The following is a 118008-nucleotide window of genomic DNA, read 5'->3' as shown; positions in this document are numbered from 1 at the left end:
TTGATCTTTGCGTCGCTTTTTTGAGGACTCTACTATTATTATTTCTTACCCGTGATGAGAAGCTGAGGGAGGCTTACATTTAACTTGGTAGCATATGCTTTTATGTCACCCTTGTTATAGGATTTCAAGTGTAAATTTGAGTCTCACATTGACTTAGAATAATAAAGTTGAGCAACATATAAGGTAGAGGATTAAAAAATTATCTTAGGGTGTTAGAAATGAAGTGGTATCGTATTTTTTATATGGGTTAGCTCATGACTCATCGAATCTCCCTAGTGTATCTCTCCTTAGATCACATAACAATAATAGTTTCAAATCTGATTATTTATCTTAAATATTAATTTATCTATATTTTCATTGTTATGATAAGACACTTATGTTTTTACATTTAGAAGAAGAAGCGGACATACTTCTAAATAATGTGTTAATTTTCTTTTGATGTATTTTCATTTATAGGAAATCCCAATAATATATTAATATATAGATAGTATTTAATTATCATGATATTCTTTTAAAAAAAAATAGATTTCAACCACAATTTCATTACTAACTCTATTTTCCATAATAACAGAATGAAAAAAATGGAAAAAAATATATTTTAATATTATATGAGAGGCCTCATATTTGATTACACTATTAATTGCAGCAAGAATTGAAGAAATACATATTACACAATTTTGCACCAAATTACTTTTAAAATATTACAATTTTTATTTTAAAGGAAATATTTTATAAGACTTCCCTTTAATAATTGTTTTCTATAAATTTATTGGTGAAAAGTTACCTTTAAAACAATAAATTTTATTTTTTTATATTTTAGATGTAGTTTTAACTTTTATACCATCTCATATCAACACGAATATGAATTTTTTTTCTAAAATCTATACCGTGAATTTATAATTTTAGATATATGAGCATAAAATTAAGATGTAGTTGATTAAAGTTTTAAATAGCCTAATTTTCTTGGATAGTAAAACTTTAATATCTCAATAAATAAACAATATAAAATTAATTGATTGATAATAAATAGCTCTTAATTAGTTTATATTGATACTTTTAATATTGAATAAAAGTGGCATTACTGTTAAAACATTGTTAAGATTACACATACTAATAAAACTAATTAACTTATCAGATTTTTTTATAATTAATTGTAACACACCATATGATTCTTAAATATGACAATTAAAAAGAAACAAGATATAAATTCGAACCAATATAATGAAAAGATGAAGATTCATATCACTATAATATTTCATTAATTATAAATTCTCAATTTCTTTTTCTATTATTTATGTCTATTATTTAATAACAACATAAATAATTATATAATAGAGACATGAAAGGAAAGATAAATAATTATATTTATTGGAATTTTAAAATACTTTGACCAAGTTTACTCAAAATGCATGTCTGATACTATTTACTAAAAAATATCTAAATTTATTTGATTGTATTTTTGTTCTATAAATTGATTTTTGTTGTTGTCTTGAAATGCATAACTAAAATTCTAAGACAGGTTTTGAGAGATAGAAGAGAGAAAAATGATGAGAAAAAAAAAGATGAAAAGTATTAGAATTGTGATTATGATGATGATGATTATGTTAAGTTGCACAGAAGGCAATGACATTATGCCTGAGAAATCATGTTCTGCAAAATGTGCTCCTGGTTGTATCTTTGCTAATCTTGCTTATCCAATATGTTATGCTATTTGTATCGATAAATGTAGACATCCTTATCCTCCCAGTGTCTCCCCTGATTGCATTACTAGCTGCACCACCACCATCACCAAATCTACCTCCAACAATATTGGTATTCCATTTCTTACAATATTAATATCTTTTCTAATTTCTTTTGCCTTATTTACGATTCAATTATGTTTTTACATATTTTTAATAATTAATTATCTTTTTTGTATCAGAAGATCGCGCTGCTATGAAGGATGCCCTGAAGTCTTGCTTACGAAAATGTCATTTTAAATTGTGATTTTTTTTTTTTAAATATGTAAAAAATAAGATTCTTAGAAATAACATTACATGATTGTAATGTAATACACAAATGAGTAATATTTCCTCTTTATTTTTCTAAAAGTCTTTGTCGTATTATACTTTTGCTCTGAACTAATATTGAGTTGATAGAATTTGACTCATTTCATTTAATTTTGTATACAACATGTGTGATAATTTGCAATGGGAACTAAGTGAGATTTAAAATATAGGTGTATTTGAAGCACCATACCCTCCATTAACATCTGAGACAAACACTTGCTAAAACTTATTTTTTATATAAAATTATTAAAAGTAATTCCTAGAAGAAACACATCTGTTCGGTTGTAATTTCGCAGGGTCTTATTCAATACCACAATACTAATTAAAAAATTAAGGTGGTTTCTTTCTGCACCCCTATATTTTTTAAAATATCGAAAATATCATTTCACAGTTTTAGGTGTTTCTAGGAATTCCGTAAGAAAAAATGTTTCTGAAATAGAGGTTTTGTGAGTAAAGAGTGTTTTTGGAATAGGAAATCTGGAAGAATTTTTTTTTTTTTTCTAGAATATCATTTTCGGAACATATTCTTTTTATTTTCAGATTGATAAATTCGGAATTAATAAAATATATTCCAAAAATATTTTGGAAAGTCATTTTTAAAAAGGTAGAATAGTTTTCTTAAAAAATGATGGGTGCAGGAAGAAATTTGTTAGGTGCAGAAAAAAAAGGCCAAAAATAAAGGGCAAGTTCTTTCTCCACATATCAATTTCATCATCCACCCTATCATCTTTTAAAATTTTCAAAATTACCATCTATTTCATATTTAAAAATCTGAAATTCAAAAAATATAATTCAAAAGCCAAAATTTTGTTTTAGAAAAGAAAATTCAAAATGCAAAAAATACATTTCAAAAAAGAAAATCCATAACACAAAAATATGAAAATATATTTTATAAAAAAAATTCTGAAATTTAAAAATGTGTTTCAGAAATAAAAATCAAGAAATGTATTCTGGAAAAGAAAATTCAAAACACAAAATCAGAACTGAAAATCCATTATGAAAAAAGAATCCAAAATTCAAAAATATGTTGTAAAATCTAAATCTATACATTTATTTTGGAAAAAGAATTCTGAAAATAACTTTTTTATCCACATCCTATATTTTTCAATTTTTTTTTTATTTTAATATCAGATTGGTGCAGGTTGAAATTAATATGGTGCATTAAGAATTTACCAAAATAAAGTTTCACTAATGGGTTATTCAGAGTATGGGCTTTAAACTTTATATAAGTGCGTAATCTGGAAGGAATTTTTTACCAAAATAAATCATGGAAAAAAATTCTGACATGTTACAGTGTAATAATCAATATCATTGTTAAGGCGGATAATCATTTTGCTAACTTCTTTTGATGTCATCTTTTAAGTAAATAATTTTATTTTTTATTTATTTTAAATACTTTACATTTTAATAAATAAATAAAATAATTTAAATAAATTCTCTTGATTTTAAAATAATTAAATAATTTTTCTTTATTTTAAAATAGCTAAACAAAAAATAATAATGGTTATATAATTTTTAAATATAATTTTTTAAAAATTGTATATATTCTTTATATCATATTTTTATTTAATTATTATAAAAATAATAAAATTATACATATTTTAACCTAGTAAAAATGTTAATACAGACAGTACATTTGTTTTTGCTAGTAATAGATCCATGTTCAAACAGCATAGGATAAAATATTAGCACATAAACTAAAAGAAAATATGAATAACTTGCTAAAATAATTCACGCCATTAGTTCTAAAGCTATTAAATTTTTCCCCACTTTAACTTCATTAAAGGTTTTTCATTGACACTAATTAGAGTTTTGTTTCAAGCTTTGAATATGTAAACATTTCATCTCTTTCACTTGAATAATCTAATAGGTCATGATGATACATTTTATTATTGTAGTTAGCTTCTTCTTTTCTTGTGTTTAGGTGATCCATCGTTCTTAGTCTTTTCTGAATGTCCAACAAATTAAGGTACAACTTCATAATACATACCTGCAACTTCAGAAATTTGGTTGTTTTGGTGAGAAAGTGACGACGCAAGTAAGTTCCAAATGATAGCAAAATGTGACCTAATATATATACCTAATCAACACACTCCACCCATAATGTCCAAAACCAAATTCCTATAGAAAAAGGAAAAGCATAGTTGTACGTTTTGTGTGATTTTGGGTACAATTATTTTATGTAAAAAAAATGGGAAGGGAAGTGAGTATCATTAGCTATCTTCCATGCGCCCTTAGCTTTGAAGGCAAGCAATGTTTTTAATCTTCAAACTTAGTCTTCCTTTCTCACTATTGCACCATATGGATCCCACACAAACCACCATATCTTTTTCTCATGGAAAATATTAAATATATACTCAACTTTTCTTACAATATTTTTAAATTTATATTATCTATTTTTGTTTATTGTTACACCATTTCTCACATCTATAAATTTTTTTTTTTATCACTTAGACCTTCAAACTTGTTATCTATACTTATATTTTAAGAGGATTTCTTCTCATAATTATTTTTTATTAGGTCATCAAAAGGATCTCAAAGACCCACCAATGCACAAAAGTTGGGATCTTTCAGAAAATATATTCTTATTCGAATGGTGCATAATCGTATGGATAAACTCACACTAACTCGTCAATTTGAGATTTAATTCGGTTCTGAGGTATGGATAAACTCGCACTAACTCGTCAATTTGAGATTTAATTCGGTTATGAGGTATCGAAAAGGAATTAGAATGTAATTATATCGATTCATCCAGATAAATAAAGAGTTATTTTTTATGTATACAAATTATTTCTAATTTTACTCTTATTAATATCTCATTTTATTATTTTATTTTTAAAATTATAAAAATGACTATTTTGTTATTTTATATGAATCAATTAAAATTAAATTATTTTTTTAACTTTTTTAATTAGTGTGACAAAATAATTTTTATATGCAAACTGTCAACATTGATTATTTCATTAACCATCAAGTCTTCTTTTAACTCTTTATGCCTAAGGCACAAAAACGCAAGAAAATAAGAGATAGCATAATTTCTCATTCATTAATCTTATAAAGTTTAGTGTCGTGATTTATAAACAAAATTAGCGTCAAAATATAGCAATCAGCTCTGATCAATAAATAGTTCTTAACCACCTTCAAAGCGAAGAAAAAACAGATAAAGCAAAATAATTGTCAAGGATTTATTTAATTTTAATGGATAAGAATCTTAATGATGTTTCTAATTAAAGAAGTAAAATAATAATCGTGATGTTAATATTAACAAAGTCTTTACTTACTTATTTTAAAAAAGTAACTTTAATTGTCCCATTTAATATTCACAAAACATTTTGACACTATCGGCTGCAAAGAAAATGAACAAGTTGTCGCACTCACACTATTATAGTATTGCCATGTGGTGTGGTATGCCTTCACCAACTACAGGGACACTATTAAAATATATTTTATCATCTTATAATTATTCATGTATTTTAAGAAAAAATAAGAAAAACAAAAATATATAACCTTTGATGACGTTTCTCATCAAAATTGTTACTCTAAAATGTAGTATATTTTCTCTGGACAATTTTATTGTATTTTAGTTTTCGGTTCATAGGAACATTGTGCACAGAAATAAGGGTTTAATTTTCACATATACATTTCAATTTAAAATTTTAACTTTTTTTTAGATAATTTAAAAATTGGTTAAATATGTTTTTTTTTTATTTTCACGTAAAATTGATTTTTGTCATTCATTCAAACTTTATACTTCCTAGCTATTTGTAGGAAGAAAATTATTAGAATGAGTCCTGTCAATTTTTTTTACATGACAAACAAGTTTTCAATATTTCTAGTATAGAATAGGATGTTAAAATATTTCATATTGATTTATTGACGTAGATATTATAATATAGTCTAAGTTGAAAATTTATTTTCTTATAACAATACCAATTTCACCTTGTAATACTGAAACGAAAAATATATTTAACCCTTTAAATATTTGGTAACCAATTTGAAATTATACATTAACTTTTAAAATAATTAAAGAAATTCAACAATTTTATCACATATTATATCTAATTAAATGTCATTGTAATAAATATTTATATTGTATTGCTGTTGGTTGATTATATTTCATAAATAAGAGACACTATCTTATATTAGGTGTTTAGTTTATTTTTTGGTTTCTTCTCTTTCAATTTGTATACTGATATGATAGTCTTCTCGATCAACTTTATATAAGTATCCTTATAATTTTGAGCATTTGATAAAAGTACAAAGTTCATGATTGCTTTAATAAAATTGAGTTTTATGCTGAGATGTTTAGAAATAAAAAACCATAATTAGTTGTCAAAACAATCAAGTATTAGGTATAACAATAAACCCTAGCTAGTATTAATATAATATAAGTAGTCTTTTATTTGACAAAACTTCATATCAGTCCATTTTTAGATATATATTTAATAACTAACCACTTCCTTCTATTTGCATTTTATTATGTTGACATAATATTGAAAGAATCTAATTAGTTAGATGATTTAAGTTTAGGATTACTTTCTAATTATAATATTTGATTTTAATTTCTCTGTCATAAGTAAAAACTTTGTACAAATAACTTTATTTGTTCTGCACGATACTGACACTAATCATTAACAACAAACATATACAACCTTTGTAGTAATCTATATTAAGACACATATTCACCTTTCTTAGTTCACACATTTCCCCTTTCAATGTTTTCTTAATTTTTGTGTTGTGCTGTTATTTCATTGGAAGCAAAACGGTTGGCTATATTAACGTAAAATAATCGAAGGAAAGAGATTTAGGTTGAGTTTGGTGAAGGTGTTGATGCAGATGAAGGCACCATTCTCAGCCTCTTCTTCTCTTCTCAGAGGCAAGGGGCGTCTCTCTCCTTACCTCTTCACTCTCATAGCTTTCATCCTCTTCGTTGCCATTCTCTATGGCCAAGACTTCATGTGCATCTTCGATGAACAGCTCCAAAACTACTCTTATTCTGACAAACTCTCCTCCACAACTCGTGAGTTCTTCTCAATTTTTTTCCACTTTCTTTCAAGCTTTTACAAATTTATAGTTCATAGAATATTGGACAGATTTTTTCTTTTTTTTGGTGTTTGTTTAATGTTTAAATCCCTGGGAATGTTTAGTGAAAAAGTAAGAATGGAATTGTTTTCTTGAACATACCTCCAACAATGTTCCAACCAAACATAGAGTTATTTGTTGGATTAATGATATTTATAAATACATTATTTTCTAACAACAATATATTTTGTTTTAAACAAGCTTAACAATATTTTATACAACCAATATATAGAAATTTGAACATAAATAAACTCAATTAGCTTTATAAAAATAAAACTTAATAATAATGATTTTTTTCTTTTCAAAATGTATTCCTTTTAGTCTCTATTTTCTTTTGATATTTTGCTTTTTGTAATAGAAGATTTTATTAACATGTGTGTGATGTCACCATCAATTAAAAATAAGACTACATATAGAAGACTAAAATAGTAAATTTTATATTTATAGAAATGATTTTTTTTTTAAATATTAAAATAAAAAATGGGATATATATTAGAAAAATAATTGAAATATTTATTATAAAAATATTTTTAAAAATTAAAAATTATTATTTTTATGATACTTTTGAAATATTATGTCATTTAACTTAATTTTTAAAAATTATATTTTTTTAAATGTATACCTAATTTCACATTCATTAAGAATGCTGGTATGAGTTTTCTATTTGACGAAATAAATAATTGTAATTTTTAAATTGCATCATAATCCTTGTAACATTCTAAGCATAAGGATGTCATTTAAATATTAATATTAAATAAGATAGTTATGTAGAAAGAAACATTTTTTCTTTTCAATTTATATATATTAAAAGTATAATGTTGTATTGAAATTTATAAAAATATTTATCTATCTTTAAACTAGTATAAGTTTTTTTTTTCTTTTATTTGGATCAACTTACAATGTAAAGTGTTCTGGTTATTTTATTTAATTATGAAAAAAAGAGAAGGTGAAACAACAAAAGGTACCATTTGCTGTGGGAAAAGTAGAAGAAGGATGTGATGTGTTTAGTGGAAGTTGGGTTCGAGATGAGTTGACTCGGCCATTGTATGAAGAATCAGAATGTCCATATATTCAACCACAATTGACTTGTCAAGAACATGGACGACCTGATAAAGATTATCAACATTGGAGATGGCAACCACATCGTTGTGATATTCCCAAGTAAGCTCATTTTTCCTTTTGTTACAAGTCACATTTAAACTAAAATTTGGTAAAATTATTCTTTAATAATCACATTTTAAATGTGTGTTTGTATGTATATTGTGTTTTTAAGTAATGAATAAACAAACCAATCAATGGATTATATGTTTTATTTAACTTATTATTAAACTTGACTTATTTAAATAAATGATTCAATGTTAATCAACAATTTAACCGTTTAATCCAATTTATTGTAGATTCAATGCTAGTTTGGTACTTGAAACACTTCGGGGGAAAAGGATGATGTTTGTTGGTGATTCTCTTAATCGCGGTCAATATGTTTCTTTTGTATGTCTTCTTCATAAACTCATTCCTGAAGATGAAAAATCAATGGAAACCTTTGATTCACTCACAATATTTACTGCAAAGGTAAATGACACTAGACTCAAACACTTTGAGATATTTCTAGTTTTACCTTTATAATTATGCTTTCTTTTTCTTCTTATTGATTTTATGTATTCAATTAGGAATATAATGCCACAATTGAGTTCTATTGGGCACCTTTTCTTCTTGAATCAAACTCGGACAATGCTGTCATTCATAGGATATCTGATAGGATTGTCAGAAAAGGTTCAATCAATAAGCATGGTAGGAATTGGAAAGGTGTTGACATTTTAGTATTCAACACCTATCTTTGGTGGATGACTGGCTTGAAGATGAAAGTATTGTAAGTTTTTCTATTCTATTAAAACAATATCTAGTTGTTTATTTTTCCTTTGCTCTTTTATGAAGTTTGAGAATAATATTTGATTTGTTCTTAAAATCTTTAGACTTGGATCATTCGATGATGAAGTAAAAGAGATTGTTGAGCTTTCAACAGAGGATGCGTACCGCATGGCTATGAAAAGTATGCTTAGATGGGTTAGGTTGAACATGGATCCAAAGAAAACTAGAGTGTTTTTCACAAGCATGTCACCTTCCCATGGAAAGTGAGTATTATTTTCACTATTACTATTACTTGCATATGACATTCGAATAACCTAATATTTGTAAATATATGACAGGAGCATAGATTGGGGAGATGAAGAAGGGGGAAATTGTTACAACCAAACCACTTTAATTGATGATCCAACCTATTGGGGCTCAGATTGTAGGAGGAGTATAATGGAAGTAATTGGAGAAGTTTTTAGCAAATCTAAAGTTCCCATTACATTTTTGAACATTACACAATTGTCCAATTATCGTAGAGATGCGCACACTTCAATCTATAAGAAACAATGGAGTCCATTGACTGCAGAGCAATTAGCTAACCCAATTAGTTATGCTGATTGTGTGCATTGGTGTTTACCTGGCCTTCAAGACACTTGGAATGAGCTTTTGTTTGCCAAGTTATTTTATACTTAACAATATTTCAAATATAAGAAATATTTTTTCACTCTCTTAAATTCTTCTCTTTGACACTTCAAGTGAAACTAAAAAAACATAACTTTATTTGTGATAATTATTCTTTATTTATTTCAAAATGATATTAAAATATCATAAGCAATATTATAAGAAAAAAAATAGATTTATGTACAATAATAGACATTGAGAGAAATTGAATTGATTTCCCATCCTAAAGATGTTATGCATACAAGTTTTGCAATAATATATTAATTCTACACCCAGATGGAAAAAACTTTCTAAAACTACCTGTGTTTATTGAGTTTTAAATTTTGGAGGCATGTGTATATTTTAGTCACTTAGAGGAAACATATATAACTTTGTTAATTAACATTTTTTTTACTATAACTTTTATCATCGTTCACAATGATAACTTCTATGAAATCATTAAATAAAAATTAATTTTAAATATTAATATAATTATCATTAAATACAAAATTATTAAATAAAAATTAATTTTAAAGATAAATATAATTATCATTAAATAGAAACTAATTTTAGAAATAAAAATATAGTTAATTATTATATTGACTAAATTAAATAATAATTTATACACTAAAAAATTTATTGATATCTAAAATAGTTTGGAAATTTATAAACTAATTTCTAAATTTGTATCTAATTAGTTAAATAATATTTAATTAGCTATCAATTTTACAATATAAATTAATTGATAGTTAAAACATTGGTAGCTAATTAGATACCAATTTATTTTAACTAATTTATAAATTATATTAATAATAGAAACTACTTTAGATACCAATAATTTGTAGTCTTTAAAATAATATCCAATTTAGTTAATATAGTGACTAATTATTTTTTGTCTCAAAAATTATATATATATATATATATAATATTAGTGTTTTTTTTATTTTATGCACTTTTTTATTCTCTTGGAAAAAAATCTAAAAGAAGAAAAATCAGTTCCAGAAGAACAATATTGTTTGAAATTATGGTAAGATAACTAGTTAAAAAAGGATAAAAATAAAAGTATTATAGTTATCTTTTCTTAAGAAATATTATTAAAATACTTTTTTTTTACAAAAATATTTTAATATATGTGGGTCGGTATGTAAAATTCCATTTCATAAAAGACAATTGCTTCCTGTACCATATTACCATATTACTGCACCCAATTCTAGGGGAAAAGATCAAAATGCGCTTAAAAAAATGGGCATATACAGAATATATTATTTTCAATTTCATATTTTCTTATCCATAATGGAATTTTAATTTTTGTTTCTAGATTTTTATTTATGAAATACAATAATCTCTTCGGTATTTACCTTTCTGAAATGTATTATTTTCAATTCCAGATTTTCATTTTCAGAATAAAAAACATTTTCAGAATTTGAAGATTTTGTTGAGTGCAGGTTAAAAAATGTTGGCTGTAGGAAGTTTTTGCCTTCATAAAATTGTTAACTTGTGCCAAATTGGGCCTTATGTTCGCTTTCAAAAGATTCACTTTTGAGTGGGCCATTCTATTATATGTACTTGTAGATTTCTTTTCACACTCCTTTTTTTCTTATAAGACATGTCCCTGTGTAATTTAGTGGACTGTTTCTTCCTACACCTCCATATGTTCTTCTGTCACCTCCATAAATTTTTGTATTTCCAAAAAATTCCTCAGTAATATTCCAAATTACGTAATTTAGAAGTATTTTTTTAAATTCCTAATTAGCTTCCGGATTACATAATCCATAAGCCTTTTTTCAGATACATAATTAGTTTATGGATTACATAATCCGAAAGTCTTTTTTAACTTCTGGATTATATAATCTGGAAGTCTTTTATAAATAGGTGTTCGGATTACATAATACCAAAGCTACTCTATGAGATGGCACAAGAAGCATAAAAAAGTATTTTTCACATTTTGTATGGGGTGGCAGAAGAACATATAGAGGTGCAGGAAGAAACAGTCAATTTAGTGTCAACAAGATATTAAACCCAATAATTTTGGCCTTTTCATGTTAATGGGTTTGTTTACTGTTATTCCCTTAAGTAAAAAAAATATCTTAGGTGTATGTTATTAATTTTTAGGCCCAAGATGATATTCACAGTCTTCCCCTCTTATCTTCTTACTTCTTTTTTTTTTCTTTTTGAAATTTCTTACCAAGATATATTTTAGACTATGATATGATTTCAATTTTAATTTTAAAAATACGTAATTTTAACTTAATTTTCAATTTTATATTTGTTCTGTTTTTTAGTCTAATTGAGTTCTTGACTAACATTTATTTTAAGACACCATAAAATTAATTAAATTAATTAAAATATGAAAAAAAATTATTAAAATTTGAGAATAATTAACTTTGACGGACCAACCCGGCTCATCCGACTTTTAACACGTTAATGGTGGGTCGAGTCAAAACGCTTGTGTTTGTCACACCTATGTTGGGATATAAAATGAATTTCTTAATTTTAAGTTTGAACAAAAAATTCTAAAAGAAAATTAATTATTCTCAAAAAACTGTATATTTAGCCACATATTAACATTTTTTTTTTATAGCAAATACAAAGTTATAAATTATTTGATAAATAGTCTACATGAAATTGTTAACCTTTTTCATTCCAACATGTCCATGTAAACAAATTTCTCTTACTGTTTGGCTAAATTGATGAAAGTGGAAATTGAAGTGAAGGTAGTGTTTAGTGGGAAACAGTGAGAAACAAATACCCGAAAAAGGGGACAAGGATGGGCCTCTTCACTCTTTTTGTCACATTAGTGTTTAGGGGAACAAACAAACACATACTAACACAAAGGGTGCAAGGATGGGTCTTTTTTTCTTATGATTCATTAATTGATTTAATCATATAAATATATACATATATATTTATGTTAAATTTAGGTTTTTATTCTTAAAATTAAATATTTCATTCCTCAGGTGTTGTACTGGTAGGCTAAAACCGAGAGGTTCAAGCCGAGAACTACATAGTAAACAACTAAGAGATGATAGGTTAAAGCCGAGAGGTTTAGACCGAAAGCGAAAAAGACACATAAAAGAACAAAGCAAAATATAAATATTATATAAAAATAAGAGCCCAATTAGATAAAAACTTACAAGAGGGGTGCACAAATAATAAAAAAGGTGTAGAAAGAAAGCCCAAAAGTAAAGGGGAAAGCCCATTAAAGAAACCTTATAAATAGGAGTTCAGAGTAAGAAAAAGGTAAGAGTGATTTTATCTGATGAACATAAAACTACTTCTGACTTTGGCATCGGAGCGACTTGCAGGTACCCCCACCTGTCGTGAGGAGAAGCCGAGAGCACCTGCCGTGAGAAGAAGCCGAGAGCACCTGCCGTGAGGAGAAGCCGAGAGCACCTGCCGTGAGGAGAAGCCGAGAGCACCTGCCGTGAGGAGAAGCCGAGAGCACCTGTCGTGAGGAGAAGCCGAGAGCACCTGCCGTGAGGAGAAGCCGAGAGCACCTGCCGTGAGGAGAAGCCGAGAACACCTATCGTGAAGAGAAACCGAGTGTCCAGCCCAAGATTGAAGGATTTGCATAAATAACTAATCTTGTTAACCTATTTCGAGTGTTCTTGGTCCCTGTTGTAAGAACAGGTGTCACATGAGTTATTTTATATTCTTAAATACTATCTAGTTGTTACTATAAACAAAGTTTTTCTTATAGATTGAGATTCATAAATTTGAATTTTGACATACCTTTTTTAAGTTAGAGAATGAGAGTGTATACGTATACTTATATAAAAAAATGAATTTCATATAGTAAGTGATGTATTTTTTTTATATGACATCAAAGTATAATAGTAACTTTGTTCAGAAATAAAACAATATATTGTTATCTTTATTATATTTTATTTTTCATTAACTATTTGAAAATATTCATTTTTTAATAAATTAATTTTAATTTTATTTGAAATGTTATCTACATTTGAAAATACATACACAACAAACTTATTTGTATACTACAAGACACTTATACTCAAGAAAATAATATATTACCCATGAATTAAAGAGAGGATCTTTCCTTTGCTAATTCCTCTTTGGTTTACAAATTATTTAAATTGATCAATTATTTGGCAAGAATACACATCCCTAGTGAAAGGATTCTTGAAATCTAAAAGGAATAAAGTTTTAGTCTCTCTAAAATGGAAACTATTTGGGTCCGGTAATTTATTTATTTTCTCTAAAATTTAAAATCCATTTTTTATCCATGTGAAAATAATAAAACTTAGTTTTGGTTATTGTAATTTTTTATTCTCATTTGTCCAAATTTAATATCGTTAATTTGGTTTTGGATGTTATTTTAAAATTAAAAAATAACATTTAATTTAAGAATAAATTTTCTTCTTATAAATGTCAAATGTTGCAATGGTGCTATATATAGATTAGTAATAAAGATCTTGATAAAATAGATGTTGAATTATTTTAATGTGACTTATTATTTGTTTTATTTTATTGAGATTTGATTTTGTGGTCTATAAAGTCAGATATCTTAAGATTAGAGGTTGAGTAGGTTGATTTTGACCACTTTTTTAGAAGGATCGGAGCACGTCTAAAGTGTTTGTATAAAGATTAGAACATCTTTAAAGTTTCTTATTTTTATTTTATTTATTTATTATGAATAAAAAATTATTAACAATTTCTTTATTTATTTATGGAAATAAGATTTTAGATTGAAGAATATATTTTTATTTTCATATAAAATGTTCATAATAACTTGTTGGTCCGACATTGATTAATGCAATGAATGTAAATGAGGCTCTTATATCAAAAGTTTTTCTTGATTAATGCAATGAATATAAAAGGAGGGTCTTATATCAAAAGTTTTTCTCACAATAGATAAGGACGATCACCACTCTTATGAACCTTGATTTTGTAATTGCCAGGTGATTTAAATGTTTTTTTTTTATGTTAATCATTGTAACCATGCCCTGCAAGTATAATAACTATTGGTGTTTAATAATCTTATTTAAATATTTTTTCACTTTAAAATTTATATTATAAGAAAATGTTTAAGAAATAGTTTCTAATTTCTAATGATTTTGCTGCTGTTTTTTATTTTTAAGAAAAAAAATATAATCAACATGAATGTAGGTAATTTTGAAAGTATATAATAATTGTCTTAAAAAAATATTACAATTGTTGGAGATTCCACATCGACTAGAGATTAGAGTCTTTCATTATATATAAGTGGGTGCAAACCTCAACCCTATGAGCCGGTTTTATGGGGTTGAGTTAGACTTAAAGTTCACCTCGTAACAACAATAAAATATAATATATTTTGATGTGAACAAAATTTCATAAAAAAACTCTGGGTATTTCATGTAGAAAATATTTGACATAAAAAAGCGTAAATATTCTCTGCAGAAAAAAATGTGACAAAAAAATATGCGGCTCTTTTTAGTTTACAATGATATCATGTAGCTTTAAGTGACATAAGCCACATGCCAGAAAATCGAAAAGCTATTTAGAAAAAAAACATCATGCGTAATTTATACATAAAAGTTTAAATGAAAAATTATAAACTTTTAAAAGTTGAATTTTTTCTTTAAGCTTTGTTCATAGCACCAACTTATGTGGAATTTACTTAGAAAAATGGACGCAGAGTAAAATGAAATAAATGCTGATATGTATAGCATGTGGTTGTTAATGAACACAGCAATAGCAAATAGGTTCATGGCACTCCATCACACACGACAATTCTTGTCACGCATTCTTTTTATTGTGGTGCAAAACAAAGTCCAAAGATATACAGGAAATCTTGGAAGAAATTATTAGTCATATGTTCATGATCATGATGTAATATCCAACTTCTTTCTTTGAAATATAATCCTTTTTATTCGTGAAATTTTCATGACAGAGAACAAGAAGACAAAAAATACGAGAGAGAAAAAAAATCAAAAGTGAAACCAGTGAAATACGAAAATAAAATATCGAAAAAGTTTTATTTTTTCTCAAACCTGAAATAGGCAAGGGATATATATATATATATATATATATATATATATATATATATGGAAATCATCTATACACATTAACATACTAAACAATCTAATAATAAATTATTTAATCATTGTCTTCATACTAGACAGTTTGAAGAAGAACCGTTTACACCAAAACATTATACAAAATAAAGGTTTATCATGATCTCACACTCTCTCAATGCAATATATTTAAAATATTTTTTAATTTATAAAAAAATTGATCAAAATACTTGTGACACATTCTAACTCCAAGAGTGATGAATATTAGAAGCTATTTTATTTTCATAAAAATGAAAGAAATTAAAATGTGTAGTAAAGACTTGAAATCTAACTTATATATAATAATGTTGGGTGAATTACATATTTGTTTGTTTACATCAAGCAAAAGGTAAATTTCTAATTAGATAGATATGTCTTCAGTTACTTCTTCAATATTTGTTGATACTTTAAAAGGTTAACATTTTATTTAATTAAATTTAGAAATTTATTTTTTAATGGTTATAATAGAAAATTTAATTGTATATTTTATCTTTTGTTCTTATTGAAAATATAATTTCTTTAATTGAGTTGTTAATAGGGAAAATATATATATATATATATTAATTATAAATAAGAGAATTGTCTTTTTTTTATGATTGTAAAAAATATCATAAAAATCTAAAATCTTCTTATTTACTTTATAAAAATTTATGAAACTTACTTTCTCTATAGATTTCACCAATGAACTGATATCGATAATACATACTTAGTAGATCCATAATTACAATATGTAGGTTCTACAAGTTACTTCTTCCTTCAATGATATATGATAAATAACGTCATAAGAATTTCGTACCTTCATTGATAGACATCATAATTTTTATAAGTGTTACTACTTTTCATAAGAAATATTTGTTCCATATAAGGATGTCACCCTCTACATCTAACCCATATAAACTTATTTTCTCATATTTCTCTATTAGACCAAAAAAACAATTAATTCAACACACTCTTTCAAATCAAACCAATCTCTATTGTCTCTATCATAAATAACAAGTTACCGTATTCTTAGAGAGCTCATCCTCCCTTTAATGAATCCTCACAATTAACCAATTCATTTTTAGTGTCATTGCCTTTTAGCTCAATTCCACTCCATCCCCCCTTGAAATTATTTCTAGTAGTTGTACCTTTTATTACATGGGCATATGTTTGTTGTTAGGTTTTCCTTTTCCAAATCAATTGATTTCTTAATGTCTTTGAAGGCTCTACTTTTGTCCTCCCTTGTCCATTCTCTTTGTTCTTGTTCCTTTTATATAGTGAACTATTGATGTGCAACATGGTATTTTCAATCCTGATGGTGTTTAGTTCTTTTTTGTCCTACATTCATGACATAAAAAAAACTTACGAATCAAAATATGTATCCCCACCTATTTAACTTCCTTAAGATAAACATCTCTTTTGTTTAGACAAGGTGTTGTTGAGCTGGGTTTGGAGTTTTTTTGAGACAATTAGATTGATCTATGCTTGGGAGGAAGGTTTAGGTCTTCATATACAATATTGTTATGTTACTACAAGAAAATCTTAAAATAAAAACCAGTTTTAAAAATAAAAAATAATTAGTTGTTATAGTGATTAAATTAGAGATCATTTTAAAAATTATTTCTTTTTGTTTCTAAATTAGTTTCTATTATTGTTAAATGATTTCTAAATTGATATCTAATTAGCTACCAAGGTTTTTGCTACCAAATTTAGAATCTAAATAATTGATAGTTAAAACATTGGTAGCAATTAGATACAAATTTAGAAACTATTTAACAATAATATAAACTAATTTAGAAACCAAAAATATTTTTAGTCTCTAAAATGATGTATAATTTAGTCACTATAGCAACTAATTATTTTAGTTTCTAAAATTGATTTCTATTTCATGATTTTCTAGTAGTGTGTGTTTTTAGTGTTTTTCGTCTCTTGGTACGTTGAGAGATTTTGATATTTATATATATCAGGATTGTGACACTTCTAAGAATCTTTTTTTAATTCATTAATCATTTGTTGATAAAAAAAAATATTTTTTATTTTTATTTTTATCTTTGAAAAATATTTCACATATCATATCCTCCTATTAGTAAACTAGAGGTAAGAGTAATTTTTGTTGTAGCTGGTTGTTGCCATTTGTTGTTACATTGTCTTGGTTGAGAGAGTGATCTAATGGATTGGAATTATAATTAAACTGAGGTTGATAAACACTTTGTGTAGTTTGGTAATTGATGAAGTTAAGTTTAGTCTTATTTTTTATTATTATCTGTGCGTTGGTGATCACTCTAGAGTTTGTATTTGATAAATAACTGTGATATTGGACAGCAAGAACAATAACCCTTTACCCTCAAAAAGTGACTCTCCAACCACACACAGAGATAGGAATATTTCATCGGGATTAACGAGGGTTATGGAAGAAAAATCTTGGTTGATTTTGGAAAATCTTGTGCTGTAAAACGACCCCATGGGACAGTTCTCTTATAATTGTGAAGTACAGACAAACTAAAGTTATGAATAAACAAATTATGAAACCCCTTCTGCCCCACTTGCAATCCAACTTGCCATTGGAAACAGCTCACGTTTCTATAATGATATATAATAATAACAGTAACAATAAACACAAAAAAAGAGAGAATATTACGAAGGAGGCAAAGATTGGCAACTTGACGTTTTTTACGCACCAAGTTGAGTTCAACCAAGCCAACTTGCTCTATAGAGGTTGGTTCATATCCACCATACAAAATTAATACTAATATCACGTCCTAATCTAAACACATAGTACACAACAATCCTTATTATACACAAAAACAACAACTCACGTTCCCTTATTTCGATTTTATTAATGTAGCATTCTGATGTTCTTTCTTCACTGATACGGAGTTCTGTACTATATACATATACATATATAGCTTTTATTTAGGGATACGGGAAAATAATTAAGAGAAGCTTCAACGAAACTTGTAATCAACAGTGCTCACCGTCACACACCGACTCAGAATGGATAAACTCAAAAGAATTCTTTTATAATTCGAGATTTTTTTAGGCTTAATTAAGAGGAATATAATGCTGAAATTTACTCCTGGGAGTTACACTGTGTTTAACTACAGGCACATAAATATAAACCATCTTCACTGTGGTGTCTTTGGATTAAGAAGTATGTTGGATTTTGAGATTTGTGTTTATTTATTATGAAATGTTTTTAAATTTAGTTAATTAAAAATCTTTAATATTAAGTACAAATTTTATTTTATGTTCGAATTTTGTAAAATTAAGTTATAATTAAAATTTGCTCATTAAGATATATGAAATGAGTTTATCCTACTAAGAGTTTTGTAGAGGAGTATCATTTTTAACGTAAAATATTTATCAGATGAGTTCTAAGCAATCTAAAAGTGTTTTCTTTCCTCTTTAATCTTTAAACATTTTTTGTGGCGGTTTTACTTACCACTGTTAACTCCACAACCCTTATTTTGGCTGGAATAGATATATGAATGAAAAATAATGATATGGTCAAAGACAATTAGTCTATTTATTTCTTCAATTTCTTAATCTCCAGTGGCAGTGGGCACGTCCCATCTCCCTCTAGGAAAAAGAAATTTCTTTATTCAGAGGGAGACTAAACTTCTTCTTTTTTTTTAACAGAAAATGTTATTTAATACTTTCTTCATTTCAAAACAACTACGTTTTAAAATTATGACACATTGATTAAGAAATAATTAATTGATATAATTTTAGCTTTTAATTTTTTTAATCATTCTTGTTTCTTTCTCTTCAATGTATGTGGTATAATATTAGTTATTCTTAATTATATGTAGGACATTGTTGAAAAATAACTTACAAATTGAAATAAAATAAATAAACTAAAAGATGATTATTTTTTATTATTTTTGTATGGTCAAAACATTGACTACAAATATAATTAATATATGAAATTTAATTTCATTGAGCTTAGTCTATGAAATTATAAAATATCTTAAAATTAAGGAGTTCGTATAATATAAAAAGAGAGAAAACATATAAGTCTAATTCAACCTAAACTAAAGGAGTGACAAAATATTTAGTTTAGCTCTAGCACAAAAGAGTTGGTAATATTTGACAAAGTGGTGAATAAGATTTGAATCTTTATTGAAGAAAATGTCAATATTTGGTATTTAATTATATTTTAAGAATGATTATTTTTCAAGAAATATAATAATGGAAAATTAAATTGTTCTTTTATACACTCGAATAATCTCTTCCACCCTTAGGTCTTCTTTTTTATTGAATGTGTATTCACATTAGATTTTTTTAGAGTGATGGTAAGTAGTGTTGGATAAAACATATGTTCAAAGAGTAACTCTTACAAGCGCATTCTAAAAGTATTGATTCAGATAAGAAATCATAACTATCCAATTTCGGAACACTAAAAAAGTATCAAATATCAACATTTCAAATGTAAAGGAGAAATAGTAGAACAAGTTTCAATACTCAAAATATTTGACATAGACTATTTTTTTTTTTTGGGTTAAGACTACTTTCTCTTATCCATAAATATGTTGTTGTTTAACAATTCACAATTTTGTATCAATTTTGTATAATGGAATGTCTTATCTATACAATTTTTTTATATGAATTAAAATACCTCGTATACTCTATCATTTAATAATATTTTTTTTGCCAATTAAAAGAATGGTTAGGTCTCGAGTTCTTTGTTACAAGGAGGTTTCGGTTCTCAAATTTCATATCTCGACTAAAACTTATAAAAAAAATACCTGCAAAAAGTCATCTGGTGTTCAGAAGTCACTATCTGATATTTAGTGGTTAGAATGATAAATATTATTAAATACGTATATTCATCTTACCTCGATGCATATTTTATATAATAAATATATTTTTATGTTGGTAGATTCATATTAGCACGGATATTAAACTGGATTACCAATTATAAAATTGTGAATGTGTATAATACATAAATAATTTCTTTTAACAAAAATAATTATTTTATTAAAAAATTGGATACATGTAATAAAATATATTAAATATTCTTCAACGATCAATTTGTTTTATTTAATAGCCAATCAATTTTTCGGAATTAAAAAATATTACCTCTTAGAAGTAATAATTTATCAAATATATCTCGAAATTATGTCTGTGAGCGTGGATGTTACTCTAAATTTCAATTCAGAGACCATAATATAAAATATATAATAAGAAAAAACAAAATTAGTAATATTAAACTTTAATTTTTGCAAAAAAATTGAATAAGTTAGATCTTAAATTAGAGATTTGATTTTTGTTTGGTAAATATTTAGAGATTTAATTTGTGTTTAGTGAATCTTCATAAATTTGGTCGTGCACGCAGATTTTAGTAAGTATTTTAAACTAAACAGTGTGTTTTAATCGAGTAATAGTTATTGAATATTTCTGAAGTTCCTCACACTTGGGTCAAATCTTTGCAGGTTTGTAATAATCAAATTTCAATAATGGATGGAGAAAATAAGTTATACATCAACATGTTAAACAGTTTTATATATACTTATTTTCAATCACAAATTACTATACATTAAATTTATTCTATAGTAAATTGTATTTTACAACATGTAATCAACACACTCATTATAATATTTAAATGAAGATTTCATACCATATATATTCTGCAGTGCATAAACTCAAATAGAATGGTTTTCTTCCAGTAGATGAAAAAAGGGATTTACATTACAGAAAGAAGATGAAAATTGAAAAGAAATTGAGCACAGATTGTGTGCAAAAGAAGCAGTGGCAGTGGTGGATCAGACAGAAGAGGTAGTAGAATGAAGAAAAAAATAAAAGAAGAGATGAATAGAAGGAAGGAAGCACATATATTATATGTATATATACATGAATCATATATATCATATATTATATGTCACATTCATTTCAACCATCGCAGTCTGATCTTAAATTCTCCAAAAACAAATCTTAACGGTGTGGGTTTCCACCAATTTCAAACACGGAACGGAAACTCGTTCCAACCCGTATTCGAAACAAAAATAAACGCTGAAGGAAAAAAGAAAAAAGAAAGAAAGTGTTTGTTTGTTCAGTGTTGTTGATTTGCCATGGCGATCTGAGCGAGGGACTGCAAATTGCACCGTACGATTGTGTCCACGAACACGCAAGTCTCCTCCTTAGTGTTACCGGCCGGTACGTCCACCACGTAGGACTCGATCACCACTGTCCCTCCGTTACCGTCCCCGTGGAGCGTCGTCACCGACCGGTAGTTCCTCAGGCGGTGGTCGCCGCCGATCACGCTGAAGCTCATCACGTGCCGCTCGTCGTCAAGGATCTCGAGGCGCTCGGTGCTCGAAACGGCGGGGAGGCCGGAGACCACGAGCACCTCGCGGAGCGCGCCGACGCGAATGCCTTCGCCGGCGACCACGTGGCAGCTCTTCACGAAGTGCTTGTAACCCTGCGGTTTGTCGAAGCGCCGCACCACGGGCCACACGGCGGAGACCGGCGCCTCGATAGCCTGAATCACGACGGAGCAGCACTGGCCGGGCCCCACCGCTTGCGTGTGGTGCCGCGCCGCCGCCTCCGGCACGCTTCCTTTGGGCAAGAGACGTCGCGTTGACGGCGCCGTGTGCGGCGGCTTGGTACAGTTAACGCCGTTTGCGATGGCGGTGGATGCGTCGGTTGCAGGGTTGAATCGTTGGAGTTGAATAGGGCAAGTCATCTGTAGTTCATGTAATGATAATAGCAAACAATAAGATTTGTTGCTGTGATGTTATGTTGAAAGGGTTTGTGCATAAATGGTTGTTGTTGTATGAGCAATCATATATATATTTAGAGGATGTAGGGAGATGAGAGACTAGTCTTGCTTTGTGAGATTTTTATTTAATTATTATTTTTTTAGTTCAACTTGGAGTATCTTTTCTTTAATTTTTTAAATATTTAAAATATTTTTTTTTATGTTTTCGAACAGTATTGAAGTCTAGAACGATACTTTAAGCCTCATGTTTTTCCTTTTTACTCTCTATCGTTTGGTTTTATAGGCTGAGATGTGTAGAAGGTAATCCAAAAAGTACAATAACAAAAAGAAAAGAAAATATTATTCGAGATTGCTCATAAAATCCATATTTAAATAAAAAAATTATTTAATTGTAATTTAGAATAGGATTATCAAAATATGATTAATAAAAAATGGTGTTTTGATGTATAGAAATGGATGAGAAAAGATTATGTTGTTAACAATAATGAGCCCATATTAATTGAAGTTGGAGTGGTTTGAGAAAGAGAAAGAGGGCTACCTTTCTCTTTATTTTGTTGTTGGTGTTGGTGAGAGAATAGATAGATAGATAAATGGTAGTATTGAATTGAATTGTAGGAGGCAAGGGGAGTGCAAGTGGATCCTCAACTTGCAACTGTCCTTTAGACTAGGTTTCGTCAATGATCTTATTTCTTTATCCCAAACTCCAACTTTCCCACTTCATCTATTATTATTTTTTCTTAACTTGCTAAAAAATATTCTTTCTTAAACCACCAAACTTGCTTTGCCCTCATCGTCTTCTTAAAAGTTAAAACATTTCTCATTTTCAAATACCAATTGGTGTGTCTGCATTTTTATCGCCATTTTCATTCTCCTTCTTCAATTTCTATTCAAACTGTGTCCTTTTTCTTGTTTCTCTTTTTTCCCCTTTGTTTAAAAATCAAAAGCCGTGCAGGAATTGTTAGGGCATGTTTGGAAATAGACCATGTTTGAAAGAAGAGTCTAGAAGGTCCGGCGTATGAACAAGTTGATAGCGATGTTGTTCAAGTGGTGTGTTTTTTTTTTGGTGGCCAAAATTTTAAAATCAGATGATATTTTTCTCGTGTTTACTTTTGACGTAAAGAAGCTAGTTGGCGTGATCGGAAAATACATAAAATATTTCATGTTGTAAATGTGTTTATATATTTTTCATAATTGCCCTTTAAAATATTTAAACCCAGATTTCATTATTTTCAGAATTCAAAATCTCAATAACAGTAAAACTGTCTAAGGAACTGACAGGATTTGGATTCTAAAAGTTAAATTTGATATTTATTAAAGTGAATTTTCGGGTCATATTTTGCCTTATTCTAATTTAATTAATTAAATTAAATATCATATAATAGTTTCGAAACATTTTAAAAGTTGTTTTACGTGATGAATTTAATTAGAATTTTCGTTTCTTTAACTAAATATAATGCTAAGTATAGTCCTATAATTATACTTCTGGTTTAATATATACTTCTAATTAGGCCATTTTTTTTAACCTTTTCTCAACCAATTATTTTTCTAGTTTTGAAATTAAGTAATTGATTTTATTGTGAATTTTTTTCTATGGAAAACCCTTAACTTTTTTAATCCAAATATTTAAGGATATGTGTAGTGTATTATGAAATGATTTTGAAAATTTTAGACATAAATCTAGTAAAAAATTGATAGAAGATTTAATGTGAAATTAAGAAATCGAAATGATCTCTTTTGGGCGAATTTTGTTATTTCAACGGATGAGCGTAGGAGAAAAATAATTTAAATAGCTTTCTCCTTTAACGTTCTCGGTTCTAAAATAAAGATATTTAGTTAATTAAAAATATATTTTTTATTAGGAAAAAGAGTATATGAAATTATAGGAATCCTTTTAAAAAAATAAAAAAATAAATTAAAGTCCCTATTTTTATGTTCTGCCACTATTATTTTATGTGATTTAGCTAAAATAATAATAATATGGAAAAAATAATTATTAAGATATTTATAATAAACACCACTAAATATTTAATTTGTCTCAACATTATTATTGGATGGTTTAACACTACTAGATAGTATCTAGTAAATGGTTTTCTCATCCTTCACATTAAACTATCTTTTTATCCTTTACGATCTAACCTTTTGACTAAATTCTTCTACATGATTTAGAATTAATTATCACAATTTTTCTCATTGACTCCAAATGATGGAAAAGCTTCCATCTTCAACTTCCATTTTTCTCAAATGAAAAATTAACCAACTCCAGACGTCTAAACCTCGATTTTGGCAAAGATTTCATAAACACATCTATTGGATTTTCTTGAGACTATCTTTTCGATTCTAACCTCTCCAAACTCAATAATGTCTCTTACGAAATACAGTCTGATGTCTATATGTTTCGTCCTCTCATGGTAAATCTAATGATCAAATTAGACAATTCCTAGCTCTCCAATCATTTCCTTCAACCACAATGTCTCATTTACCCCTTATGTGAGTGTGATATACTCTACTTGAGTAGTGGATAAAACCACACTTGATTGAAGATTAAATTTCCAACAAATTACAATATCAAACAAGGTAAAAGACATACCACATAAAGTGACTTTCTGATATCAACATTCCCTACCTAAATAGCATCCACATACCTTTCTGTAATAGCTTTGTCAAGGATAAGTCGTTTATAGACAAGACCATATAATATTGTTCCTCTTAAATATCTCAACACCCATTTCAAAAAATTTCATAAAGCTTGTCCAACATCTATCATGTATCTGCTAACAACACTAATTGCATGAACCAAATTCGGTCGACTACAGACCATCCAACTCCATTAGCATACGAAGTAGTTTTCATCTTCCTCCTTTAATCTGAATACTTGGAGCTTAAACAACTGATAACTTCGTATAATGTCAAAAGGTGTCCCATAATTTTTAGATCAATGCATAATAAACCTATCATAGTTTTCTTTGTCCATGTTTACAATGGTTATTATTTATATCATCACACAAATTTTATTCTCTACCAATAGTTTGTTATATTTTGCTAATATGTGTACCTAAATAAGTGTGTTCAATATCAATCGAAAACAATTTCAACCAACCTCAATTAAAAAAAATGTTAATATCAATAATTATTTTTTTACAAATTTTGACGAAAAAATAATATCAACTAAGATTAATCAAAAAAGTTATTAATACTAATATCGAGAATTGTTTGATATTTAAGTATTTTTATATTGGGTGGTAAGTAAAATACTTTATCCAATCAATTTAGTAAATTTGAATTATCTTATTTAAACAAAATATTTAAAAAATAAAATTAATTCAAATTCATATAAATGTTTTAGAAATGGTCAAAGTTCCCATCCAAACTCGTGAAGGTTCCCTCTTTCAATTTCTCCCGAACAAAACAACTGGTTTAAGCAAAGTCTTTTACCTATGTATTTATCTTAGATGTATAATTAAACTACTTTGACAATGAACAAGGAATGAACAACTTTCAGCTATGCTTGTTAAATTAAGCAAGGATGGATATAAATCTCACCTTCACTAAAGAGGGAAGAGATTAAATTTTAAAATTTTACCAACACCTATGTATTGATCTTCCACCACACTACCTATCCCTTAGTCGAATCAAACTTTCAATTTATCAAATTAAATAAAAAAAAAAAAACTAAAGTCTGCCCAAATGAAGAAAAATTTTAAAAATAATTATTGGGCTTCCCAGAAAGAAGGTTGTTGAGATGTGGGCCTGGGCTCTTATTCTTGAGGCTTCCAATTGTCCTGTGTAGGTCAAGGAAAGTGTGAACCCATAAGCATAATAATTAGAATTTGTTGTTTCTATTCTCTTGAGAGAAAATATACATGAAAATGAGAAAATTAAGGCACATTCACTAGCTATTTGAATTAAAACACTTCTTTAACTGATTTCCAATTATAGATTTTTTTACTTTCTCACTTTATGCACTTTCTCATTTAAAAACATGTTGGCAATAATATTACTTGGCAAAAGGGTTCTAAAGATGAGGAAGTATAAAGAGAATTTAACCTTTTATTTGTTGGTAGAAGAAGCTTTTTCATTCTTCATGATCATGTGGAATGATTTAGACCTGTCTTCAGCAACCATTTCTCTGAGTATATCATCTTCAATCTTCTCAGCTTGCCACTGAGAAGGGTCCTCCACAAAGGCTTCACTGAAGATCATGCTTGACACCCACTCTTTCCAAGTGGTTCTTCTGTACTTGTCTTCCTCCAATGAACCTGTCACCAAGAGCTGATACACATAAACAACTTTCTGCTGACCAGGCCGAAAAGCCCGAGCAATGGCCTGCTTTGTTTTTGAAGGGTTCCACTCTGAGTCCAACATGATAACTCGAGAAGCTGCTGTCAAACTAATGCCTTCAGCACAAGCTGTAATGGAAGCAAGGAGTATCTTTGCTACTCCACCAGGTTCCTCAAACTTATCCATTACTCTACCCCTTTCAAAGAGCTCTAATTCCCCAGTTAGAACCAAAACTTCCTTACCTCTTAGCCATCCAAAGTACTTCTCAAAATACTCCACAAATAGCTTCACAGGTGCAATGTTGTGGCAAAATATAAGAACCTTCTCCTTTCTCACAACACGGTAGATAAGGCTCAAAACAAATCTTACTTTGGACCCTATTTTTAGATCAAATTTGCATTTTTCTAGCTCCATCAGTTGCTCAGAAGAGAAAAACTTCTGAGCACATACTGCCGTTTTGACCAGCCAGGGATGTATTGAACCAAGAGTTATCAAAAGCTCTAATTCCAGAGGGTAACCATTGCACTGGGACATTTTCTTGTGCAGTTTATGCAAAATCTCATGTTGTGTATCGGTTGAATTCATTAACAATGTATAAATTTGTAAACCAGGTAGACCATCAGCACTCCCACCTTCATAAACATCTATGAAACCATTTGTCACATTTCTCAACATCTTTAGACCCTGCTGCCTCTCCCTACCTTTACCAGAGTCGATCTTCTTAGCAATTTTGTCTAAGAAGAATTTTCTAGCCCGTGACTCTAGTAAATGACTTGCCTTTTTTGCCACTTTCCCTTTTCTCCTGTATTTGGGGTCTAATGCTTTCAGTACTTCATGAATAAACTTTGGTCTTGCCAAGCACAGAGTATTAAAGTATTCACAGAAATTATTCTGAAACAATGTACCAGAAAGCAGTATTCTCAATTTTGTTTGTACTTTCATCAAAACCTTTCTCAACCTTGATTTAGTGCTTCTGGGATTGTGCCCTTCATCCAGTACCATGATCCCAGGGCTTTCCCTCAGTACTTTAGCCATGTATTTTCTGTGTGCAAACTTTGAATCCTCACGCATCAATGTTAAAAATGAAGTGTAACCCATTATTAGAACACTCGGTTGTGAATGCCATTTTTGTATCTTCTCAAGACAATCCAAAACATGCTTGACATCATCAGTGGGCTTGGGAACTCCAGGAAGAACAACCGGTGATTTCTGCTTGAATACACGGTATGTCCTACGACCATGAATCAGATACACTGGTATAGGAATATCCCACTTAATAAATTCTTTGTACCAAGTATAGAGGGTTGTTTTTGGAGCAAGGACAAGAGGTCTCTTCCCTGGGAATAACTTCAAGTAGCTCACAAGAAAAGCAATGATGAGAAAAGTTTTTCCAGCACCAGGAGTATGAGATACCACACAGCCACCCATTCTTTTGGATTTTGCTTCCATAAGTCTGGGCTCCATGGACCCTGCAATGTTTTGCCAGAGAAACTCAAAGGCTTTCTTCTGATGAGCATGCAACTTTATTCTAAGTTCGGGAATCAATGCCCAAACGTTATCATTTTCTTGAGACACAGGTCCCTCAGGAGAATCTAGGGCGGGGAAAAGATTCAAATCATCATCCTCATCAACTCTGATTCGTGAATCTTCTTCAGCACTGTGCTTCTCCTCTTGGTGCCAGGCCGAATGTTGAATCTACCAATAACAAAAAGGTTATCAGCAACAGAATGGGGAAATACACAAATCATCCAACCAAAATAAGTGAATGAGGTTAACATCAGGAACTAATTTATAGCCGGATAAGTTTTGGAATATTATGCATACTCTTTCCAAAATCACACATCTTTGTACAAATTCCACGAATGCAAACATAAAAAAATATCTTCCCAATATAAAAATGCTGAGGTAGTAGCCTCGTAACAGCTTCAACCCTTTTGGGACTAAGGCTGCGCTGCCCCCATATTGATAGGAGCCTAATGCAATAGACATATTAATGGATACTGAATCCATCCAGATGCTTGGTAAAGAAAGCAGATTACTGCAATAGAAGAAAATTGCATACAAATTCACATCTAATTTAAACTTTACTTACAAAGGGTGGCGTAATATATTTGATCTCAGTGCTCACTAAGCCACATCTATAGCAGTAAATTCCAATTTCTTCATTCATTCTGAAATCATGTGGACAGCCTTCATTCGGCTTTTCCACAGTGTCAGTGATAAACGCAGCATTTGAATCCTGATTAAATAGTTGAAGTGTATTAGTCTCAAGAAAAATAAAACAAATAGGGGAAAGAAAAGGTCAAATGGTCACACACCTCTTCCAGATAGCATGACGCCAATGAAACTTCCAGTTCTCTCCACAACATATCCATTTCAGATACTTCTTCTGCATCCTCTTCATCAAGAGTTCCTGTTCCCGTCTTTTGCCCAATGGTACTAGTTGTGTTGTTTTCCTTCCACTGGTCAGTGATAGATGGTTCTTCTTGAGTAGGTTTTGTATTAATATTCTTTAAGTATGAATTTATCAAATCCTTGTAGGCAGCTGCATTTAAGGTTCTGTCTTTATAGTTGTATCTTTTCCCTTCTCCATGATCTCTACTTCTTGAATATGCTCCATGAGATTTTTTCCTTCGAACTCCTTTATTGGGTCTCATCCCTTCCCATTTATTTCCAAGATCCACTATATCATCCAAACCACATAAACTCTTCCTCTGTGACTTAGGGACACCATAACTATAATGATATCTCAATGACAAATCATCATTCTTTTCTACATCATCTGACGTTGAAGGATGGTTATTTGGCTCAAAAGGTAAAAATTTATCATCTTTCCTTGTTGATTTATTGGGGGTACTAGTTAGATGATAATATTTGGAATAATGTTTAGGGGATTCATGACCATAACTTCTAGTAACCTTGTCATCTAAATCATCACAATGCTCAACATCACAATGCTCAACAAGTAGCGGATCATCTTGATCAGGAATAGGAATAATAGCAAGTCGATTTTGATCTTCATTATCATAATTTTCTCCTGACTTTACCTCCTGATTCTTGGCCATTCTCCTCTTATACATCACAAGCTCCCGGCAGGTACTTGCCTTCTTTTGATGATTATCAGTAACTTCTTCTAGAAAGTTCTTCTGCAAACCAAACAGGTATGCTAATGGTATATGTAGTTCTTGGTCATCCTCATCTTTCCATGTGTCTATCTTCACCGGTGGTCTGTTTCTGAAAGAACCAACATCAATCTCAGAAGCATCATTATCACAACCAAGGTAACGCTCTGGTTGAACATTCCGACGCTTAGAACGCCGCAAGCCCTCAACACTATAAGATAGTGATACTTTATCTTCATGGGATTCCTGTACATGACCAATCTTCTTAGTTACAGGTGTAGCTACTTGAGAAACAAAGGGTACTAACATGCCACTTTCTGTTCTGAAATTCACAACATCAATGTGAAAATCTTTATTCAATGAAGTGCTAACAGTATCTCTTCCCAAAATTTGATACACTAGCTTTTCTTCTAGACATCTAAAGCAAAATGAAATCTTCTTTAAAGCTGAGGCAACAACTAACCATGAAAGATCACATAACACTTTTCCCAAAAGCAATTTAGTGTGTGATATAATGGAACAGTCCTCGGATGATGCCCACCGGTAGTGCTGATCTTCACAAGGAGTATTTTCAAGTTTCTGGAGGATGGATATTTGTTTGATTCCAACTACTTTAATCTCCTTGCTAAGAGTTCTTAGCTCTGCACCAAGCGAACCTTGATGAACATAGAAGTTGACATAAAACTGACACGAGCACTCAGAGTCATGAGGTTTTCTTTGTATAGAGCTTATTTTAGCATCAGTCCAGACCTATAGTTCAAAAAAGAAAGAAACTGTAACTCATACTTGCCATTTTGGAAGCTAAAATTCTCAAATTAAACACATGTAATAATAACAGTAATAACAAAAATAATAAACACATGCAAGGTAAGAAAATTATCAAGAAAGGGATAAATCATAGTCTGTTTAGCAAAGTGATCTAGCTGTTGCTTCTGTGAAACCATGGAATTTAATCAATTCCCCTTTATCCACAACTGCCCCCAAACACACACAGAAAAACAGTTATATTGCATTGGCCATGTTAACAAAAAAAGATGTCTAGAGGATTCTGTCAAAACTTTCATGATTTATGGAATTCTACTACCTCCAATTAAAGAGGTAAAATGTTTAAAATTCAGAGGGAAGGAATGCTTACAGGGTCAATAACAATTGCATCTGAATCAGTAGATTGTTGAGGGGCAGATAGTACACATATGTCAATTCCAGGACGCAGAAAACGGGAGCAATCAGATAAAGTAGCTTTCCTTGAACTTATCCTAATGTCTGACAAGGGTCCTTTCTCCATAGTCATATAATGATTATCTACAAAATGCATAGACAGGATTCCTGCCTCAATCTTTATGAACTCCACAGCTTGCCATTTGCCATAGGCAACTGCTTCAAAGGCTGCTTACAAAAACATATTGATAATTGGTTTTAAGTTTCTGTTAAGTAATTTAAAACTGAGAATATATGGTTGTGGAAAATAGTAGACAATACCCAGGTCACACAAAACTTGGTCAATCAAGTTTAAGTTTGGTATTCATTATGTTCACTATATTTTCTTTTGTTGTCCTGCATCCAGATAAAAAGAAAAAGAAGAAGAAAAGCTTACGGTGAGAATTGAATGGATGCTTGGTTTGATCTAATCGTCTTTTTCTTTGCACCATGATTGTGACAGCCAACAACAGTCAACAAGCTAATGTTGTTAGCTTCTGCAACAGTATTAGGAACACCAACTTTCACTTATAAATCTTCATTTCTATCTGTTTACATAATAAACAAGTTAATCATTGACAAACAAATAAAAAGGATCCTTATGCATTATGCCATTGTACATATATTTGGTTAGTATAACAAAAAAGGTTCATTTATCCCAATGATATATTCGACCTCCAATAAATAAGAGAAAAATTGAAGAAGGAGAAGATGAAGCAGTGTCTATAAATATGTTCAAACATGGTCACACAAAAAAAAGCAAGAAGATAAACTAAAACTCTGTTAAATCGTGTCGTGTTTTTTCTCTCCCGAAAACCAACTCCCCAACAAAGAAAAACACTTATGTGTCAAAATGATGCTGTGCTGGTTAGAAGAAGTAGAGACATTTACACATGTGAAGAGTTCTTAGCTTCAGGGGAGAATTATGTACTGAAATGACAAATAAAAACATCATTATCTGTGATACCCACTTCTGCATACACAGAAATGGCAAAGGTGTTCTGTTCCCCAAAGGCCAAAAATAAAGTAAAAGATGTTATCTTGTTTTACAAAAATATGATTGTTTTTGATCAGCAAGTCCCAAATATTCAGCAGATTAAGATCGTGATCAACATAACATAGACTTCAAATTGACTTGAGAAAACAAATGTAACCATGCCATCACGGGCATTTAGATTTTCTGCGAAAGCCAGAGAAAGCACAGTGGAAAAAATCTATCCTTACCAAAGGAGAAAAGCTGGTTCTGAGAGAATCTATACACAGTTTCAAGCATAACTGAGGAGAGAGAGAAACACAGAAAGAAAAAAAAAACAGAGAAGAGAGAGAAAAGACTGAAGTGAAGTTGAGGCCGGCAATATCTAGGTATAAAACAACAAATTCTGATGTGAAATACTTCTAAGTTAACAAATGTCTTTTTAAAATTTTTAAGATATTTTAATTTTAATAATTCAACTTATCTATGACAAGATTTTTATAATAAAAATAGTTAATAAATTTATTATACATAATAAATAGTAATTAAATAATGTAAAAATAATAAATACCCATTAAATATATTTTTATTTATTACTTATAAATAATTATTTTTAATTGATAGTAAGAGCAGTTTGCTTAATACTTTGAACATTATTACTATATTTTCTTGTTTTAATTTTTACGTTATGTAAGTTATGTAAGCTAATATATTTGTCTACAAGTATGAATTAAAAGAGTAAATTGCAATTATGAATTAAGTATTTATATATTAAATACATTGAATGAAATTCATGATTATAACACACAAAATTATTAATTGTAATTAATAATTTCATGTTGCATTAAAATATTCAATTATAAGAGTGGGATATTTTTAATTAAATGAATCATTTAAATTTTTTATTTAATTATTTGAATAATTATTTTATTTATATAAAGTATAATTTTTTGGATTTTGGCTAATATTTTTTAGTGTATCTTCCGATTCAATTAATATCTTTATTATTTTAAATATATTTAAATGGTATATGATTAATAACATTATGCATAATTTTATTTGCACACTCAGAATGCTGATTATTTTTAATTTAATAATTTTTATTAAATAATGAGAAAATTATTTTAAAAAGATCACAGCTTTTAATTGGTGGGTATTTTAAAAGTGGAGAAGTAAAAAGGTATTAATTTTATTGAAAAACTAAAATGTTTGTTAGTATCATTTTATAAGTATAAAAGATATATATGTGTGCAGGATAATGTAAAAAATATAAAAAATAAGAAAAAAAATGATAGATATAAAAAAAATTACAAGAAATAAAATTAATATTTTATGAAATACATCTATTTGGAATGAAAATATAAAAATATTTTTAATGAATTAATTTATATAATTGAATAATGAAGAGATTGATAAAACAGGACGAACTCTTTTTACAAGAAACAAAACAAAAAATAGCAGTTAGTTTGACAAATAAATTATTATTTAACAGTAAATGAACATTCTTTATTAAATATATATAAACTCTTTAATTTTCTAACATCCATTACTCTTTAAATATATAAAAAAAAACATTTTGAAACTAACATTTTTTTATAAATAAAATGGATATTTTTATGAAAAAAAATAAGAGAAATTTTAAAATTATTTTTATTAAATAAATAATATTTAAGTAAATATTAACTTTTAGAATCTTTCTTAAAGAACCTAAAATAAACATCCGTTCACACTATGTTACCCCTCATGTTATATAAAGTGTGAAATTTGTAGCAATGACCTGTCTACCACTATAGAGAAAAATAAACATTAAATTAATTTTATTTATTTATTTTTAAATGGTAAAAAGTTATTAATGACATACTATAAAATACAGTTTCTTTGGATAACAAAAAAACAAGGGCAGACACTAATAATAAATGAATCTTATTTAATAAGGAAATAGCACATGTATATTTAATTTTGGTAGAAAATGAATAGAATTAAGATATGTAATAGTGAAAAAAACATTTGAGGAAGTGAAATAAAGAGTGTAGATGGGTCTCTGAATGGAAGGTAATAATGGTGGTTTAACAGAGGAGAGTAAAGTAAGGCGTGAAAAGGTGTGAGGCATGAAGTTAAAAAAGAGCACAGCAGCGGAGAAATCTATGAAAAGAAGAACACAAAAGCCTTGAATTTCGCAGACTGCATGAGAGAGAACGCTGGTTATTCGCGGTTAAAGACGGGGCAGAAAAGGTATCTAGTTTTCAGAAAGGACACAAAATTAACATTTGTTAGTCTTCAGAACCAAACAAATTACACTCAAACAACCTGACATCGTAAGAAAATATTTTCATACACTCAATGCACCACACACATGTCGATGCTTCCGGATTATTTTTTATCATAATTTAAAAGGTGAAAAACTTTTTTAATTAAGTTGGAAATATGAAAAAATAAATTCATGTACACTTACCAAAATAGAGATTGTAACTCTTTGTGGCAAGAATTGGATTAGAGGATATCCAAATAAATCAACATAACAAATTTATTTTTTTAATTTATATTATAATTATTAATATAGAATAATATTAATGGATTTGATGTAACATCCTTAATTTTTTACCCAAAAATAACAAAATAAAAATAAAACAAGCATTATCTACTTAACATATGAATATATACAATTATCTCATAATTATATCTCAAAAAGAAATATCTCTCTTCAGAGGGATTTTAATATATACATCAAAAGTTTTAAAAAGATACCGAGCATTCAAAATTAAAACTATCATATCCTCCAGCTATTTACTCAGGAACTCTCTTACCTGCAATTTCATCTGCTCTCGTGTACAACACGATCATCACAGGTAAATAAACAAACACAAACAAATAACAGGGTAAGCTAACTATTTTTTTTATATAATTTCAATTTCAAATTAATACACAATATTCATCAAGTCTCATGAAATTTCTTAAACATTTCACATAATCATCAAGTGTCTATCCAAGAAATTCACAACTCATTTTTCTCATGTCAGACTTCAACTGACTCATAACATATAGACACTTGACTCTACTTCTGGAAGACTCGTGTATTGAACTTAGAATCCTGAGACATGCACCTGTCATACTACTCATTGTGAATCCACACTGCCATGTGCATAACATCTTAATATCTCATCATTCCATCATCTAGTATTGTTGGGTCTATTAGTGTCTAAGTTCAAGAGGGGGAGGGGGTGAATTGAGCTTTTAAAAAATTTTCACAAACAAAAAGTGTAATCCTGAGAAAAAGAACAGATTGATTTAAAAAAAAAATATTTATTTTCTGATTACTTTTTCAAATTCAGAACCTTAATCTGATTAGCTTGAGATTAAAAGATAGTTTTTCCATAACAGTGTAGACTCTTTTATTGCAACAAGATTTACACTGAGAAATTAAACTTTGAATCTTTAACAAGTGATCTTGAAAAGAATATGAATCTTGAAAAGAGTTAGTTTGAAGATTTATTACTCTCTTTAAACAGTCAACACACAGATTCAGATATTTGCAAACAACCAAGAATTTATTCAGGATCTTTGAAGAACAGTATGAACAAACCCAGAAAGAACATATTTATTTTTTATTCAACAGATTTATTTTTAGGCAGATTATCAAATTATGCAGAAAACGAGTGCAGGGATTGAGAAGAAAGATGGACACACAGTTTATACTGTTTTACTCATCAAGAGTTACATCCAGTCTCACCTCATACCAAGGTGAAATCCACTAATCAATACAAAACCAATTACAAGACCTTGTGGTTCTTGAACCCTTCAAGAACAAGTCATACACAATGCTGAAAAACTCTATTTCAGCAGCAAGAACACTTCGAGAAACCCTATCAAGAAGTGTTTATACAACCACCTTTACACAAGAATGAATAAGGAAAGAAAGCACCTAAAAAGAAGATGCAAGAAACCTAAAACAGCAACACTTTTCTGCAGTTCAACAATGACAAAACCTTAACCCTTGACCAAGACACACAATGAATAAGTACACTTGAATTTCTTTAAGAGAACCTTTCAAGAAAACATTCAAAGTTTTTGTCTCTCAATGAAAACTCTTTTATTTGTGTTCAAAAACATGATCACTCAGTTATTTTTCATGTGAGATGTGTCTCTCTTTATACAAAAAAAAGTTTATAACAATTTTTCAAGAAACAGTTGAAAGTTGTTATAAAAATAACAGGTTGAAGTTAAAATAAACAGATTGTTTTTCTGAAAAACAAAGGATGACTTTAAAACCATTTCCAGCTCATCTTAACTGTAATAACGGGCTGCAACAAACTGTTTGGTGCCCTAACATAATTTTGAAAAACATTAACCAGTTTAGAAATAAATCTATTGTTTTACAACTCAATAGATTTATATTTTTGTGCAGTAATCTGATTTTTGAGAAAACTTAAGGTAGATGATAAAAGAGTTTTGAAAAAAAAATTGTGTTTTATCTTACCACCTTGGTTAAGGATATGAAGTAGGTCACGAACCAAAGAACACCTTAAACTCACTCTAACCTACTATGACCACTAATAACATCACCACTAACTTTAAAGCAAAAAATACAATTTTCTACATCAAACACACACACTAAGACTTGCTAAGAAGAAACTTCATCCATATTCAACAAGTATGACAGGGTAAATTCATATGACTTGAAAGACCAAATTATATTTCAAACCGCAGACAAAGTCACATGAATCTCCATTGACTCTCACCAACTGAATAACTTATCTATGTGATTCCATTATATCAGTAGAGTCAGGATCGTCTCATTGGTTCGGGACCTGACAGATCAATACACCCTAAAACAATCTTAACACGATATTCTTTTCTGAAAATACTATGTTTTGATCACACTTTCACATCATTCCATATCTCATGTAATACATCTCAATGCACCATTCAATCACATCATATTTTAGACTTTTCAAAACAATCTAAACATATCTCAAAATTCACTAAAACAAAAAACTAAGTTTCTTTAATTATATTTTTAAATAAGATTTAGAATTTTCACTTTAAAACAATAAACAATAATACATCAGGCTTTCAAAATATTTTTTTTTATCCAGAGATTCTAGCTTGAGCGAGAATGGGTATTGTTCAAGCGAAAATTCTCTCGCTAGAACGAGAATCAAGCCGAGAGCACCTCCTTTTTCCATTCTATTCTCGCTTAGCGAGAATTATCTCGCCTAAGCGAGACATGCAAAAAAACTTCATAATTTTTCTTAATTTCACCATTTAGAGTCAAACAAAACAATTTCAACAATTCATTCATATTAAAAGTAAATAACATTGATCAACTATACCAATCAACCAAAATTTCATATTCAAAACAAATCCTCTACCATAAATCAACCATGTCAAAATCAATATTTTTCACATTTTATTTCAAATAATAACACATTACTCATAAACAATAAATCATGCAAACCAAATTTGGAATTGGTGACCATTTCACCCCCACATTCAGATCTTCTAGCCTAGGGTTCTATTGAAAATTTAAACTAGCTTCCCTTACCTTTACTTGAGCAGATGCTCACTAAAAGCCCCAAGTCTACCAAAAACTTCAAGAGTAGCTTAACCTGCACCACAGAGTCCTAATAAAAAATCTAACTATATCACTAGGACTCTGAGCTAACAAAGACTAATCCTAAAACAAAAAGGGTGACATGCGTAAACTTAGATCGAGATAGATCTACAAGTTCAGAATTTAACTCAAAGAGAAAAGTAAAAATTGAATTTTCTCTATCAGAGATTCTAATTGGTAATCTTGTAGATCTCGCTGCCAGGAGTTTAATGCTGATTCTGATTGTCAAACTGATGAGTGAGGAAGTTAGAAACTTAGAGAAAAAAGAGAGGAAAGGAAAAATAATTTTCTAGAGATATAATGGTTCTTTTGAAATGAAACCTGAATAATTGAATTTTCTATTTATATGTTCTTTTCATTTTAATAATAAAATATTCATGTGTCATTTAAAATATACCACTTATACTTTAGAAATTTTTTTAGATCCTTACATTTTACATTAATATTTATTTTATTAACATATTTTTTACATCGTATGAAATTATTTAAATTACTTTTATTTCTTTAATTAATAATATTTTTATTAATATCTGGTTCAAATGTGTTTCTGGTACTCGTATTGGGTATTATCAACTTTCTGTAAACCAGTCACAAATGAGAGTATTTTTTTTTTTTACTTTTAATCATCTTTCTTTTATAGATTTTTATAGATGGTTCAGGTCTTAAATAAAAATTGGAGTCACTTTCAAATTTTGCGTAGCAATTATATTTTATTTTAAGGTTATTTGTGAATTTTTGATAGTCTCGATATTAAACAATTGTTATTTTGTGAATATAGTCGATATTGAATAAGGTTAGGTTTTTTAGAAGTTGAATTCTTAGGGACCGAATTACTAGGTCTCTCATGAGTTTTCAGGTCTATCAAAGACTGATTTTCTAATCTTTTAAGGGTTGATTTTTCAGATATCGAACTATTGGGTCTTTCAAGGCCAAACTATCAGGTCTCTTAGGACCAAACTACTGGATTGATACTAAACTACCGGATATTTCAAGTACTGATTTAATTAATTCACCAATCCTCCATCTAAAAGGAGGCATAATGTTTGTGATTTACTTAATTCACCAATTCTCCATCTAAAAGGAGGCATAACCCATCTAAAAGGAGGTATAATGTTTGTGATTTACTTAATTCACCAATCCTCCATCTAAAAGGAGGCATAATGTTTGTGGAATGACAATCATAATTTTACATGTAAATCGTCTAAAAGACGGTTCAAACATATCACCATTCGACCCAGTCACTCAAGATTTAAAACAGTACACAATTCCCAATCTCAAACCGAATAGGCGAGACAAAAATGTTTATCCAAAAAATATCAAAAATAAATTAAGTGCTTAATCGATTTATAATAATAATAAAAATATTAAATAATTATTTTCATAAGTTACTTATTTACAACTAATAAAATAAATAAATACTACACTAAATCCTTGTATATTCAATATAATATATACATTTTATACCAATTATAAAAATATGCATGGTTCAAATATATTAAAGTGATTATTTGGTACCTGCAATTTTTCCAAGACTACATGAATTCAATACTTGTTATTAATAACATAATTGATTTGACTGGATTTAAAAAATTATTACTATTAATATTATTATAATTAATTAAAATAATTGATAATATTATTAAAAAATATTTTGAGAATACTAGTTACTATCCCTAAATTCATGTCAAAGGCAGTTGTTCATACTATTTTCGATTACATTAATTAATTATAAAATTTTATTAAAAATAAAACAATTAATTTGATAATGTATATTTAATATAATAGTTATTGATTTTATTAATTGTTAAAACTTCTAACATTTTAAAATTGTAGTATTTTATCTAATTTTGTTAATATAATTTTATTTTTAAAAATCATAATTAAGAGGAGTATTAAATTTATAATTTAAAAAATGTTATAATAAAAGATAAATCATATTTGCTTTCATTCAATTACAAATGATTGTATATTTATTAACTTTTAAAAGGTTTCCAAACTATACATTCTGTTTGATGGTAATTTAATTTAAAATTATTTTACAAATACTTATATTTTTATTAAATTAATTTTAGAAGTAATATATTAACATTAAGTAAGTAAATTATGAAGTGTAAAAACACTAAAATAAAAAAATAATTACATTAAATTGAGGCAAATGTTTGTTGAAGGTGAATATAGTAGATGGTGGGTTATGATGACAACAACCTATCATCTTTATTTAAACCAAAGATTGTGATGGCTAAGTGGTGGGGTCCACTAGTCATGACTCATGATTTTATTGGTGTTGTACAGAGGGGACATAAAATATAAGGATTTTACGTTGTTAAAAACAAAAAATACGAGGATTTTAAATATGAGTTGAATTTGTACGAATTAAATATGTTGCTTTAATAATTTAATGTAAAAAAAACAAGAATGATTATGCTTAAATGTAAAGAAAATTAAGGTGAATTACAAGGATTTCTTTCTATATAGCTGGCTTACTTTTTTTTTTTTGAGTTACATATTGTTAGATTGAATAAATATAATCGATTTTATTTTTCTTATATTTAATTATACAAAAAATTGTATCAAATATATTTAATAGGGTTCAATAATATATATTTTTTCAAATCAATCATATATATTTATAAATTTGTCACTTGTATGTTTCTTCTTTTTCCTAGTCTTTTTCTCGTAATATAAATAGTTTGATCTCTTACTATATTTATTTATTTTTCATTTTTTACTCACTCATTTCTATCACTTCATCAAAGCAAAGTGTTAAAAAATATTAATTAATATTTATTAAAGTTCACAGTGAAAATAGGATTAAGAATTTTACATAGATTTATAGGGGTATAAATTTTTTAATGAGTGGAGTAATTTACTCTCTCTTTCTCAGTATTTCTATAAATGTACTTTTTTCTATACATATATCAATGCACTATTTAGTACTCTGAAGACAAAATTGTGGAGAAAAAACTGAAATAAAAGCATTGCATCGAAAATTAAAGACTCAATCAATATGAATTTTTTTTTGAATTTTTTGGTTACATAATTTATCTAGGAATGCTAATTAATCAATTGAAATGAATGCACACATATTTCAGTTCATTTTTTTTTTACTTTGAGATAATTATTAAGAGGATTTATTTTTAAAAATATATTTAAGTTATGTTTATAAAAGTTATTGGCATTTAGCACTGAAAAAGAAATTCAGTAACCAAAAAATTCAAAAGGAATTTCACAAGACAATATATTTCCTTGTATTTTTTAATAAGTGTAAAATAAAAATATAAACAAAGTAAAATAAAACAGAACACCTTTTAAAAATTGGAAATTAATAGAAATAAGTAAATTTATAAGTAAAATTAGTAAAGTTGTATATTTATGACAAGTATACGTAATAAAATATGATTAATGAGAAAATGATTGAATTAAAGAATGTAAAATAGGAAACAGATCTTCTTGGTATTTTTTTTCATTTACTATATATTTACATTTTAGAAGTTGTGCAAAACAAATATAAATATGGACCAAAATTGAAGATAAATGTTCACAGCACTCATTTACTGTATATTTATTTCTCAGGTTTGAATAACACATTTTTAAATTCATTATTTTCTACAAAATTTTAGAAAATTCGTTCATATAACGTAATAGCGTATTCATGCGCATTTTTTTAAGAGAAACAAGACAAAAGAAATTAAATGAAGAGAAAATAAAAGGAATATTTATTTTTCTAATTTAATTATGGATAAAAAGGAGGAGAAATAGATGTAATTAAATTAGTTTTCTTTTACTCTTCTCAATTTTATGTAAAATGTGCATATATGAATATATATCTGGTTTAAAAATAAATTATAAAATAAAAAATAATATTAGTTCATTATGAAATTTGAAAAAGGTAATTTTAGTGTTTTATGATAATAATTTGTTATTACTTCTTGAGGAGCTTCAATATCATTCTTTGTCATAAATGACCAAACGATCTAAGGAGGATCAGAGCTTATTCAATTTACACTCAATGAGATTTTTTGATTATGTGCGTAGAGAAAGAAAATTGGTCCTCCTTCAACTCATGATATACTTTCTTCTCCATTAGAAAGTCTTGTAAAAGTTAGAAAAGGATGAAGGAGGAGAAAATTAATTTTGTGATATCTATTATCAACTTATTGAAGAACCAATCTCCATAAATTAAGGTATGCATATTCCAACTTAAGAGATTGTGAAAATCATATAGTTCTAAGATCAAATAGATTAAAGAAAAAAAATAAAAAAATATGCATATATGGTCTAGGTGACATATATGTAAAATCATAAAAGTCTTGTAAAAGTGAGAAAAATGGTCCAAAAGGGTCTATTATCAACCTATTGAATAACAAAAAAAAAAATTACCATGTAAGTTTTTCTTTAATCTATTTGATCTTACAACTATATGATTTTTATAATCTCAAGTTGAAATATGCGTACCTTGATCCATAGAGATTTGTTCTTTAATAAGTTGATAATAGATAATTACAAAATTAGCTTTTTCTACCCTTTACTCACTTTTACAAAACTTTCTGATGAAGAAGAAAATATATCATAAGTTGAAAGATGACCAATTTTCTCTCTCTATACACATAATGAACACATCCTACAAGTTGAATAAGCTATGATCCTCTTTATGATACTCTTTAGATCGCTGTGTAATATTCCAGTAATTACCGCAAAGACGTCATAACTCCTTCAAAACAATTAAAGTTGTAAATGAGTATTCAAATAAACAGAACAACTTGCTATTATAAAAATACCAACAACTTTGACCATAGTAACAACATGAATTAAGTAGCAACATAAATTAAAGTGGTGCCTAAAATATAGAACTACCTTCCTAAAATATAGAACTACCTTTTCCAAATTTCATAACCAACTAATATTTTATATATATATATATATATCATGTAAGCCATATTTTACATTTTATTATTTATTTATTTCATTATGTATGAGTCTTTTGATCAATCAAATATTATACCAAATATTGTTTTATCTTTTATATATTAATCTTACAACTATATGTAAATGGTTATATATATATATATATTATCTTTTATATATTAATCTTACAACTTATTTATAAAAAAAACTTATCTATTATAAAATATTTTTATATATAGCTAATATAAATTTTCAACATATTCTTTCCGTATTGATATAAATTCAATAACAAGACTTTATATAATTATATACCTAAGGTAAACTTTAAACTAACTAAACTTTATAAAATTAAATTAACTAAACTTTATAAAATTAACTTAACTAAACTTTTTAACTAAATTTTATAAAATTAACTTAACTAAACTTTATAAAATTAAAGTAGCAGTAAAATGTATACATATTTATATACTATAAATTATTCTTATTTTTAAATTTTCAACAATATAATATTAAAAGAAACCTAAAAATAATTTAGATATGAATGGCATTGTTTTTAGATATAAATGGCATTCCATTTTTCTAAACTATAGTAGAAGCAAAAAAATAGACTAAAATAGAGAATAATAAAATATATAATTAATTATCTTCCTATTATTTCTTCTTATTGTAAAAATAAAAATAGACTAGAGTAGATAATAATAAAATATATAATTGATTATCTTCCTATTGTTTCTTCTTATTGTAAAAATGTTTGAGATAAAAAAAAAGAGTATATTAAGAAGATCTTTATTAATATACTATGAATCAATTACAGAGTGAACTTCTAATTATTTAATTGAAAATAAACTATTGGATTAATAGATCATACCTCTTATATATTACTCCATTTTTATGAAACTTCACATTCACAATTGTATTCTAACATCTTCTTCTCAACTAGTAATAATGAACTTAGTCAAGACCAGTTATATATCCTCTACAACTTGGGCCTTTATTAGCCCATATCAACTACAATTATCTCATAACTTCCATGTGGTAAGTGCATAAATTTGATACGAAGATACAAAGTGCATAAATTATATAACCTTGAAAACAGTTTACTTTAGTACAAATTCACTGTAATCTTTCCTCAAACATGCCGAATTTTTATTTAAGTGATAGAATTATACACCAATCTCTCTTCAACCATGTCAATTTACCCCTCTTAAGGATAGAAATATTTATAAGTAAGCTCTTCAGACACTTCTAAATTTCTTTTTTTCATATTTTATCTGAAATTTTCTTAAACTACAATTACATTTTTCTTATCAAGAAATATAAGCGTAGTGTTTAAAGAACACAGTGAAGACAGCAACAAAATTCAGAATAATTTTCAATATATACATTGAGCTACTTGTTCAGTTTTTATACACAAAAGTAAGCAATATAATCGACATATACTAGTTCTCCCTCGTACAAGACAAGAAATCTTCTGTCATGTCAGTGATCAAGTTGACGACAAACGACTTTAAACAGCCTACTCCTCAGCTCCACCTATGAAGTTAAAGGCAGTCCAATGTGAATCCAAAAAAACATGTAAATGGAAAGAATTAACAAATGTTGTCAGCTAAATTCTCCATTTTAAAAAATCCTACAGAGAATCAGCATATTTAAAAGAACATAAAGAGATCAAATTTCTTGTATATTAGTTGTATAATTGTATGCGTCTAATGCACCTAGATATTGCTAAAAGGGGACAACAACCCAGGAGACAGATTACTTGAGATGCTTGAACCAGTTGAAAATGAGGTGGACTCAGACAAAAACAACATCCTCATTATAGACTTCTGCACACAGCTTTCTCTTGTCATATCATTCCTTGCTTGCTTCCATTCCCTTTGAATCATGGTTCAGGACATCGTCCAAATTAAGAAACTGCGGTTCTTCCCCTCCATTATACTCATCTGGCACAACTGTTTTCATGAAATCTAATCCATAATCAAAACCAGATGGTGTCTGTTCCATATGGGGCAAACTTCCCAACAACTTGGCATCTGGATTTTGCAACTGATAAAAAAAGCTTGATGACGTATCACCAACCTGAGGATTATTATCTCCAGGAAATCCTATTTGTCCAAAATCCAAACCTTGCATCAACCCAGAGTCATCAACTGGGTTATTATCTATAAGCCCCAAAAGTTCATCCACTTGAAATAACTCATCATTGGAAAAGCTCTTCGAGTAATCATCATTAAAATCGAAAGCATCAATCCATGAAAAGTCCATCTGATCTTTATTTACATCCTCTGCCTGCTCAGTATGATGTATTCCTTGTCCAGCCCCTGGCTCTGGGCGATCCACAGCCTCATCCTTCGGCTCTAGCTTCATTCTGCTAGTTGGTGAGGCATAGTCATAAGCCCTGTGACAATCATTATGGTTGACCTTATCAAGCACATGTAGAGTATTCTCCTTAGCATCCTCAGCTGCACAAACCTCTGATCGATTGGATGTAGTACTAGTGTCCGATGCTGCCGAAGAACATGAAGATGAAGCAGCCATGAAAGAGTCCTTAAACGATTCCTTGACAGAAGCATAATCTGAGATGTCGGGAAAGTTGAGGCGTGCAGATGGACCATACATGGCTCTAGCAGCTTCATCATAGGCAAGAGCAGCTTCTTGGGCAGTAGAAAAGGTTCCTAACCAAAGCCTACTCCCTCTATTTGGCTCCCTAATCTCACCCACCCATTTCCCCCAAGTTCTCTGCCTAACTCCTCTGTAGTTACACTGATAGTTCTGGGGTCCTCCTTTCCCTTTCATGCATCCTTTCTTTGAACCTTTAGCTGGTGCCTTACGAGTTGATCTTCCATCATCTTTGCCAGAATAAAGATGCTCATTGTATTCCTTCCACTTTGCAATAGTCTCAGCAACAGATCTAGAACCATCCCCTCTGCTCCTACTTTTCCTCTTTCTAGAAGAATCCAAAGGCCGCAGAGAAACTTGATCATAAGCACCCATGTCCACAGTCCAAAACTTCACTACTAAGACCTCAGCAAAACTCTAACTGGATTCACAATCTGTAGTTTAAATAAAAATCAGTAACCAGCAATTCCAAAGAACAAAACAAAACACAAAGGTGGAAAATCACAAACAGGATTTCGCAACACGCTCTTATTAACTACAATAACTATAATAAATTCAACCAAGAAACGAATTTTCGTAACCCCCAAGTAATAGATAAAGCTAAACCCAAAATATAAATATATAAAAAAACTTGCCCAGAAAGTTTTTTCCTTTTAAAAAAGAAACCCACGAAATTATGACACAGACAGATAAATAACCAAAAAGGAAACCTAAAAACAATAATGAAAAAACAAAATCGCCCACGAGAATTTGCAGTGAAGAAATTAGACATGAGAAAGAATCCAATGCTACTAACCTAGTTGAGACAACGCAGGAATTTAATTTTAGGCTTAGCCCTTTTTTTCTGGGCAGTGTGTTTGAGTTTGATTTGGAGTGAAGAGAGGTTTTTTTTTTGTGTAATAAGGTTTGTGTTTGTTTGATATGGTTAAAGCGGATTCAGAAAATCTCTGGGCTGCACCCTGTAATCTTTATTTATAGCCTTCTCTAGATTTTTCTGATATTTTTAAATTGCATCCCCAAAGTGGTGACGTGGCGCTTTCTTAGTCGCGTTATCATGCTTCGGACTCCCGAACCAGCTGGCACGTGGCGCTCGAACCTTCCCGAGCCACCAAAACGCGCGCTCGCTTTCTTTCTTCCCAAGTACCTGCTCCTTTAAATCTCCTTCGTCTTTTCCATTATGTCCCTATACTTTGGGTATATTCTCCTTTATGCCATTGTTATAGTATATCTCACTTAAATATCTTCTGTTCTTTTACTGAATAAAATATCTAGTCATGTTAATCTTTATTGTCACTATTATATTCTTAAATTGCTGTTTCATCCCTGCTGCTGACGCCTGGAAAGCGGGCCTTATTGTAACGAAACTGGGCCCACGGCCCGATTGTACGAGATCTGCTTGTTTACACTAGTAGCTTTCTAGCTCCTACGTACATGAATCTTATTCTTATTTCTTGTACAATTTTCATACATTAAAATAAAACAAATAAACGAAAAAAAAAGTCAATTTTTGAAGAAGTGGGATAAATAACTTCTGTAACAGAGTTTTTTAAAGTGCTGAAACACCGTTTCATTGATCATAGAAAGAATAATAAAACAGAAAGGAATCTGTAGAATGGTCCAAAGCGGTAGATACCGAATCAGAATTTTTTGAATTTTGAAGCGATATATATTAAGCTTAACCGTTGATTAAAAACCCCAAAAAACATTTTTATCTATTAAATTTTTTAAAAAAATCCTGAAAATAATATTATAATTTTCCTTTAAAAAGTTATGATTGAGAAATGAATATGTGACATGCAAGTAAAGTGGTCACATGGATCTGGAGAATCGATTTTCAGAAAATGTTTATTAATTAAGAAATTAGCATAAATAGATAATAATATTAAATTATGGAAATAGAACATTAATTTGAGAGTTATAGTCCCAATGTCCAATCGAAGTAATGAGGATGAGCAACATGGTGGTGTTTAGAGAAGTGAGACATGCACGTGGGACACGTGCCCAGTTTTGTATATACCACTTGTAAGCGAGGGAATGGTACACGTCGTTGAAGACCTGTGATTCGATGATATCCTCCACTATCAAACGGCCAAACCAAACTTAACCCTTTGATTCATGAATGGTGGTTCTAAGTTGTGCAAGAGTGAAATAGAAACTTCCTTTTCACTTTCCTCATTATAAAATTCAACAAATACTCTTAGAAATAGGTTTAAAATATTTTTATATCATATTACAAAATAAACTTTAAATCTAACTCAATTTTATAAAACTGATTTATAAAATTAAAATTTATATTTATTTAAAAATAATCGATGTATAATTTACAATATATATTAAAAATAAATTATTTTATAAAGATTGTGAATATATCAAATTAAAACTTTATCATAATCATATCGGATAAATCCTACTTTTCCTTGTTGATAACAATCTATTCTTACAATAATATTTAATCTCATTTTAAGAAAAAAATTAAAAGTACAATCAAATTGTTATATACAAAGGATTAAAATGCATGTTTTTTATTTTTATGTAAAATTAATTTTTGTTACTAAGACATTCTAAATGCTCGTAACAAAAAGATATTAAAATTTATATTTTTTTTTATGATAAACAATTTTTCAATAAAAGAAATGTGAATTATTGAGGTGAGAAATGAAGATGTATTTAGTAAGACAGAGTGAGAGTGGTGTTTGATACGTGGTGTGAGGAAGGTTTGACAAGTTGCATATATTAAATGATGAATTTGCCCAAATTGGCATGTTCGAATCTTTAACCTTTTTCTTCTTATGCTGAAACAATATCACGCACTACGTACTCTAGACCATTTTCATCACTTAGTCGTTATCCAAAACATGATTATAACGTACTTTTCCAAAACAAAAATTAAATAAATATACTGTCTTTCTCAATACTCTATACTTAATTAACAATATTCAATATTTCTTTTTACGTTTTCCTGTCTCTTATGCTTTCTAATATACATTCCAAAGAAAAGGATATTCCTCTTAAATTTTAAACAGAAACTAGGACTACTATTATCTTTAAGTTCAATAAGACATGTAATAATTAATCTATTTAGATATGACTTTAGTTCTTATAAATTAATATATTTTTGTTTCTGTGTTTATAATTTTTTTACTGTTCTAAATTTAGAATATGTAAGTACGTTACTAGTACCTAACATCTCTGATAATTTTGATTTTGATATTCCCATTTGAAAAAATACTCTTTTTTTTGTTTTTTAAATTGAATTAAAGTGACTTTTTAAAAATTTGTTTTTAGTTCTTGAATGCATGTTCAGAGACGAAGATCATGTTTTACTAAAAGCATAATTATACCAGTTTATAATTATTATTTTTAGTTCTTATAAAATCACCAAAAGTTTTTTTTTTATCTTTTAAAATTCAAAATTACTCTATTTGATTTTAAAATTCATTTGAGGTAAATAAAATTATTTTATTTTAACCTATTAAGATAAAATTTTACTCGACTAAAAAGTTGCGGACCTCATTTTAACTAGTTTAGCTAACTAAAATATTTTTTTTTATATTATAATTTTTTTCGAACGGTGTTGTAACCAAGAGAATTATTAAAACTCTTCTTGAATTAGTCGGTCAACTTTTTCTCCCTTCCTCGGTTTTTTAACTATGATGGAGTTATTTTTTTTTATTATTAAAATGGGGCCGTTTAAAAAAATTACAAATTTAGGTAAGTTGTGCCAATAAGGCACAACTTCATATGCAGAAATCATTCCAATTAGGCACGACTTTTGCCATGTCATACTGAAGTCGTGTCAACTTGGCACGACTTCTACCCCGTCATATTGAAGTCGTGCCAAGTTGGCACGACTTCTGCCTTGTCATACAGAAGTCGTGTCAAGTTGGCACGACTTCTGTCATGTCATATATATATATATATATATATATATTTTTAAATTTTATTGTTTATATATTGGATAGTAAGTTATGTAATGTTAAAAATTAATTTGATACATAATTTTCTAAGAGTGTTAGTTTTAAGGAACAAAAAATTGGATAATCGTGTATGGATCATGTTTGGCGGTAATGTAATACAATAACTTGATTATTTGATTAATTAAAAAATGAAGAAAATTGTTATTGAATTTGGAAATAAATAGATAAATGAAAAATTATTATATTTGGAAAATAAATAGAGAATTATTGTTGTGAATTTGCAAAATAAATAGCTTGAGAAGTAATGATTTTACAGAACACGTAATGATGAGAAAAAAATTAATTTTTAACATTACATAACTTACTACCCAATATATAAACAATAAAATTAAAATAAAATAAAAAATTATGACGTGGCAGAAGTCGTGCCAAGTTGGCACGACTTCAGTATGACAGGGCAGAAGTCGTACCAAGTTGGCACGACTTTAGTATGACATGACAGAAGTCGTGCCTAATTGGGACGACTTTTGCATATGAAGTCGTCCCAATTAGGCATAACTTGCCTAAATTTGTAATTTTTTTTAAACGGACCCCATTTTGGTAAAAAAAAAAAAAAAAAACCCCATCATGGTAAAAAAACTCCTTCCTCTTGAAACAGAAACCTTCCTGTCCTTTCACTGTTGTATCTCTCGGTCTTCACAAAGTCCAGGTTCGAATGGTACCTACAAGACACTCCAACACTTAAGTCAGAATTTAATATTTGGCACTTGGTATCCTGAGCACGGTATATGACATAACTGGTTTTGGATTTTGTGCCTATTTATATGATTGTCATAGACCATTTCTTATTGGGCCAGATTAGGGAGTTGAGTCATGTTTAGAAATGCATTACTTAGTTCTTGAATGTTGATTAGTCCCACTAATTCTGCTTGAGCGTAATGGTCTTTGTAGTGTCGGTCGACATAATGACCGGGTGCCAAGTAATAATAACGGTCATTACAATAACGCAAAATTTATTTTATATAAATATAATTTGAAAATGTGTTAAAAATATTCATGAATTTTGGAAAAAATAATTTATAAGAGCTTAGTTTACTATGAAATGTTGAGACACTTAATGATCTGGTGGAAGATCTACCTAAATGGTTTGTTTAAGTTCTTAAGGGGTTTGTTGAGACATAGATGGTTTATAACCTACTAGACAATTTGATGACCAGAAAATCATATGTGGAGTTAAAAATTTTATGTTTGATGAATACGAGACATAAATGGTCTATAACCTACTAGACAGAGTGATGACCAAAAAATCATATGTGGAGTTAAAGTTTTTATGTTTGATGAATACAAAAATTGACCGAATGTTTTACTTGTATCTTGATAACTCTAATAATATTTTGAACAATTGTAACTTTTAGTAGACCTTCTAGGCATCTGCAACATGTGTTCACAATAAACAATCTGATAAGATTGGTTGATTGCATAACAAAATTCAGATTGAATATCTTATTTGTAAATTCAATGATATGTTTTTATCTATAATTTAAATGATCTAACAATGATTAGTGAAAGATGCAGTATACAGTAAACCTTTTGAGGATCTACAATTTTGTTCATACACTTTAATGAACATGTAACAAGTTTGTTTAAAACAATTAATTGTGAAAAAAATATCTTTTAAATACATATATTAAAAAATCTTCTAAAGAACATATTAATTTTTTTAATAAAATCAATATAAAAGGTTTTTTTTTCTAAACAAATTATGAAAGTCTAAATTTTGGCATGCAAAACTCTCGATTAAATTTTCTTACTACTTTTAACAATTTTTTGCATTCTCTGATATAAATATGAATACAATGAGATTACACTTTAGAGCATGAAAAAAATATTAAATACTTACTATTTGATAATATGAATTGAAACGATAAATATAATCAGTGACCAATTTTTTTAGAAATAATAAGGAATTATTTTCTCTTTCTTTTTAAGGTCTGCTCTGCGCATGAGCCTTTACAAGAATTATGACGAAAATTGTAAGGCACGTGGAACAATTTTTTTAAATATTATTGTTTTAAAATAACAATAATACGTTCCAAATCATGGCGCTTTAGAATATTATTAGAGAATAAAATAAGAATGGAGAGTAGCATCTATTTCAATTTATGCAGAAACTTACAAAGATTTATATAAATAATTGTAATGTTAGATGAGAATTGAGTTTTAAAACATTCATAAGGAAAACATCCATTTTTTAATATTTCAGATTTAAGAGATCAATGAAAAAGTGAAAGAAGATATTTTTAAAATCTAATTCAACTTTTAAAAAATGTTTATAAGGAGAGATTTAGATCTACTTAGATATTATAAATTAATCTGATCATATCTTTTGTTAATATGGAAATTTACAATGAGAGGTTAATTGAGTATAAAAGAGATATAGTAAGAAGTAAATTTGGTAATGTGTTTTAGTGCTTTTCCAATTCCTGACTTTGTTGGCAAAAGTAAAGAGTTGGGGACCAGAATGTTTTGGTCTTAATCGTTACATTACTTGTGCAAAATGAACTCTTGTGTTACTTTTAAATCCTCCACTGCTGTTGCACCCACATTGACCTTTCCCACAATGTAACACATGAGAACACTTGGCACTATATTTGGTCATCTACCATAAACCACAATGGTCCACTTCATCCATTGTAATTATTCTATGCACTGTTCTTATTTCATTAAATTATGTCGTGTTTTAATTTGCCAAAACCATTAAATTCTGCTATGGAACACACACGTACAAAGAAACACACTAATCTATTGAATAAGAAAAGTGAGGGATCAAAACAAGTAATATCAGTTTAATGAATCGGGCCTGTGAGCGTATAAGACGGCAAGTTGTGTTGAAATCACATCACCATCTCTTTTAATCCCGGGTTATCTCTATATGAGAAGAACAACAAAACATTGCAAAAGAAGAAATACCCTCAATACAGGGAAACAACAATGAACTAGGAAAAATTACGAACTACAGATACAAATTCAATAATTCAATATAATTCTGCTTTTGATTATTCTAACACAGAGGTAGGTCCTCTGGAGGGGCCTCTATGGACTGCAACAGCCCTACTCCATTATCCACCAAGAGCACAGTAGCCAAACCCCACCCTATGTGAACATCCAAGTGACAATGCATAATCCAAGCTCCTGCAAATATCACATCACCCAATTCAATTTCATTTAAGCTCAAATCTTCGATAAGTTTTAGACATTGCAAAATGGGATTTATCTTGCATATCATGATAACTGATGGTATGAAAAAAATTTATACTTTCAGTATATGCAAAGGTATATTAAATAATCTCAGATCATGGAGTGTTCATTAAGTAATATCTATAGACATGATTACATGTCATGTGAATATTGTCATCGTGTAATAATTTGTCCTTAGTGCATAATACTATTTTGATTTGGACTAGTTAATTTTACCTGGGTTGTCTGCAACAAATCGGATAACTGCCCATCCATTCACAGGTACTGCAACGGTGTTCCTCATAGGTGGATCAACAAGGTTGAACTTAGAAGTGTCTTTCTTGGGGTCAAAATTTCCAAACCCTTCTGCGACTATGTAGAAATCATAGCCATGAAGGTGAATCGGGTGGTTCTCAGGGGTCACAATGCTAGTGTCCTGCAACACAATCTGCACCCTCGATCCAAACTTCAACTTGGTCACCTTAGTCCCGGGAACGGGTTGCCACAGTGAACGACTCACATTACCAGTGTAATCAAATTTCAAAGGAGGCTGTGTAGGAAAGTCAGTGGTGAACACTCCTTGCACTCCAAGGTGATGAGCCTGCAAGATGGAGACGTTGTTGGGGAGGACAAAAGAGACGTTGTTCATGCTGGCAGTGAAACGCGTGCCATTTGGACCTTGGCATTGGTTTGGGCTGAAATTTGGAGGGCAGTTGTTGAGTCCAAGGCCAATGGTGAAGAAAAGGTCGTCATCGATTTCTGCAGGGACTTCAACTTTTCTGGGGCTTCTGAAGCTATTACTGAAGGTAGTGACTGTGTTGGTGTCGTTGTAAGCTGGGAGAGAGGGCATAAGGGGTTTGATGGAGACACCCTTTGCAGGACATGGTGCAGATTTGTAGTTGAGAATGGCTGTGGTTGTGGTGTTGTCAAAAGGGGCGTTTTGTGCGGATTGGTAGGCACGTGCAGCCATGTAGTAGCGTGAGGGTGGTTGGTCACCTTGGATGAGAACATCGGTGGTTTGGCCTGGACCCAGCATGATGACTGAGGTGGTGAAGGGTTTAAGGTAGGAAGCATCGGCTCCAACCACTTTGAGTTTGTGGTTGGCCACAGTGAAGAAAAGGGGTTGGTTGAGTGCAGCATTGATGACTCGAAGGAGGTTGGTCTCGCCAGAATCTATTGGAACAATGGTGGTACCTACATTGCCAATCATCAACAAAATATACGTCAGATTTATAAAATCATTGGACAATGTTTTTTTATTCTTAGTTTCCTGGGACCAGAATGCAGGGGCAGGCATATAATAACATGTTTGGTTGTTCAAAAGCTGTAAATACCGTGTCATTTTTAATGATTTTATCATTGAGATATTGATTTTGTTTGTATATTAGAGAGATATGATATGTTTATCAGACCTTGGGTAGAACACTTGTAAAGATCGCCAGGTTGGCCATTGATGGTGTATGCATCAGAAATATTCGGAGCCGCTCCTGTTCGTGTGGCTTGTCTCAGAACATCGATCGGATTTGCGTCCCACCATTCCCCTAATAAATGATCATCATTGTTTTTCACCGTTAAACCATCTCCATCAAGTGCATAACATTTGTCAAAAGCAAAAGAAACACTACAAATCCGCAATAATCATTTTCTTAATAGTCCCTCCACGTTTTCATTAGTGCCATGATTAGCAATAATTATTATATTCATATATGTGAATTAGTATAACCATAATTATAATTATAATTATAATGATTACCTAGAAGAATTGGTGTCTGGCGCTTTGGCTTAGGGAAAGGATACGCCTCTCCCTCTCTGGGGTAAATGATTAAAGCACCATAAACAGTGGCTCTTAGCCATGAGCTATGAGCATGCCACCAAAGTGTTCCTTCTTGTCCTTCAATGGTGAAACGATAGGTGTAACTCTCTCCAGGACGAATGGGACACTGAGTCACAAATTCTGGTCCATCAGCCCATCCTGTTCTCATCTGCCGAATACCATGCCTAAACAAATACAACAAATCAATTAACTAGAAGAGCTACAAAAACTAATAAGCCACTCAAATATTTTCTTCTACAAGTTCCATGCATGAACTGATGAACGTAGCATGCAATATAAATACTGCTATAACTGCCTTCTAGAACTAGTCAATAGGAGACACGATTTATTAAGGCAGATACTCTTGCATTCAATTCTCACAAGTGAAAAAAGAGAGCTTTTAATGTATTTCCATGGACCACGAGCACATGTTAAGAATACAAAGATAAAGAAGTTTTCTGTTAAAAATTTATTGTGCAAAGTTATTTAATGCTCATTTTTTATAGAAAATTTCTATTGGTACAAAAAGTTCTTGCCAAGTGTCATATGTGTAGAATAAGATGGTTAATCTAACAGGAAAAGAATAAAAAAAACTGTTGAATGAATATGTGATTTTTTAAAGTAAACAATGAAGCCTGTTTAATGGTGAGAGTGAAGCCAAAATGTTGGACTGGTTTGATATGATACCAGTGAATGGTGACATTGTAACGAGCTTTGTTAGTGACTTTGACGACTAAAGTGTCTCCATTGTTGACTTCCAATGTTGGGCCAGGGAATTGTCCATTCACAGTGATGGTGTTGTGAGTGCTGCACAGCCTCTTCACTGGTGTTGCTTGAATCTGTCTCGTCACAAATGGCAACAGGTTAATAATTATCTCAGCAAGAAAGGGACACAGGAAAAAGAGAGAGAGAGAGAGAGAGAGAGAAAAAATGTGAGGTAAAGAGAACGTACAACAAACTGATGCTCCTGGATTTTGGCATTGGCTGAATACAATGCTGAAGCCAAGACAAGAAAAAGAGGCAAGAAAATGGTCTTGAGAGCTTCCATGGTTGCAGTGTAGCAAGAAACAGGTATGTGGCAATGATGGTTAAGGTTGCAAGGTGCAATGGAAGAGATAGTGGGAGAGGGTGGTTTTATATAGGGGAGATGGAAGGAGAGAGATAGGGTCATTGAGGTTGGCAGATTAGGTAATTTTGTTACGGCAAATTGGTCAGAGGCACTTAAGAAACTTAGTTCAACCCTATAAAAGTTGTTGCACCCACTAGTTAATTACGTTCCTGAATGCTTGCTTCTCAAGTCTTCATTAGGAGGTTGAATTTTCTCCAAGCATAATTACTCCCAGACAGTTCAGGAATCATTTATACTTAAGATGGGTTTACAATAATTTACTGCTTTTCCTTTTAATTAGCATTTAACGCGGTGCAATTGCAATCACTCCTTTTATTATTGTAAAACTATGCCACATTTCAAAGGGACCACAACTAAAAAGCACAGCAAAAAGGTTTTTACTCTTTTTATCTTTGCTGTCCAAGTCAAGCTTGTCCTATGCATCTTTTTTGCCAAGCAGTTACCATATGTTCTGAAATGGTTTGCCAGTAGCAAACTACCGAGTAATTCAGTGCAAGTAACCTTGCCCCGTCAAACTGTTGCACTTTGTTTCCATTCTTGTTGTTTGGGATTGATTCAGTATTATTAATAATTGTAAGCCAAGTTTGGAAAGTGAAGAAAAGTGCAAATTAATTTTGCGTTAGTCCAATTTGACTTTTTTTCTTGTTTCGGTTGTTGGAGAAAATAAATCACTTGTTAAAAGGATTGGTAATCCTTTTGATGAAAAAGTAATGCACATTAAAAACAACTATGACTTTTGAAAACATAGTTGGCCCTTTGTTTAGACTAAACACTCTGTTTTAGAACGTAATTGCCACTTGAATATTGCCTTGATCTAAATTGTAAGCCTGGGATCTCATGTTAGGTTAATTAATTTTCTTTTAGATTATATTCTGCCGTCCTTTTCTTCCATAACATGTAAAGTGGCCACTTGTTCAAGAAACGATTGTGTTCATCTATGGGTCGGGAATGTCTCACTAGAGGAGTCTTGTGCGCCTACAACTTCTTCATCTCGATGGTCGACACGAGTGGGAATATTACAAAAAGATTTTTTGACGACATTTAAGTCAGTGTTCGGTATTCAGTAGTTATAAGTAATAAATGTTATTAAATGCATACCTAAGCATGAATATGATTCTTATTTATAGAGACGAGTTCAACATATGAAGTGTTGGACACAGTTAACAAATACACTACTAAGTCTCTTATTAGTCTGAAATATGATCTTTAACCAAGTGTGTTAATCTTTTGGTTAGGTGAAAGGTAATTTTAGGAAATGTGGTGAAGACGTCTTCTATTTTGATGTAGCTTGGCATATCTCGGCCATATATTACAGCTTGTGTTGGTATATTTAGGCCAATAGTTTTGTTTGATTCAAGTGGCTATTGATAGGAAAGAAACTAGCATTATTTAAAATTAGAGAATGGTATGCCATTAGGTACCAAATAAAATATAGGGTGGATTATTAACACGATTTGATTGAGTCCAACTAGAATTTAGTTAGTTAGATACTCATGAAAAATGCAACTTGAGATCGAGTATTAAATTAGGTGGCCTATCTCACGATATTTCAAACGTGGATGGATGATCAACGACAGTTATAACACAGCACAAACCTGTCATACTCAAGCATACGTACTTCAATTGAATGTACAATTATCAATAAGAATAATCACTGTGACGAACATTTTCATGGCTCGATCACCATAGTGCCACATGTGAAACAAACTAGTAGACACTTTCTCAGATGTTTGACCATATGATGGAGGATTTGGTTTCCCTAATGATCTGTTTGTTATATAACGTATTATGATAATTAGTAACCAATTCAAAAAAAAGAAAACTAGTTTCTTCTACATAATGGTGAAAAAATGCATTAGAACGTGGCAAAGTGCATGTATATAGAAACATATGCATATTACTGGTTCTCCTGCATAAGTTATATACACAAGATACAGTAATTATACGATCCCATTGATGATATCTTATAGTTGCATCCATGAGTTAGCTGCTGTGGACCCCCTCTTAAGGATGAAAACCTTCTATACATAAATGACATCTCAAACAACATGTTAAAGGTTGGACAAGTCTATTTTAGAATCCAATGAGATGCAAATTATATAAAATCTTAGATCTGAAGGAAGATAGATTTTTCCTCTATTGACTTAGTATTGTACAGTAATTGAGTTGATATGATGGCTACATTTGAGTGGATGATAAAAACATGCATCTAGCCAAGGAGATCCTAAACATTGTTTTGGTCTGTCACAACACAAAACAAAACCGTTAGATGCTGAGAATGAAAGCATGTCAACATGTGACAAAGCTTAACACGATCGAGATGGGAAAGCAATGACCAATCGGATAGGTGAACAAGAAATAAAGAAAGAACATCATATATGAAGGTTGGTAGAGTTTGTTGCTGACTTTTCTCATATTCTTGTGTTGGAAAAAAAAAGGAAGTACTTGACAAGTTGTTACACAGACCGTGAAAGAAAGCTGAGAATTGACACGAGAGCAGAAACCAATTCCTTGTCAAAGTTTTCTGGTGCTTGGTCTCTCTCGCAAGACCTTTTTATTTGTCTGGTAAAATAACTATTTCCTAGCTAGCCACTTTACATCAATTCTTGTTTGGGTTTTGATTTCTTGGGTTTTCGTTTTCATGGTTAGTTATAAGTGGGTACGAACTTTAGCAAATTTCCAGAATAATTAGAGAGAACAAGGAAATTAAACTAAACAGCAAATTAATCCATCAATTCTGAGAAACGTGTCTTTACCAGAAGTGGGGCATTCTTAAAAACCACGCTGAAAATGACATGTTTCCTTTGTTGTAAAATGCACATGTTACTGTAGTCCTTGCAAGTTCATCCAACTCACTAATGCTGTATGAACTTTTATGTGCATGTTCCATGTGTGACGCATCCATTTTATGTGCATGAACTAATGGGGAAAATTTGCATAGATTGTATCATACCTGAAGGAGTTAAAGTAAATTGTTGAAATTGAAATACTTTATTCATGAATATTATGAATGAAAGAGTAAAAGCAGAAAAGTGAAGTCCTTATGAACACTGGTTTACATGAAAAACAGAAGGGGTGAAACATGACTGAGGGATATTTGCACACATATCTCATAAGAGGAAGATTTGGCCTTGTTAACCATAACCACTAGTCCACACCAATGACTTGTTTTTCTCACAAAATTGACATGCAGAAACAGAATCACTTACCAAAGAGGAAACTTATTACAGTGGTAACAAGAAGACAAGTGTTTCATTTCAAATCGGCATTAATTAAAGCAAAAACATCTTCACATGTTAATTGTCCATGATAAATGTAGTACCAATTTTCTTTCTAAGATTCTCTAATGAAAATGCCACCCTAATTATTACAATCATTAAGAGGAACACACAGCACAATGATAATGCTATATTTAGTCCTATCAATAATGACACCCCCAATAAATATAGCAGAATTAATAGTAAAAAAATTTATACAAGAAGACCAGATTAGAATGCATTATGCGTATAATTTAATTAGCTAAGCTGATTCAATCGCTAACCATATATGATTCATTAGCATGTTTGCCTTCACACAAAATTAACAGTATTATTAATTTTTTTTATTAAAACTATAAATTCTTTTTTATACTAAAAGGTAAAATATGTAAATTATCCTTAACTATCTATTTACTCATTCTGTTCTATAAAATGTACATTCTACAGTGCTAATTGATGCGAGAAACTTTATTACATATAACATGCAGGATTGGAAATATTCTCGTCAAATTTTATGTAAAAGAAGAGAAAATTAAAAGAACACTGGAGTGAGTTTTAAATATTTTTCACAAAACATTTAATTGAACACTTTTACATTTATTACATGTGACATTTATGAATGGATGAAAATGTAAAAAGAATAAATTAAAGTTTAAAATAATGACACTCTAAAGAGAAAGTTTAAACTAACTATATATTATATAGTCTGTTAACAAGATGATATGAGTAAGATTTACATAAAAGGTTGGTTATATGAAAAACGGAATGTGCAGAGAACTCTTCCATCGATCTTCGAATCTAATCTCTGAAGAACTTTGTGATGTTTAGTGAAGAATGGAAGTAATTTAAAACAGAAAAGTGAAAACAAAAATTGAGCAGAGGAGAAAACAAAAATTGAGCAGAGAAGAAGACAAAAGGAAATAGAACAATTGTGATTTACATGAATAAGATTCTGTGAGGGTGGAAAGAAACACTGCAGCAAGTTTTGGGTTTTGAAGAAAGCACTTATTTCTAAGGGGTTCGTTTGGCTTCTTCTGCATCAAACCAGGACATGCGTCACAAACAAGATAAACGCGTTTCGCATGCTTGTTAGGTTTGGTGGCACTGGAACCCATTTCTTGGCCCCATCCCTATCCTATTTTTCTTACGCGAGTTGACTCACCTACAACCCCGAGTCATAACTCGTTCACTCCTCCATCACACTCTCACTCTCCTTCTTCTTCACCCTTCCCTCGCTATGATTTCGAATCGCTACGAAACCTCATAACCGGATCCTCGAAAATGATGAGTCACGATTCCAACGACGAACAGCATCAGATTATGCACGCCTCGCAAGACGACGAAGTAATGGAGTCGCTGATCCTCGACGACGACGGCGACGACTACGTCCACCGCCAGAGCCACCGCCCTACGCCTCCGCAAAGCCCTAATTCCCCTTTCAACTCGTTCCTCGACCCTCCCTCCTACGCCGACGCGATCTTCACCTCCTTCGATTCCAACGGCCACGACCAAGCCATTGACAGAACCCCCGCCCGATCTGGCTGCGATGACTACCTCCACATCGCCGTCACCGATCCTCAGAAGGAGCAGGACCTCGCGACCTCCCTCGTCCCCGGCTCTGCCACCTTCTACACCTACCTCATCACCACACGCTCCAATTTTCCCGAGTTCGGCGGCGAAGGCACCGAATTCTCCGTCCGACGGAGGTTCCGCGACGTTGTGACGCTCGCCGACCGGCTGTCGGAGACCTACCGTGGGCTCTTCATCCCCGTGAGGCCGGACAAGAGCTCTGTGGAGAGCCAGGTGATGCAGAAGCAGGAGTTCGTGGAGCAGCGGCGTGTGGCGCTGGAGAAGTACCTCAGGAAGCTGGCGGCGCACCCAGTGATCGGGCGAAGCGAGGAGCTGAGGGTGTTTCTCGAGGCAAAGGGGCGGCTTCCGCTGGCGAGGACCACCGATGTCGCATCGCGGATGCTTGACGGCGCAGTGAGGCTACCGAGGCAGCTGTTTGGGGGAGAGGCGGAGGTGGGTGAGGTGACGCAGCCGGCCAAGGGCGGGAGGGACTTGCTCAGGATTTTCAAGGAGTTGAAGCAGTCTGTTACCAATGATTGGGGTGGGAGCAAGCCCTTGGTTGTGGAGGAGGATAAGGAGTTTATGGAGAGGAAGGATAAGTTGGTGGACTTTGAGCACCATCTTAGCAATGTCTCTCAGCAGGTTTTGTGTTTCTCTGGTTTTTGGCTTTAATGGTTGTTAGTTCACATTATGGTGCATTTGGATAGTGAGCTTAACCGAGTGCTTACTTAGTAGGTATTGGTTCATTATAACCTTCCTTGTTTGTTGGTATGGAGTATCTAGGCAATCAACATAACTAAGTTCTTATTCGATAAGTTCATTATACATAGGATTAACTGCGTGCATTTGGGTAATGAGCTTAACTATGTGCTTATTAAGTAAGTTCATTATAAGCTTTTGGCTTTCGTGTTCATTAGTTGACTGTGGTGCATTTTGGGTAATCAGCTTAACTAATTGCTTCTTCAATAAGTTCATTATATATAATATCAGCCAACTGCATTTGGGTAATAAGCTTAACTAAGTACTTCTTAAGTTCTTTATAAGCTTTTGGCTACCATGTTTGTTAGTAGTTGACTATGTTGTATCTGGGCATTGAGCTTGAGTAAGTGGTTGTTCAATAAGTTCATTCAATAAGTTTACAAAGATAAGCTTTTGTGAGTAGTCAAATTATTGAAGGAAGTTAAAGAGTTTGTAAGAAGGTTTAAGTTGCTTTTGAGGTTATCAGCGTGGCCAAATGGGCAAATACCTTCTTAGGCACTTAACTATAAGATATGTTTAATCATGTTCCATAAAAGCACTTCCAAATACACTTGCAATGCATGTTTTGGATTAGCTTACTCTGGGGGAAATAATAGCTCTCTTAGTTACTTCTTGAAATAGCTTTAAAATATTTATCGTCAGTTGGTCGAATAGAAAACATTCCTCTTAAAGTGTCTGTGATTATTGGATTTGGATGTTGTTTAAAATATGCTCCTTTATCAAATTGACTTACCAGGTGCATTTTTGTTTATGGAACTGAATAAAAAGTGTTGTTTTTTCTTCTTTGATCTCTGAGCTTGATTTTGTTTATCTGCATTGACACCTACAGGCTGAATCCCTTGTCAAGTTTCAGCAAGACATGGGTGAAACAGTGGGTGAACTAGGACTGGCTTTTGTAAAGCTAACTAAATTTGAGACAGAAGAAGCCATATTTGAGTCTCAAAGGGTACGAGCCGCTGACATGAAAAATGTGGCAACTGCGGCTGTTAAAGCTAGCAGGTTATATAGAGAGCTGAATACACAGACAATCAAACATTTGGCAAGTACAAATATTCTTGCGACTCATGATAGAACCTTTTAGCTTATTAAAAATCTATGGTGGTAAACTGGCAAATATCTTGATGATAGATGCTTTAACCTCCTGATATAATAATCCCTAACTCATTTCTGTTGTTGTGAGTAATATCTTCTTTATGTTGCAGGATAAACTACATGAATACCTTGGGACAATGCTAGCTGTCAACAATGCATTTTCTGACAGATCAAGTGCATTGTTGACTGTTCAAACACTCTCATCAGAACTAGCTTCTTTACAATCGCGGGTGGAAAAGCTTGAGGTTGCTTCATCCAAAATATTTGGTGGAGACAAGTCTAGGTTGCGGAAAATTGAAGAGTTAAACGAAGCCATTAGAGTTACTGAGAATGCTAAAATTTGTGCAGACAGAGAGTATGAACGAATCAAGGTAACATTTTACAACCTTTTGTTGGGTTGTCCTCTCCCTTGTTTAGCATGTATAACTCTGAATTAGCCGTACTCTTGAAACTATGAGCTATTATCTCCCTGCATATTAACTCATTTTCACTTTCAGAATTGACTTTTTCATATTTTCTTTGGCATACTATTACATTGTATGCCTCCTCCATATTTGTCATGTATTAAAGAATATTATCTTTATTTGCTTTCATCTCATGTGTGCAGTTATATAAACGGGTAATACATTGTGGGAAAATTTACGTGATACAATTAAATTATCATAAATGATCTTAATATCACTCACTTTGCTTTGATGATAATTTTGGCCTGCTACAAATATATTTTCACTTGATTTTCTTGATACTTCAAATGCAAGTAAGTTTGTAACCATATTTTGATGCACTTATAATTGTTTTGTTGAGGTCTGCTTCAATTAAAAATTTCAATCAATTCAATAGCAAATTTGGTTACGGTTTCAAATTTGATTTCTAGATCTATTGCCATTTTAGTATGGTAATCTAAAGGTTTATTTCTAGATCAGACTTTTATCATTGAAGTAGTGAAGCAAAGAAAGGAAAGCCAATGTTATGTTGTTTAGTGCATCGAAATCTGACATTGGACACAAAGTAGACCATTCAATTCAAACATATATTCTATGCTATAGCTTCAAAGTTAATCAATAAGTTCCCTAGTGAGATGAATACAAAATTATAGAAAATGAATTAGAGAGCTTGATTCCCCTCTCTTGGGTTCTCTTGTTTATAATGATATTGGATGTTCAAATACAATGAATGAGAGAAAAGAGAAAAGAATAAGAAAGGTCTCACCTAGAAACTAGATACAACACAAAGCACATAGCAACTTTTCAATAAAGTCAAGATTACCTATTCTAACACTCCCCCCTCAAGCTGAAGGATACAACTTGGAATACAGAAATTCAATTCAACGTCCTCTTAAGGATTTTGTTAGCATATTTGCAAGTTGATCATTGAATCCGACAAACTCAATACATATTTCTTTGGACAACAACTTTTCCTGAACAAAATGACAATTTATTTCTATGTGTTTAGTCCTCTTGTGGAATACTGGACTGGAAGCAATGTGGAGAGCAGCTTGGTTATCACAATACATCTTCATTTGTTAGACTTCACAAAAATCTAATTATTGAAGGACCTGTTTTACCTATACAAGCTCACAAGTGAGAGATGTCATTGCCTTATACTAGGCTTCACGAGTTGATCGGGCAACTACATTTTGTTTCTTGCTTTTCCAAGAGATAATTTTTCTTTGGTGAAAACACAATATCCTGTTGTAGAGCGTCTATATATTGGAGAACCTGCCCAATCAACATCACAATATCCTGAGGTATTCCCTTTGTCTTCATAAAATAGATCTTGTCCTGAAGCCTTTTTGAGGTATCTTAGAATACGGATGACAACATTCCAATGATCAATACAAGGATTTTGCATGAACTGACTTACAACACCAACCACAATAGACAAATTTGGTCTAGTAATTGTAAGATAGATAATTTTTCCAACCAGTCTTCTATATCTTTCAGGATCAGAGAAAACTTCTACCTGTTCTACCATTAATTTCTGATATGGGTTCATAGGACAATCCACTGGTTTACCATCAATCATACTTGTTTCTTTTAGGATGTTTAAATAATATTTCCTTTGAGAAATTAGAACACCTTCTTTTGATCGGGTTACTTCAATGCCCAAAAAATAGATATCATTTATATGTAGTTATATACTATTAGGGAAATGCAATAACCATACATGTCATTCTTGCACTAAATCAGCACAATTAGAAGTAGTACATGATTGTAGAGGCCAAAAATCACAGGGCTTAAATTGTGGTATCATAGGTGAGACTTCCAAGATATTTGGTCTGAAAATGATTGGACAAGTGTTCTGTTAATTTAGATATTCTAGCAACGTCATTCTTTGCAAATGACTATATCATCAACATACACTATTAAGTACACACATTTTCCAAGGTAGGTATGATGATAAAAAGCAGAATAATGTCTCATTGCGTTTCAGCGCAAAGGTTTGAATATGTGGCTGAATTTTCCAAACCAAGTACATGGAGATTGCTTGAGACCACATAGAGAAAGAGACGCAGTTTACAAACCAGACTAGACTCTCCCTGGGCAAAAAAACCCAGGAGTTTGCTCCATGTAGAGCTCTTCCTCAAGATCGCCATGCAAAAACACATTTTTAATATCTAATTGATGAAGAGGCCAATGATGAATGGTTGTCAGGGCAAGAAAAATTCTAACAATAGTCATTTTGGCTATCAGATAGAAAGTTTCATTGTTTTGAGCGCATATATTTGAGTATATCCTTTTGCCACAAATCGAGCTTTGAGGCGGTCAACTTCACCATTATGTCTGACTCTAATGGCATACACCAACGATAGCCAACTGTATTCTTTCCAGATGAACAGGAACTAACTCCTATGTACCATTATGTTCAAGGATTTGCATTTCAATAATTATGGCTTGTCATCCAACATGATTAGATAAGCTTGTCTTGTGATAAAAATGGCGCTACAAAAAGGTAACCACGACTGCTTGAGGGGAAGTACCTTGGAAAAACCTTGCACTTGAATGGTAGATTGTTAAGAGTCCAAGTATGAATTTGGTCTTACATTGAGTAGGAATGAACTACATGAGCAATATATTAGAAAGAAGACCCACAAACCCATTACCTTAAGGTTTTGGGTTGGAGGTAGTGTCTTGGTCTCTAATATGTAATGCTTGTAACTCATCAGTGTCAAATTTCCCCGAAATTTCCCCTTGCAAGAACCCAACATCTAAAAATAAAAACCAGTTCAAACTAATATCATATGATTTGCTAGTTTGACCTGTTCATCTGTTTTTTCTCTCTAGTTCACTTTTCCTTACCTCTGGCTTTTGCTTTATTGGTTAAACAAACTGAAAACTTGATAAATAATTCACCGGGTTTTCAGATTGAAAGTAAATCTATAAACTTGGTTTCATTGGGAATAAAATTGTATTGATTTATGAGTAAAGTTTGTATATATCAAAATTTGCTTTAATAGTATAATTTGTTATAATGTTACCTTCATCTGATATTTTGTTTTGGAGAAACTATTAGCATAAGCATCCTCTGAAAATTGAAGATTCAGCTCTTCAATTTTGCTAATTTTGGCTCTACAGAACAGTAGATTCCGAATCACATGATTCACTTGACCCGAAACACTAGTTCATCTGTTGTTATTCTCTCTTATGGTAGTTATTGTATTCTGCTTCTTTGTTTTCTGCAATCACCAAAAAAATCTGGGTTGTTTCAATGGAATTGTACCGTTGGTCTTGGGTGACTAGGTTGAGTGATGTAACATGATTGGATCGTCCTTTAGACGATTTACATGTAAAGCTATGATCGTTGTTCCCCGGGCGTCATCCCTCCATTTTACATGGACAATTAAGTAAATCAGCCCGTGGGAGACCGGATGATTGGTATGGATCGTCTCTCGGGAGATCGGTCCTTGGGAGATCCGGTATTGTGGATTGGCCCGTGGGAGATCAACCCTTGGGAGACTTGGTAATGTGGATCAGTTTCTGGGAGACCTCACTCAATCTCAACTATATTCGTGAAATAACAACCCACTAGTACACCGAGATTCTAGCAAAGACTCGCAACTGATCTCTAGAATATAGCCATCCATTTTCACTATTAAGTAGAATTTGGTGGTGATTCCAAATTTTATTCAAGGCTTGAATTGTCTATAAAAGGAACAACATTAAAAGTAAAAGGGAAACTCATTTATGCCTCGTTCACGTATACGTACAAAAAAGTCATTGTACTTAATACAAGTACCCAAAAACACCTTTGAACCAGAACAGGAACAAAGGGAAAATTTGAGTCACATCAAATGAGAGAGGACTATTGAATCCACGTGGAGTAAAATTTTCACCGTCTAGTTTTCATTTTTGTTGAGTTCCATATATCAGGGATGGTCTTCTCATCTTTTGTCAAAATAGGTTATAGTTTTTCAGCTTTTTGCAACTTGTTCCATTATATGTGTTTTTCTGTTATCCATATAGATTAAGATGTGATTTCCTTACGTGTTCTTCATATTTAGTTTAAAATTGTATTTCTATTAAGAAAAACAAAACAAAACATCCATTAAAATGTTCATGAAATATCGTTGGGAAGTCTTTATCTATCATGGAATATTGTGTCTAGATTTCACTTATGACTGTTGAATGTTTGCAGGAGAATAATAGGAGCGAGCTTGAAAGAATTGACCAAGAGAGGAACAGCGACTTCCTAAGCATGCTTCGAGGGTTTGTTGTCAATCAAGTAAAGTTCATTTATCTTATAGGTTCTGTTAGCTGTGAACGTTTGGATGCCGTTTATCTTGTGGTTCAGAAAAGTAGCTAATTCACTTCATCCATTTTACAGTCAGGCTATGCGGAGAAGATGGCAGCTGTGTGGGAGAAGCTTGCGGAAGAAACAGCTGCTAACTCAAGAGACATCAGCTAATATGCGCTTGGCTGTAAATTCTGTTTTCGCCTTTTTTATGCAGTGCTTATAGATTTTGGTTTCATTAATTTAATCTTATGTAGTTACATTACTTTAGTTTTAACCCTAGAGTTGTTGTATATGCATATATCCCTTTTTTTTTACCGACGACATTCAAGATATGAATGTGCTTTAACTACTCAGAGTTGTACATTTCTTGTTATTAATTTTTTTGTGAACGCAGTTGAGTATCTAACCCCTAATTGGTTTCCTTTTTTATGTGGTAATTATATATATTTTTGTTTCATTAATTTCCTATATTCGTTGGTAGTTTCATATTACGAACTTGGTTCATTTGGTGGAAAGGAATGGAAATAGAGATGGCGATGGTTTTTTTTTTATTTGAGAGAAAGTGGAAGAAAAGTTGACTTCTTCCAAATTTACTTCCCCTTCAATTTTAATTCTAGTTTTTTTTTTCTCTTCTCTTGCTTTCACTGGGCATTAGTTTTCTTAGAATTATAAAAGCTTATATTATTTTATTTTCATGTTATAAATATTTTTGTTGTGAATGTATTATTAACTTACTATCTAACTTAAAAGGCGTTGTGTTCTTAAAATCCATTTAGGACTGATGGTGTTATTAAACTCAATTTAATATCCTTGTTTCAAAGGATGTGTGTGATTTTGATTTTTCACTGGTGTTATTAACTTAAATGCGTGTATTGTTGAAATCCATTTAAGAGAGGTGGTGTTACCTAATTTAATCTCCTTTTTTCACAGGATGTTTGTTTGTGCTTTTGATTTTCACCGCTGCAACTGTGACGAAATAGAAGAATTTAACGCGAAAGAGTTGGAAAGTGGAAGAGAACCAGAACTAGTTTATATAAAATGAACCAATGAAGTGTTAAAGAGAACACTTCCTGATTTAAGCACACTACTATATACAGACACTAGCACTCCAAACAGGCAGAAAAAATTAATGTAAGAATGAAAGAATAATAATAGTCTACCTACTCTCCTAAATGTGCACTACGTTAGTCCTAAAGAGAGACATATGAATGCAAAAAATTGTGCACTACACCCAGTAATCATTCGCTGGTCGAAGGGATGGCTCCATCATCACCCGAACTGGCTGATATCTCCGGTCTAATTTCTTCAAGCTGCTGAAGGACTTGCTGAACTTCTGGTCGTGCTGATGGAGAAGGATCAACACAGTGCAAAGCAAGCTTCAACGTGTTTAGCATTTCGTCGCCATATGTTGAAGCATCTCTCATCAACTCTACATCGAAAACTTCATTTGTCCACTCCTCTTTGACAATGGAGGCAACCCACTGAGGTAAATCCACGCCATTCAAAGCCTCACCAGGTGGCTTCCCCGTTAGGAGTTCTAACAAGATGACACCAAGACTGTATACATCAGTTTTTGTGTTGGCTTTCTTAAGCTTCGAGAGCTCAGGTGCTCGGTATCCCAATGCCCCAGCAGTGGCAATCACGTTTGAATTTGCAGCAGTTGTCATCAACCGAGAAAGGCCGAAATCAGCTATTTTAGCATTCGTATTCTCATCCAACAGCGCATTGCTGGACGTAAGGTTCCCATGTATAATATTCTCATTGGAATGAAGGTGTAACAAGCCACGAGCCATCCCCTGTGCTATTTTCATCCTTGTTGGCCAATCAATGGCTGTTTCAGGCCCACGAGCTGCACAAAGATGGAAAACTGTCAACACAATAGTGTTTAGAAATTAAACCGACTTTTAACTGTACCATGACACGAAAAAATTATCACACTGATCTTACCGTGTAGGAAAGAAGCAAGACTTCCCTTAGGCATATAATCAAACACTAGAAGCTTTTCTCCTTTGGGTCCCAAGTAATAGGCTCTCAATGCCAAAAGATTTGGGTGGCGAATTCTTCCTATAACACTAACTTCAGATTCGAATTCTCTCTGACCTTTCGTAATCTTTTCCCTCAATCTTTTAACTGCCGCTTGACTTCCATCCTCTAATGTAGCCTTGTACACAGTTCCATACGTACTCTTTCCCATTATCTCTGCTGTTGCACACAAGAGATCATCAGCTGTAAAAGCCAATGGTCCATCAAAATGGACTAGTTTACCTCCAACCTCACCACCACCCGCTTCAGCTTCACCTGCGACAGGAGGGACTCCTTTTTCTGTCCTGGCAGCAGATGCAGATGCTCTCCCAGTGGCCTGGCCACCCTCTGCATTTGATGCTGTCCTTTTTCTGATCAGGCAGAATAGCAGAATGCAGCAAAGTGTTATCAGGACTACAAGGAGCAATCCTGCTACTATGAGAATTATGTCTTTGGTGCCTAGTTTCTTGTGTCGATGGTTTTCTGTGGGTGAACCAAAAGGAGCTGGCGAGGGACATAGGGTAGAAGAGCTATATCCACATAGTTGAATATTTCCCACAAATGAACTTGAATTAAATTTATGGGCAAGTAGGGTTGGAACTGGACCAGAGAGGTTGTTATGAGAAACGTTGAAGAAATTAAGACCACGCAGCTCTTCGAAGGATGCTGGAATTTCTCCACTGAGATTATTCAGTGACAAATCAAGCTGTGTAAGCTTTGAAACGTTTCCAATACTTTGAGGAATGTGGCCACTGAATTGGTTTCTGCTAAGAACTAGAACAGATAGATTGTGTAATCTGCCTAAAGCTTCTGGGATTTGATTGCCAAGGCGGTTGTTCTCTACATTCAAGAGAGTGAGTGAGGATACATTAGAGAGAGTGGGGGGCAAGCTTCCATTCAATGCATTACTAGAAAAATCTATAGTCTTAAGTCTATAAAGGCTTCCTATTTCATTTGGGATAGGTCCTCTAAGCTGGTTATGGCTAAGAGAAATTTCTGTGAGTTCACTCAAGACACCCAAAGAAGCAGGAATGCTTCCACTCAAGAAGTTATGATCTAGGATCAGGTTTTGGAGCCGAAAGAAGTGGTTCCTCAAGCTACCACCCCATGAGTTAGGAATAGAGCCCGAGAGATTATTGTGTTGAAGAGATATGTAGGTGAGAGAAGTTAAGCGAGTTAAGCTAGTTGGTATTGGGCCAGAGAAGGAATTAAAACTCAAGTTAAGCCAATAAAGCTTAGTGGCATTCCCAAGGCTCATTGGGATTGTCCCGCTGAGCAGATTGTTACTGAGGTCTAAAGACTGAAGCAAAGGACATGAACCTAATGAAGGAGGGATGGACCCTGTGAACCTATTGTTGAAGAGTTGAACCCCTCTTAGGTTGAGAAGAAGTCCCAGTGCTGAAGGGATCGAACCACCAATTTGGTTATCGTGGAGACTAATCTTTCTAAGCCCCTGAAGTTGGCCAATCCTCTCGGTGATATGCCCCTTCAACCCCTTCCACGGAAGCTGGATCACAATAACCTGTCCCTGGGCACACTTGATACCAACCCAACCTCCAGAACAAGCTCCATAGCCACTGTCATTCCAGCTTCTCAGAAATCCTTCAGTATCAACCAACTCCTGCTTGAATGCCTGAAGTGCGAGGAAGTTTGACTGTGTGACAACAACTCCATCCCAACGCTCTTCACCAAACACTGGCACCACAATAAACCACAAAAAGAAAAACAAGCGGAAAAAATAACCATCTGCTGCATTCCTCACCCCATTTTGAGAATGCTTACGGTAAAAACACTTTGAGGTGAGGTTCTTGCTCTCCATTACAACAAGACGAAAAATAGTAGGACAAGGAATGAAGCAAGAAAGAAGTGAACTAAAGAAGAAAAAGTAGGAGACTTTGAGTGATTAGTTGGTGAGAGAGAGTGTGAGTGTGAGTAGCAGTGTCCATAAGTGCGATGGAATGGTGTGTGGGAGAAGAGAGTGAGCATAGAAAAAAAATAAACAGGAGGATGAAGAGTTGGATGAGGATTTTGTAGGAATGGGAAGAAAGAGAGAAATGAAGGAGGGGCACGTGACGATGATTGTGTGTGAGTGGGGGCGCGCGGGATGAGGAATCTTGTGTTGGGAAGAGAGAGCAAAAACTGAAGACAATTGTCAGGTGGGTGTGGTGGGCACAGTAGATGTGGTGTACCCTTTCCTTCCTTCTTAGTAGTTTTCTTGCAAAGACAAACGGCTAGTTTTTCCTTACAACTATGCACATTTATTTGTTCTTTTCTCCAATCTTTATTTTTTTGTCTGTCCGCACCCCTAAGTCCCAACGGCTATTTCTTCTTCTCCACTTACACTGTAGGTCCATCCCTTTCCTGCATTATTTCACTTTTTACAAAATCATTCCAAATCACCAATTTACCCCTCACACTTGGAGAGAGAGGACTTCATCATGCTACTTGTTATTAGGGTTTCTGGCTTGGACCATTCTACATAAGACAAAACCCTTAAACCTTTTAAAGAATACCAAGGATTAGTGTTCAGAGTAGCATATCAAGAAATGTAGGGTGACTTTGTACCATTTTTATAAAACAAGAAGTACCTTCTTTAGTAGAAAAATACCTATGATATTTTTTAGATGCTTGTTTATTTTTTCAAAAGAGAAAGAAAAAAAAAACAACTTATTTTGGCAACTTATCAAAATAAGCTTTTCTGGAAATGTTTTCTACTAAAACACAATGGACCATTTTTAATTATTTTTTCATAATTATAACAAAATATAAATAGTTTTTTACTTCATAATATTTTTTTCAAAAATACTTTGTTTTTCGAAGTTTAAATAAACTCACCCATATTCCTTTTTATTTAGTGGTTAAAACTTAGTATCTGTTGTTGATTAGTGTAGATGTACTCCAAACAAGCTATAAAATAACTTAAAATCATAATAAAAATTGTAACTTAAGTCAAAACATTTTTTTTTTCGAACGCTTACCCTTCAAATAATTCTAGATTAACAAGGTGGTGAACTTATGTTACTTTTTGAAATAATAATTATATATTTTTAAATAATATTATTTTATTAAAGCATATAGATAGATTATTTATGTATTGAATTATTGTGTTTAAAAATTAAAATTCATTTAATTAATGAGTTAAATGATATCTTTTAGATTTAAAATAATTTTATTTTTAAAACGAGTTAAAATAATCTGTTAATTTGACAAATAAATAAATCTTAAAATTCATAAACCTGTTTAAAATATGGATCAAGAGATTATTGACATTTTTACTATTACATGAGAGCAAATCGAACTTCTAATTTTTACACCTCTAATTTGTTGTTATAGGAAATTGGCATATTGTTGTGCTTATTTATCTATCCATAATTTTTTCCTTTTATTTATTTGTCTAAAATACATATTATTTTAGCCTCTAATTTGTATATTGGTTTCTGAATGCCGCCAGATAGTAGAAGAAAAGGAAGTTGAGTGAGTTTTATTTGATTGAGGAAACAATTCTTTCAGAGTTATGAACCAGGAAAAGGTGAATCATTTGTTCTTCAACTCAGATATTAAGCTTTTAAGGTGAGAGTGGATATAAAAAACAATTATGGACGCATAAATCTACTTTAAAAAGAAGCTTAGCAAAAAATTATTTAAAAGCGGAATTTGTGAAAAACAGTAAAAAAAAACAGGGATAGAGTGAGAACATTGGGAATGAAGTTTGAGAAAGAGTAGTAGGATCAATTTCAACAATATGGCAATGTTTTGTAGAAAAATAATAAAGAATCATTTGATGGTATTTGTAAGAAAAAGAAAAAAAGATGATGATTTATTATGAAAAAAATAACTAAGATACTGAGAAAAGGTATAAATTCATCTTCCAACTTTAATTTTCTAAAGAACAATTAAGATTTTGAATTTTTTAAATGTATGTAATGTTTCATAATTAGTCTTTAGAGAATAAACTCATGTGTATCAAAATTATAGGCATCAACAAAGGAAACCTAATAATTGAGTAATTGCATCTCATTGAGAATTGTACAAGAAAAGTTCCATAAAGATCACAAAAAATAGTTGTAAAGGTATACTATTAGTAAGTTAATATTGAAAAGATACTATTAGTAGAATGCTACATAAGAATCAATTCATTAAAGTCATTTAGGAAACAGTAATTAGAAAAGTAAAAAGAAGAAGAGACTAACATCCATAAATAAGTCAAAGACTCTTATATTATCACAAACAAATTAATACTAGTTGAAAAGCAAATACAAAACTCACTGTTATTTTAGAAGCTGGTAAAGGATTTCCTAAAACATTTGAAAGTGACTTCTATACCAAATTTGTTCACCAATCTCTGATGCTCATAAAAGTTTTAAATTCATATTTGTCCAGTAGCCAATAAAACAAAAGAAATTTAAGCCACAAACAGAATAAATTAATTCCAACAAAAATTGTCCAAAGTAGGGTAAGAGATCAATGGTTAAGAATAGATTATGCTAAATGATTGTGCAATGAACTGCAGATAAATATAGTTACCATTCCATGAGAAAACAGCAGAAAGCATTCCAAATGAGAAAATTATAAACACTAGTTCATAGTATTTACATAATAAGCAAGTTTCAAACTCCAATTCACTGGTAGATATGATTGCTTAGTGTGTTCATTCGTTCCTAGCACCAAGCACGTGCACCTGAAGTGTTCTTACTATTTGGTGTTTCCCTGATACAATTTCACAGATGCATACATCATTTTCTTTGATCTTGTTCTTTGTACAAAAGTTTGTCCATCCTTTAATACATACTCGACCATCTTGCCACTCAGACACTTTTGTTACTTCCGAATACATTGGTGTCTGTCGTGAAAAGCCCAAATGATTGTCTCCTAATTCATTTCTTCGAATATCCTGCACCAACAAAAAAAAGTACAGAACTGTAATTTCAAATTCTCAAGACAAAATTTAATACATACAAAGGTCACCAACACATATAATTGTCGAAATGGTAAGTTACTACCTCACGTTGGAAGCATTTGCAACGTGAAAGGGTGATCTCTTCTGGAAAAGTAAGCGACGACTCTCTCAAGACATTTGCTGGAATATGCTGCAATAAGGGAGAATGAGGTGAAAAGCAAGAACATGTAATTGTTGTGAGTTATGGAAAGTGAAACTGCAACAACTAGGCTTAAAGAGTAAGAAAAGAAGTAAAGAATCATTGAATTAACATTTGTATTTCAACATGGAATTAGAAATATAAAGATTATAAGTAAGTCAATTAGCAATGAGAAACATAAACTAAGTAAATGGACTTATACTACTTATCTAACAAGAGTTCTGTCAAAATGACAATATTTACAAACAAGTAAAAAGGATATATAAGAATTCTAACCAATTCGTTGGGTCTATTTTTATACAGTTTTGCTTCAAAGTATGGATTTTCAGGCTGAATATACATTTGTGGATCAAATTCGTAGTCTTCAAGATGAGGACCTGCTGATAAAAAAAGAAAAAGAAAAAGAAAAAAAGATGAGGACCTTCAATCTTGGGGATGGAACTTGTTGCACTATCCCCTGAACCAGATAAATCAATCATCAGTAAAAGCTGATTCATGCACTCATAAGAAATGCAGAAAAAAAATGTTTTGGACATAAAGTTAAATTTACTATTGCTAGCTCTACTATGATGATTTTGACTCTTCATGTGTTCTTCTTCACTCTCTTCTTCCATTTCTGTATAATTGTCATCTTCATCCTCATAATACTCATTCTCATAATCACTATCTTCCTCGTCCTCCATCACATAGTCCTCAGTTTTTTCATTCTCTTCCTCTTCGGTAATATCTATCACCTCATCTTCTTCAACTTCTCTCCTTTCACAGCGTGATGATTGTTCAAGAATTACCACCTTGAATACATTGGTCCCATCATACTTGAAAAGTAGAAAATCTGCTTTTCCTATACAGTTTTCTGCTTGAAAAACCTTCCAACCCTCTTGAAAGTAGATTTTGTGTCCAACGAGACGAGTTTTGACACACCAAACCCCTCCACTAACATTTCTGAGGATGATATCTTCAGGGATTCTCCTTCTTCGTAAGCGTCTAGACTTCACAAAAGAACTTGGAATAACCTGAAATTTGCGGAAAAAACACAATAAGATGATCAACGTTACTTAAGATATAATATTTTGGAAACTGCATGGTAATATTTTGAAATCAACTACAGCATAAATTGGTATAAAAGAATGTAGACAACCAAGGTAAATATACAGTGTACAACAATATTCTAAGCAGTAATACATAAGAACATTAATGTTATATGTTCATGTAATTAGTGTAGGTTGCAGAAAGTATAATTAAGAAAATATACCATTCTTTCAGAGTGTTTCTCTGGAAAGAAGATTTTGAAGAAGTACTTCTTGGCTGCAGTAGTCATTGAGTTCCTGAAAATTTGACAACGATATTCAAACCAAATAATTTGGACAAGACAACATTTAATAGAGACATAAATGTAGCCTGAGTGCTACCCAATACTTCCATATATAAGCATAGGGAGTAACTGCATGAGTGCATTCTATTTGCTTATTTTATTTATTCTGTTTTTTCTTTTAATTTATCCATGTAAAAGAATATTAACCAAATGAGAAAATTAAAATGTTTCTTTTTGTCTACAGAGAACAGTGGTGGCCCCTCACCAATGATGTACAAAATAGAGAGGAAACCTATTACTGCCAGTTGCTTAATATAGGTAAATTGGTCTGATAACAAAAAATTGCAATTTTCTGATAATACAAGAAAATTATAGCATTCAGCTTTTAAATTATATGATTGATTTGATTCTAGCTGATAGTGTGAACTGTAAGAGTAAGTACTTCCCTCACCTTTTGCATGTTTTTAGAGGATTATTGCATTTCCCCTCACCTCTTGCATGTTTTCTAAAGGATTGAAAGTCATTTAATATATAGTTTTTTCTTTTCAATTTTATTTTGAGAGTTCTTACAGAGAAGGTGAAACACCGTTTGAAAACATTAACCTCGTACAACCTATTAGTTTTTAATGGTTTATAATTTTTATAGTTTTTCCGTTACCGCATAATTAATTCCAAATAAACATATTTTTTATATAACAAAATCGAAAATTGAAAGTAGAAATTATATTTTGTAAAAATCGAATTTGATAACCCACCGAACAACCTTTCTCCACTCATGTTCGTTATCGGGAAATTCCCCATAATTTGGTTTTCGCGGAACCAAATTCTGGATTATTTTTTTTGCGGAAATAAAAAACAGAGGTGAGAGAATGGTTCCTGGTAACCGATTTTTTACCGTGAAAAAAAAGTATTATCCAGATAATTAAAGAGAAAATATCGCTATTTAGGAAATTAATTCCCAAAAGCATGTTATTTGGAGAAAAAAATTATATTTATTTTTGTTCTCCCTGATTCGAAGTTGGTCGAATTATGGATTAATTCTTTTCAAAAAAAAATTTGGTGCTCGGTCGGTCAATTAGATGACATGATTGCAATTGTTTTTAGGCTTTTGCAAACCGATCTTCTGGGGATGATGGGGCTCCACCTGCAATTACACTCTGACGCTCAAGTTAGTGAGAACACAAAATACAGTGTATATGGTAAATGTATTGCAAAGATGCAAGCTAAAATACTCCCTGTGTATGGTTGTCTATTTATAAGCTTTAATGGGCTTGGACTTTTTCTCTGGTTCCTCCAGTATTAATGTGTCATATCATGGTCATTTCTTATAAAATATGAATATCATGCATATAAATTGGAGCGTTTAAATAGCATAATCAAGGATATTGAGGATAATATTTATATCGTTATCGGAAACATGGTATTAATATTTATTGTGTTATTAGGGACATGCATGAGTGGGGAAAACGTTAGGTTTTCCTTAAGTGGAGTCGTTTATCGCTGGTGCCTGCGGTATTGGACTGAAACCCAAATGGTTGCGTGAATGGGCCATGGAAGTCGGCTTGTGGTCCATGTCGGACTCTTGTGCTATTACTTTTCCTGTTTGAACAGTTAGTGAGCTCGACAAAATGCCGACCAGTATTCAGACGGTACAATTTTGAATAATTTTTTTTAACACTTTAATAGTAAAAAACAACCGTTCTACAGTATTTTTAAAATAAAATATTATATTATAATAAATAAAATATGATGAATGAAATTCAATAGTTTAGTATGTTAAGTTTATGTGTAGAGTCTCATGAGCTTAAAATTCATTATTATGCATATTAGGTGTGAGAAGTGATACACCATATAAAATAAAATACTTGTACCTTACATTCATATAATACATATTAATAATTTATATTAAAATATAAAAATATAATTAAAATAATAATATATTGACTTGTTAAGTGTGAGTAAATTTTTTCAGTCAAATATGAAATTATATTATGTGTTTTTATTTGCTTATTTTAGTTATTATGTTTTTTCTTTTAATTTATCCATGCAAAAGAATATTAACCAATGAGAAAATTCAAGTGTTTCTTTTTGTGTACAGAAAACAGTGGTGGTCCCTCACCTATGATGTTGTTACAAAATGCTAATTCTGAAGAGGAAACCTATGAATGCTAATTGCTTAATATAGGTAAATTGGTCTGATAAAAAAAAATTGCAATTTCGTGATAACACAAGAAAATTATAGCTTGCAGGCTTTAAATTATATGATTTGATTCTAGTTGTCACGTGTAAACTATAAGAATAACACTTTAAATCTTCTAATAGTTCATTGCATAAACGATTGATAGGGTGAGAGAAATCACTAAACTTGTGAATTGAATTGAATTTTTGTGAATTATATTATAAACACGCTCTTGATTTTTAATGTTGAATGAAATCGTTGATATTTGAACGTTGAATTTCGTGTTTTAAATGGAATGTTAAACTTGATTGGTGGAACAGTGTGTCAGACATAGGAGACAGACTCTAGAAAAATTCAAGTTAAGCCACGACAAGATTGAAAAAATGTGAATTATTCATCTAAAAACCTAGTTCTTCATATGCCTTTATTTATTCCTAGACTTCTTTTGTTCATAGAAGAAGCCACAATACAGAAGATCCTATTTTTCACTTACAAAGCACCAGAATAGAAAGAAAAAAAAAACATACAAGCAATTATTAGCTATTGTTTAATGACCAACAGAAAACTTGCATCAGTTTCTTGTTTTAACCATTAGCCATAAACTTGCATATTTCATCCTACCTGCTACTATTTGAAGCTCACTTCCCATGTTTGCTGTATCCTTGCTTTGTGACACAATTTTTTTAACTCAAACCACTATTTGGTTAAAATTCATTTGGAAGTAATAAAACTGAATTATTGAGATGAATACATCCTAGATATCTCATTTCAAAAACGTCACTGAAATGGACCTGTAGTGTCTTTATCAGTAGGGCCCCGAAACACCATATCATAGGGAAGACTAGTAAAAACTGCTCCACAAGTAGTCTTCTTTATATATCTTGAAAGGCTTCATAAAACCAACTCCCAAAATCTTGCGATCTCCGCAGCCACCGACAGCTGCTGCTCGCTCAAACTACAGCGGTTCTTCTCTGTTTGCTGCCTTGCTTTAAATTACTGAGCGTCGGAATATATTTAGCAGAAAAATTCTTATTCCCAGAAAATAGAAAATTGAATTATTACATCTGAAAATTGAATCAATATCTCGGAATCTGAAAATTGAATCAATAGAATTTTCTTTAAAGGAAGATACTAGGATCTCATCCGACTTTGAGCCGACAATTCGAGAAAAGGCTAGAACAATTATCTAAGATAATTTATAACTTGTTTGATGATTTTTATGAATTATCAACCTATTTTTAGTTGTGTGTATTTGAATATTATTTTTATATACTAACTCTTCCAAGTCAAGTTTAGATCCTCTCCCAACATTTGCATATCTTCTTCACCAGTGACCAGTCAACTTATATTTCTTATAGCGTGTTACAAAACTTGGTGAAAAAAATTACATATTACCAGACACCAATTTCAACTTAAAAATAACACTAAAAACCGTTAATTTTGTCCCGTTGAACATCCAAAGAAAATTAACCCAAACAAAGAATACACCGAATTAGTCAATATAAAAAATGCTTGACAATTGCTCCCTGCACGTGCACCCAATTTCATAATGGAAAGACTAAAATGCCTTTTCAGGATTTTTTTTCTGGAACGAATTTTTTTATTGTGGATTTTTTTATCCGAATGGGTTTTGATTTTTTTTCCAGATTTTGATTTTCGGAACACACAAATCTTTTCTGATCTACTTTTTCCGGAATATATTATTTTCAATTACGGGTCATTCTCGGAATGAAGAGCATTTCGAAAATTTAAATCTGTGTTGGGTAGAAGGTGTGGGAAGAATTTGCCAAAATGCTTTTTTCCTTTCTTGTCATTTAAAGTTGTCACACTCAGATTTAAAAAAATAAGAAACTTTTGATACATCATTTCTCTCATTTATAATTTGAGTATTGCAAATGTTGCTGTTTTTTTACAAGAATGTGATTGTCTTCAAAATTTTAAGATAATTAGATAACGAAAGCACTTAAAACATCAACAAAATTCTTCCTAAAATCCAACAAAAAGATCAGAATTTCTTCCTACAACTGACAATCTAATCTTTGTGACCAACATTCACCAAAATATTAAACTGAGCATCATAGAAGTTTTCCAGAAACTTGAGTAAGATGAACTTTTTCAGTAAGTACAAGAACTCCATATATAACTACAGATCACAGCAGAACAGAAGCGCATTTCTCAGTAATCTCATTCTTTAAATTCTAGTCCAATTCCAACAATTGAAACGCATCATTTCGACCATAGAAGAATAAGGGAGATACAAATCTATTATATATGACAAACTGTTTCAGAAGCAAAAAAAAGTGACTAAGCTGCATTAGTCGAGATTTGATAGCTCAATAATCTCTCGGCGTAAAACAGAAAAGTAGAGAAGAACTAACCCCTAAGCAATTCGCTTTGGATCTTAAAAGCCAGAGAATATCTCCGTAACAATTTCAATTCAACATAATACAACAAAAAAGGCCGAACCAACCTGAGAAGAATCCACCGGACACACCGGCCTTCCAGATCCCGCCGTTTACACCCGCGCGACGGCCGGAACGGCAGCAGAAGCGGCGGCGCCACCGAGGAATGAGAGGAATCCCGTACTGTTAGACTCCTGTTCGTCGAGAAACAGATCCTCGGGAAGGCGAAACGCGCCGTGCGCGCACACAAATGCCAATCCAACCATGAGAGCGGAGATCAACAAGGACCCAACGCTAGTGAGGAAAATTACGAACACGGTGAGCACCACCAACATCCCAAGGGTTTCGCGATCGGCGAAGGTGCGTCCGAAAAGAACGACAGGCTGATCGGAGGGGCGGAAGAGGTAGAGGAATGACCACGATGCAAGGAGGCCGAACAGGACGAGGAGCGAGAAAGGATGCGTGATGAGCGACACCGCTAGCGCGAACGCGATTAGGGTTACGTAATTGACGCGGAAGTAGGAGAAGTTCTTGCGGATCCGAGAGTAGGCTTCGGCGAGGGTGTCAGGTCGGGACATGGAGCTACGGTCGACCATCTCTGCCCACGGGCGGCGCTGTGCGAAGGCGTGACGGAGGGACGAGGACATTCGCGAGATGAAGGCACGGAACGCCGGCGTGGAAATCGGAGGCTGAGACTGCGATGCGGCGCCAGCGGAGGAGTTGGATTGGGAGGAAATTGGAAGGTTCGGTGTAGAGGCCATGGTGGCGCGTGAATCTCCAATTGCCGCGCGTGACTATGGAAGAACCAATAGAGCGAGCGAGGCGCAATGGAGACTCTGGTTGGTTGGGGGGCTTTGGGTTTGGGAACAAAGAATGGCACCACAGACCTCTTTCTATCTAATTTACTTCTCCAAACATAACCTCCCTAATGTGAGATGGCTATGGGCCCAATCTATTTGTAGAAAACATTAGTCTAAAAATAAGTCATTATGTGAAAATGGATTTCTATAATAATAAAAATAACATCGGATATGTATAATTCTAAAGAAACATATTTTTTTTAATTAATTATACTAATAATATTATTTTATTCTATAATAAGATTAATTTTGTTGATTTTTACAATAACATACTTCTGAAGTTTTTTCACATAAATACTGCCATTTGTATACTTTATCATGAATTGGGTAAAAAAATATATTATTAATTTAGATAAGTGGTGTATCGTTGACACGACTTTATATGAAGAAATTGTGTATGAGACACACGATTTTCATACAGGGAGGGATCAACATTGAAGTCGTGTCACATGTTCATGATTTTACTTGAAATCGTTTAGTATTGAAGTCGTGTCACATGTTCATGATTCACTTGAAATTAGTTAGTATTGAAGTCGTGTCACATGTTCACGATTTCACTTGAAATCGGTTAGTATTGAAGTTGTGACACATGTTCACGATTTCACTTAAAATCGGTTAGTACTGAAGTCATGTGGGACTTACACGACTTTCATTAAGTCTTGGATTATGTTTAACTATAGCACGACTTCAATGAAAAGTAATATAATTGAAGCTGTGTCACTCATGCACTACTTCAGTTGTATGAAACTTACACTAAAATCGTATATGCAGAGCACGATTTCAGCTTTGTTCATGTTCAAAACTCCAAAGTCACATGGAATGTAAGATGTGAAGAAATTCTTCCTAGTTGTAACATACATCTAACATCCCTACCAATTATCCACACGCTCACATCAAGTACCAGATTTATTGAATCATAATGATGAAGAATAATATTAGCATCACTAGTAGCATTAATTGCACGATCACCATTATCATAGTCCTTGTTTTATTACTTGTCTTTCTTTATCTTTATTCTCACTTTTCTAGATGAAATATTTTTTTATGTATCATTTTTGTGTCAATAATCACACACAACATTCTTGTATTGAGATTTGCATTTCTCTAACTTTTATGTCTATCATTACGCTTCAATTATTTCTTTTGATATCTAACCTTACTTTTTGTAACAAACTTTTAACCAAGATGAATTTGTCTTCCTTCTGATCTTCTCATTATAAGTGTTTCTCTTTGTCATTAAATATATTACCATTAGAGAAATACTGATTATGGAAGCAAAATACATCTCCTAAGAATAAAGCAAAATTAGCACTATGAATAGTCACAAACATCATTAACAATTTTTATACTAAAAGTCACAAAACATCGCTAACAATTTTTGATACTAAACTGACAACTAATCAAAACATCTTTGAAAATCATTGAAATGATTTGTAATATGAATATTTGTACTACAATTCTACAAGATTCTCTAATAAAGTACAATTAATTGTCATTTACTAATTTAGAAACAAGTAGGAAATCAATCTTCTCTCAAAGTTCTTGCATGTATTAACAACAAAATTATATATATTTTTATCTACAAAATATCTTATAAAATAACAACAATTATCATAGTTCAAAAATCTTGTTCTTCATCAAATATGAAATTTAACTTTTATGAATTCGTGATAAAAAAATGCATTTTCTTCACAAATATTAAGTCCTTCATTAATTTTCCTTCCAAAAATAATAAGCTCCACTATTCAATTTTTTTTTTCATCATTTAAGCAAGCTCCAAAAGAAAGTTCCTAAACCAAAGAATTTTAATATTCCTCTTATGAATGTTATTACAGTCAATAGTCAATGAAGATGAATATTCATTGTCTGATGTGGTGCATCAAATTGAGCACACGTAATTGCAATGAAGAAAGAGAGATTCTGATGAACCCTAATTGCAAATGAAAAAGAGACAATGACTTAAGCATAAAAGAGAGAAAGACAGAGAAAAGTAAAATACATGGTGTATATATAAGAAAAAAAGACTAAGACCTAACTGAAACAGAAAAGAAAAGTTGGGTCAAACAAACAAAGCTCAATAACTTAAAACAGAAAAACTAAATAAGTTAAGGCACATTTTCCCTGCACCCAACACATTCTAACTGGCACCCAATCACCTAATAGTAAAAGACAAATATACCCTTAATGAAATTCTGAAAAGTATAATTGTGATATGCACCCAATTTCCTGCACCAACCCTATTCTTCTCTTCTTCCATTCCATTGTGCCTGAAGCAGTGCCGCAACCACCGAGCCACCGTGTTGTCCAGCCACCGTGAGCAAGCTTGTTGTCCAACCACCGTGAGCGACGTTCTTCTCCATTCTTCTGCACCCACCGTGACCTTCATTATCGCAGGCAGAGCACCAGAGTCAAAGGTACGTCATGCTTCCGGATATTTTTACCCGTAAGTGAGTGAGAGTTGCAGATATTTTATCCGCAAGTGACCTTTGAGAGTTGTGGATATTTTTATCCGCAAGTGACTTTTGAGAGTTGCGAATATTTTTATCCGTAAGGGAGAATTTAGTTCCGGTTTTTTTTATCCGTAAATGAGTTTGGGGTTCGGATATTTTTATCCGTAAGTGTGTTTTGACTTACGGATATTTTTATCCGAAATATAGTTTAGGGTTGCGGATATTTTTATCCGTATTAGGGTTATGTGTTGCGGATATTTTTATCCGAAATTTGTTGTTGTCTTGTGGATATTAATATCCGTATTAGTGTTGTTGTTTTGCTTGTATGGATTAATTTATATGTTCTTTTATGCTATATGTGTTATAAATTTTTATATATGTTGGATTGAATGTTAGATGGTGAGGACTAGAGGTGGAGGAAGTTCTAATTTGGACCGTGTGCGACCAACTGCATCGGTGAGAAGAAAACGGGGTGCCCCAAGTACGTCAATTCTAAATGAACAGTTTGAAGATCATATTGAACAAGAAGAAGTTGAAGTGGATGATGAAGGCTATCCAGGAGGGCCATTGGATAAGTCCTTACTCATTAATTATGAACATCATGTAGCCAGACAGTTGTGGAATGGTTTGGTAAGTAACGAAAGATAATTTTTTGAATTTAGTATGTATCTATTTATTGATGATATATGTTGATTATTGTAGGATCGTGGTGAGTTGAAGGTGGTTTCACATGGGAGGAAGATAAATAAGTTAGGAGAACCTCATGAACCCATGCCTCTCTTGGATGCACCAACATTTTACATTTTGCTTTCACATTTTTATCAATGTGAAACCGACAGAGCAAATTATAAGATTCAGGAAACACCATTCTAATTGCATTCATTAAGGCAACATCTCTATCACATACCACCACCCTAGGGCATGAATCAACTCTAAAAAACAACCCTTTAAGTCTGTCAAGGGGCTCAAAAAAAATTATTTTCCTTTTCTGCTGCTAGTAAACAAAATGCAACGGAGAAAGTCAAACCTGTAGACGTAATCCTAACAACCTCAAGTAACGGCATCTTATACTTGTTCGTCTTGTACGTACTATCCATTAATATGACAATATTAAATGAGTTCACCAATTTTACTGAATCTGGGTGTGTCCAAAATATATCTTGCACAATATTAGAGACCTCATCACACCTACACCAATGCACATACCTGTCTCGCTCCAATAACAACATCAGTTGCTGCATTTTTGTTCTGTGACCTCGTTGTGATCTTCGGAGAACAGTGATTGCATTATAAACCTGCTTAATCGTTGTCACATTCTTATCATTTCTCTCTTTCATGGTTAGTAAAATATTTCTTGGCTTCACCGCAGTTTTACTCATATCCTCAACCATAACCTTTTCCTCTATACTTAACCTTCCAGCATACGGATGACCCACCATTGTCTCTGCCAAGTCATGATTGTGAGAACCACAAATTAATTCAACCATCCACCCTTGACCACCTTTGACTGGTTTGCCTCGCAATCTGAAAGGACACTCACACTTCCTACTTCTAGTTCGACTGACATCTACTTTTTTTTTATACCGTCTGTATTTACCTCATCTCTCACAACCTAACAATACATAGGTCATCATTCCTCGTTGGCCCGTCCATGTATCTTAACTTAATATAACAATGACAAACCCATAACTATAGCCAACACTTCTCGCCCATTCTAACAGCTCATCTCGATCACGAAATACCTACAATAACATATGCCAAATTTAAAAATAATTCATAAAAAAAACATTCACAACCCAACATTGACCATACCTCATTTGTAGAAAATGCCTCACTACATTCATGTGCCCTGTGTTCATTATCTAATGCGTTATAACTTGTTGACTGCTCCAGATCAACATCATCTAATCCATCCCACACATCAATCTCCCCTAAAACTCCCATGTATGACTCTGTTGTATCCATTCGGCTGTTGAAAAAAATGAACACTTCACTTCCGGATAAATTAATCCATAACCAAAAAAATATCAACAGTTAACTTCTGGATATATATATCTGGATTGCAAATACTAGTTTCAGATACTTTCATCCGTAAGGCAATTATGAACTACGGATATCAGCGTCCGGAAGCAACGAATAGTTCTGGATATTAATATCCATATTGAAAATTTTGACTTCCGGATATTAATATCCGTAGGCAAAAAAAAAAGAATTCCAGATTCTGATATCCAGGACCAGCTGAGCTCGAGAAAAAAACCAAAAAAGAACGAAAATGGATTACTTACCTCATTAACTTAGCAAACGAAGCTTACACTCAACTTAGCAACAATGAACGAAGCACAACCTTCTCTTTTGCAGCTCAAAGCAAAGCTTCACACATTCATGAACTTCCTTTTCCTCACCATTCAATGTTTTCATAAATGAAGAAGACAAGGACATTTTAGAATTTTTAAAAGTGTATCGGGTGCCAGTCACAATTGATTGGGTGCAGGAAGCAATTGCCATAAGTTAACAAATGTATCAAACTAATAAAATAATAATTTAAAACAGAGTAATAAGTAGTAGAATAAATTTTTCTCAATTTTTACAAAAATGTGTGAGAATCACAAAAATAAACTCACATAAAAGTAAATCCGCATAAGAAAAATCCTAGGACAAGAAATACAAAAATCTTTAACTAGAATAAAAACCTATATTCTCTTACAAGTACAAATAATGCATTCAATCAACAACAAAAAATAATAAAAAATCTCTAAAATTAGAAAAAAAGAAATAAAAAAACTCCAAGAAAGGAGCACCATTTATCTCATTCTAAACCTTGTGTCAACAATCTAACAATTGAAACCTACGAAATTTTTGATAAACCTCGTGTCCACAAATCAATTTGATCTAACGGTGAAGAAATTCTCAATCGTCATTCAAAAATATGTAGTTTGGTGAGTATGCAAAAATCTCAATGCTTTTTCCTCTTCTCTTTCTTTATTTATTGTCACATTTTTACTAATGAGTCTCTAAGATACAATTGTAGTATGACCTTTTTTTAGTTAAATAAATTAAAAACTTTACCCATTTTAACCTAGATTTCAAATAAAACTAATTTAAATACTATAAATAATTATTCATTGTATTGACTAAGTTAAATACTATTTTATAAATTAAAAAATTATTAATATTTAAAATAATTTTTTTATTAATAAAAAATTATAAAATAGTTTCTAAATTGATATTTAATATTACCTATTAACTACTTTATATTTTAAATTATTATTTAATTAAATTAGTGACTAATTTAGTTAAAACTTTTGGTAACTAATGTTAAATATCAATTTACAAATTATTTCATAAACATTTATTATTAATAAAAACTACTTTAAATATCAATAATTTTTTAATTTATAAAATAATATCTAACTTAATCAATATAATGAATTGGATTTTCTTTAACTAATTAGTTAGTAATTACGGATTCTCTTGTAGTGTATTTTTATTGATTTAATAATTGATATAGTTTCAAAATTATATATTTATATATTTAAGGCTTCTTTTATGGTGACCCTCAAAAGAGAGACAAGAGTATCCCTAAGGTATTTAGGCAAATATTTTCCAAAACTCCATTGAATTGGACGAAAATCACAAAATCCTTCACCCACAAATCACTTTGAAATTGGGAATGAATTCCATTATTGGATTCAGAAAAGCTTAAAACACATACACCCGTGTCGTGTTTTGTTATAGAATTAAGACACAAACTACTTATACGCAACATTGGTAGATCTCGCATAAAGTGAAAATTTACGTCTCTTCTATTAGATCAACATGATATGATCCTATCATAATTGTAAAGATACTTATACAAGATAAAGTTAATATAAAAAAACAAACTAAATTTAGTTGAAAGTGAAAATCAATATCTGTATAAATTAAATTTGTTATGAATAGTATAAAAGTGTTACTTTCTAAAATATTTATATATGAAGTAATTTTAAGAAACGATTTAACACAAATAGTTAAAAATGAATACCAAATTTAGTAATAGGGTCTAACTTCAATATCTTATGTCTTATATAAGGTTGTATTCCTATTTACGACAGAAGGGTCATTATCATTTATTGTTCTCTTTAATTAGAAAACAGCACGCTCATGAACCTGGTTTCATTCCTAACCATTCCATAAGGCTTAGGTTTCTCATAATTTGCCTAATTTCTATACAATCAATCTTCACACACTGAGAAAACATCCTTAAACATTTGGTTTATTTAATATAAATAATTTCTCTTAGTACCACTCAAGCTATTAAATTAAAGGTTTAAAAGGATATATTAAAGTGTCTAATTCTACTAGTTAATTAATCTGACAATTAATTAAATCTAAATCCTTTTGTATCCAATGTGGTAGTATGCAGTAATAGTATAGGCAATAAAGTTTGCAGTCCAAATAATAAAAAAAACAATTACTTTATAACTATTTTTTAGAATAAAACATTATATTATAATAAAATAATAATTTGTTAAGTGTTATGTTATTTTATCAACAATAAAAAATAAATAATATGAACCACTTCGAAGATGATCCAACCCTTATACCGAACACAATATAACAAATCTCACCTTTCCCTTACAGTTTGCCAAAAAGCCTATTAGACTAAACGAAAAAACAAGTCACCAAATAACAAACCAACACCACACATTCATACTACATAAAGAAAATATCTTGAAGTTCATAATCACTTAATAAAAAACATAAAAGTCAGAGGGACAAAGCACCAATCGGAATAAAAAAGCTAGGCATAAGCTATTTTAGATGTAACTCAGGACCATACCTTTAATTGAACCAATGTGAACACTCCAGAATGATTAATCATTTCGCCTTTTAAAAAGTGTTTGTTCCAATGTTTCCAAATTTCACCAACAATTGCAATTCAAACACATCCACATACATCATTGCCATAACAAGTATGTTTAACAGTTTAAAATGTAAGAAATGTGAGGCGGGATTAAAATGGTCCATCGATGCCAACCCCAACCAAACGTAGCACTAGTTCCAAACTAACCAAACAAATTTACATTCAAAAAATAAATGACAAGTTGTCTCTACATTAAGCCTGCAAAAACAACATAAGTTACTAGCAACTGCATCCCCTAGTGTTTCCAAATTATCCTCATAAGCAATTAAATTAACCAAGTAGTAAATTGAATTGAGGACAAAGTTTTAGTCTTCCAAAAAAAAGCTTTAATCTTCCAAAGGAAATCAAACAAAGACGAACTGATCCATAAGAGAATTTCCTTAAAATCTTGTAATGTTAAGTGTTCTTAATAGATCGTATCATGTAACATGTAACGTAAAAAAGAGTATAGTTCCTTGTGTATACAACAACTACACTTTCCTTTTCTATAAAAAAGTATTAAGTATTTGTAATCCAAAAGTAGGAATATATTCTTAGGTTTACTGATATATATCGATACGAATGAATACGTTGAAACTTAATGGATTAGGCAGCAAAGCAGAAATGGAAGCATATATATATATATATATATATATATATATATATATATATTTCTTTTCTTTAAAGTTGGTTAAGAGTAAGAAAATAGTTAACATAAGCATTCATTTGGGTATATACCCTTCGTGATCATCATAAATTCATAATTCACCAAGGTTCGTTCCTTTTCTTTTGATGAATTGCGTGTATGAGAGTGGATAACACTTCAAATTAAATATTCCAAACTGTGTCAGACTTATGATTCATATTTTCCATTATCAATCAAACAGAATAGAATATAACTTTCAGCTTTCTCCCCATTCAAAAACCATAATACACTTCATTTGAAATAATTACTATATACTTTCTTTACTTCCAAATTTTTTCTTCCTCTACTAAACCCTTTTCTCATCTACATTAGACTTTGTAAGTGTAATATTCCTTTTAGTGGATCCTTCCATTAAAAATAATTGGAGAGTCTCTCGGTCTTCTAATGTAGATTATTTTATTGATAACTAACACTAAAAAAAGTTATATTAATGATTAAAGTTGTAATTCTAGTATTAAAAATCATCATAATATATAGTTACCTTACTATAATAACTATATTAATAAGTAAATTCTAATATATTGCTGTGAAAACAAAAGTAAATTGTAATATATAATACATACATTATATTAAGGCACATTTATTTTTTCTTAAATATTAGTTTAATTCGTGTAGTAAAAATGTAATTTTAGAAATATTGTAATCGTATGCAAAATAATATAATAATTTCTTGGTTCTTTAATACAATTAATAAAATAAAATAGAGTTATGTAACACGAAAGCATAATATAATTAAGATAGTTAATTAAAAGTTAATTAGTATATTAGATTAACAAATATTGGTTAACATTAATAGATATTATGTCTTTTAATAAAGTGATTTAGGTTTTGCATCATAATGTCGCTATGACAATGTTATAGGGTACTCTAATCCCTTTATAAAGAAAAAAAAAAATAATTAGAGTACTACAACCTTTTAAAAAAAAAATCTAACAATGTTTAAAAAATAGAATGACGATATTCCTGTTCTTTTTAGTTTAATATGCATAAAGTTACATATTTTCATCCATTTTTCAGCAGCAAACTGACCAATGATCCCATCCATATCCACCCAAGTCAAACTACAAAAAACTTATCAATGTAAACTTCCCAAAAAAAAATATATACATTCAAAATTTATCCCATAAAAAAAAGTCCCATTGATGCCTCAGGCTATTTACCATTCGTCTTATCTAGTAGAATTTCATGAAAGTGTTTGTTTTGGGGAAAAAAAATGTCACCTTGGGACCTTTGCATCCTTCTCTGCTTCATGTTCATCAATACCAAATATATTATGTCTATTATTAGACTAAAATTGTCTCCTTGGCTTTGCATCATTGATCATTGGTGCACCTATATTCCTTTCAAAGTTCAATTGTAGCTATAGTTTGAGGGCATATATGATATAGAAAACTCTCTCATAGCTTGGATTTGTTTTGAGAATCCGCAAACAGAGTATATCTGCAGAAGAAACAAAACCAATGTCCCTGACTAATATTAAGATTAAGTGAGAGCAAACAAAATATTTAAGCAAAAAGAAAACAATTATACATTGTGTATCCTTATTGTGATTTTCTTTATAGATCTTAATCAATAATAAGGTCAAAACACCATTCAACATAAGACTACTTAGCCAATTTAAAATCTGTAAGTTATCAATAACCATTTTTTAGTTGTGTGAACAATAAATAATTCTACTATGTCAAGTTTCACATTCTTAAACACAATGTTATTTCTATGTATATGTATGACACATCTTTATATATATATATAGACACACATATGTATATGTACTGTCAAACCGTAAATATACATATACATTCGAACTCAGATGTTTACATATATATGTATTAATTGTCGAATTTATGAGAGTTGAGTATTCGTATACCTATCTGGCATTTCGACATCTGAGCACATTACATTTCTAACTTTTCAATAGTGTGTGAAACCTAACAATATTATTAGCAAAGATCACAAAGTAAACATGCCAGAAATTATCGCCCATACAACTTAAAGCCCAAACAAATAAGTGAATTTCTCAAGGTAGAATGTAATGAAATTTGAACCCTAAACTATATAGTCAAATCTAAATTCACTTAAACATCGGAGCACAATTATAAGTATCCTGTTGAGAAGATTGAAGATCTAAGAACATCGAAAATCCAAAAACATCGAAAATCCAAAACGATCGAAGATCCCTAAACCCGAAGGAATGCACCAAAAAAAATAATTCGAACCTGTAGGAACTATATATATATATATATATATATATATATATATATATATATATATCACCAATAATCCATCTTTCTCCTTGTTAGTGTCATCCTTCCATGAACGTTATTAACAATTTAACATGCACAAATGGAAAATGTTAACAAAGTAAGCAACTTGCGAATATGAACTATTATTGACAAACATTCCATTAGACACGAATCCGAGTTCCAACTAAAAAAGTTTCCTAGCTAAAACACTAGGTATATTGGTTAAATAAGCACTATATCTAGCTAAGATTTTCACGCATGTGGGTAGAGAATCCAATGCCCATTTTACAAACAAAAGATGCCCTTGCCCTTCAAGTGCCACACGTCAAGTAATAAATGTAAATCTATGATTGCTCTTCCTTCTCTTATTTTATGTTATTTTTCTGTCATAATTTGTTGAAAGAGAATTTCATCACTTATTGAGTGAATAACGAATATTTCCATTACAGAGACATAGTGTTATCTGCAACCAGATTCAAAGGCTTCAAAGTGAAGCCACGTAAAGAACCACAAAAATGCTACTAACGTGGTGGACAATCAAATATTTCTCAGTAAGCAATTGACACATCTTCAATTTAAAATACATAATTATTAAAAGAATATTAGATACTAAACTGGGTTGAGATAAATTAAAATATAAACTATAGCAAAGTTAAACAATCCTATCTAAATAAATGATTCCACTTTTGGTTTTATTATTGCGTCTTGTAGCTATGCTAAAATCATGCATGCATTTTTAGACAGTTACCATATGTGGGAAACGATAGAACACAAGAAAAAGTCTTTATCTTCTACTTACAAATATTCTATCTTGCTTTTCCCAAATTCTAATATCATCATACAAATCACATGCACTACTACTTTTGACCTTTCTTGCCCAACAAGAATCTTTGCTAATTTACTTTTCGTCTGTTAAATAGAGAACTTGACGAACATCTGAAGCCCCACAACCAACACCTAGCTAGGTTTATGCCATGGCTTATTACAGATTTCTTGATGTGTTCTCATGGATTCAAAACAGTCCACCAATCTCAGAATGGAAAACAGATTCCATGTCTATGAGCATGTGTTCCACAAACTCATCTCAACCATCACTTAATCTTATCATAGCAAAAAATCACCACCAATCCTCAAGTCTCTCTTTAGCCATTGTGGCAGATTTCAGCATCCCTATATCTCTTTGGACCTCTAAACCTTTCAAACCTAACACCAAAACCATGAGGTTAACAGATGGTGAAACCATTTCCAATCTCCTTGTTAATTTCATACAAGATATCCTTCATTATGGCTCCAACAAGAAGAAGGTTTCCTATATCAAGTTTCCCAAACTTGACTCTATTTCTAATTTCCAAGACATTTTCAACCTTGCTTTCCTCACTCTCTTGTTCCTAGTTTGCATATACGAAGCCCCTTCTGATCTTCGTTATAATTGTCTCAGCACTTTGAAAGAACAACTGGCAGGGTGTGAGTCAAGGCAAGCATCGAAGCTACTAATGAAACTCTTGGGTTCCAACTTAGAAGAGCAGTGGATGCGTTCCGTGAACCTTGCAATCACAAATTGGATTGTGGAGCTCCAAGAAACACATCCCAATGGTCACATCACCTTCAGAACTCCATCACCTCTATTTTCTTATGCATTCTCAACAGGTGGGTTATGGAAAGTTCAATTATACTGCCCCGTCATAAGCATGGATGTTGTGAATGCAAACAACCATCCACCTGACGAGAGACTTCAATTCTCTCTCAAATATCAACAACTTGAAGGCGTTCTTCAATTCAACTACAAAGTCATAATGAAAGAGAAATGGGTCGAAATCGTGGTGAACATTGACAACATAAGGTAATTAATATGAAGGTGTTTTCATTCTTCGTTTGTTTTTTTATCATGTTGAACTGCTGAAATATTTACGCTTCTGTGGAAAGATGCGATGTTTTGAAACTAGTAGATGACAGTATGATGAGAGAGCGAGGAGCAGGTGCAGCTGAAAAACATTTTCCTTCAAGAATCTCGCTGCAACTAACCCCCACGCTTCAACACCAAGTGTTGAGTGTATCAGTTGGGAAATCCTCGGAGAATCCGGTAATAGAGTTTGGAGTGGAGAAAGGAATAGAAGCCTCGTTCGATCCACCGAACCCTTATATGGGACTCAGCGTATCGGCAGGAGAATCCACAACTGTGAGCTTAAAGCCGTGGAAATTCGAAGAATCTGTTAATGGGTACAGTGGAAATTTGAACTGGTTTCTTCATGATAGCACCGATGGGAAGGAAGTGTTCTCGTCAAAGCCTTCAAAGGTTGCGATGTTTAACCCAAAGTCATGGTTCAAAGACAGGTACTCAAGTGTTTATCGTCCTTTCACTAGGCAAGGAGGGGTTATTTTTGCAGGTGATGAATATGGAGAAAGGGTGTGTTGGAAAGTGGATAAAGGTGTTGTGGGGAAGACGATGGAGTGGGAGGTAAGAGGTTGGATATGGTTAACATATTGGCCTAACAAGTACAAGACATTCTACCATGAAACCAAAAGATTCCAGTTTAAAGAAACAGTCTACCTCAAAATTGCATAGTTTATTGAATCTGTATCACAAATTTATTACATATCATATTTTTCATTTTTTTCTACCACTGATTATAACAGTAAAGAAAATAATATACTCAAATTAATGGCCTGTTTTATTTCTCACACACACAATCACCCTACAAAAATTTAATTTTAATGATGAAAAGTGATTTTTTTTATCTCCCTTTACTCTTGATTATTACAAAGCAAATGAAATAAAAACTATTTATATATTTATGCTGTATACTTAGATTTGTAGGAATAAAATTAACTTGTTTTTAAAACTATTTATGTTATGCAAATATTACTTAAAAAGTTGCACAATTACTTTTAGAGAGATTGGATCAATATGCATGTATTATATTAAATAATAAATTATTTAATTAAAAATAATACTAAAAAATTATAAAAAAATTATCTTTTATGGAATATTATACATGATTTCAAATAATTTACTTTATACCTTCTTTACTTCCTAATTTTCTTCCTATAGAAAAACGCGTTTCCTCTCTACATATTATATTAGACTTTCGTTTTTTTTGGGGTAAGTCTTTATTAAATTCCTTCCAGATTAATATGTATGACACAACTCAAATCTAAACACAACTTACTTACAAGGTTAATTTTAATTTTAAAAATAGGACACAATATAATGGTTCTATTCGTTTTTTAATTAACCTTTAAAATTTACAAAGATAATATATATTATATTGCATAACATATTTTTACTTCTAATTTTTTGAATCATTTCAACCTTGCACAGGTTTAGTCCGGTGAAATATCCACTATCAACTCGTTCTAACTAATATGTTAATTAGGGTTTCTTGAAAATAATAATAATAGTAATTTTAAATAACACAACACATTTTACCAATATTGCCAGTAAATAAGTTTAACCAATTTTTTTAAAAAATTAAATTATGCCCTAAAATAATATCTTGTAAAAGTTTTCTTTCTCACAGAGATTTATCGTACAACTTCTACATTTAATTATTTTCTCAAATAACCATACACCCTTTGAAGAAATTAACATAATTAAATAATCACCTGTTAAAGATAATTAGTATGTATAGATGACATAAAATTAAAATTAGAACTTAATAATTAGCAACAATTAAGGATGTAATGACTATATAATTAATTAAAATGCAGCAGTTAATAAAGTAGATCCAAACCTAGTTGTACAATTAGCACTCCAAGAAGATGAGGACAGACAAAAAATGACGTGTAAGTGTGTAACCTTGTCTCCAATGTATCTATGTATGATGAATACAATGAGAATGAGGATGCCATCCATCATCATGACCCATGAAGTGAACCATACATGTGATAAAAATATCTCAAAACAGTGGCTGATCCAAAAACCGTGTTCGAAGTGGAGGCTCACGCGTGTCACGTGTGCAATGCTCCCAACACCCAAGTCGACGTCGTTTTGGCTCCCACACTCGCTATAAATACCCACCCACCTCCGAGTGGATAAGCACAAACTTTGACACCTATTATCTATTTTTCTTCAGTGGTCTCTGTTATCCTTATCCTGTTTGTTTGCAATGGAAGTGATCTCTCCTTCATCCACCTCCTCCAGATTGAATCCCAACGCTCCAATGTTCGTGCCGCTCGCCTATCGGACGGTGGAGGATTTCTCCGACGAATGGTGGAATTTGGTTCGTTCCTCCGCGTGGTTCCGCGACTACTGGCTCCGCGAGTGCTTCCAAGATCCCCAGTACCAGAACGAGCTTTTTGATTTCGACTTCGACTTAGATCTGGGTAACTTTCTACTTCCCATTTTTCGTTAATTTTTTTTTTTTATATTTATGTTTTCAATTAATTAATTGTTTAATATTAATGGATACAGAAGAAGAAGAAGAAGAGAACGAAGGGGAAGAAGGAAAAGAGGTGGTGTCTTTGGGGGTGCTCAAATGGCGAAGCTCTGGAGGAGGTTGGGCCGAAGCGCCTAGGTATGTTGAAAAGGCCCCAAAGTTCGTCAAGCCCAAAGTTAGTCCTCGGGCTATTCACCAGCCCAGGTAGATCAGCTAGGCCCATCACCGCTGTTCATGTACATAGATCAGCTAGGCCCACCACCACTGTTTATGTACATACATAAAAGTTTCAGTCTCGTGGCTTTAGAAATTTCTTTACATTCTCCATTTTCATTTTCATGTTGTTGTAATGTTTCTATAAGATAAATTTAGTTTCTTTCACAGTTACAATTGTCAATCATGCATCTATTTTCCAGATCTTAAGCTTTATAACTGGATTTTTTTTTCTTGTTTTAACCAAATTATCATTGAGAAAGGAGATAACAAGATAGTATTATGATTTATCAGGGTGTGACTAATTAACATATGAATTTCATGTTTATAAGAATGTTAGAAGATATTTTTCAACTTCATTTTAATTTTTCTTTTGTTCTTTACTTAATTATTTTAAAAAGTTAAAAAGTGTGTATGGAAGTATCAAGTCAATTACACGTCATTTTGGAATGTTTATGGCAATTTTGAATAAATAAAAGGCATGATTAAGAACATACTAATAAGTGAACCAAAAAGTATATATTAAGTTTTTTTATATAATATTTTAGAAGACGATGAGTTACATAGTGATGTGGGTCAACAACTGATCGTAGATTTGTAGGTAAAAGAGGTAACTCAGAGTAAGACACAATACCCTCTTTGGCTTTTTGGTCAAAGAAATGATATTTAGATAATGCAATTCATATGCATTGCAACAAAGGAAGCTTCTTTGCAAGTGGTATATTAGTTTATATTTGTTACTTTTTATACAATTAAAATTTTTAATTGTTTGGTGAAAACTATTTTTTATTATCAATTCGTATCTATTCATTTATTATTTTGAAATAAAGGTGAAAATATAACACATTTAAACTATAAAATAATTCTTAGCAATTAGTAGAAATTGGTCACTTACCAACTTGATGAGTTTATAAAAAGCAATACACCAAAATAATTCTTAAAATTACGAGTACTAATTAAATTAATCTTTGGAATTAAAGAAAAAGAAACTTCAGGTTAAAAATTGTTTAATATAAGTTATTTTTGTTTTCACTGCTGCAACTTGATAATATCTTGATTAAAATTAATTGATATTCATAATTTTATGAATTAAATTGACGTATTAGTTTATGTTTGGAAAAGCATTTCTTGGTCAATGTGTCCTTGGGCTTTAATGAACTTTTGGAATCTCAGGAGTGAGTTTTCAAACTTTTGGTTGAGTGCATAATTTTCAAAAATTACTTTTAATCCATAAGTAATAAAGACAATGTTTCTTCCAACCTATTTTCAATATAAGTTTAAACACCTGCAAATGACAATCTAAATATAGCTTCAAAACATGTTTGGATGAACATCATTTCCTTTTTCATCTTTATTTTCAAAATAATAATTGATAATTTTTTTAGAACAAATTTTTAACTAAACCTTTTTATCAAAAAAATTAAAATGTATAACACAAATATAAAATTGTAACAAATTATTACACATCTGACCAAATATATAATTTTGACTAACTAAGAACAACAAGTGCTTTGAAAAAGTGGACTTAAATATCCCAATAGGACTACTCATTTTTATCCAACATCCATTACCCTGTTTTCTTTAAAAGCACCATCTGTGACTTCCACCATTTATCTCTGAGTTTTTGGTTTTCCAGCATAAAATGCTTTGTCAACTTTGCCAGATTATTTTCATGACCATCAATATGCTAAGCTAATTTTCAATTGAACCTCCCAATTTTAAAGTTATGTATAAAGTAGATAACTGCAGCTGTTATAACATCTCATCAATGTTTTGCTTGTACTTGTAAGTTGTATCATGAATTCATCTGCAATCTTGCATATGCTTTAATACACTGCTGGTTTTCATCTACACTCCTTCATTTCTTGGTTTTGGTTGATACTTAAACATCATTTGTATATTTAATAGAGATGTGTGTTACATCATGAGACAAACACAGCAACAACAATCACGGTTACTCTTACTATTGCTATGACAAGTTATATTACTCCCTTTTTGTCACTGTAAACAATGTTAAACAATCAGACTGTATACAAATAACTAGAATAATTGTTTTTATTGATCCCTTCCTTCATTTGATGTCTCTCTATCAGGTGTTTCTGTTCTGAGGTAAAGGTTAAGCATTACAAAATTGAAATGGAACTATAACTATACCTCTTCAAACTCTACATATCTGATAGAATTTAACTTCACTCGTGTACACTATAATTTATCTCCTTAATTTAGATGTTTCTTGAGGAAAAGAAAACTTGAATTCAGCAATTGGGTTGAGTATTTTCCCATGGGGTTGCATTCTTGCCAATCTTCTGAAGAACCCTAATAACTTCTTCCGTTGTAACATCACCTGTAACGATGACCTTGTTCAACTGTTTGTCCACGTTATACGTCTCAATATCTGCAAGGCCACACACAAATTATTCATGGTAACCAAGGGATCTTCACAGAAAAACTGAACTGTGAAGTCTCTTCACACATCAAGTATGCGACAAAACCTTGATTAGACCTATGTAAACCTGATAGTTATACATAGTGACAGTAAACTTTATCTTATAAATTAATAAATCAGTGAAAGTAAATTTTATCTTATGACAGTTTATTTAATAGGATTTAACTTAATTTGAAGGCTTAAGTAACTTTTTTTACTTAAGTTCTTTCTTATTAAGTAAAAAAACAAAACATGGTATATCTAGTTATATCATTGTGACCTTTGGAAATGAGTTACTTACCTTCAATCTTCTTGATGGCCTTAAGAATTTTTTTGATACACTCGTCACAGTGTAAACCAACCTTCACTTCCACCACCTGATGACACAAAACGATGACACAAAACAAGAAAGTTAAATGAGTTTCATTGCTGTGCCATATATAGCTGAAAGCAAAAGAATGAAATAGGCAAGTAGTAAGTTTCTTACATTCGCCATTCTAATTATCTGTGAGTGGAAAAATGACAAAAAATTAAAGTTTCTGATGTTAGAAGCCTAGAGAAGGTAGAAGAAAGAAAAAGGGTAGGGTGTTTATGTTAAACAGAGTGTGATGAGTTGCATCCATATTTATATGAAAAAGCATGCAGTGAAGAATCTGGTTCTGCATTTGAAAGATGGAATCCTTCACTTTGTGTGAATGAAAGGTGCATCAAACTTTATTCCAAATTGTTGATTTGGGAATTACTGGCTTCCACTCATTCGATAGGGTTGGCAACCACAATCTCCCTGTTGGGTTTGGCAAAAAACAAGTGAACAGAGATGGAAGAGGAATGCAGCAAGCAACTATTAATTTCTGCAGCTTTCATTTGTCAACTTGTATTGTTCGGTACTATTCGGTACGAAGTCAAGACCAATTAGATTAGGTTGACTAGACACCATGTTCAGTGAGTGAGGTTAATCATAGTACACATTTGAAACGTAGGTGAACATTGTTCTGTGACTTCAATTGGGAGATTGTTGGGAATGAAGCCAAGACCAATTGGATTGGACTGACTAGGCACCATGTTTAGTGAGTGAGCTTAATCATTGTGTGTGCAAGATGATAGAATGAAAATCTAATAGTTGTCCGTGTAAATATAGGTTACAGTTGACGACGAATCACGATAAATCTTGTATTGTTTATTTTCTTCAGTTAATTCGTGATTATGTATGTTGGTTTCGCATGAGTTTTTTTCATATATAACAAAAATTTTATTTCATTTTTTTGGATAGAACGGGTGGAAAATGGAAGGAAAAAAAAAAATGAAAAGTGAAGATATATATTTCGATTAATAATATGAGAATAAAAAAATAGGTGAAAAAATTACTACTAATACGAATCCTTATTGAGTCCTTATTGATTAATGTGTATTTTTACTTCTTTCATCTCTATATATGTACCAAGACAACAAAATAATATATTTATGTCTTTTTTTTTCTCACATCTTTCATTCATAGTAAACAGTGAAAATAAACGAAGCCTTATATACTTATTCAAATATATCTAATAAATCCAAAATCAAGTCTACAATTTAAACACCCAAGCATACACTTCAAAAAGAAATTATCACATTTCAAGATTTGAAAAGTGTTTATTAAAATATTATGCTTGAATAATGTTGGGTCTAGTTAACAATAATAAGAAAATAAAAAAATAAAGAAACTATATTATAATAATAAAAATTATACATAATTATGTGAAAAAGTAAAACATTTGTTAATATATAAAATAAAGACAACAAAATAACCATTAACACAAATATAATTAAGTACACTACAAAAAATAGATGGAAAATTAAAATCAAGTCTTTCACAGCACATTTTCCTTTTCATTTGAAATGATAACCTTGCTTTGTCGTTTTCCCTTTCTATCAGTAAAGTACCAACAATTATTATTTTCAAACCTTTTCCTACCAACTATCACCACTTTTCCTTAAATAAATTGTGAAAGGACACTATTAAATGTTAAATGGTCACTCTCTTTTTGCATTAGAGTTATAGATATCGATATTCATATTCATATGTATCCGTTTAATTTAAAAAAATTGTTAAATTTTTAATAATTTTAGTATAACTCTAACATAATTAAAAAAAAATATATAGTTAAAAATTCAAATTTATTATATAAATTTTTATTATGATTAAAAAAAAAAAAATTCAACAATCATAAAAATATCTTTTTTTAATCATTTATATATATAAATTTTTATTATCAATTTATATAATTTTATAATTATATAATATATAAATTCGTCTTCATTTACATTTTAAAAATTTTACATATTACTATATTTATATTCATATTCATATTAGTATAAAAAAACAACTTTAGTCATTGATATTAGGAAGTCTCAAAAAGAGTCTTTGATGACAACCAAACCGTATTTTAAATTATCACTGACAAAAAAAAAATCTAATAGATAAATTTTAAAATATTTTGAATAAAAATTGTAGTAGTTTGGTAAATTTAGCCATCAAAAGCGTCACCAACGTTTTACGTTAAACCGTTGACGAGCACCTTCACAGTTCCTTCCCAACAACATTATCAAATCAGAAGAAAGTAAGAAACAAGGCAAGAGCCAATCATAGCACGCCACCTGTCTTTTGGTGCACTTTCTCTGGACCAATCCCAATTCCTGATTTGTTCTCGCCCCTAGATTTTTTCCCCATTTTCTCAAAGTTTCAACCTTTGATCAAACTCAATCATGGGGAACGCCCTGAGGTTTCTGTACGGGCATTGCTGCAAGCCCACTGCAGCTGGTGATTCTGATTCACTTGGACCTCACGGCGTGTCCTCTGCCACCGTTGGTGTATCAGCACTTGCCCATGATCTCTTTCACTTTGACATCACCTCCCAGGTGCATGCATGTTGCTCCCTTAATCCTTTAATTAGGAACTCACACTTTCTCTAATTCTGTGTTTCAGCTAATTTGGCATGTTCACTTTGTGAGGTTTTTATGCTTTTCAGCTAATTTAGTATACTGATTTTGTGAGGTCTTCATGTTTTCCCTTTTGCAATCTTTTAGGTTCCAGAAGGACTCAGCAAGCATGTTGTGTCTTCTAAGAAGGCCCAGGCTAATTGGTATGTCACCACAGTCCTTATACTAGCATTCTGATTAATTTATATAAAAAACTTAATTTGTTTTATTTTCTTGCTAGTGATTATTGAGAAATTTGCCTTTGAACTATATGTGCCCTTTCTGTTCCTTACAATTTTTTTGAAGGTATAGAAAGTTAGTAGATGCTTGGAAAGAGGCAAAACCCCCTCCTAAGACACCTGAAGAAGCAGCTACACTTATCATTCGGACATTGAAAAGACACCAAAAAGCAGATGTTGAGGTTTGCATGAACTTCCTAACCTTGAATTAAGTATGAGAGCACTGGAAAAGACAAAGCTCGTTGTGGATGAAATTTATGTTGCTTAATTTATAGGGATTGTTGGCTTTCTATGGTCTTCCTCCACCACACACCCTTGTTCAAGGAACTATTCAACCCCCGTCAACTTTGCCTGATGGAGTTCAATTTGAAATGCACACCTTGCCTGTAAGAATAACATTTCTATGCAGTCCATAAAATAAAATCATGTGTACTTGTGCTGAAAATGTGGTTTTTGACAAAATGACATGGTTCATCATTATTTGCAATGGGACTAGGTTGATGCAAAAGCAGTGGCAGATGGGGATACCGTAACAGTGTATGTTAGCACAACAGACCCCAGAGAATCAGCATTTGTCCCTGGCAACGTTCATACAGCAGCAGTGAGAAGATCAGAAGCACGTGCCCGAAGGAACTTTGAAGACGCTGATGCATTTCACAAACAGATAATTGATTCAGGATATCGGTTGGTTTGTAGTTTCCCAACTTCTTATGTCTATGCTTCCAACACTTGATATTTTTCTTCTAATTGTTTGGTTATTTAGGGTGATTCATATTCAAAACGAGGAAATCCTAGCTAAGAAGTATAGAATTCGATTAAGGTAATGACCAAACAAGCACTAGTGGTAGAATGTTAAGTTGTTGTGGAAGCCTGTAATGAACTCTAGCAATAAAACAGGGGTATTGATGCACCAGAAAGTGCAATGCCATACGGAAAGGAAGCTAAAGCTGAACTGGTCAAGATTGTTCAAGGAAAGCCTTTGAGGGTCCTTGTTTATGGAGATGATCGCTATGGTCGTTGTGTAGGTGATATCTATTGTAATGGCACTTTTGTACAGGTAATCATTTCATTGTTTTGCTCTCAATCTATACATTTATCATTACTTTCTAAGTTTCTCATTTTGATTTTCATTTGTGATTAGGAAATCATGTTGAAGAAGGGTTTAGCATGGCACTACACAGCCTATGACAAACGGCAGGAACTAGAAACAGTAAAATTACTAACCAATGTTATGGTTCTTTCATTATTTTTCAAAGTTATATGTATCCTAATTTTTCTTAAGTTCTTATCTTAGTGGGAAAAACAAGCCAGAGCAAAGCGTGTTGGGTTATGGGCTTCAAACAATCCTGAAAAGCCATGGGACTGGAGAAGAGAAAGACGACAAGCTGCATGACAACACAAATTCAGTCCAGCAGAATTACCAGAGTGCCATTGTCAGCAAATTCTTGGGAAAAACTCAAAACAAAAGGCCCTTCATTCAATATTAATGTATCATATTTGACAAACTGTGTGTATAAGCAAAACAACTGTGAACTAACTGCATATATTTTTCAATGGAATGCTTTGAACCATTGACAAATCTGATGCACATGGTTTTTTTTCTTTTTTTTACAGACAAATCATTGTAATGTTGATCAAGTGTTGTACACAAAAGGTTGAGACAATGAGGCTATTTTGCGCGTGGGATTTGAATGTTACTTCTGTGAAATATTAATTATTAATATAAGATTTTGAAAAGTGAAGTGGTAAGTAAATATAAATTAAATGAAGTTAAGAAATTACGTAACTCACTCAGCCAACTGAATTAGATTTTCTTAACAAAATATACAGATATTAAATATTACATGATATTATTATTAGTCATGAACGAATACTTATTAAACATGTCTATTAAAGAAATTCAATGTAATATAAATTATAAAATAAAAAATAAAAAAATGAATTTATTGAATAGATTCTATTGAATCATTTAATCCAATTTAGAACAAAGTTATATTCATATACATATGAATTTACTTGTAATATTAACATCATATTATCATACTTTTAAAAGTATATATTTGTGAAATTACAAAATTTGAGAGGGCTATGCTTTTTTATCTTATGGAGACATCTTCATATCATATGATGACATGCTTAGAAAGAGAGATCTTGTGGTATCTTTCAATCTTTAGTGTTACAATTTTTTTTTATCACCTTTTCTTGTTCATTTGCTACTATGTTGTGAAATTAGTTTGAGTGTCGTTAGTGATGCAATTTGGTAATTTCCTACTTTTGTTTTTCTAGGATTCTTAGAATCATTTGGTAGCAACCATGTTTTTATCTAAATTCACATAAGTAATTGTTGAAATATGGAATAATCGCATTAGTATCAAGTTTAAAGATCAAAACATAATAAAAAGAAAATCTTTTTAGTAGATCATCTCACAGAAACATTAAGCAAGGGTAATGCAAATTCCTTTATAAAAGAAATTAAAATCATTAAAGATTTTGTTGCTTCTTGTCACTCAAGAAAGGAGGTTAGTATTGTACAGGTTTATTCAATTCTTCCAGATTTTTGTAACTCTTTCTCTAGTGGCCCCTTTTCTAACTTTTTCTTCTTTTATTTAAGGTTTAAGAATGTTGTTGATAATTGATATTGGTTAGTTAGATAAGGTAGTTAAGATTACAGCCAGCAGAGTGGTACTTTACCATTATTATTTTTGATTAAAAATATGAAATCACAATATTTATATTTTAATGGTATTATTACCCACTTCAACATGCTATTTTATTGATAAAAGCATGTTAGTTTAATGTATTTATAAGTATGCACTTATGAAATCACAATATCACAATATTTACTACAATCTAATTAATACTGAAACATCATAAATTTGAATAGTCATTCATTCATATTGACTTGACCACTCTGTAATCCAAACAAAACTAATTTATTGTTTTTCTCTCTACAAATTTAAATCAAACCAATCATAATCAATATAATTACAATGCTAATTAAACAAAAAGCCAAAAATCTATATATTCAAACCCCTTTAAATGAGACCATATTCAATTTTAATACTAAAATAAATTGATTGTATTATTAAAATGATACATTTAAATCAGATTGTTCTGTCTCGTGCCTGCCCCCCTCCAATATAATGTATAAAACCCACCTTTAACAAAAGATGCTGCTTGTTGTGATTGATAACATCACAGAAAAATCACAGTGAAGCATTCATGGATATATCTTGGATTGAACAAGCTGTAAAAGCATAAATTGTACAAGCAGGGAAACTCAACAGCAGTGAACAAGTCATTTGCCAAATACAATTTGGAAAACCAGGCCTGGTTGTGCATACACCATATTTATTTTAACTCTCACAAGAAGGAGCACGTTAAGATTTAAGAATGTACAATGTTCTTTACAACCATTTCCTCTGTCGTTGAAATCATCTCATCTTCGGGGAAAATTGTAAAGAAAACCTCAAAAAAGAAACAAAAGGACCTTGGTTTCAAGCAGACATCTACTCAATTAATTACACAATGTGATTGAATTCAACATCTAGAATGTACTTCCTAAAATAAAATTCAAGACTGATATACACTGTGAGAACTGAGTGGATAAAACCATGAATTAGGATATACTAAGCACAAAATTTAACGGACCATCCCATATAATGCCATGTTTAGCAGTGCCTTTTACCTTCAGGGACCAAGAGATTCCCTTTGTATTAATGGTGGAGTAGGTGGGTTCATTGGATCATCTTTACCTCTTTCAGAAGGCTCTTCTTTTACAGTAGATAGTGGTCTCTCTGGACTACGATATTCCTTCAAGAAACTGCTTGAACTTAGAGGACTAGATGGCTTGATCATAGAAGGGGAAGAGTTGTTACCCAAAGGAGAACTTGTGCCAGATGCCACATCTTCACGAGGCAAAGGTGACATTGGCTGTTGGTCACTACTATAAGAACCTTCTTTCCTGCATAATTTGTCTTCTACAATGTCATAGCTATTTGCCGTCCTTACTTCTTGAGCAAGAGAGCACCAGCAACAACATAGCCAAAGTGTGCAATCAGAAGCTGAAGGTTTGCCAAAACAAAAGTTATAAGAAGGCAGATTGAACCTTCTTCTCATTTGGATCCTCCAAAAGCCACCATAAAGTGCACCAAAAAAACAAAGAATGATCCCAGTAGCTACTAGGGCCTGTCTAACAGTGTCATTTTCAATATTAACAGCAGCCAAGGTAAAAATCCAGAAGGGAGCCATACAGAACAGCATAAATGTAGCAATGTGAACATACATGTTTCCAAAGCCAAGTCTCTCCATGTTCCAACCAAAGACACAAAATGTACAGAAAAGTGATAGATATGCTTGCGAAATGTCATTCCAAATGTCAAGTATTCCTCCACTCCACTGTGGTGGTCTATTTTCAATAACCCTCTGTTGCTGTCTGGATGCAAATGAATATTTCTTCTGAAATGATTTTACTCTCAGCTGATCTAGCCTCGGAGCAACAGAATCTTGAACCAGTGCTTCTTCATCCATCTCAGAATTATAATCTTTACCTAAAGGGCTAACAATGGCATACAGACCAGCGACTGCAGGTGCACCAATAGCAAAAGATATGCATATTCCAACTCCTATGGCCGGGCGGTCAGATCTTTTATATCCCCAGTTTAGACCACAAAGTGCATATTGAGCAAAACAATTCAAATTAAGGAGAATGATCACTACCATCATGTGTGCCCACTCATGGGGCTTATAAGTCCCATTCTTGCAATACACCTTTCTAAGTTTTGAGATATCTTGTGGACTCCACCTGCACAGAAGCACAAGGTGGTAGCACCTCTTTGGATGCTGGTACAAACACATCAGTGTAAACAGTGCATTGAGTATTTGATTGTTCACTTCAAACCATGCATTTCTCTGAGACTTCCTTGGCAGCACACCATTCAACATGCCAGTCATGACAAGGAACAAAATTGCACCTGAAACAGCAACACACAAGATCCACACAAAAAGGGCCATGTTTATTGGGTCCCTAATCCATTCAACACACATCTTCTTGAGTGAACCCCAGTCAAGTTTCTTAGCAAACATGCCGCTGAAGCGCTCCCTCAAGCGAAGCGAACTCGGTGAGGGCACAGCCTGTGAAAGCTGGTCCTTTTCTGTTGCAAGCCGCTTGAATTTGGCAGATGCAGACCCAAACTTCAAGAAGTTGATCCTATTGGGAATAAAACTCAAGGTGCTCTGGAACTTCCTCTGAGGGTTTTCATTGCCCACCAGTGTTCTTCCAGATGTTGAAATATCTATGGAAGCAAAGTCATTTACTTTAATTCCATTAGAATCCTCAATTTCATCTTTACCATTATCAACTGAAACCATTCTGATATGAAGCCTGAGCCTTCTCAATCAAAAAATCAGAACCCTATAATCAATGGTAGGAACAAAATCAGCGAGGATAAGAATAGAGCATTTGTGCTAAATTTTCAAACCCATATCAAATTTCATGGGTATTCATTAGCACAGAGACAAAAATTCAGACTTTATTTAATATATGGGACGATGACCTAGGAAACAGATAATTATGCACTTTAATTAATTAAAATTCACACCCTAGAACAAAAATATCAACTGACAGATTACAAAACTAATTCAAATAACACCAATAGATTCATCTAGGAAAAGAGAAAAGAAAAAAAAAAAAAAGAACAATAACATCAAAGGTTGGAGGTATGAGGCGTTAAGAGCAAGCAAGTAAAAACGTACCTGTAAGGTGACAAAAAAGGAAGAAAGCGTTTGAATCCAAGGAAGAGATATATTCTTTATAAACCTCACAAGCAAATAATGAATCTAAACTCTGGAAAGTGCAAACTGTACATCGTAAAACAAAGAAATCGCATGTAAAACGAACGAAAGAGTTGTTAGTTTCTCAGCATCTGGTCAAACGGACCGCAGAATGCCAATTCCCTGAGAAGTGAAAGGAGGTAAACGTTGAAAATATTGAAAATTTATTTGTTTGGTCGAAATTGAAAATTATATTTATATTTTCTTCCGACCACCATGACAACATTCATCCTGTGTGGTTGAGTCAAAAAGAGATAATAAACAACGATATATCATGTGTTTTTTTGTCATTTAGACAGTAATAACAACATTAGTGAAAATACTCAAGAAAAAGGAGTTTTCTTTCAAAAAATAAGGAAAATTTGTATTATTTATTTAAATAAGTTAAAAGTTTTTTTTTTCTTTTTACTACTGTTTATTTAAACAACACAGGTTTACTTTTTATTTATTTATTTATTTATTTATGTTGCCATTTTTTCTTCCTTAATTTACTCCACTTTTCAAAATTCAAACAGAGCGTTCCAAGGAAAATTGAATTTATCTAGAAGCTTATCATTCTAGAAGGGAACCAACCAGCCATTACCGTGACAAATACTCTATTTAATATCGTGTCTCTTTTTTTTCGTTCACTCATTTTATTCAATCTTTATTTTTCACAAAGCTGGTGAAACAATCCAATAAATTAATATTTAAATTATTTTTAATTTAAAATATTATTATATTAGTATAATAAATTATCAAGCAGATGTTATTTAATTTTTCGTTGTCAAATAATCTTTTCCTTTTCGTAAACTTTACCATTCTTGATTACGTGATGGTTGCTTTTTTCCTGCCCTTTTTCCTAACGTATGATTCATCAATACAGCGAAAAAATAATACTATATTTTTTGAACGTATAATTAAGTAATGTGAGTAATAATTGTTTAAGCAGATGTATAAAATATAAATTTTCTTGTTTTGTTTAGAAGGTCAATATCTTCTTTTATGTCGGCTGAGCTGAGCTGACATCAATTGTGCATAGTGGACCATGAAATGATTCAACGGTTCTATGTAGTGAGCTATTTAAAAATTAAATAACTATCGATTAAGATTATATCACTTGGAACAGCTAATGCGATGCTGTTTATTTCAGTGTCTATATCTGATTACCTGCTTCACAAACATAAAAGAATATTAAATAATCATTATTATTATAATATATTTAGCTATAGTTTTCGTGTATATGATGATGATATAGAATTATTTTTATGAAGAGGTGAGCACCTAAGAGTTAAAATACAACTAACATGTTGACAATCACAACAACTTGGACATCATTAGTTAACTTGTCTTCCACCAATCAGGCTTTAGGTAGGAATGCAACTACTGGCAAAAATGACAATCAAGGTGTTTCTTTTTTAATGAGTTGAAAAATTAGCAGAGAAAATTTTTAGACTTTTTGAAATTCAGTTTTCCCCTTACTCATTAAATCATACCGTTCATTTGTAAAAACAATAATTATGGAAATATGAGAATATGAAGATGGCACGGCTTAATTGAAAATAGTACCGAGACTGAAGATTTTTCATTCTTCCAAATAAATTGCTACAATAAAATCTCGTTATGATGACCAACAGATCGAATAAAAGTGGATCAACAGATCAGACTCTAGCTACCTCAACATATTCATTTCAAGCATTCATGAAGACCATTTCAATTGAAACTCAAAGCAAAGTACAATTTATATTAGTAGTGAGATGAACAACTAGACAAACAAGCATAATACAAGATGATAAATATCAAACAAGAAATCCAACCAAAAGAAGATTATTGTCCAATTCAAGTAAGATCATCCTCCTCAAGTTCTTTGGCTTTCAGTTTCTCCTTCACCCTCAAAAGAAGTGTTGTCTTCCAAGAATCCTACAGAACATTGACGTAAACACTCAATGTTGATCAAAATGAGAGTAAGGCTATCTATGGAATGCAAAAGAAAATTGTTCAGAATACAACACAAGTAATGAGAATTATTTTTTCTCAACGTTCTTCTCACAAATAAAATTGTAGAATTCGATACAATTTTACAGTGTCTGACTCAAATTTCACAATATAAGTACTAGTCCTGCAACCTATGTTTAAATGAATGAATCAATATTTCACGGGAACATTTAAAGTAGATGCAAATTAGAGAGAACAAGATTACTAAATTGCTGACAATTGGGTTAATTCAATTTCGATATGTTCATTCGGAAACAAGGATACAGATATTAACTATATTGAAAAAAAAATTCTTGTTCATTTGACAACTATTTGGAGCTTACCAGAGGGGTCATACTATCAAATTCTTTTATAACTTCAGTAAACTTCCCAACATCTTCTTCATCAATTGCAGCAGCAATATCCTGTCAATATTAGTACATCATCGGGAATGTGAGTAATGAAATAGCCCATGCAATAATGAAATTTATAATAAAACCAAACATTAATAAGAACATTATAACAGAGGAGGCAGTTATTGATATGTCCACAATTAGCAACATACTGCAAGTAGTCTATATTCTCGTGTTCCTGAAAATGTTGGATCTAAATCCTGCACAAACAAATACATTTGTAAAGAATTTAGTAGATGGTGATGTTATCAGAGTCACAAGAGGTAAATTCTATGAAAATATCGGACCTGATATCGCTCCAATGCATTGCTAATAGCTATAACATCCCCTCTACAGAGTTGGCAAATGCCAGCATTAAGAAGATGTCCTTTAACTCCATACTTCAGTAAATTATTGTTTAGAGACTGGCGAGCAATCTCTTCATAAATCTCAATTGACCTCTGATATCTGGAGATATAAAATAAATTAGAACAGTTCATATTCTATTTAACATACAGAGAAGGCTAGTATAAAGTTCATTTCATTACAAACTATAGCTTTCTTTACATTATTCGGAGTTGGTGCTTAAAATAGAAACCACCCCCACACATCAATATATGAATAACACTAAATGCAGCAATCGGCTAATATTTGTCAAAACCACGTAACCCGGCGGTAGAGGCTAGGGGTGATACAGAGGAATGCCAGCTTACTAAACCAAAAAAAACATAGTAACGAACAAACACGGAACAATAAAATAAAATCATCTTCAGGCATTATTATCAAGGCATTCACAGTTCACTGCAACAAACAAGATCAAAATAAGCAGAAAATTAGAAAAATCTTACTGTTCTAGCTGGGCATTGTATTGAGCAACTTTTTGCTTGCACTGGTTTGCAGAAGTGTTCACATCTTCATTTTCATAAAAATCAGCCGCTTTTTCAAAGTAAACTACTGCTTGTTCGATATTTTGTTCAGACTCATACAACTCAGCAATTTCCTGCGAATACAAAAAAATTCAATCCAATCATGATACATTCACGACAATTCCTGCTAGAAAGCCCCAAAAAGCATTGTCAAATGGAAAAAGGATACCTTCAAATAAAAATAATAATAAGCTATATACCTTCAAATATCTAGCTGCCATAGAGAGTCTTCCAATCTCACAAAAAATATTTACAGCATTGTCTAAGCAAGATACAGCCTCTGCATTAAAAAGATACAAAAAGAACCTTAACATCGAAAATTCCATTAAGCAGTGGCATGCATTATACAATTTGATCACGGGCAAGGACATATGAATTTGACCCCAAGCACGCACGCGCACATACACAAAAAGAAACATGGTCAACTGTTCACAAAACATAAGCCTAATGTTTGTAAACTGTAACCGAAAAATACCATTTATGTTAGATTTTTTATAGCAATGCGCAGCGTCAACATAAGCTTGGGCAGCTTCATGCTTGCTTTCCAACTACAACAACAGAATTCGTCACAGCACGTAAATAAAATCAAACAAAAACAAAATACACCAAAACAACGAAATGAGTTACCTTCAAATGACAATTCGCCAATTTGATGTAGGTGGATCCTGCTTTGTCCCCTGAAACGCGAATAAATTCGGAAACCTTAACCAACACGACATGAAGGTCATTAATAATGATTAATCTAAGGATTTGGAGAAAAATAAGGTTACATGATTTGGCGAGCTTGAAGGAATTGGCGGATTTGTCGAAGAGATCAGCGGCGTCCTCGAATTTGGAGCCAAACAAACCCCAACCGCTGAGCTTCTTCTCTGCCTTGCCCTCGAAATCCTGGGCCCTAGCCAAATGATCTCCCATGTTTTCAACTATTGGAATCAATCGATCAATTCCCTCTCCTTCATGCAGTCTTCGTTAATTGTTCTTTCATACCTACAAACTCTTCATCACCAAATTAAACTGTAACACAAATGAAAATGTTACACGCAATTACCACAATCGTTAGTTTCTCCCATTCCGAATATGCTCGGGCTCCGCTCGTTCCGCCATTTCATCCATTACAAACCAAAAAAGGCTTTTTGCTTACTTCACTTAATAAATTTTAATATTATTAAGGTGAAATTTAGTTTTAAAAAAATTATAATACATGTTAAAATATATTTCGAATTTATTATTTTGAAATATATTCTATTAAAATGGTATATGAAGTTAAGAGACTTCTCTTAAATAACGTGTTTGTGTCGACACTCGTACAATACTCGTAGGACACTTATTGATAAAGTGTTTAATTCAAAAAATATTTGCTGGATTTCTCACCATTTTAGCACGATTCTAACACAACTTTAAAAATGATAAATACAATAATTTTCTAAAAACTCAAATTTATTATATAAATTTTTATTATGATTATAAAAATAAGGAATAAATTCTTTTGAAACAGTCATGAAAAACATCTTCCTGCTCCAAAAATAATCTAAAACATACTTGTGCACATAAATATTTATTGTCAATTTATATAATTCATAATTATATAATATATTGATCTGTGTATCCGTGTCTTACATTCTAGAGATTATACGTATCTCCGTATTTGTGTCCATGTCGTATCATCCGTGTCTGTGTTACATAGAAAATGGTTTCTAAAATATCTTTCGGGAATAGTCTTTTAAGAATATATTTTTTATTTTTGTTTTTCAGAATTTCTTTTCTAAAATACTATAATCATTTTTTCAATAATTTTTCATATTTGTTTTCTCACTATGCGAAATAGAATTTTATTTCCAAACCAAAAAAAATTATTCAAAATTTCTTTTTCTAAAATATATTTTTCAATTCTAGATTTCGAATTCTAAGATAAAAAATAATTTTAGAATTTTAAATAAATGCGAGAAAAAAAACACTAAAATTGTACTTCCACAAAGTATTATCATACATTTTGGTTCTAAATATTTTAACACGTGTTATAAGATTAGTAAAAAGTAACAAAAGCTTTTACATCCAACTATCCTATAATAATTATTATATTAAAAAATGTCCCGATTGCTTCTTACTTGTTTCAGTATAGCAAAACCTTTATATACACTAGCAGAAACACAGTTTTTTTCACGACTATTTATAAGTATTTTTTAAATATTTTTTTATATAATATTATTATATTATCAATTTTATAATAATTGTATTTTTAATTAATATATGATAAATTTACTATAAAAAATTAGAGTCTTATAGTTTGTAATAAAAAAACTTAAACGAAATTTAAATTATTTATAACTACTTGATCTATTTTAATAATTTGAACGTCAATTGCATAGTAATAGTATTTGTAAAACTACTTATTCTTAAATTTTAGTATCTCAAAAGTTAACTTATTTATTTTATAAACCGATAAAATCCTACCTTAACCGTTTAAACGAATATATATATATATATATATATATATATATATATAAAATACAATATGAAATTTTTATGTAAGTCCTTTTATATTTATTCTTGAAAAGCTATATGTTTACGTTGTCAAAATAAATTTTAAGAAAGCCACAAAATATGACAGGAAAATAAGGATGGATTAATTATTTAATTAAATCTATATTATATAATTAATATATTAATAAATACATATTAATTATATAAAAAAATTAGCATTTTTATCAATTAAATATATCTAATAATATATTGACTCCTCCAGGTTATTAAAATCAAGTTCAGGCTCTAATAACATTTCTTAAGATAGCTAGTTTATATAGTAACTTTATTATATTTGATATAAATCTCATCTCATCTAAGTATATTTTATAATAAGATAATTTTTTACACATATATCATTAAATATATCATCAAAGTAACGATAATTCTTTATTCTTAACTTAATACTTGAATTTTTTTTATCAATTTTCGTCATCCGATAACTCTGTTTACTTGACTTTATGTATCATGAGACATTGAAATCTCATTTAACCTCTTAACTTAACACTCATACAAAACATAAATATCGATTAAATAATATCTCTCAACTACATACACAATTATAAATTATTCACAATAATATCAACAATCACACTTTATGATTTTAAGTTAACAAATTTCAAAATCACTTTATATAAAAGAAAAATATACAAGTAACAGAATAATCAATATTTAATCAATCACCAATAATTAAAGTTTTAACACAAAACAAGTTATGAAAAATAGAGAATGATGATAGAGCAATTACTTTAATAGTTTGGTGATATCATGTGTCACACTCTAATTGCTTAAGCCATATGTTGAAGGAAGAGAGAGAATTGATGTAATCTCTTCCACACTTGAGAGGTCAATAATTGTTGAGTGTCCAACTTTAAAATAGTGAGAGAATTGTCATCAACTCTCTCATTGCGCAAGTGTTCAAACAAAGTTTAAGTGACCTAAATTAGTATATAATAATACAACATCAAGTTCCATAACACATTGTAAAACCTCATCACACCATCACTTGAGTGATAAGATTTGATGAGGATAAAGAGTTGATTCGACAACTCTCTAACTCAAACAAAAAAACTAACTTGAGTAATTATCACTATCACTTAAGGGACCAAAAAACACTTGAGTGATAATGTTTTGCACTTGAAATCAAAATCACAACTTAAGTGTCGCTTAAGTAATCAACCTGACACTCAAGCAAGATACGTAAAACAACAAAAATAAACGAATTACCCCAATTTTAGTAAACTATTTAGAAATCCCTAAATGATTTTTAAACATCAATCTATTATTTTAAAAAAAATCAAAGTCACATGTTCATTTATCATTCAAAATATGGTTGTATAACACCTAAAATCAAACCAAACTAATATAATACATTTTTCAAATTCACGTAAATTAACAAAATTTTAGTCAATCAAACATCTATGAAAAAGTTTGACTTAATATTTTTATAATCCAACAATCTATTATTAAACTCAGGTAATAATATACATCAATCTACACATACATATAAGTAAAAAAACAAAACACTTAAATTTTAAACAACACAAAGAATTTTGGGTTAGCTCTTCTTAGTTATTACTTGTTCACTAAGCAATGCAAACACTATGACAACAAAAGTGTTGAAAGTGTAGTAAAATCCTCCAAGATCCTAAGGAAATATCACATAGTCAACTAAAACATTAATTAGATATTGAATCATTAGAGATAGTACATTCATCAACTAATTAAATCCGTGAAACCTTAGACACATTCATAAAAGGAGTAGGGAGGAAATAATGTAGAAAGACTTTCGCACAAAATGGAAACTCTAAAACAAATTTTAACAAGTCAAAGTTGATCTTTACTCAATTATCGTCTTACTAGTAGAATTTATTGAAGAAAAATATGAAAAAAAACTAAAAAAAAACTAGAGAAAAGTCAAGAAAAGGAACAAAGATTAGACAAAGGGACTTGAGAAAAAAAAAAGGAAAAGGCATAAAACTCACAAATCCTAGTTGTTAATTATAATAAATTTGATTTTCATAAACATACACACATACACTTAATATGATAATAATTTTTAGTGCGAATGTAATAACTTAGTTTTCTTCATTTTGTAAAGTAATCCATCTTCTTTACGAGAGTAATGTTTATAAACTCCTTTTATAAGTTTATAATTAGAAGTGGTAACAAAAATTACTTGAGTTTTTAATTTTAGAGGGGAGATTAAAATGCGTGATTATGAGTGATTTGTGTACTTATTGTAATTTAGAGTGATTTTAATCAAGTTATTACTTTGTAGAACCCTCAATAGTTCTTGAAGGAGAACCATACGTATATCAAAAGTTAGGAGTTAACCAACATAAATTTTGTGTGTGTTTTCCTTCACTAGACAATATAAATTTCAATCAAGAATGAGTTTTAAGATTTTATGCAACCTCCCCGCCTTTTTCTAGAGCTTGCCTATACCATTTTTATAATGGTTGAGTTTTTATTTGTTTTTCTTTATTTTTTCTAGAAAAGGAAAATGATTTTTACTTAAGCAAAGTTAAATCCTTTAAGCAAAACAAGTTAAAGAGCACATGAATCACATTAAGGCTCTCACTCAAGTGAATTATTTGCTTGCTTGAGAGTGTGATGCTCGTTTAAGTAGTCTGAGCAAATGACTCTCGCTTAAGCGAGCACTTAAGTGAGAGACATGTCATATATACACTTTAATTCAATAATCATTAGAGTTACGTGTATACTTTGTCGCTAGTACCATTGTTGTTGTTTTGCTTAGGAGACATTCTTTGAACAGGTCACAAAGAAAAAACTCAACTCCAAATGTTATAAATTGAGAACTAGACAACACACAAAACACAATCTTGTACATAAAACATGGTACAAAGAACCTTGTCAGGGTAGTACTCTCAAGACCTAAGCACCACACTACGTTCTTAGTATTTTAGTATTTTCTTTTAGTGTTGGTACAAGTGTTAAGCCATGAGCAAGTAAACACCCTATTATTAGAGCTTTATGTAGTTGTTCGACTCATGTTAATCATTTCCTTTTTCAACAAAACTAGTTATTCAATTAAGTATTTTTATTTTGTTCTTAATTCTTGTTTGACCTAGCTAGCTAAATCACAATCACAATTTTAATTGTAATTGATAAACTCTTTATAAATTAGGATCTAGGTAAAAACTCTGTTCAACCTATAACAATGGGGTAGGAGCTACCATTGAATTTTTAGTTCATCGACTTTAATGTTGGTTGCTTAACAAATTTCACCAAGGACATGAAATATTCCTTAAGTAATCTAAGTATTCTTTCATTGAGAATCATATTTAAATCAATTTTTTGAATTATTAAATTAATTAGATCACTACAATTATTAGATTGGGGAAGAGGGAATTACATGAGAAAGATAGTGAGAGGTTAGTTTTGATCTCAAAATCCATCAAGTTGCAAAAATTTATCATGCACAAGAAATTGACAATCATCTCATGATAAAATTGACCTTCATGAGCCAATGATATGAGATATTAGAACAAAGATGAATAAGATATCCTTAATGACCATCCCTCAAGGATAAATTTGGGTTATCGTAAACTGATGTACAAATCCACTTGTAAACACTTTTAGAAGTATGGATAAATATTGTGTTGGAGATCCCACATCGACTAGAGATTAGAGCCTTTCATTGTATATAAGTGGGTGCAAACCTCAACCCTATGAGCCGGTTTTATGGGGTTGAGTTAGGCTTAAAGTCCACTTCATAATATGGTATCAGAGCCAGTAAAAGATCTCATATTTTTGGATTTGGATGTCCCATGCCAAATAAAAAAGATTTAAAATTCCTCTTATATGTTATTGTGCTTTAACAATATCACAACACTTGCAAAAGAGTAATGTGTTTCCAAATAAATGACAATGACATGCTTATATAGTGTACTAATTCTTTAACATATTTTGTACCTTTGACATTAATTTCCCCATGTATATTTCAACTCAAAAATTGTATTTTTTTCATCATTATAATAGAGAGAACAAATAAAATGAGTGTACATTGATGCATCACATTTTCATAGGCTTGGATAATGTGTCATTATTCATTGAATTGTCCTTGTCTATGACATATTTTCTTGTTAAAAGCTTCATGAGATTGATTGTCATAGACATATTTTCTTGTTAAAAGCTTCATGAGATTGATTGTCACATAAGGTTTGTGCAATATCACATTCATAGAATGGTTAGATGTTTACTCATCTTTATCATTTTAGTGGTATTGGCTATCTACAACATGAATTAGATTCATAGTTTTTTTTCATTTTTTTTTAGGTTGTGTGACATCTCATCATTAGTTTATTTTGTTAAGTGTTTAGTCTAATATTTTTCTTCTCAATTTTTGTTCATGAAAATCCTACCCTTAACCATTTCTTGTTGGCGGGTGGTGGGGTATTAATTGTTTTTTCACAAATGGCAGATTTCATCTTAGAGTTTTAAGATCCATATCTTATCTCTTTGTGCAACCTATAATTTGTAAAAACAATATCTTTTTTAACGCATAATTCAAATTTGAGAGCTATGTTTTTTTATCACATGATACAAATATTCAAATTTATATTTTTTAAGACATTTTCTCTTCTTCTATCTTTGCATAACTTAATAGTTTCAATGATGCAATATCTTTATAAGTAGAACTTTATATTAGTCTATCACCATGCTACTTTATTTTATTTTATCTATTTGATTCTACAAACCCAAATTGTTAATATCGAGTAGAGTCTCATTTTGTGATAAATGTTTTAATATAAACATAAAGTTAGGTGGTGACATATAAGTGACATTTTGATGAAACAACCTGAAATACATGTTACTAGAAAAAAAATATTAATCAATTCAATCATTATTAGTATAAGTAATGCATTTTAATCATAGTTGACCATAAGTCAATTTAGTTATTAATGAATTTTTTTTTTAAATTCTTAACTTTATAAAATATAATATTTTAATATTGTTGATAACTTTTAATACAAATTTAGTAATATTATTTTAAAATATTTCATTTTATTTTAAAAAAATCTCAATTTTATAACTGTTATAAATAATATATGTAAGTATTTCACAAATTATAATTACAAAAATACATATATGTAAAGTCATATATATTAAAAACAATTTAAACGATTGTATATGGTTTTAAAATATAGTTTCATAGGATGACAAATAGAGAACACGTGCACTTTCGATCTCTTCGTCCATCCGTTGTCTATATAAGACTCTCATCTATAAGAGTCACACAGTTCTATTAAATGATATGTCGGACACATGTATTGAACATTGATACTCATATGATACGTATCGGTGAAGTGTCCAATTTATAAAATATTTGTTACTCTAATACGACACGGTGAAGTGTCCAATTCATAAAATATTTGTTAAATTTCTGACA

At 31.2% G+C, this 118008-nt stretch overlaps 16 protein-coding genes and 1 pseudogene across 20 annotated transcripts; 5 read left to right on the top strand and 12 right to left on the bottom strand.

The window, feature by feature from the left end:
- The first annotated feature begins 6299 nt into the window (after positions 1 to 6299).
- Positions 6300 to 9715, top strand: LOC137826358 (protein trichome birefringence-like 33). Its single transcript, XM_068632298.1, has 6 exons — positions 6300 to 7068; positions 8072 to 8291; positions 8528 to 8699; positions 8798 to 8997; positions 9101 to 9259; positions 9335 to 9715. The coding sequence occupies exons 1-6, from the start codon at positions 6879 to 6881 to the stop codon at positions 9672 to 9674; spliced, it is 1281 nt and encodes a 426-aa protein (XP_068488399.1). The 5' UTR covers positions 6300 to 6878; the 3' UTR covers positions 9675 to 9715.
- Positions 9716 to 21321: 11606 nt separating this feature from the next.
- Positions 21322 to 22451, bottom strand: LOC137824181 (abscisic acid receptor PYL4). The gene has a single exon (XM_068629666.2). It carries the CDS (start codon positions 22359 to 22361, stop codon positions 21729 to 21731), a length of 633 nt encoding a protein of 210 aa, XP_068485767.1. The 5' UTR covers positions 22362 to 22451; the 3' UTR covers positions 21322 to 21728.
- Positions 22452 to 25882: 3431 nt separating this feature from the next.
- On the bottom strand, positions 25883 to 32360 carry LOC137825528 (SNF2 domain-containing protein CLASSY 2). Of its 2 annotated transcripts, XM_090294487.1 has the most exons (8): positions 32219 to 32332; positions 31392 to 31542; positions 30933 to 31183; positions 30261 to 30547; positions 28994 to 30043; positions 28768 to 28914; positions 26442 to 28370; positions 25883 to 26176 (listed from the first exon to the last, which is right to left on the bottom strand). In XM_090294487.1, the coding sequence occupies exons 4-7, from the start codon at positions 30261 to 30263 to the stop codon at positions 26445 to 26447; spliced, it is 3126 nt and encodes a 1041-aa protein (XP_090150613.1). In that variant the 5' UTR covers positions 30264 to 30547; positions 30933 to 31183; positions 31392 to 31542; positions 32219 to 32332; the 3' UTR covers positions 25883 to 26176; positions 26442 to 26444. The 2 variants fall into 2 exon arrangements, with proteins under 2 accessions (XP_090150613.1, XP_068487318.1); XM_068631217.2 differs by having other exon boundaries at positions 28994 to 30547; positions 32219 to 32360.
- Positions 32361 to 43842: 11482 nt separating this feature from the next.
- LOC137826371 (dehydration-responsive element-binding protein 2C) lies at positions 43843 to 46306 on the bottom strand. 3 transcript variants are annotated; one of them, XR_011083481.2, is made up of 3 exons: positions 45899 to 46306; positions 44243 to 45536; positions 43843 to 44016 (listed from the first exon to the last, which is right to left on the bottom strand). XR_011083481.2 is itself a non-coding variant. In XM_068632314.2 (2 exons), the coding sequence occupies exon 2, from the start codon at positions 45475 to 45477 to the stop codon at positions 44335 to 44337; it is 1143 nt and encodes a 380-aa protein (XP_068488415.1). In that variant the 5' UTR covers positions 45478 to 45536; positions 45899 to 46125; the 3' UTR covers positions 43843 to 44334. The 3 variants fall into 3 exon arrangements, 1 of the variants encoding a protein (XP_068488415.1); XR_011083480.2 differs by having other exon boundaries at positions 44199 to 45536; positions 45899 to 46231; XM_068632314.2 differs by having other exon boundaries at positions 43843 to 45536; positions 45899 to 46125.
- A 5496-nt stretch (positions 46307 to 51802) lies between these two features.
- LOC137826531 (laccase-12) lies at positions 51803 to 55404 on the bottom strand. The gene is made up of 6 exons (XM_068632523.1): positions 55022 to 55404; positions 54757 to 54908; positions 54010 to 54254; positions 53669 to 53797; positions 52494 to 53450; positions 51803 to 52211 (listed from the first exon to the last, which is right to left on the bottom strand). The coding sequence occupies exons 1-6, from the start codon at positions 55238 to 55240 to the stop codon at positions 52081 to 52083; spliced, it is 1833 nt and encodes a 610-aa protein (XP_068488624.1). The 5' UTR covers positions 55241 to 55404; the 3' UTR covers positions 51803 to 52080.
- Positions 55405 to 59161: 3757 nt separating this feature from the next.
- LOC137823339 (sorting nexin 2B) lies at positions 59162 to 66958 on the top strand. Its single transcript, XM_068628429.2, has 5 exons — positions 59162 to 60666; positions 61613 to 61822; positions 61986 to 62246; positions 66511 to 66597; positions 66700 to 66958. Exons 1-5 carry the CDS (start codon positions 59737 to 59739, stop codon positions 66778 to 66780), a joined length of 1569 nt encoding a protein of 522 aa, XP_068484530.1. The 5' UTR covers positions 59162 to 59736; the 3' UTR covers positions 66781 to 66958.
- On the bottom strand, positions 63161 to 63900 carry LOC150025675 (secreted RxLR effector protein 161 pseudogene; annotated as a pseudogene).
- Positions 66959 to 67617: 659 nt separating the features above from the next.
- LOC137823338 (putative leucine-rich repeat receptor-like protein kinase IMK3) lies at positions 67618 to 70807 on the bottom strand. Its single transcript, XM_068628428.2, has 2 exons — positions 68557 to 70807; positions 67618 to 68458 (listed from the first exon to the last, which is right to left on the bottom strand). Exons 1-2 carry the CDS (start codon positions 70448 to 70450, stop codon positions 67848 to 67850), a joined length of 2505 nt encoding a protein of 834 aa, XP_068484529.2. The 5' UTR covers positions 70451 to 70807; the 3' UTR covers positions 67618 to 67847.
- A 2442-nt stretch (positions 70808 to 73249) lies between these two features.
- LOC137825392 (B3 domain-containing protein REM20) lies at positions 73250 to 75045 on the bottom strand. Its single transcript, XM_068631065.2, has 6 exons — positions 74980 to 75045; positions 74278 to 74740; positions 74149 to 74184; positions 74004 to 74104; positions 73632 to 73718; positions 73250 to 73522 (listed from the first exon to the last, which is right to left on the bottom strand). The coding sequence occupies exons 1-6, from the start codon at positions 75043 to 75045 to the stop codon at positions 73280 to 73282; spliced, it is 996 nt and encodes a 331-aa protein (XP_068487166.2). The 3' UTR covers positions 73250 to 73279.
- Positions 75046 to 79389: 4344 nt separating this feature from the next.
- Positions 79390 to 80550, bottom strand: LOC137824376 (PRA1 family protein B3). The gene has a single exon (XM_068630011.2). It carries the CDS (start codon positions 80379 to 80381, stop codon positions 79734 to 79736), a length of 648 nt encoding a protein of 215 aa, XP_068486112.1. The 5' UTR covers positions 80382 to 80550; the 3' UTR covers positions 79390 to 79733.
- Positions 80551 to 83895: 3345 nt separating this feature from the next.
- LOC137825390 (uncharacterized) lies at positions 83896 to 84369 on the bottom strand. The gene is made up of 2 exons (XM_068631064.2): positions 84137 to 84369; positions 83896 to 84019 (listed from the first exon to the last, which is right to left on the bottom strand). The coding sequence occupies exons 1-2, from the start codon at positions 84367 to 84369 to the stop codon at positions 83896 to 83898; spliced, it is 357 nt and encodes a 118-aa protein (XP_068487165.2).
- A 7297-nt stretch (positions 84370 to 91666) lies between these two features.
- LOC137823960 (uncharacterized) lies at positions 91667 to 93426 on the top strand. The gene is made up of 2 exons (XM_068629345.2): positions 91667 to 92601; positions 92685 to 93426. The coding sequence occupies exons 1-2, from the start codon at positions 91736 to 91738 to the stop codon at positions 93322 to 93324; spliced, it is 1506 nt and encodes a 501-aa protein (XP_068485446.2). The 5' UTR covers positions 91667 to 91735; the 3' UTR covers positions 93325 to 93426.
- Positions 93427 to 94251: 825 nt separating this feature from the next.
- LOC137823959 (protein EARLY RESPONSIVE TO DEHYDRATION 15) lies at positions 94252 to 95534 on the top strand. Its single transcript, XM_068629344.1, has 2 exons — positions 94252 to 95084; positions 95173 to 95534. Exons 1-2 carry the CDS (start codon positions 94868 to 94870, stop codon positions 95343 to 95345), a joined length of 390 nt encoding a protein of 129 aa, XP_068485445.1. The 5' UTR covers positions 94252 to 94867; the 3' UTR covers positions 95346 to 95534.
- A 1853-nt stretch (positions 95535 to 97387) lies between these two features.
- LOC137826898 (heavy metal-associated isoprenylated plant protein 45) lies at positions 97388 to 98375 on the bottom strand. Its single transcript, XM_068633056.2, has 3 exons — positions 98263 to 98375; positions 98077 to 98152; positions 97388 to 97745 (listed from the first exon to the last, which is right to left on the bottom strand). The coding sequence occupies exons 1-3, from the start codon at positions 98269 to 98271 to the stop codon at positions 97606 to 97608; spliced, it is 225 nt and encodes a 74-aa protein (XP_068489157.1). The 5' UTR covers positions 98272 to 98375; the 3' UTR covers positions 97388 to 97605.
- Positions 98376 to 100318: 1943 nt separating this feature from the next.
- Positions 100319 to 102666, top strand: ATCAN2 (Ca(2+)-dependent nuclease family protein). 2 transcript variants are annotated; one of them, XM_068629341.1, is made up of 9 exons: positions 100319 to 100670; positions 100839 to 100894; positions 101037 to 101151; positions 101245 to 101355; positions 101466 to 101653; positions 101733 to 101789; positions 101867 to 102026; positions 102111 to 102179; positions 102264 to 102666. In XM_068629341.1, the coding sequence occupies exons 1-9, from the start codon at positions 100518 to 100520 to the stop codon at positions 102360 to 102362; spliced, it is 1008 nt and encodes a 335-aa protein (XP_068485442.1). In that variant the 5' UTR covers positions 100319 to 100517; the 3' UTR covers positions 102363 to 102666. The 2 variants fall into 2 exon arrangements, with proteins under 2 accessions (XP_068485442.1, XP_090149851.1); XM_090293725.1 differs by having other exon boundaries at positions 100456 to 100670; positions 101043 to 101151.
- A 1618-nt stretch (positions 102667 to 104284) lies between these two features.
- On the bottom strand, positions 104285 to 107074 carry LOC137823957 (uncharacterized). Its single transcript, XM_068629340.2, has 2 exons — positions 106724 to 107074; positions 104285 to 106382 (listed from the first exon to the last, which is right to left on the bottom strand). Exon 2 carries the CDS (start codon positions 106337 to 106339, stop codon positions 104660 to 104662), a length of 1680 nt encoding a protein of 559 aa, XP_068485441.1. The 5' UTR covers positions 106340 to 106382; positions 106724 to 107074; the 3' UTR covers positions 104285 to 104659.
- A 1395-nt stretch (positions 107075 to 108469) lies between these two features.
- LOC137825774 (alpha-soluble NSF attachment protein 2) lies at positions 108470 to 111220 on the bottom strand. The gene is made up of 9 exons (XM_068631553.1): positions 110843 to 111220; positions 110700 to 110749; positions 110548 to 110620; positions 110273 to 110352; positions 109995 to 110146; positions 109455 to 109614; positions 109320 to 109367; positions 109099 to 109179; positions 108470 to 108700 (listed from the first exon to the last, which is right to left on the bottom strand). Exons 1-9 carry the CDS (start codon positions 110985 to 110987, stop codon positions 108620 to 108622), a joined length of 870 nt encoding a protein of 289 aa, XP_068487654.1. The 5' UTR covers positions 110988 to 111220; the 3' UTR covers positions 108470 to 108619.
- Positions 111221 to 118008: the final 6788 nt, after the last annotated feature.

Source organism: Phaseolus vulgaris, chromosome 8, assembly GCF_051622355.1.
Source record: "Phaseolus vulgaris cultivar YP4 chromosome 8, ASM5162235v1, whole genome shotgun sequence".
NCBI lineage: Eukaryota > Viridiplantae > Streptophyta > Magnoliopsida > Fabales > Fabaceae > Phaseolus > Phaseolus vulgaris.
The sequence above is the reverse complement of the archived record's forward strand: the minus strand, read 5'-3'. Positions and strand labels throughout refer to the sequence as shown.

Excerpts from the sequence above, each read along its gene's own strand:
- LOC137826358 (XM_068632298.1), top strand. The coding sequence starts at position 6,879 with ATGCAGATGAAGGCACCATTCTCAGCCTCTTCTTCTCTTCTCAGAGGC. Across the intron at positions 7,069-8,071 it reads CAAACTCTCCTCCACAACTC|AGAAGGTGAAACAACAAAAG; the intron begins GTGAGTTCTTCT and ends TATGAAAAAAAG. Across the intron at positions 8,292-8,527 it reads CATCGTTGTGATATTCCCAA|ATTCAATGCTAGTTTGGTAC; the intron begins GTAAGCTCATTT and ends AATTTATTGTAG.
- LOC137825390 (XM_068631064.2), bottom strand. The coding sequence starts at position 84,369 with ATGGTGGGTCATCCGTATGCTGGAAGGTTAAGTATAGAGGAAAAGGTT. Across the intron at positions 84,020-84,136 it reads TTGTTATTGGAGCGAGACAG|TACGTACAAGACGAACAAGT; the intron begins GTATGTGCATTG and ends ATTAATGGATAG.
- LOC137824376 (XM_068630011.2), bottom strand. The coding sequence starts at position 80,381 with ATGGCCTCTACACCGAACCTTCCAATTTCCTCCCAATCCAACTCCTCC.
- LOC137823960 (XM_068629345.2), top strand. The coding sequence starts at position 91,736 with ATGGCTTATTACAGATTTCTTGATGTGTTCTCATGGATTCAAAACAGT. Across the intron at positions 92,602-92,684 it reads GTGAACATTGACAACATAAG|ATGCGATGTTTTGAAACTAG; the intron begins GTAATTAATATG and ends TTCTGTGGAAAG.
- LOC137826371 (XM_068632314.2), bottom strand. The coding sequence starts at position 45,477 with ATGGGTGCTTATGATCAAGTTTCTCTGCGGCCTTTGGATTCTTCTAGA.
- LOC137825528 (XM_068631217.2), bottom strand. The coding sequence starts at position 31,446 with ATGGTGCAAAGAAAAAGACGATTAGATCAAACCAAGCATCCATTCAAT. Across the intron at positions 31,184-31,391 it reads GCATCCATTCAATTCTCACC|CCTTTGAAGCAGTTGCCTAT; the intron begins GTAAGCTTTTCT and ends TTTTGTAAGCAG. Across the intron at positions 30,548-30,932 it reads ATGCAATTGTTATTGACCCT|GTCTGGACTGATGCTAAAAT; the intron begins GTAAGCATTCCT and ends TTTGAACTATAG.
- LOC137826898 (XM_068633056.2), bottom strand. Across the intron at positions 97,746-98,076 it reads GGCCATCAAGAAGATTGAAG|ATATTGAGACGTATAACGTG; the intron begins GTAAGTAACTCA and ends GTGGCCTTGCAG.
- ATCAN2 (XM_068629341.1), top strand. The coding sequence starts at position 100,518 with ATGGGGAACGCCCTGAGGTTTCTGTACGGGCATTGCTGCAAGCCCACT. Across the intron at positions 101,790-101,866 it reads AAGTATAGAATTCGATTAAG|GGGTATTGATGCACCAGAAA; the intron begins GTAATGACCAAA and ends GCAATAAAACAG. Across the intron at positions 102,027-102,110 it reads GTAATGGCACTTTTGTACAG|GAAATCATGTTGAAGAAGGG; the intron begins GTAATCATTTCA and ends ATTTGTGATTAG.
- LOC137826531 (XM_068632523.1), bottom strand. The coding sequence starts at position 55,240 with ATGACCCTATCTCTCTCCTTCCATCTCCCCTATATAAAACCACCCTCT. Across the intron at positions 54,909-55,021 it reads TCCAGGAGCATCAGTTTGTT|ATTCAAGCAACACCAGTGAA; the intron begins GTACGTTCTCTT and ends GTGACGAGACAG. Across the intron at positions 54,255-54,756 it reads TACAATGTCACCATTCACTG|GCATGGTATTCGGCAGATGA; the intron begins GTATCATATCAA and ends GTATTTGTTTAG.
- LOC137823957 (XM_068629340.2), bottom strand. The coding sequence starts at position 106,339 with ATGGTTTCAGTTGATAATGGTAAAGATGAAATTGAGGATTCTAATGGA.
- LOC137823339 (XM_068628429.2), top strand. The coding sequence starts at position 59,737 with ATGATGAGTCACGATTCCAACGACGAACAGCATCAGATTATGCACGCC. Across the intron at positions 60,667-61,612 it reads TTAGCAATGTCTCTCAGCAG|GCTGAATCCCTTGTCAAGTT; the intron begins GTTTTGTGTTTC and ends TGACACCTACAG. Across the intron at positions 66,598-66,699 it reads GAGGGTTTGTTGTCAATCAA|TCAGGCTATGCGGAGAAGAT; the intron begins GTAAAGTTCATT and ends TCCATTTTACAG.
- LOC137825392 (XM_068631065.2), bottom strand. The coding sequence starts at position 75,045 with ATGACTACTGCAGCCAAGAAGTACTTCTTCAAAATCTTCTTTCCAGAG. Across the intron at positions 74,741-74,979 it reads AGAAACACTCTGAAAGAATG|GTTATTCCAAGTTCTTTTGT; the intron begins GTATATTTTCTT and ends CGCAAATTTCAG. Across the intron at positions 74,105-74,148 it reads TTCCATCCCCAAGATTGAAG|GTCCTCATCTTGAAGACTAC; the intron begins GTCCTCATCTTT and ends TTTTATCAGCAG.
- LOC137824181 (XM_068629666.2), bottom strand. The coding sequence starts at position 22,361 with ATGACTTGCCCTATTCAACTCCAACGATTCAACCCTGCAACCGACGCA.
- LOC137825774 (XM_068631553.1), bottom strand. The coding sequence starts at position 110,987 with ATGGGAGATCATTTGGCTAGGGCCCAGGATTTCGAGGGCAAGGCAGAG. Across the intron at positions 109,615-109,994 it reads TACAATGCCCAGCTAGAACA|ATATCAGAGGTCAATTGAGA; the intron begins GTAAGATTTTTC and ends TTATATCTCCAG. Across the intron at positions 109,368-109,454 it reads ATGCATTGGAGCGATATCAG|GATTTAGATCCAACATTTTC; the intron begins GTCCGATATTTT and ends TTGTTTGTGCAG.
- LOC137823338 (XM_068628428.2), bottom strand. The coding sequence starts at position 70,450 with ATGGAGAGCAAGAACCTCACCTCAAAGTGTTTTTACCGTAAGCATTCT. Across the intron at positions 68,459-68,556 it reads TCTTGCTTCTTTCCTACACG|CTCGTGGGCCTGAAACAGCC; the intron begins GTAAGATCAGTG and ends ATCTTTGTGCAG.
- LOC137823959 (XM_068629344.1), top strand. The coding sequence starts at position 94,868 with ATGGAAGTGATCTCTCCTTCATCCACCTCCTCCAGATTGAATCCCAAC. Across the intron at positions 95,085-95,172 it reads CGACTTCGACTTAGATCTGG|AAGAAGAAGAAGAAGAGAAC; the intron begins GTAACTTTCTAC and ends TAATGGATACAG.